This window comes from Cavia porcellus, unplaced genomic scaffold, assembly GCF_034190915.1.
Source record: "Cavia porcellus strain 051 isolate PalLab524CR breed Dunkin Hartley unplaced genomic scaffold, mCavPor4.1 scaffold_20, whole genome shotgun sequence".
NCBI classification, from domain to species: domain Eukaryota; kingdom Metazoa; phylum Chordata; class Mammalia; order Rodentia; family Caviidae; genus Cavia; species Cavia porcellus.
The window spans coordinates 48,095,556-48,239,734 of NW_026947503.1; the positions used below are offsets into that span (position 1 = coordinate 48,095,556).

The following is a 144,179-nucleotide window of genomic DNA, read 5'->3' on the forward strand; positions in this document are numbered from 1 at the left end:
CTAAGTTCCTTGTAGTCTCTAATCATTACAGAATGAGGATTCTGAATGCAATGTTTTCCTGAAATAAAACCATAATTTGAAAACAGAGGTATGCTTTCCATTTACAAGTTTAAAAAGCAATAAAGGCTTTCATGATGATCACACAGAAAATGAAACAGACTTTCTGTGGCCTTCAACTGTCTGTAACCTTTTCAGGCACCTGATGTTCACAGCTGGATGAGGAGCATCCCCTGACATTGATGAAGGCAGCCACCGGTCTATTCGGAAAAAAGCAAAAATGGAAACTTCTTTTTTAACTCCCTGGGTGAAACTTTACTCTGAACCACTTGTAAACAATTAACCTTAAGAAATTGTAGATGGTAATTTTTGCTTAAAAATAACGTAAAATAAACATTTTTGTAAATGCAAAGAATGTACCAAAGGCAAACCTCAACCACTGACAAAAGTAGACTTGGAGCTTTTTCATAGATTGTCAGTTTTCACTGCTTTTTTTTTTTTTTTTTTTTTTTTTTTGTAATAGGACCATCCCTTGATTTGTCAAACACTGATTAGGATTAGTCAATAGCTCACAGAATTACTAAATATATCTAATACCAGCTTTATTTGTAATCAGACATAATAATGTGATATTATCTAATACAGCTGTACAATTTAAAAGTTATTATTTGAAATAAGATGAAATATTCAGCCTGTTTTATAAATCAAGCAATCTCCCAACAAGTAGTAAAAGTATAGTCATTTATTATATTGACAACTTGGAAAAAGGTTTCTGCAGAGGAGACCAGTAGGGTCATTGCTTTGTGAGGAATTCTAGACTAGCTGTGACATAATTAGTCCAAATTTTACTTCTGTGTCCAAATTACCCTCTGTGGGTAATTGTGTATGTTATGCACTTAAAATATTAGGTCTAATATTTCATTTTATATTAGTGACCTAGGGTAATGCAGTAATGCCTGTGGAGGCCTGTAGAGCAATGCAATAAAAATTTTAAAAAAGAAAAAAGCCCCACTATAATTCTAAATAAAGAAAATATTGAGTATGTAAGTGAATAGAGAAACAGTAGCATAAAAAGAACCATAATCATCATAATGAAGATAATTTAATGAAGCTTAAAAATACCCATCCTGTACGAATTTTTCTGGCAAAATTGAGATTTCATTACTAGAATCATTTTACTTGCTGCAGGAAGGTTTCTTTTTTCTCTTCAAAAAGTAAACATTCTCTTTCGCCATCTGGTGGCTAAAAACAATATTTCCATTTACACTAAAACATGAACTCAGACTTTTAACATTTAATTATGTTTAATGTTTTTTGCTTCATCTTCTGAAAAAGATATGCATATTTCTGTAACCTATGTAAGGATTACTGAGGTGGTTTTGTTCTAATGGTTCACAGAGTTTTATTCAAATAGCTGTAGCTATAATATTTAATGTAGGATAAAAAATTAAACAGAACAATTATTTTAAAAGATCATTTTCTGTTTTCATTTTGAAAGGTTAAATTAAATATGGCAGTAACAATTTGTTTGACCTGAATGCTTTTTGATATAACGAGTTAAGACCTTTATGAAAACAAGGGAGTTCAAACTATAAACGATATAAACGATAAGCATAATGGATACCATTAATTTCAGAGGTTTCCGTTTTAGTTTTTACTGTTTCAGCAATAGTTATAACCATATGTTGACAATTCACCATACCAAAAATAAGAGTACATAATTTAACACTATAGTTTGTGTTTCCTTTTTCTTAACAAAATGTTCAATGAATGATTTGTATATTTTACATATATATATATATATATATATATATATATATATATATTAACTACCCCATTCCATTACTAAATTAAAAATGACAACTTGATTTCATTTTAATTTCTTTATTTTCTCCAGAATATTTTAATATCGAAACCCAAATTACTTTGAGAAAGGGGAAAAAAAAACCCAGAGAAATATGAGACAAACGTTTTAATTTCATTTAATTTATGGTATTGTGAGCAGTCACTTTTGTAGGCAACAATTTTTTTCTTTGTAGAAAAGAAGAAATAAAAAAACAAACAGCACCATTAAAGAATGCATGATCCCTGAATTCTAAACAAAACACTGTCTAAAATTCTCTTAAATGCTTGTTGCAGTCACATTTAGTCAGGTATCAAAGCAAGCATAACAGTATTAATTTGTAGCAGTCTTAGTGAATCAACTGCTCCCCCTTCTGAGGATTTTACACACTTTTCAGAGTTTTTCCTGTGGGAACAGTATATTCTTTGGTAGAGGACTGAAGGAGGGTTTTACTTTTTTGTATGCTGATAGAAATGTCTATGTTCATTCAGGGCCTCCGCCCCCACTCGTTTGCCAAGCATGTTATGTTTGGGTTGATTTCACAGTTTGCTGTTATACTGTAGGAGTAATTCTGCCTTTTTTTTTTTTTAAAAGGCATTCAATGGCTAATGTCAAACAGATGTAAACATTCAGAATACTGACCAAAAGAATAAAAATACACACAAACACATTTAAAAAAAAAATAAACTGCACTAAAAGTATGAATCAGATTAGGTTTCTGTGAAGCTGGGGAGAGATACAGCAGTACAAGGAAATTATGGCAACCAAGTAAAGCACTTTCTTTGAAACATTCATAAACAGTACAAATACAACAAAGTTTTCTACAGTCTAAATTATTCTGCAACTATCAAATATAGTACAAAGCGAAATAGAATGTGCTATAAAAAAGCAGCTCCTTTAAATTATATTAAAAATGCTTTTTGTTTGCTTTACAGAGACAAAGCATGAGGACTGAAGACAATAGGATTTTTCTGTTCAGTAATGTTTTGGCTACATAGGCCCCTGACAGTCTGATGAGTTCCTGTGCTAGGACTCTTCACATTGTTCTCTGGGAACAGCCAGTCTGAGCTCTGCGTGGCCTATCTGGCACCCCCAGGAGCCACTGTGGTGCTGGGCCTCAACACCACAGAGACATGCACCCCTAAGTTGGCTTCAGCTGCTAAACCCTAGGACTTCATCATACTCCTGAGAAGCCCAGAAAACCAGATGGCACAGCAACTTCCTCTTTTGAAATTGTGCGAGTGTTTGCAAAGGAAATGGGGCTGCAGCAACCTGGATTTCGATTCTCGACTGCATCACACAGCACCATGGGCACCAGCTTGTTTCTGTACGCTTACTGTGAACTCAGTAAGCATATCCAAGGTCCAGAAGTCAGCTACACCTTCTATAGCTCATCCCAGAAACACACACCATCTCCCAGTCTTTACAGAAACCAGGCTCAATCTTACAGGTTTGTTTTCAAGTTTTTTCTCCAAACTAGACCTTATCAGGGAAATATATATTTATATTTAACTCTGGTGCTCTATTCACCAAAATTTCTGCTATTCTCACTTTGGGGAAGGAAAAATATTTTCATTTTGAAAATGAATTTGCATCAGAACGCTCTTATTAACTACCTGTCTTTATAAACCTCAGGCATATGCATATCATGTAAGAAGGGGATTAAGGATAGCAGTATTCTTCCTTCCCCTGCTCCAAAAGTGCTGCTTAGGGAAATACATCCTTTGTGATTGAAAGAAAATACATTAAATGTGCAAGTCCTTCTTCTGACAGGGATATAACAGTTTTCAGTAATCAGGATAATGCACACTGAAATTTGCACATTACACCAAAATAACCAAGTAATAAAATATATATTTTATTTGCACATAGGCAGACACATATGGAAATTAGGAAAGAACCTACACACCTAACTCAAATATACATACTTCACCTACAATTTACTTGCAAATTTATTTCCTCTAATTTTATCTCAAAGATACTAATTTTTTTCAGTGCTACAAACCATATGAGACTACTACAAATTTAAACCGAGGTGAAAAAGAGCCAGGACACAGAATTATTATGCTCTTTGGACTTGGGCGATAGAATCCATGCATGATCCACAATTGATTCTCCAAACCTATTATGTGAAAAAATCCAAACACACAGAAGGACACTTTTAATATTCCCACTAAGAAACTTGCAGGCATTATTCAACCATGATGGAGCTGACGATGAGATCAGACTCATGTCAGCCTTAATTGTACCTCACATAGAATGCAAAGGTTGTGTAGATTGGAGTTGATTTCAAAACGTGTCAGTTACTGATGCGGTAGTTTTCAATCTGCTAGTGTAGACAGTATCTGACACTGGTATAGCAGCGACTGACTTTGGAGGAAGTTGGCAAGCAAATGTTACAGGGGTGCCCTGCAGTGAGGCTACTAGCATGATCTTCCAGATTAAGATGATATCAGAGTCAAGCAGACCACAGTGACATCACTCACAAAGACACCATTCAAATGTGACTTGGTGTGCAGTTACCTAAGCATCAGCTGGCTTTCTTGGGGAAGGGCTGGTTAAGTGTGTTGCTAACTTTTCTCAGCTGTTAGTTTTGTTAACTTTAATATGAAAGAGAAGTAACATTACTGAAGCACCACCAAGTCCTGGCCACTGGGTTGGCCTTTCTTTGCTGTTCTTAAGATACAGTACTTTTCACTATCAGCAATTAAGAAAAATGATGCCACTGTCACCTAAAGAAATTTGGCAACATCACAATTAAATGAAGGGGGAAAATACCATAGTTGATTATTAAAAAAAAAAAAAAACTGCAAGTGTTTTTGTTTTCTTCAGGAATGTAATTTCTGCTCATTCCAGTTAAATTTTAAGACATGTTTTCAGGGAATGTCAAAAGGTTCACACTGATTCAAGTGATCCCATGTGAAAGTATCTGTCATTCTTACCCTGGATACAGATGATACTCCCCTCATCTTTTTATGTCTTATTGTACAGCCACAATCCATCGATGGGTTAATGGCACTCCACATTTTGTGCTCTGGAAGTTAAATGGGCGTGGCTTGGCTTTCTTTCATCTTCCTACAGTATGTGTGTGCTTTTGAACTTGCTTTTGAAAACACAGCTTTCTGAACTACAGTTGTTCTCCAGGACGAGGATAGTCAGAATATACAGAATGCAGCTCAAATACCTGACACTCAAACCAGGCTGGATAAACACTGAAGATAATTGTAAGATGCAGTATCCCTTTTTTCGAGAGCAGTACCACTCCCCCAGATTTAAAGAGGGGGACAAAGCAAAGCATGCAATAGTAGAACAAGTTTTTAAAATAAGTGCTTAGTTTAGAACCATATACAATCATGAAAAAAAATGGTTCTGAGAAATGTCTCACTTCAGTCTTTGGTAGTCCCTTTATTATCAATAACACTTGCAAAAAGAGGTGGTCAACCACATAGGTGGTCACAAATAGTGGTGTCATTAATAAGGGCTACTATTATTTCTCCTCGATTTTAATATTTAGTAATTGAATTAGTGAAAATGATATTTACATGATCACCCCATTATGCATGCATATACAGCACTTTGCTTTCAATTTTAGGGCTTTTTTTCATATGGGCCCTTAAAAGCGACACAAAATCCTCTCCAAAATCCTCTGGGCCTTTGGCTGTCTGTGGGCCAAGTGATCACACATTGTCAAGTATCTATGGGCTTGATCTGGGTTACTGGATACAAAGCCCATTCTGCAGTTTTAGTGTTGGACACATTTCACTATAATCTGTGTACAAGATGCAAGGCAGATCCAGACTTTCTGCCAAAGTCTTTGAGGAGAATAAGAAGGGAGGAAATAGAAAAGGGACAGTGGATTTCATTATTGGTATACCTCCTTTAATATATCTGTGATATGAGTAAATACAGGAATCATATTTCCCATTCCAAATACAACTTATATCATTTTGGTAAAGGCAGGTCCAGAGAAGTCATCTGTAAAGACATTTGCTGTAACTGCTCATCTATAGAAAAATTCATGACCAACCTAACTCACTGCTGTCCATCTCTTTCTATCTTGCATTTGTGATGATGCAGCAATCAAAAACGTCATTTTCCTAGCTACACCTGGGTCAAAAGGGAGGGGCAGGGGCAGTGTATTCACAGACAGAGACAGAAATTTTTCAGAGCTGGGAACGGCAACCAAACAGGTAAAAGAAACGCTGTTGAGCCATTCAGGAGAGATGCATCCTCTGCTTTATGAGAAATGCAAGAAAGTAATAACCCTACAGAGAAAAGATAATTTGTCCCAGAGTAAAATAAATTAGCGTACAAGCTACTGCATTATTTGATTTGCTGCTGCTGACACTGTTTGGTTTTCCGGGTGGAAAGGGATACTGCATCTTTCTCTCTGCTCTCACCGCACCACCAGGCAAGCTACACAGAGTTTGGAGGGGCCTATGCAGTCGTCGTGGCAGAAGGCCCCGCAGCCTTTGCACACAATCATGGCTTTCAGCCGGCAAGAGCATTTCAGTTCCAACTCATCCGCGTTGCTGTTGTCGGCAAAGTTCTGCACGGGCATCTGAGCGTTCTGACCTGGCAGGCCCGTGGAGGGACTGGAGCCACTTCCCAAAATCCCGATGGACTTTTCAATCGCAGACGCTGCTCTTTTGAAGCTCGTGCTACCGAAGTGTATTGTTGGATAATTTCCACAGAGCTGCTGTTGCTGCTGCACCTGCATTTTCTGAGCAGCTAATTGAGTAAAAGGCTTCTGTGGCTCAGAAAGCAGATAGGAAGAGAAATCTGCATTTTTTAGCGCAAATGCTTTTAACTGTTCTTTCATTTCATTCTGGTCATAGGAAACTTGTTTCATGCCCAGTTCACAGCTGCTGCTTAAACCTTCCTCAAAAGAAAGAGGTTCCGATTTTATATTGCTACATATGCCCGTGGACTGTGGCCAACTAAGTCGCTTAGTGGTTTCCATGGCAACTGGCGGTTGCTTTTGATCGGATGGGACTTCTACATTAGGGAGAGGTGGAGGTAGTGGTGGTGGCGGTGGTGGCGGCGGCGGGGGAGGTGGGGGCAAGGCCAAAGGTGGAGGGGGTGGAGGAGGAGGAGGGGGCGGCGGCGGCGGCGGCAGTGGAGGATGCACAAGTGCTTTGCTGGACATTGTGTGCACGGCGCCTCCCACCTCATCGCCTTCTTTTATGGGCGCGTTGGGGGATAGCATGTTGGCTAGCCTTAGCTGGTGAGGTGCTGGAGGAAGACTAACCTCTCCTAGTCCCTTCTGGTCAAGGTGCCTATTGAAGGCAAATGCATTACAGCCGACTGGGGTCTTGGAAGGTGTCTGTAGCACAGCTGCAGTGGGTATGGGGCCCCTGGCAGCCAAGGGCATTTGGTAAAACTGCTGTCTGTGTGAGGTACCAGCCTCTGGGTGGAAGCTGCCATTTTTATCTACATGAAACAGGCTCTGTTGGAAGCTGCAGGCGGGGAGCAGCCGCTTTTGCTGTTTGACCTCAGGGCTGTGCACAATTCTGTCCTGCATGGAGTGCTTGTTCAGCCATTCTTGCTTAAACGGCTGGCTGTGTCCTAGTTGGCCAATGCTGGAATTGATGACACATGGCACCCCTTTAACATCTGGGTCCACAGACAGTTTCCCTGGTTCACACTTAATTTGGGTGTGTTCCCCTACAGTCCTGGCTACTCTCTTCTTGGGGTGGTTTTCTCGCTTTCTCATCTGTGGTGGCACTAGTGTCCCTGCCAAGCACCCCTTGCCATCTGGATTTGGAGAGCTGGATGGTATTTCAGCAATGCTCCTCTCTGGTGCTGTTTTACCCACTGAGGTAGTTTGAAGGGGCAGAGGAAGTCTGTTAATTTCCAGCTTGGCTCCCAACCTGGGCTGTGGCAATACTTTTTCCAAAGGCAGGTTGCCCTGCAGTAACTGTGTCACCAGTGGGTTGTTAGCTTCCACGGATGACAGGCGACAGCTTGAGCTTCCTGTGCTCGGAACTCTTTTCAGGGTGTCTGGAGCCGAGGAAATCACCTCTTCCATGGGGCCTGAAGTGGACGCTTTCACGTTCTGCGTTTGCTGCACACTGGAGACCACTTCTGGAGCTAATGGTGGCAGCTCAGGACCAGGAAAGTCTTCAGTTTCCATTCTAAAGCCCTTGTCTGCTTCATGAGGTTCGGACTTCACAGGAAGACTGACATTGGCTATGAGATTCCTGGGGTGAAGCTCTGACACGTGGGAGTAGCTGGTGTGCTCGGTTTTGATGGCCTTTGGGCAGCTCTGCTCTGGGTATTCCTTCTGTTTACTTGAACCTGAATGACTAACCAGAGGCTGTCCCGTGCTCCTCGTGGCATCATCATTCCAGCAAATCCGGTTTCCTGGGTTATACTGATTGCTACAGTTTATGTCTGCTTCACTTTTGAAAGTAGCTGGATTACATGCCTGCTCTGCAAAGCTATGACTAGGAGCAGTCACCTCGTTTGATTTATCTGGAGCAAGGGGTAATTCTCGGACACTGGCACAGGGGGCCTGCAAGGTTTTACAGTCTTGTTTGGCTACAGAAGCAGCCAGGAAACTAGAACTGTGATCTATACTTTCAGTGGCCACTGGCTCAGGCCTGCTAATGACAGACACCTGAGGGCATGCCATGGGCTGTATAGACACTTCTGTCCTCACTGACCTGCTCTGGAGGTCCAAGCTGGCTTCTGTACTTTCAATGGAGACAGTCAGAGACAAACTCGAGGTCAGTGTGGTGCTGTGGTCCACAATGACTTTACAAGGAATCGATCTGTTTATGGCTGCTGGTGCAAAGCCCCCTGGAGCCTGCTGAGGTTTCCTGGAATTGTCTGCCCTGTTTCGAGGCCCTGAATTTTTGTCCAAACTTTCAGCACTTAACTTGGGAAGAGTCTCGTAAGAGTTTATAGTTAGCATGTTTCCAGTAAACATTGCGACGGGTGGGCGTGCAATCAGAGAGTCGGTAACCGCCGCTGAACCGCTGCAGCTGAGGGCTGCTCTCACAGTGGTACCCATGGATAAACTGACCTGTTCTTCACTCCCAGTTATGGCTATCTTCTCAGAAGGAAATCTGTTGTTAATTCCCGTTGTGGGAATCAAGACAGAGCTAGTGGAGAGATGGTTTGGCAAATTATTTCCAGTAGAGGGAGTTGGCACAGAGGTGTAGAGACTGGAGGCTAAGTTAGTAGTACTGCTGCTTGGTACTAGCAACGGCTTATCATCCATACAGCTTGGCATGCTGGCGCCCTCTGTAGTGGCCAGAATAGGAGTGCTTTCAATACATTTTGGTATAATGGCTATACATGGAGTGTCAGTTCCCTGGATGGTTTTTAACATGCTTATATTACAAGTAGAAATTGTAGTGTTTGCACTGTCAACAGACATTAGAACAGAGGATTTGTCAACAGAACTCACAAAGGGATGTTCTTTAATTGCTGCCGACATAGCAGTGCTGCAAACAGACACAGGGACAGAATTTTTATTAAAAAGCATGGGCACACTGCTATTTTCAGAAGAGGTAGATGAAACAATTTTCTCAGATAAATGTGATACGGGTATGTTTTCATCAGAGCTATGCACAGATAAGTCACTGGAAGTTTCTGGATGTTGAGTAGGGTTAAGAGACTGCTGTAATACCGTGGTGGTCTCCCGGAGGTGTGCAGATTTGTTGCTAGGAGATCTGCAGTTTGGGTTGACAATAATGACACCAGTGGAACCTTCCATTTTTGTTTCAGGAGCAGAAGAGTCTTCCAAGTTTGGAGGCCCTTCCTTGGAGCTGAGAGGAGGTAATCGTGTCTCTTTTGGGGTCTGGAAGAGGTGGGCTCGGGCTTGGTGCTTGGCAAAGAGCTTAGCCTTGGTCTGCTCCTTGATGTGTGCCAGGGTTCTAGCCTTCCCACTCTCTCCAGGGCTCCCCATGGCTCCCGATACAATGCTTGCTGCAGCAGCTACAGCGGCGGCCGCAGCAGCCTCACGCTGGGCACGAGCTTGTTGGGCACGAGCCTTGATGTCTGCGAGGGTCCTGGCTCCTGTGTTTCTGCCCCCACTGACAGATGTGCTGCTAGTGGATGCTCGAGACTCTGGTTTGGAGACTGGTTGGCTCTTGATGATAAAAGGTGGCCCGATTTTGGAAAGCTGGATCTAAAAGAAGGAGAGGGTGGAAAGATTAAAGCATTTCATGTGTGACGGCAGAGGGGCACATAGGACGCTATCACACAAGGGGAAGACAAGTTGCCGCCTCTCATCGTGTGGAATGAGCCATAGCTCAATTCCTTACTGGGTGTTGAGGATAGAAAGCAATAAATATAACAAGAATGTGAAAAATTAAGTTTTTAATCTATTTAAAAAAAGCCATCAAACAGCTATTTCACTGGGAAAAAAACATGGGAATAAAACATGTTAATTCTTTATTTAAATGGGAACAGCATCCATGCTTCTTAAAATTTAGTTAGAAAAAAAAGCCTCAGACATACTTCATTTTAAAATTTTAAAATGAAACTTAAAAAAAACTGGATATTTCCTCTATTTGAGTTTATCTGTCTTAATCTCAACCAAAGAAAAAAGCCCTGCACAAGAATATTAGAAACTAGAATTCTCATCTTGGCTTTACTCAAAGATATCTTGTGATCCTAGACAAGTAACTGCACTTCAGCTTCTCTAGTAACTCTGGGCCCAGGACTGTGCAGGTTTGGGGCACTCCAATCCCACCTAGCATACTGCTTTATATTATAAGCATACGATACGAGTTTGTAAATTCAGTTGTAAAATGAAATGAGTTATTTCTGGTCTATTTCCTTCACAGAGCTGTTATATAGATGGAATGAGGCTATATTTGTGAGAGTGCTCTATTTTCCAAAGGGATTACATTATCATTACATTTTCATAAAAGCAAGGGCAATTCTGATTTTCTGCCTCTCAAAGAAAGTGTGGGCTGGGCAGTTTCTTTTGACATTGGTCACTCACCATCTGCTTAATTTTCTACATGTCCCCATCTACACTGTTCACTTCATCATGCTAATGAAGAGACTCAAAAAATCATCAACAAATTCATAAGGTGTAAGACCCAGCACCCAGCACGCTGCAACAATGCTGTGATGCTCTAGTGCAGTGATGGTCACTTTTAGAGACGGGTGTGCAAACTGCAACCCAAAACCCACTTCTTTCACACCAAGTGCCAGCACTGCAAGGAAACCTGAATACTTAGATTTTAGTTTAGAAAACAACTCATGCATTAACATCTATTGTCTTAAAATAAAAACAACACTTGTGCCATAGGTTAGTCATCACTGCTTTAGTCTCTAAGTAGCATTCTTAGAATTTTTGGGTTCGTGGAGCTAGAAGGGACGAATTAAAGTCCTCATTCTACAGATGAAAACAACAACAACAACAGGAGCCTGTGGAGGTGAAGCAGTTTTCTGTAGGGTCACATAACCAGTCCAAATTCAGAGCCATTTACAGGTGTTCTGCCTCCTTTTACCCTCCTCTAGAATAAGCCTTTTCTAGAAGATCTCTCCCTTCCTAGCATGTAGATTTACACTAAAATCACTTGACACATATTACAGGATCATCTTAATTCAGAGTTATGTTTTGGAGATCTGATAGATGAAATTACCTTCCCAAGCTGTATCATTTTACATTTTCAAACTACTTATGAAGCCTGCCCTCTAATCCATGGTCAAGAAGAAATGAATTTGGCATTCCCCTTGTCTAAAATATTACAAAAATTAAACCTAAATCTTTTTAAGAGCCTGAAGGTTAACCATCAAGTATGTGTTTAGTATCTATATCATCTAATTTATCAATCTTTAAATAAAATGCATTTTGCTTTTAAAATGAGCTTTTAACCAAAAATCCAAGATGGTATGTTTAAAATATTTTATCTATGGTTCAGAAATTAAAATATATAGTGTGTTTCTAATTGGAACTAATATTGATATTTTACATATTTATAATCTAGTTAAAAGGCAATGCTCTATTAAATGGAATAACTATAAACATAACTCTTAAAGGTCAACCTTTGCAGAGATCATGTCTAATCCATATATGCAAAATAAAGATATTTTTAAAAGCTTGAAGTACTTATAATTCTAGATCAATCCTGGCATGGAGGCATAATCCACCTTGTATAACAAGGTTTAGTTAAAATCAGCAAATAAGGAAAAATGACAGAGGTTAAAAAAAATTAAACATAGGGCTTCTTGTGAATTGCCCATTTCAGCTTACTTAGGCAGAGTCAATTTATATAATACGTTTGCTTTCTAAGTTAAAAGTTACATGGGATTGAAGAAAATATATAAATAGGATTTTTTCATTATTATATGATATTTTAAACACCTCTTTAATGATCTTGGAAGCAAAAATCTAGGATCTGTACACTTATATATCTACAGCATTCTTTCTTTGAGCTCATAAGTCAATTTTATTAGTTTATTCAGGAAATCGTTAATGAGGCTCTACCAGAAGCCAGGTCCTAATGTTCTTTCCTTCCACTAAGAAATTGTGGTGTTGAATGTTTCTAGAAGAATCAATGAAGCAATAATATATACTTTTCCTACTGTAGAGCCGCTTTCTGAGTTTTAACTACTTTTTTGAGTTATTCTACCCTGAATTATCTTTTACACTTTTCCAATTTTACACAGGACTCTTTTGCAACACAGAAATCCTGAAAACACTGGTGCCACAGTGATTTCTATGCTCTTTCAGGCCCTGTTGTCTTTCTTCAGTTTTGTTACCTAAACAGTGACATGTAAATTCACACATATATGAGAGTAGAGTTCAAAAGTAATCCTTTTCTATTCAATCAGATGCTTCAGGTTATAAATTGCTATATAAAATTTAGAAAGAGAGAACTCCAATTTACTCTTGAAAATTTCCTTTCCAAAAGGGGGAAACCTATCTATGACTAAATTTTATAATACCATACCTTGAGTGGGGGGACCCTGGGTTCTTCTCTTGGCGGCTGTTCTTTCTCAGGTGGGTTACTAGATGATGTATTCCGGGTTGACGGATCATCCTCTATCCTAGCTCTCTTTTCCTTACAGATTCCAAAGCTATGCTGCTCTGCAGTTTTCCTCTTTGATATCTCAGATTCTCTGCTTTCATTTCTTGTGCCGTCAGGTGACTTGGAGGGTTCTGATGACTTGGAAGGATGTGAGGTCTCCAATCGATTCTGTGTGCCCCCTTGCTTATGTGTTTTATTTCTCAAACCTTCTGAAAAGGAAGCCTTCTCTGCTGACGAGACATACTGTTTGTCTTGTAATTTAGTTGATGGAAGCTCATTTACCTTACTCTCTGAATCTTCAGAAAAGACAGATAATTCCAATTGTGAGGACACCCCTTTCTTTTCTGTTCTTTGCAGGACATTGTGATTTTTAACTTTCACTATTTCTGTAGCAGAAAGTTCTGCAATGGATGGAGGATAGGGCTTTTCAATTTCAATATGTGATTTACAAGGCTGTTGACTCAGGGTCTTACTGTGCAGTTCTTCAGATGGAAAAGCCTCAGGAGAAATGGCAGAGGAACCCATTTTGAGGGGTTCAGGAGTACTGGACAGAGGCTTCTGATGGGAGATGAGATTCTCTCCCAGGGATTTGGCAGGAGCAGAAAGTTCATCTTTCTGTGGAGAGGGTACTTCTTCTGACACAGAAGGTGACTTTCTCTGTTGATGCACCATTCTGTCACTCATGGAAGAATTAGAAACTGGAGATGTTTCTGAAGGAAGTGGCAAGCTGGGTGCAAAAGTGGTCTCAGAGGAGAGAAGCATGGAAGACACCGAAGACGTTTCTGATGTCAAAGGTAAATCAGACATCGGCGATGTTTCTGAAGTTAAAGGTAAATTGGATACTGGTGATGCTTCAGATGTTAGCGGTAAGTTGGACATAAGAGATGCTTCTGATATTTCAGGTGATGTGGATATTGGAGATATTTCTGACATCAAAGATGTACGAAGGTTTTCATCAGTGGCATTTCTCTGATTATATTTGTCTGTATTTTCAGTGCTGGAGATCTCAGAACAGAATGTTGTCTCAAGGGAGGCTGGGGTACAGGATTCTTCTGATGTAGATTGGGTTTCTCCTCCTGGGGAGGGAAGGCAGGTACAGGCTCCCTCTGGGCTCTCAGAAGAGAAGGAAGTTTCAGAGATGCAAGCATTTTCAGAGAGCTGTTCATCAGGGTCACTCTGGAGCTCCATGTCTACAGCAATCCCTTCATTTGGAAAATGGCCATCTAGAGAAGACCCTGTTTCTATTTTTAGACTACTCGTCTCTACTGTAGCTTCTTGTTCCTCATGTTCTAAATCATTGACATGAGTTACAGATGAAGTAGAAGGAACAAGAGAGTCACAGACTTCTATTTGATCAATGACAACTGACATTTCTTCCTGGAGTGATTCTGATTTCTCTTCAATCTTCACTTCAATATGAGGCAGGGTTTCTAAAACATCATTCATCATAACACAGGATTCCAAGTTATCCTCTGGAGGTGCTAACTGGGGCTCATCATGAGAGGTGATTGAACTTTCAGATTCTTCAGAAAATTCAGGTATAGTCTTATGATTTTCATTTTGGCATTCACAAATACTAGTCTCTACCTCTTCTGCAATTTCCTCCTGAATCACAGATTCCTCAGGGATCAAGATATCTTCCAATTCGGATTCTGCCATTACATCTTTAGCCGGAACTTCTACCATAGGACAAACTGTAGCACAAAAATCAGGTTCTGGAGAAGCTGGATTTTTCAAAATTTTAGGCTGCTGTTCTTCCAAGGGGGCCTGTGTTGAAGAGTCCAGAAGGCCAGAGGTCCCACATGAGGAACTACTTTTGGCTCCATCATTGTTTGGTCCAGAAGTGAGCGTCACAGATTCCTCTTTTGACATGCCCAACCTAAACAGAAATTAGATATTAAATTATTGCTCAGCTACAAAGCATGAAAGCCACAGTTTGATCTCTTACAAATATAACATTCAATAGAAACAATTCATCAAATTAATCTTGTCATCACTACGTAGCATGATGAGTTTATATAAATATTTTATGATGATATAATTTCTCCACTGATTTTGGCTCAGGAAGGTATAGATTTTATTTTCTAGACAAGATGATGTGGGCCTTAATTTACCATGCATTAGTATAGAATATGAAAAGATAATAAAATATGGGCAGAAAAACAAAAGTAGTATATAATCTCAAAGAATTTTAAGTCACAAAGTAGAAAGATGCACAATAGAAAATGATGGAGATTTCAGAGGAATGCAACAGAAACAAAAAATTAGGGTTAATGGTAAATGAATGAAATATATCAAACTGTAAACCTGAAATGTTTTCCAACTTTGACTATCTTAATGTTTGAAATTAATCCAATAAATATTATTTAGTCATCTTATTTCAGCATTTAGCATCTAATTAAAATAACAGGGAAATTCCACCAAAGAATAAGATAATTTTGGCTTCATTGAAGTTATTTTAGCAGCTAGTATTTGTAGAAACAAAACTTTCTAATACATTTTTCTAGATTATTTACTGTAAAGATATTACATAGAAAGTAGTGAAAAAAGTCAAGAAACAAATCTAGTCCGGGGTCAGAGAAGAACCCATTTCAAGTTCTCAGGCAAAGCTACTCAGAATCACAATTGAGCACACTGTAATTACAATTAAGTATACTGTAAGTCACTGATTATTTTTGTCATATTCAGACAAGACATCAGCTTTACATAGTAGAGAGATATACTGTACTAAGTGAAAGTAAATAAGGTACAGGCAATGACAAAATAAGAACAAAAGAACATTAACAGAGAAACACATTTAAGTGAAGAAATATAGCTCTAATAGTGTTGACACAAGAAAATATTTTAGTGAAATCCAGTAAAATTTCCCAAACGAAAGTGAAATAAAGTTGAATGCTCCTTTGGGGTATTTTATCATTGTCTTCTTTATTACAACTGAGAAGACCCTGGAAATAATGCGAAATACTACCTTTGTCATAAGTTCTTTTCTTTTCAAATTCCTATAAGATGGAATTGCACTAAGCTACACATTAGAACTACACTGTATTGAAAGGGTAGAGCAATTGCCTTATAGACCATTTAAACTGGAAAAACCAGTAGAGATAAGGTCCTTTGGAGCTGTGTCAAGCAGACATACCACTGAACTAGTTAGATACGTAACATACAGAAATCTAGATACTGCCTGCCAAATTTCTTTTAGCTGGCTAGTAACAGTATTATTAAAGATACATACAGATACGGATATATATGTATCAAATTAAACTTCATATAATATGGTACCAACATAGAAGGAAGATGCTCTCATCACACCATATTCTACCCTAAGGAAAACCTGATCCCAGAGATCTAGACCATAAATTTACAGAACATGCTCTTAGTACATGGAAGAGTGATCTCTAAGTAACCAAAACAAATACAGAATAGTGCTATAATAGACACAAAGTAAGCCAACAAAATTTATAATGAATATCTAAATTAAATCAAATCTTAGAGACATTTAGATGGTAACATTCATTGAAAACCTTAAAGCGATGAAAGTGTGTATGATCAAAAGAAAATTGTTTGGTTCTGGAGAAAACTGTCATATTTGGGGAATGAAGGCAGTCTAGTAAGTAAAAATAAGAGAAGAGGGATCAATGAATATTCACAATGAATCTATCATTCAGTATGTAATCAAAGATAGAAAGAATACGAGACATGTCCACTGATATAGTAGCAAAATACAGAACAACACGAGACTATTACTAAGGCCGAGAAAGAAAAGGATCCATAATAAAAACATTTTGTTTCGAGCTTGGAGTTAAGGAGTCACACTTATTCACAGTATTGGAATTGCTGCCTTCTGGAAAGCGTGCTGTGCCATAATATTCAGGGGAGTCTGTGAAGTTTCCCAACATTGTGGAAAAAAATTGTAAATGTGAATTTTTCTTAAAACTCTGATTTTAGTCTCAATGTGCAAACCTGGGAAACCTAGCTTCATTATTCCTCAGTTTCCTAATCCTCCACCCTACATAAAGATGACATCCACCTTTATAAGAACATTGGGAAGAATGAGTGAAAAAATGCACACAACTCTTAGAAGCATATCAGTGGCAGAGTATGCTCAGGGATTCTGGTGGAAAGCAGGGAAGCTCTGTATAATGCAAGGTCCCTGCCAAAGAGGCTCTCTGTGAGTGGAGTCTCAGAAACTCACAGACGACCTCATCCCTAGCATCTAGAGTACTGTTACAGAGGAGAGGTTAGACAAACACCACTGAATTCATAAAAGATTGGGCCAAACACTCAACAAAAACTACGGACTAGTGCTCTGAAGTGACTCATTTATGTTTCAGTAATCGTTAACAGGGGAGTTCCCAGCAATCCTTTCACAGAGCAAAGGAGGATGGGTTCTTGAGCAGTGTTCAGTCTCCTTCTCCAGGGTTCTTAACCCTACTGGGCTTCAGCATGCCTGGAAAGCTTCTAACAATGTGGGTTCCTGAGATTTATGACTGGAGACTATTCTCCCAACTTGTATCTGTTTTACAATGTCCAATGAAGGTTTAGATGTGGCCAGGCTTAATTAAGTGACACTGCTTATATAAGGAGTTTGCCACATTATAAATTGTTGAGCTAATGCACCCTTTATCTCCACTTGCCTGTTGCTTAAGTGCATTCACATGCCTCTATAACATGCTTCCAGGAATTACGGTGCAGCAATAAAATCAGGCCTTACAATTCAAGAGCACCACTACCCATTACAGGTAGCCAAGCTGTCCTACACTGAGGAAGTGCTTTCTCCAATATCTGGACTCCTTTGGCAGGAGAGCTGACTTGTGAAGCCCCTTCTGGCACAACTTCACCCCTTCCCAGGAGAAATTTTGTGAGAAGAGATTAAATAGCACAGGTTTTGTTGCCTTGACAACCTCACTGTGTCTTTTACATAAAGTGACAACTTTGAAGTCCCGGTTGTGGGTATGAGAGTCAAAGCACAAATTCCTACATTAAATGGGACCTAAAAATATTGTCAAGTCTCAAGTCTCTCACCTCCTCCCATAGTGATCTGATTGTCTTAGATACATTAATTTCACCCAAGCAAGATACGTTTATGCTAAACAAAAGGCAGAGGTAAAAACTCCTTTCTGGTTAGTTTAGTTGCTATCGTGCTGATATATGGCTGGTATTCCTTCAAAAACCATGTACATATAAACAGTAAATTAAAACAAGCTACATTCAAAGAAATGGAGAAAGCAAAGGATAATACCTCAGGCTCTCCTCAAAACAAGAACTAAATAAATACTATAATGGACATGCATAGTTGATATTTTCAGAAAAAATGAGAATTGAATGCATATTTAAAATTTATCTTTAAAGAATTCATTAATGAAAATACTCAGATAAAAACTAGGAGAATTGTATTGAAATCTTACCAAAACCCAAATTGACTTCTATAGAATTTCATGTGCTATTTTCAGTCCCAAATGAATTTTTATGAACAAGATATAAATCCCTGAAAATGCATTTTTAAAAATTTAAGTGCTGATATGCCTCCATAATTTTACTTGCAATTCCTTAAACTGAGGGACTATTGCCTTTTATCGCAGGTTTATTAAGTTTTACAGCATATGAGTGTGTTATGTGAAGCAGAGAATCACATTTTCATTTCCTTCTACGAAAAATGAGAAAAAATGCTCCTAGTACTTACTTTTCTCCATAAAACCTCTCAAAGAATTTTTCTTTCCAAGGTTCTGTTTTCTTTTCCTTTTCAATTTCTTGCCTTATTCGTAATTGCATTTCAGGGGTAAACTCTCCTAGGGGGGGAAAAATGATACTGCATTGAGTAAAAGTTGTCACATCTTTTCCCCATTATTAGAGAAAATGTGTAATTCATTTCTGTATACTTTTATGGATGCTGAAAAGTAAAAGCGTGAGAAATGATAATGTTTCTACAACTTCTTCTTTATGAACATTACTCAAATAGTCATTTTGGCTTAGATGAACTCTAAAACATTTAGTGACGTGTACTGCATGCTAAGGACTGCAAATGCACGTGTACATCCATTCCCTGTCCCTAGAGAAATCAATCTAATGGGACTAAAGGCACATCACTGACTTATGAAATAATGTCAAAAGCACCACTTAGGCCATAATAATAATATGTGTTGTAAAAGAATAGATGGAAAGCCACTTAATTCTGCCTAAGTGAATTAAGGAGGATTACATATATGAATTGAGTCAGCTTTTGAAGAATGATCAGGCTTTCATAAAGTGATTAAATAACAGGACACAAAGATAGGAGTATTTTTATTTACATTTTTCCAAGATGTCAATTATGAGTGGAACACAGGGTGAAGTAAATTAGGAAAGAAAAGCTGAGGCCAGTTATGTATTTTCCTAGGGGAGATAAAAGGAGGCCCTGGTGCATTGAGTGAGGAGAGATACGGCCAAGTAAATAGCCTGGGAAGATACAGCAGACAGCGTGGTGGTGAAGAAACTGCAGGGCCACCAGGGGCGTGTAGGAGAGATACAGACCATGGCTGGGCTGAGGCAAGAGGGACAGTGAAGAGGAACCAGATGAAACCGATGGTTCAGGATGAGCTAAAGGAGGGTCAGTGACACCACCGAGGTTGTAAACCACGGGCTGGTGGTGAAGCACAGAGCAGGCAGAAGGAAGAGCAGATATGAAGTGAAAAATAGTGAATTTTATATGGAACATTGTGATTTTCAGTGGCCTGACACCAGTTCGTGAGTCCTGGAAAGTAGGACACCAGAGATCAGGGGTAGGGAGTGAGAGTCATAGCGGCAAAGGGTAAAATCACGATGAAGGTGGTTTCTTGGAGGATATATATGGTTAGAAAAGAAAATAGTACAGATACTTGTAAGTTAACAGACCAACAGGAGCCGCTGATGGACACTGAGGAAGGAAGGGCTGTCAGAAATGGGGCACCAGGAAGTGCTTTAAAGTGTACTATGAATGCCTCAGTCTGATGCTTTTATTCTAAATAGGATAATAAAACACAAATGAGATATTGGGGCAGGAACAGGTCAAGGAAGGAATGAGAAGAGCAACCCGGAGTTTGCCACAGGAAGGCTGTCATCTTCTTTAGCAGGATTTCCCTGTGTGTGGAGGAGCCAACAGCTCAGTGTTAGATGTCACAGTGGGGTGGTTGTAAATTGCTTTAGTCTTTCAAAAAACTTGGTGAGTGAAGGAATGAAAGGATGATGCGATGGCTTTTGGAGGAAAATAAAATATTAAAGTAAGCTTCTTTAGACTCTAAGACAGTTAGAATAGACAGTGGACCAAGCTGTGGAGTTAAAACAATCATTTCAAAGAATTTTTTATTATGTCCTAGGTAATACCATGCTTTCCTCAAAATAACCTGGCATCAAAATGATAAGTATATCAAAAGAACTAGTGAGGTCATTTGGAACCCTTTAAGAGTCATTACTGCATTCTATTTCAGGGGGACAAACCTTGGAGATTAGAGAAAGGCACCAAGCTCAGTTGAGTATACATAGTCCAATATGTAAAGCATGAAACTGCAATTTACCTTCTGCCAGTCGCTGTTTCCACCCTTGAGCTGCATATGCAAAAAATTCATTATTTAGGGCTGAAGTACTGAGGCGTAAAATTCCATCACTTCCCATCTAGAAAATAAACCGAAAAAAAGAAAAAAAAAAAGATTCCATCAGGAATAATTCAAAGCAAATATATGTAGAACGGAAGCAAAACTGAATAGTGTTGGGCTGTGTGTGTGTGTGTGTGTGTGTGTGTGTGTGTGCGCGCGCATGTGTGCCTGTGTGTCTGCGTGAGAGGGTGAGCGAGACAGAGTTCAGGGACGGCATAAAAACGGTATGCATTCTGCTTTCTCATATAGCATCCAGGAAGAATTAGAGTGCTGTCTTAGGTAGGTTTCTCATGTCACTGAGGAGATAAAAGACACAAAAAGGATAAATACCGCCATGCATTAGATGAGTGGAAATTAAGAAGTGCCCAAAATAAAAGCTAGGGGGAGACAGAAGTGGTTAGAAAAACGCAATCCAAGAGGTCACACTTAGCCCAGGGCCAAGAGACTGACAGGTTTTCCGCAGAGGGGTGACAGGCAGCACAGTGTCACCGGCCATGGGCTTAGTGCAGAGGCAGAACACCTGAAGCAGTCAGTACTGGGCTACTTACGAAGGCATGTGGATGCTTTAGTTTGATACTTAAAGGCCTGTCACACTGTGGCACAACCTACTTTTCAAAGGTTTTCTTTTACTTAGATATTATTACCTGAGAACACATTTTTAAAGAATTTTTTGAGACAGTCTCGCTATGTAGTTCAGGTAGGCCTGGACTCACTATGTACCACAGGCTGACCTAAAACTTGTGGCGATACACCTGTCTCAGTCTCCCAAATGCTGGGTTACACATGTGCTCTGCCACACCTGGTCCAAGAACACATTTTTTTTTTTTTTTTAATCCTCATAGTTTTGATTGACTGTTTCCTTCAAACTTCACCTTCCCTCACTGAGACACTAACCCTTTCTGAGTCAACTCAGTGATTTTATGAATATGTCAGCTGAATCACTGCTCGGGAGCAGGGGGAAATATTGAATCTGTATGTGTTATACCATCTACTCCAATATGGATTATGGCCAATCAAACCCAGGAAAAAAAGGCAATAGGAACAAAGATGAGATTCACTACTGGCTGACATTGTAACATCCATGGCGAGGCCACAGATGTGACGGCCTCTGATTCTTCGCTTAAGAAGAAGCCAGTAAGCCACACACTTGGAAAGTTTCGGGCAACATCTCTCTCTCTTTCTCTCTCTTCATTCCCTCCCTCACTCTCTCTCTTTCTCATCCTTATTCAAAGGACACTTACTAGACCAGCTGTATGAACCTATGTGCCTGGCCTCACCTTAGGGTATGAGCCATACAGTGGCAATAAAGAAAAACGCCCTGTGCTTACATTCTGAATATTCTCCATGATAGGAAAGATGCTTCTGGTCCTTGTATATTCTTCTACCTACCAGGGTTCTGTATACTTATGCCACCATGCCAGCTTTCCCCCTCATGGACTTACCACAGCCTCAGTACAGGAGGGGAAAATGTTCCAGCTTTTCCAATCTTTGGATAATTATAGGGGTTTTTTTTCTAGAACATTATTTATGTACTGAAGTAGCAAAGGCTATTTGGTCATATGCCCTGGTGACTAGAATACATGGGTCTGGTAACTAATGGGCAGAACAAGTCTTTGTCCTATAAATCCCTGGGACCTGCTCACATACTGTGGATGTCTGGACTATATGCAGTTAGAAATCTCGGCACTTTGGGGGTTTCTCAGTGTTGGCATTGTTATCATTTGGGGCCAGATCGTTTTGCTGTAGATGCATAAATGTCCCATGAATTGTAGGATCTTAGCAGCATCCCTGATTTCTACCCTTTAGATACCAACCGCAATCTTTACCTCAGGTGTGACAATTGAAAGTAACAGCATATACTGATAAATAGTATCTGAAAGAAAAATGCAAAGATAAAAACTAATGAACTAGAAGACAAGATAAGCTTTCACTGTAGCTCAGCACTGGCCAGTTACTGAGTACCTTTCATACTGTAGGACCAGCAGGAAATTTTAGTAGACAATTGGGACAATCACCCTAACCATCAAGAGAAAATAATACTACTACAGAGAGGAGGATTCTGAAACTTCAAGGATTCGATGAGACAGCTCTTGGAACTTCCATGCCTACTGAAACAGACTGAGCCTCACAGCAGTGACAGCGTAACAGTAGGGAGCCAGCGTCTTAGAGATGGGGGTCTGGGTCACTCCAGGAGGCAAACTAGCAGAAGTGCTAGCCATTGGAGGGAGGTGAAAGGCTGAGAATACAGCTCTAGGACTAACTTAAGACTGGGTCCTCGGGCTGAAGTCTGTTTCTTTTTCCCCCTTTCCAATACATCATGACTGGACATTGGTCATGAATTAGCAACATAACAAATTAATAACAAAAGGAATTAGTAACAAAGTGGGCCTCATGTGAGACACAGCAAGACCTGAGAAGGACAAAGGCAGAGAGTGCTAGATAGTGCTAACGCTAGGTTTCATGTCTCCTAGCTTATGCAGTGCGGAGCACTTAGTTAAACAGGTCAAGCCACCTGTCTCACCCCGGCCAACAAAGCTCTAGGTCTTCCATAGAAGCACAGAAGTCTCCAAGGTACTCTGCAGGAACAGTCTAGGAATGCAGTGTATAGTCTGGGAGCAATGTAAAATCCATGGGAGACAGTGTGTGGAGAAAGTCCCCTACTCCTGTTACCAACGGGACACTTCTGTGGCTTCTGCTACACATTTTCTCTGAGGGTTCTCAGCAGCAGAGAGCCCAAGTAATCCAGAGGCCTCTCTCCTCCCTCTCACACTGCTTACTCTTTGGAATTTGTTTCCATACTAACCATCCTTCAGTGCTTGTCCAGGCTCTAGTGTGGGGAAAGAAGGGCAAGGAGGACCCTACATGAGACATCTCAGCTGTGGTGTCTGGGCTAAAACTCTAACTGAAAGTGGCCTAGCGCATGCATCCCTGGTAAACACAGGCCACAGGTTACTGCTTCCAAGACCAAGTTTCCTCTTCAATTCATCTCCACATTTTATTGTCTTTTTCAATGTGAGCCTAAGGGAACAGCCTAAGGGTGCTCTTTAGCACCTTGCTAAGAAACGGAAAGCTATCCAAAATGCTGAAGCCTAAGAAAAGTCTAGAGATTTGTGCTTGAAAATATGACTTTAGGAACTGTGTAAAGAATGGGCAGGAATTGGAAAGATGGCTACAGAGGCAACACAAGACATGGTATTGGAATATTTCTATAAAAGATGATAAAGGCAAGTCTGAGAAATACTCAAGATTGGATGGAGTTCTTCAGGGCTGAGGAAGGAGAGGCATCAGGGGTATATTTCAGGAAATATTTAAATTGGTCAGGATGGTTCTGGGAAACTGAAAAGAAGAAAAAGGTGGCCACCCTTGAGTATGAAAAGAAGAAAAAGGTGGCCACCCTTGAGTATGAAAAGAAGAAAAAGGTGGCCACCCTTGAGCACAAGTCTTCAAGGAGAGTTAAAAAGAAGGTCTACCAAAGGCAATCAAGCAGGGGACAAGAAAGTCATTTCTATATTTCTCTAAACAGTCTATTTTTTCTGCAAATATAGACTCCAAACATATGCTTTCATGATGCAAGATCCAAGGGACAAAAATCTATTCCACTGAGAAAGATTAAAAGAGAAGAATTAAGTTTACTACATTGATAGATTTAAATTAGGACTAGCGGGGAAGGATGAGTTCTCTTGGAGGGGAAAGGAACTTGTGTACTATGCAGGACACGAATAAAAGTTGTAGTGCAAAAGGTCAGAATTATCCTATAGTTAAGGACACGTACAGCCTTACAGGTTCTTATACCTCATTCAATGCTTACTGTCTGTCCAACACACTATAAAAGTTTACTGCACTGTCTTTGCTTTGTGTAGTGAAAGCTGATACAAAGAATTTTAGATTCACGTATCCTGCCAGGCCAGGAACTTGATTAGATACTAATTGAATATTTTCAGCATAATTTTAAGACACAAAGAAAAAATAGATCCAGATTAGCTCCAACAGATTTTTCAAGATTTCAGCTCATGAAAATGCAAAGCAGTGTGATATAAAAACATTCAAGAATATGGAAGCCAGCCTTGCAGGGAAATGGTTTTTCTTTTGAGACAGAAAAATAATATGAACTGCCAGATTCCTAACCAATATGAGACAGCACAATTAAACACTAGGGCTTAAATGAGACTTAGGAAATACATGCCAATAAAACTTTTAAAATACACTATTAATTTTATGGCCTTTAAGAAATACTGTGTAAAAGATATAGCATTTTAATGAACTAGAACAATAAACATTTCTGAAAGGTCTATATTTATTGCTGAGCTATAAATTCCTGTATTTTTCATTAGCCACGATAGAAACATTCATTCTAAAAGAAATTACCTAGCTCTAATGAGGTGTCTAGCTAAACTATTGATAAATTATGCTTCCTTTTAAAATAATGAGAAAAAAACTCGGACAAAAAATTGTTTTCTTTGATAAGTGTATCACTTGCTTTTGCTATGAATTACATTAACATACATTTTATGGGAAAATGTCACATGACATTCAAAGGGTTAAACAAACGTTGCTATTTGCACAACTCAGTGTTTGAAGTTGGAGGAATGTTAATTCAATATGAGAACATATTTACATTTAATATTAATCTGTAAAACCCATGCCATATTCTTTATCGCTTTTTTTTCTGTATTTGTTTCCTATGAGTGATTCTGAATAGAAGGTATAATTACAGGAACAGTGAGAAATGTGCTGGAGCTAGAAAATGGATAAATAACACTGGTATATCTGGAAATAGAAGTGATTTGGATTTCATTCTATGGCTAATGGGAAGTTGTTCGAAGTCAAGTCAAAATCTGATGAAAAGACTCAAGTTAGCATGTTCAGGTAAGTGGGCTGCTGATGCAGACAGGGCGTCAGGATGGGCCTCCTTGGTATTAATGAGGCCGCTGGAGCAGGCATCCGAAGTGAGAAAGTCTGCCACAAAGCTATCTAGAAAAGCATTATCTGAGCTCCAGGAGCATGTTAGGCCCTCAGGTGGGACTGTGAGCAGGCCAGACAGCAGAAGGAATAGAGGAGGAACGCAGGTATACTAGGCCCTGTAGTGCCCTGGAGAGTCTGGCTTCTTCCCTGAGGGAGCTGGAAAGCCACTGTGGGGATTTGGCCAGAGCAATGATAAAAATCTGACTGCTGTGTTTGGATAGAGTTTAGGTAGAACTTTGCAAATGTGAGTCACGTAAGTGATTTTAATTTTTTTGGTAATGGCATTGGAAAAACTTGAGGAAATGTGAAATTAATTCCAATGATACTTTTCACTTCGTTCAATCTACCCAAAATGCTATTATCTCAACATGTAACCCCATATAAAACATTTCATGATTGTTTTTATTCTCTTTGAATACTAATTCTTTAATATTGAATGTCTTTCTATGGCGTATTTCTATTCACACTTCTGGCAATAGTCACAAGTGGCCAAAGGCTACCATGTTGGAAGCCCTAAAAAAGTAAAACAGTTACTAGTGGTTTCTAGGAAACTAGAAACCTAGTTTCCTACTCACTCTAGGAAAAACTGGACTAGACCATAGAGATAAGAAATGGTTGGGATCTGATTATATTCCAAAAGCTGATATAGCAAGCCTTGATAGATTAGGCGAAAGGTATGAAATCAAACACCCCTAGAAGACAACACAAATCCGGGACCTTGGCAGTTAAAAGAATGAAATTATTTACTGAAAAGGAGAAGACTATGGGATAAAAAGTTTGGCTTTTTTACACTTAAAATTGAGATGGTGATCACAATTTTTTCATCTATATCATAGCTATATAACCCCACGGTAGTGTAGAGGTTGTCATACAAGACAAGAGTAGAAACAAGGATTCCTATCTAGGAGAATTAAGAGAACATCAAAGACAGAAGATAAAAGTCTCGACCTTATGTAGTCCATGAAAACAAAGAGGAAGGAGAATACTCAAGTGAGGTACAGGAACCAGAATCAATGGGACCGCATAAGCATGTGTGTGGGTGGTGAGACAAAGATGTAAAAGCTGATTTGCAGTAGTGCTGGGGATCTAGCTCAGTGGCACAAGCGCCTGTTTGGCAAGCGTGAGGTCATGAGTTCGATCCCTAGTACCCAAATAAATAAACAAAAATTTTAAAAAGATGATTTGCATGAATAAGCCTTGTGAATAAGATAGCCACTGGTACCAGACATCAGGACAGGAAAAGTCATGAGGAAGAGTAGTACTTCAGACCAAGAAATAATGACTTTGGTATTGGGTGTTTTGAACTAAGTGTGTCTCAAAGGCATCCAAAGCTGTCTAGTTAGTGACTGAGAAAAGAGGCAAGATGTACAACAGTGAAGCATTAATTAGAAAAAACCTGATTATGAGTTATTAGCAATAAAAGTGTAGTTTAAAATGTCCAAAGCATATTTACCTAAAGAGGAGACAGCATAAAGCACAGCCCTAAAGAGTGCTAATACAGAAGGAATAGGAAAAAAGAAAATCCTATAAGGAAGACAAGGCAAAACAGCCAGAAGGAAATAGAAAATCCCGCCAGTGGAATCAGAAATGCAAGGAACAGAAGTATTTCCAGAAGACGATCTCTACTGGGCATGTGCTGATGTCTATTAAACCATTTAGATTTACATGGACTCAGTGCACTATGCAGTTGTGTCCAATAAAGAAAAGCAACCGGGCCTTTAAAGAAAAGGCAACCTATATAGTGAGTCACTAAGCAGGAGTCTGATTCAGCACCCAAATAATAAACGTGCTAACTATAGGATGTTACTGAGCCTTATACTGGGGTGACTGCGAATCCAGCATTCTTGTAGTCTACATATCATTAAGCATTAGAGCCACAGCACCCATTCTCTCTACAATGTAACTTTTCAAATTTTACTTGACTACTAAGTATAATTCGTATGGCTCAGGAAATTCTGTATTGTTGGGAGCCGTGGCCGAGCCCGGTCGCCTTACTTGGCGGACGTGAGGCCTGTAGGAAAGAGCAAAGCCTGAGCTAGATTACCCCTCCCATCGAGTGTGCTAAGATGGCGCTTGTCTCCTGCTTCCTGCTTGGTAAACAACCCGCTCTGTAAGATAGTCTGCCTAGCAACAACTGATGTTAGCCAATCAGCCTGCATCGCGCGCTTTGAACTGATTGGCCACTGTAACCTTATAAAAGTGAGTGCCTCTCTCGCCAGAGGAAGAAGCACGAAAGGAGCCGCGGGGAGCGGACCGGTAGAGGCTTCGGCCGGGAAGAATCCCGGGGCAGACTGTACGGAGAGGGAAAATAAAGAAAGCCCAGCCACTGCCAGATCTTGTCGTGTGTTCTTCCTGCCGGCCGGGAGCGACACCGACACTGTATGTTCAATTTCTATCCATGACAGAAGAGTTTATTCTCTAGAATAACCTGAAGATAGCTGTAAAAATGAAAGAAGCTGCTAAGAGACACAGGATCACTAAAAATAAGATTAACAATATACTAAAGACTATTTTGCAAATAATTTTGACGACAATTTACAGAATTACAGTAGAACAATGATTCCTACACTGTGCTTTGCAAAGTAGATATTTTAATAGGAACCTAGAGGAATATCTAAAGGAATTTCAGTCAATAAATATAGCCTATGTCTACTAAACACAATTAGTTTTCCTTGCTGTATATATTCTCCAGTATGCTGTAGCTTCTTTTCTATCCCTAAAATGGATTCTTCGGTGTCTCCCAAACTTTTAAGCCATGTACTCCTCTGAGAACAATTATCAGTAACTTACAAAATATAGTTAAGGAATGATGCACTCAGAGTCATCAGGAAATCACTGTCAAAAGCAGTCAAATGAGATAAACCTAAGACAGTAAAATTGTATGTGCTGCACACAAAACTCTTCTTCAGCAACTGATGAACATTTTAAAGATCTTTACATGGTATGACTTTCAAAACATGGCAAGAATTAAATATTCAAATAAGTAAAGAGTAAAAAGTTATAAAGAATGGTGCGATGTGCCTTAAGTCACAAGCACAACAAACTCAAGTTCAAGTTCCACTGCAGGAAATTTTATTATTTTTTTATTATTATTTTTTAAATTATATGTGCATTAAAACTTTAAAATTATATATTTTTATAAATATATAGGCAAGATTATTTCTATTCATACGGAGATTAAATACAAAATACTTAGCTTTTATCCTTCTATCTAGCTTCAAAAAATATGTACAGAATCAAGCTAAAATGAACAAAAGGAAATTTTCAGGGAGAAAATATTATGAAAAAATCAACACGTAGATGGAGAAGTGGAAGGCTTTTTATGTCACAATTGTTTTGACAGAGTTTAAAGCTGATTTTCATAATAAAAGCCTCTCTTCTCAGCTGAGATGATTTCTTCCTACCACAAGCTGCTGCTTTTGTGCTCACTGCTGAGCACTAGGGAAGAAATCACAAGATTTAACGTTAGGCATGGAAAGACTAGGGAAATGAAAGATCTACCACCCACAGGATCATGGCAGATGTAACTGCTAACCAGGATGAAGTTCTTCAGGCCAGTGAAGGCCAGGAGAATTATATCGCAGCGTTTGATCATGAAATGAGGTTTCTGAACACATGAACTGCAAAGGGATTTGAAAAACTAAGATACTGAAGTAGTACAGTGGCATCTAGTCTTGTGGGACATAATTATCACCTTCTCATCAGAAGTAACATACATACATCTGTGCACATATATATCCATCACGTCTGTATCTGTACCTACATTTATATAAACTTACATACACACATACATAGTGTACAATGCATATACTGTATTTTTATTCTTTAAAAATATAACTTATGGGCCCAGGATATAGTTTAGCTGTACAAGTGCCTGCCTGGCAAGCACAAAGTGCTGAGTTTGTGTCTTGGTACCAAAAACAAACCAAAACAACGACAACAACAAAATACAATCTGTAAGCAATACAAATATCTGGTTAAACTGATTTCCGTTAAGCTTCCATAAAATATTATTAAAATAATTCTTTTCGAGGACATTAATCTCCACTTTACTATTTTGGCACTTTTTCTTAGAATCATTCTGCTTTTAAATTTCAAAAAGAGAAATCATTATTCAAAGTGGTATAATATCTCCAATATTTAGTATCCTTTTCAAAAGAAATGTAGCCCACGGCAAAATCAGTAAAAATAGATGAAATAAATATACCTGAAAGCAAAAACAAAGCCATTGGAAGATCAAGCTTTAATCTAAAATTAATAGAAATCCTGTTTACAATACATCTACTTTATGACAGATTTGTGGAAAACGCTATAACTTGGTACAAAATAATCAGCCTTTATCAGTGGTATTCTGAAAACAATCCAAACGCAGATAAGTTTTGGCAAATATGGAAGCATGTGCATAGCCTGGGGCGGGAGGACAGTGACTCCAAGCCCCACTTGGGCTACTTAGTGACTCAGCAAGACCTTGCCTTATTATAAACATTTTTCAAACAAATGGTTTGTGCATGTGTGAAAGCTATGGGTTCAGTCTCAAGAAAAAGTGTGCCTGTTTTAAAGGCAACGTCTCTTATAAGCATATAGCTATACTTTTATCAATGTTCCCTCTGTGGAAAGAGAGGGGAATAAAAGCACACTTTCAACGCACTCATCCATGAAACAGAACACTAATGTTTTATTTAGTGAAACTCAAGCTTACATTCTTGTATAGATAAAATAAGATCATGTTATAATGTGGTGGGAACCAGTGAGTCACTGTTTCCATTTGTAATACTCTGAGCAGCTGTGTTTAAGTGACTATCTATTAGTAACTCATTTCTTTAACAAACATTTCATAAGCATCTATTCCATGCCAAGAACTGTAAAATGGACAGTCAACTACTGGAGCCAGCACTCAGACTGAGACCAATAAAAATGCCCAGCAGAGACACGGGTGTCAGGAAAACCTGCAAACTTGAGTGCTGTTATGCCCTCACTTTACTCTTCACAGTCTTTTGCTATCTATGACCTAAAGCACCTGTTTATTTCTCCAGCATAGCAATGACCTTGATTTATTAACCATTAAAACTATAACCAATATTATACCCATAATTCACTTAGTGCCTACCACAACCCTCAATGCAGGTATCGTGGGTTTGTTTGGGCAGCCACACACAAAAAAAATATACCATATATAGCTAACTTATAAAAAACTAAATTTTATTTCTCACGGTTTGGGAGGGTTGGAAGAGCAGATTCAGTGTGTGGTGAGGGGCCATTCCTGCCGGGTTCTGAGATGGTTAGCTATGGAAGGGGCCAGCTAGCGCCTGAGTTCCTCACAAGGTTGCTGATTTCATTCCTGAAGGTTCTGTCCTCAGAAACTCATCAATCCCTCCTCTTACCTTCTAGTACTGTCACTGTGGGGGTTACTGTTTCAGCATGTAAGCCCAGGGAATAGGCTTCACCCCAGGGTAATAGGTAAGCAGTAAAGCAGGATTTGACTCCTTTAAGTGATATCTTTTTCATTAGTCCAACTGTTTTTCTTTAGTGAACATGCAGGCATTCTTTCTACTCAAAGGCTTTATAAGTTATATGCCTAGCAACAAAGGTGTGACCTCTATCCTCCAAAGTTAGGGATACAAAATGGGTAAAGACCCCTGAAGTAAAAGGTCACAATGACAGAAAATTCTGAGTGTGTGTGTGTGTGTGTGTGTGTGTGTGTGTGTGTGTGTGCATGCACAGGGGGTACCCTCTGAAGTGATCATTTCTTCATACAGATATGTGCAAGTAGAGAATCGTGAACCACCAAAACCAAAAACAGAGAGAAGGAAGCAGCCAGGAGGAAAACAGGGCCATCAAAACTTAGAGCAGAAATTTACATAACGTTGCTTTGCAGGGCATTGCCCACGCAAGCACTTGCCTGCGGAAGGCATCAATGGCATCAGGTTGTTAGCACCACTATCTCTTTATTTATTTGGATAATTGTCTTAGCTGACTAGGATTCCTTCTCTCTGTGCTTCTGTTTCACCATTTAATTATGACTAACAAATTATTTAGTTCATAGTTTCGTGAGGATTGAACAGATAAACAAATGTAACAAATGCACTGGAAAATGATGGCTTGGAGGAAGTTATCACCAACTGAGGTATAAAACCATTCCAGGAGCCCCACTGGAGAAAGGAACTTACTCAATCCCTTCGCATTGAGTGTGGGAAGAATCTGTGACTTGTGTCTCTTCAGATGACAGAAAACTGGGAAAGGGATGGGATGTCACTGTGAGATTATGTTACATTAGAAGGCACCCAGGACCCATCTGTATGTGAACTGCCTACGGAGGCAGGTGCCCCATCTAATCACCTAAGGTCTCCTCGGTCCCCTTACAGATCTCTACTTCTTGCAATCTAAGTAAGACCAAACTAATACAACCAGTAGGTTACACTAAGTAATATATTGAGCATTTTCCACTTTGAAGATAGTGTACAGTTCACTGGAGAAAGAAATTTCATTTGCAAAGAAAGCCAAAAACCATGAAAAATACCAGACTGCAAATAACAAGCTAACTTAAAGGAAACTGTAAGGGTCAAATTTCATCCACTCTCAATCATCCTTTAAATTTTCATAACAAAACATCAAACATGCCTCCTAAATCATACATACATAAGCACCTGCAGGAAAATTCTAAATCGTACAACTTTCTTTCCACTAGTACTGAGAATGCCACCTGGTTTTTGGAATACTTATGTCACAGGTAAAGGTTAGAAGATTACCAGCATGTCAGGCCTCTGTCTTTTTACTTCCCCATTTCCCCAAATAGATTTTATGATAGAAAACCTCATGTTCTAAAGGAAATAAAAAGTGCTAGGATTGGTTAAATTTGCAATACACCAATTACGCGAACACTTTTTCTCACTGCAAAGCTCTGAAACTTTTACTGTGCAAATGAGTACAGCATGCCCACCCTCTCACCTTCCACACAGTATTCTATGGAAATGTCTGCTCATTGTCTGAAATTTGCCTTACACTAAACTACACCAGGCCAGAGTCTCAGAGAATTATAGAACAAGGACCTTCTTTAAGATCACTGTAGCCTTGAGTTTCTACATCTTTATTAAACTTCAATTTAATGAACTCTCAAGTTTTTGTTAAAGGCCTGAATAAGAAATGGTTATATGAAAAAGATCCTTGACATTTTTAGAAAAGTGCTATTGAAACATTGTTTAAATTTTTTGGTATTTTTGAAATACAAACTAATGCCTTTATTAGATGAGAGAGAAAGGGAGAGTGAGAGCCATGAGAGAAAAAGAGAGCCAGAATGAGAGCCCGGTGGGGTGAGGAGAGAAAGAGAGGTGACTTTTTGTGCTTGCCTTTTAGCTCTCCAGAGCCTCTAAAATAAGCATGTGCTCAAATGCATGACCCTCCTCATGGGAATTTCTGATATTATGATCACATTTTTGTCTCTTCTTTTTTATTACCTGCCATTTGTTTCTTACGTGTCTCTAAAGTCCCATTAAAAAAATACCTATCTCAATATTTTTAAATGTGAAAAATGATAAATAATAAAATAAGTTTATCACCCTTGGGCTTTCCAAAGATATTTAAAATTTTCAGTCTTCTTAAAACTAAAGATAAAAATAGAAACATTATCACTAGTGACTGATCATTAGTCACACAAAGATAAGCAATGCTGCTGATCACATAAAGGTATCAATCAAACTGAGTTCTTCCATTATTATCAGTCTATACTGGGCTTATTTCCTCTAGCTTGAGAGACAACTGAAGGCTCAGCTAACTGCAAACCGTGTGACAGACCAAAGTTAAATTGGCAAGCAAAGATAACACAGGTGCAGAAGGTGTAGACCTACTGTGAGCTTGCCTGTTGATTTCCTTGAACTAGGAATTGAACCTAGGGGTGTAGTTCCCAGGAGAAAGGACAAGTACCCTGAAAAAATGAAGAATTTAAGAAGTCCTAGCAAGGTTAACAAATTTCATGCAAGAAGCTAGCTATGACATTCAGCCTCAGAGTGTGGATACAATGACCTTTGGAGAAGTACACAAACGGTAAAATGTAAAGGACCTCACTGGACCTTCATGTCCACTGTCCTGAGTCACTTACTGAAGGAGCAGGCTGAGGAGAGTTTGGGGTCTTCTGCCAAGGAGAAAAACCCTGCTCCTTTATGTCTCCTCATGCACTTCAAAGAACAGCTCTCAGCTTGTATCCAGTTGGGTAGTTTCATGAATCATAAATTGTAGCATTGCTGGTCTTCAAAAATGGACAAAAGGCTTGGAGTCATTGTGAGAACAAGCAGCGGGAGTGGGGAGTGTGGGGGAAGAGTATGGAGGGCTCGTGGCTATAGGGAATCCAATAACACAGATGAGTGGTGGTCCAAAGTACACTTAGAGCAAACCTTACTGGAATCAAAGGAATTCTAGCTTCTCATGAGAAATGCGGAGCAGTAAGAAAGACTCCTGGCTTGTTTTATGACTAACACTAACAATATGTCCTTGGGCAAGCTACTATAGATAAATAGGTCTTTACTCTTTCTTACAGAACAATTTTCTACAGCATAAGTAGAGGGAAAAAATAGTGAGAAGGATTAGATCCAAAGAAGTAACAGTTAATTGGAAACAGGGTGAAAGGAAGTAGGAAGGCCAGGCTCACCAGTGGACCTTGACCTTGTGTCCTGCCTACACTGAATGTAATCTGAGCTCTTCAAGGTGTTTTGCAGCAACACACACTGTGGACAACTGCTGAGACCACATGGATCAGAGTGTGAACACCTGGTCTCCAGGAAGAAGTAAAAGAACAAACATTAATGACAACTTTCAAGAAAAAAAAAAAAAGCACTCCACAAGTAAGAAATGTCACTGGAGTGTTTTAGGAATGGACGAGTAGTTTTCACAATGAAGATGACATTTCTACTTTTTTTTTTTTTGTTAGAGGAAAGATAGGTGTCATATGCCTATATGATGATCAAACATAAAAATGTAATATGATGGCTTTGTATGGGTTGTAATATATACTAAATCATCTTTCTAACAATGTATCCAATCTGTAATTGGAGAAAATAACTGCATCTCATTATATTTAGAACTTGTACAAAAGTTGTTTAGAGATAAGGATGTCACTGCGGTTACCCTCACGTAAGGGATTTCTATCAACATTCTCCTATGTGGCAACAGGCTTCAACCGCAGCGCTGGCAGGTTAGTCATCTGGAGTGCACATGCGGTGACCCGGTACCCTACTTTCTGTCACGGGAGTGCAGATGCTCATGCTTGCCCATAGACACACTGAACACACAGGTCTGACAGTAAAATTTCCTCTTTATTTCTCATATGTAATATTTATGATATTTGTTAAAATAAAATGTGCTGTATAACAATATCTTAGTATTAAGAATATCTATGAAGGAATTTACACTGCCTGTGATTATGTTTAAGAACAGTAGCACAGCTTTATGAGACAAGCATTTTAAAACAGAATTACTGTTTCTGACACCTCCTCTACAGCCATGGTGGTAAATGTTTTGATTTGGCAATGCCTTTTTAATATTCAGTGAAGCCAATAGATGAAAACTCCAGTATGAATTCTCCCTGCATTCTTGGATAGTAGGAAACATCTCCTCTGAGTGAGCTGTATTAAGGTAGCATTTCCTAGAATCTCTTGCAGTTACCATGGCCATGTATCGAAGCTCACAACACAACAATATGAATGGTGGGAGGGAGTAACAGTACCTATGAACTGCAGTCCTGTCCCTCTGCCCCCACCTCTGGTCTTCCAGCTAGAACCTGGATGAGCCGGCTTCAGTCGCTACAAATGAGGGCCAAATCCTAGCAGGAGATGGGATGAGAAGACAGAAGAAACTGACATACTACACAACTCTTTAGAGTTGTGTATAAAACTGCTAAACTACCACATGCATACTACTTCTTGTGGACTGTGAAGTGACAAAAAACTGCTACCACGTTCAAACCATCTTTTGCTGGGACTCTGTTATAGCAACAGAGCCACCACGGCCAAGGTACCCTGGAAACGACAACAAACAAATGCATGCACACACACACACACACACACACACACACACACACACACACACACAAGCAAAATGCTGGGTCACATTTCAGAAGTTTCATTAAGTCCTTTCTTCGTACTTGGTGATAAATGTTTTAGAGTCGGGTAGCTAAAAGGTCTCTTGAAAAACAAATATCAGAGGAGGTTTTGGAGCAGCCACAGGAATCACATTTTGTCAGCCAGCATTGTAATATACAGGTGAAACAGGAGAGCTGCCTAAAATACAAAACGGGGTTAAAGGACTGTCTGCCTTCCCCAGTGGCCTAACTCCTTTCATAACTCGTCTTTATTTTCAGGTCTGGAAGCAAGTAATTTTAATGAATGTCAAAGCTTACATAAGTGCATCACTGTATATATCAGGGGCAGCAATCATTTAGGTTCTCAAACTATCACACAACTGTCGCTTAAATGAATGAAACCACTAACACCATCAGCCACATTCTCTTTCCAATTAAAGGATGAATTTCTAAAGCCAGTATTTATTGCCACAAATATATAACGTGGAAAAAAAGACAAAACCCAACTTCATGAGGAAACACACATTGAAATGAGTATTTTAGCAAAATGGTAGCAACCGTGGTATCACCCACCAACAGTCCTCAAATTTCTGCCAAATGCCAGCCTTTTAAGCCTGCATCTCATCTCAGCAAATAATAATAACTTCTAAATAATAAAATATTGTTTTTAAACTAGAGATTAGGAGAGTACGTGGAAGTAATTAATTTCATACAGAATGAAAATCTAAGAATGTAAAGCCTAGCTATTTAGTGCTTGTACTGCTGTATTTTTCCAGCAACTGTAGGAATTTGTAGAATTTTAATCTTTCTGACAGAAGTTTAGTATTGCAGAGTGATACAGAAAATACTACCTCTGAAATGCGACAGTGTGAGCCCAGAGAGGAATGTGTAGGAAAACAGTGCTCTACAACGCAGCCCTGGTTCTTAGGGTGACCCACAGTCCTTCCCTGGTGGAGCGGGGGAGTAATCTAATCACGCCATATGCTCTCACCCGCAGGACACACATGATCTACATGCAAATAGTCAACTCAACCATCTACCTAATTTTATTCCAATGATAAAGGGGAGGCATGGCTTTTAAAAAATCAGTTACCAGTGACACAATTCATTACCGTAAAAACTGAAAAATGTTTCCATTTAATTAAATAACAGCTATATACTGACAAGTGAATGATTTGGGAATTCAGATCATCCATGATAAGGCTTTCAATCTCATTAACAGTAATAAAAATAGTAGTTAATAATGAACAGTACTTTGGACAGTTGGGGGAGGTGAATAAAACCAAATTTTGAAAGGCAATATATACGTTTTGAAGGCAAACAGCATATGGCAAATTAAAAAATTTAAATGAGAAAATATTCATCAAATCTGTGTATAAAGGCAAAAAAAAAAAAGAAAAGAAGAAAGCAAATATATATACCATGGACATTAGAAATAAAAAGTAATCTATACTCCCAAAAGGAACAGAGAAATTATGGCTATAAAACAAATACAAACATCTGTTTATAAAGTAAGATATAATTTAACTTATTTAGAAATCAATTCAAGCAAAATGATATTTATATTCATTCCAAAATGATAGCACTGTTCTGTTGGGCTTAAAATACAGAAAACTAAATGGAAAATTTAAATGAACTAATAAATCTTGTGAAAAATAAAGAAAAGACATTTTAAAAACAACCTTAGGAAAAATACACAAAAGACTTAATGGCACAGTGCATAAACATTTATCACAAAAATTTTAAGTATTTTATAAAACAAAGGCTTTGTAATACTTCCCAAAGACTATCAAATAAAAAATAAATACTTTTTCAGTAAAAAAAAAAAAAACATTCAATATGGTTAACTAAAGTAAAAATCCGTGTATTTCAATATAAAGGCAGCAGTTTTATGAATAAATTTCCCTCATATCTGAAAGGTATAAAAGTGAAAGTGAGACCAGATAAACCTATACTAATATCTACAGAAGTGGCACATTCTAAGAGTCAAGTAAATGGCAAAAAACTCAAGAACATGCTGTATATTGAATCAATCCTATTTTAAAAGCTCACCAAAGATAACTCTTTAATAAAATAAAGATAAATGGCCAACTTTTTATGACCAGGAGCATTTTTAGAATGGGTCACACAGGCTTATAGGCTGACACTGCACAGACGTCAGAGAGGTGGGCAGAAAGTCTTCTAGGTAATAGATACACATGTTCGCTGTCTTCACTGTGCTGATGGTTCCATGGGGTTGTATTTCTATGTCAAAATTTACTGACTTGTACATTTTCACTATGTACATTTATTTTAGGCCAATTATACATTGATAGAGCTGTTAATTTCTTGATTCTCAAAAATAATTTACAAAATCTAGTTAAATTTAAGAGATATTCATGTCCTGTTAAAGGATGTGTTTGTAATTAAAAGCTTTCTGAAGAGATCTACAAGTTTGATAACTTCATAACAGTCTTTATTTCCAAGACTAAAAATGTGATATGGATTTCAGCCATCACTCCTTTGATCAATACTGTACCAAAGGTATTGTGCAGTAGAATAAAGTAAGGTACAGGCATTTAAAATAATAAATAAAACTATAATTTTTAAAACAATAATCATATACTCAGAGGACCTCCCACCAAAACATTAATACTATTAGAATTAGCACATTTCACTGGGGAAAAAGTCAATCCACAAAAATTGATTTCTATAACAAAAAAAAAAATATAAACAATTGATAGCAAGTAAAAGATCAGCAAATGTATAGAAAAATATCTATTTTATTATATATAAGTCTTCTGTCAACAAAACTATGAAATATTACTAGGAGGAACAAGAGAAAATCCAAATAAATGGAACAATAAGTCATACTAATGAATTAGAAGAATCAATCATGTGGCTGGGGAAGTAAATCAGAAGTAGAGGAAGGGAGAGAATGAAGGAAGGAGGAAAGGAGGGGGAGAGAAAATGAGAGAGAGGGGGAGAGAAAACGAGATTAAAAGGCACAGGAGTTAAATTTCCCCTAAATTTGTCTACATACTCAATGGATTCCTCAATCATGATCCATGAGCTTTTGTGACAATTGACGTTATTATTCCAAGATTGAAAACAGTCACCAACAGCAAAGGAAAAGGACAGGAGGACCTGATTCTATTAGACTCTAAGGAAAGGCACATATACAATGCAAATAGAATGTATCAAGCACATGTATCTGGTCAATTCTTGTTTTTGACAAAAGCGACACTACACTGATGTAAAGGAAAGGATCATCTTTTCAGTAAATTTGTTTGGCAAACTAGATATCAATTTGGAACTTGCTTAATACACTGTAGCATTTTATTTTTATAGAAGAACATTTTTCAGCATTTACCCGCAGTTTGGTGTGAGTTAAAGAAATTCTACAGTTCAAAATTTATTTTGCTTTTGTGAATGGTTCATTTTATACAAGTTAAAATTTTACCGTATTTAATTGATTTTTAAAAATGTGACACAGATTAAGTATGCAGAAAATATTTTCATCTAAGTAAGAAAATCATTTGCAGCATATTTTCAAGTATTTGAAATGGGTCTCTATAAAACTGGTGAATGGTATACCAGTATTTTTTCTTCCGCATAGAACTATATCAATAAAAGATACTAAAACACATTAAATTCCAGATTCAGTGATGCTATGGGTTTTTCCCCCAGTACTAGGGATTAAATCCAGGGCCTTCACACTGAGTTACATCACCATTCAACTTTAAAAATACTTTATTTTGAGATACAGTGTCACTAAATTTCTGAATTCCTCAACCTGTGATACAACTTATAATTTTCCTGCCTCGGCCTTCTGGAATACTGGAATCACTGGAATATGCTTCAATGCCCAGCCCACGGCTGTAACTTTATTTTATGTTCTGCAATATAAATATTCTCAAAGCATACTTTAAAATATACAAAAAAACCATTCTGCGTTTCTTAAGAGTCAAATGGATGTTGATATGTAGAAACATTTTATATATATATATATATATATATATATATATATGCCATTAAATATATCAAACAATATCCCAGCATCAATAATGCTTATTTAATCAGATGTGTTGGCACACAACTATAATCTCAGCACTCGGAAGGCTGAGGCAGGTGGATCAGTGCAAACTCAAGACCAGCCTGGGCTACAAAGTGAGCTCAAGGTCAACCTGCAGATCACAGTGAGACACTGTCTCAAAAGACAAATAATGATAATAATAATAGTAATAGCTTATTCAATCCTTTTTAATATATCTTCCCTATTCTTTTTTTCTTTCTGTTTAAAGGAATTTATGAATGGATAAAACATTAGGAAAAGAAATGAAATGAGAACACACAGTACAGAAGCCACATTCTGGAAACTGTCCCAGGAGGGATTAGAGGAAGCGGGAAGCTGAACCACATGAAGCACTCCCTCGGTGCCCTACCGATGCACCCTCTTCCCCTCCGCTCACCCTTCACCTAATACAACTAGTACATTAAAAAGCAGATTTAAAAAATCAAAATCTGGCATTAAAAAAACAAATTAAAAGAAGTAAACCTGTAAAGGCTTGATGAAAAATTACTCTGTGCAAGAAAAAAAAATTACTCTGTGCAAGAAAAATATAAATATATATCATTAGTGTTTCCCACCTGCCCTTTCAGCGGTGTGCTTCTGTTTTAGAACTTATCACACCATATTCCAAAACTGCATATCTGACTCTCCTAGGTTATAAAATTTTTAAGCATGGGCACTTTATCTGCTCATTAATTTTATCATTACTTCTTAGTAAAGAAACAACAGGATACTCAGAATTAGGCTAATAAGTAATTGATAGGACATAGTAAAAAAAAAGGAGTATACAGTTAAGTAGCAAAACACAATGGCATTATGACCATAAAAAAAATCCATTATAATTACCTCATTAGCCAAAAAATACAAACAAAGTGATGGTAAATAAGGGTAAAATAAAGTTATAATCAAAACTGCTCTTTTGGGGGAAAATATTTCAGACAATTACCACATTAATACAGGTATTTACAGTGGAAATGATTATATACCTTGTCCTGTTTTCAGATAATCTATTCTTTACTATAATCCTCTCTAGAGGTTTCTGTAATATTAAAAAATGCTGAGCAAAAACTAAACTATCCTTTTTGAAGTCTGAATGTGAACTGTAATGTAAGATGACAGGGAAAACATAAGGACGTTTTAAGCTGTTTTTACTCAGAAATAAAGTGTTATTCTGAATCTCATTCAAAAATAGTTCCTGAATATTTACCACATCATAGCATATATTGGAATATCCTTGCTTTATTAACATGTCACTTTTGGGGAAAGGGTAGTTTATTTAATAAATGGCTTGAGCATACTTGGTAATCTTTCAGACCAAGCACTTAAACCAATATTTGTCACCATAGAGAAACACTATATTAGTTATCTAAAAAGCAGTGGAGTGAGGTGAGGATTTCTGTGGACCCGCTCTTAAGTAAAAATTGTAGTGATGAAAACTGTTACAACAACCACTTAAAGGCTCTGATTTTAGCCGACTGGCATAATGCAAATGAAGAAACAATTAATCAAAGAATCAGCTAAATCTTGGTAAGCACAGCAAGCATCTGTGCCACTGAAGCCCTGGTCCACTCACTCCCCAACAGGTTCCCATAAGAGTTCTTCTTCAGGCAATGGTGACCAACAGTAAGGGCTTCCTTGCTCCCAACTCCCAGCCAAGGGGTGCAGGGGGGAGGGGCAGGCCAAAGGCATTTATCATAGGAGTGGTTAGATACCATGAGACCAAGTTTGTATAAATGTGAGGCCACCTATCCCATTAGTCTTGCTGCTACCCTCCTGCTGGCTGGCATGTGCTCATGTGACATTTGACACCCTCTGTGACGTTATCCACACCAAGAAGGCTCACCAGATGCTAATACCTTCATACTGAATTTTTCCAGCCTTCAGAGCTGTGAGAAATGGATTTCTTTGCTTTATATATTATCCTATCTGTGCCTTTCTGTTTTGATAGCACAAGTAAATCAAGACAGATTCTTAAAAACAGAAAGCTGCAAGAATTTAAAAAACTGAAGAGTCTCAGAAATGTGGGACACTATTGTACCAGAAATCAGAATAACAAAACCAAAAGGGAGAAAGGAGGAGTAATGAATTCTTAGAGATAAAGGTTAACTTTCCAAATTTATAGAGAATAACCTGCAAATGAAAGGAAATCAACAAATTTTAACTAGGATAAATGCAGAGAGGGCTGCAATATACATCATAGTATAAATCCTAAAATTTATAGTACGAAAGAGAAAATTTTACAAGAATCTAGAGAAACAGACTTGTCATGTGTAACAGAACCACAATAACACTCACAGCTACTTCTTGTCAACCCACAAATGAAGTGAAGCAAAATAAATCAAGTTACAATTAGCACTAAAAGGAATAAAATAGCAAGGAAGAAATCTAACAAAAGATACATAAACCGGCAACTAAAACACATTATTGAAAAATTAAGAGCTCAATAAATGGAAAGAAATTCTATGTTGATGAATAGAAAGGCTTGTCACAGTTAAACAATGATAACAATCCTTAAATAGATCTGTAAATTCAAAACAATTCCTATCAAAATCCCGGCTGCATTTTTCACAGAAATTGACAAGCTGATTCAAAAAATCAGGGGCCTAGAATACACAAAACCATGTTAAGAAAGGAAAATGAAATTGTATAACTCATATCTTCAAAAACTTAAAAGAGAAAATTTAAACATACAGAAAGGTTAGGATTTTTAGAGCATATTTTTATAGTACCAATTGTGGGAAATACATGCCAAACTAGACAGACAACCCCAAATCATAAAGGAAAACTCGAATTCTCTGAATAGCTAATAGCCAAGAGAAAGACATAAAAGACAACAGACCTGGAGAAATTCCCAAGCTTCTTTACCATGAGAATTTTGACATCTCTGTCTCTCCTCCCGGTTTGTTTGCTCCCTGGCTCCTACGCTGACCACTGAACTCCTGAAGCCCTGCTGTCCACTCATCCTTTAACTTTTACTCAGTCCATTGTTGTTCTTCCTTTACTCCTCTCCTTTTCAAGTTCAGGTTTTCTAGTCTATAGTGTGCACAATATTCTTGTCTTTCTTGTGGTTTGGATCCACCCATCTGACAAAAGCTCAACCCATGGTGGATTTTAGCATCCTACAGTCAGAACTTCTGAAGAATTAATTCTTAAGCACATAGGTTTAAAAATAAGGTCTTCGACTTTCACGTCCTTTATTACTCTGGCCAGTCTAATGCTTCTTTTTAGTGAACTCATTTTCTTGCCCTTCAGACGATTTCGGGTTTTTTTCCCATTTTTTTTTTTTTTATTTTAAAGAGAATTTTTTTTTTAAATTTCAAAACACGATAATCATACTATTTTAAACTCCATTTTCCTCAAGTTTTTTACCTTCTTCCCTAGCCTCATCCTTCCCGTCCCCTCGTCCTCATCTTACCCATCCTCTCCTTTGTAAGCGTCATCTCTTTTATTGAGTACTTATCTTGACTTGTACTTTCCTAAGGAAAAAGAACCTGCAAGAGACAAGAGCTCCCCAAACTTTCCATTGCCAAACTTCAAAGCCGTTTTATTTGCACTCTTTCTTCGTCCCTTCAGGTCTGGAAGCAGTCCTTGGCCTTTCTCAGGAAGATACCTTTCATTACTACCTGTCCTGCCCCCTGCCCGTCAAGAGATGAAACCAAAAAACTACCAACTTTCTTTTTTATCAGCCTCATTTAATTGCTTCCTCCCATGAAGATGTCACATGAGCAAATGAACCAAACAAAACAAAACTTCACCTCTGTGCATAATTTAGGCCATTCCAGTTACCCCATACCTGTTCCACTTCATACAGATCTCTTAACAGAAAAGGTTGTTTGCTTCCTTTAACTTATTTCTCGCCTAACAGCAATCTAGATTTCTCTTTTGTCAATGAAATAGCTCTCGAAAAGAACACAAATTAGACAAGAGATAAAACTAATTCTTCATAAGAAGTAAAATTACTTATCTGGAAAATTCAAGAGCATAAAATGAAAAATAAAATTACTAAAAATGCAGTATAATGCCTCAAAAATAGCTTTTGCATACATAAAATGCAACAATTATGTTATGCAAAAAAGACTCCATTTACAATAGTAATTTTTAAAATGGCAACACCCTCAGTGTACTCAGTAAGAAACTCAGATCTGCTGCACATTTCTCTGGTCCCCTTCACAGGTGGGGGAATATGAGAGTTCTATCCAGATTTTATTTATGTTAGCCTCTGCAGCAACTCCAAACTTGTTTTTCACCCTACAACATCCCAAAATTATGTTTTCCAAGATCACCAGTGGGCTAAATTTGGTAACCCGAATGTTAACGCTCAATCCTCAGGGTTTAAGTATAACGTAAGACCTACCCTGCTTCTGAAATGTTCACTTCTCTTGGCTCCAAGGACACTCTTGGGTTTTCCTCTACTTCATCTCACTGGCTGTTACTTTCCAGTCTCCTTCACAAGCCTATTTTATTCAACCATTATGTCTCAGAGAATTCTTAAAACTTCAACCATCCTATACTATCTATAGATCACACACACACACACACACACACACACACACACACACACACACACATATTCAAACATGTGTATATATGTATACATGTATGTGTACGTGTATATGTATACACAGGCAGCACTGGCAATCAAATACAGGCCCTCACACATGCTAGACATGTACTCTACTGAGTTAGGAGATTAACCTAGGACAAATTCAGTCAAGCCAAGTGGGCATACTCTGTCAAAGTCAGCAGACCCAGGACACATGGACAGAACACAGAATTTGGAATGACTGCAGGTCCTGAACACCGTAAAAAGCACCATCTTCAATTCTTCATTAACATCTGCCATGAAATCAAGTAAGTCTTTGATAAGACAGTTTAAATTTGATGCCAACCAGTGATTTTCTCAAAGCAAAACCATACCAAATGCCTTGTTTGCATGAGGGAGAAGCAAATGAGGAACGGGAGATACAAAAGGTCTCCCAACCCCGCAATCCTTACAGCCACTCTGAGTCTTTCACCAGCTACTTTTACACTGCAAAGCATACTTCTCTTCTACCTTTGCTGCATGTATTGTCTAATTCCTTATTCAGGATACCAAGAACCTGGAAAAAGTTTCTTTAGGACTCAAAAGGTGGCAACACTACCACTGAGCTACACAACCAGCACAAGAGCTACAGCATTAATTAACACACTTATGTCAATGGTTCCTACCTTGTATTACTCCAGGGTAGAGCTGTAGTTTACCCTCACAAACTGATATATTTGGTCAGATTCTTTTTCATAATTGTCACATAGATTTCTCAAATGTGTCTCAGAGCCAACATGTCCAAAACTGAAAACATGCTGATTTAAGACTGCCATGGGTTAGTGTGCTACTGAAACAAATACTTTAGGCTGGTTAATATATATAGAACAGAAATTTATTTTCTCAAAGATCTAGAAGCTGAGAGTTCAAGGCACTGGTGGATGTAACTTCTGGCAATGGTTGTACCTCCTTCTAAGACATTGTTTTCCCTTTCAACCAAATTTAGGAGTGATTTTATGTCACTTGTCCATAACAGATCTACAGTGACCTTGACATAAGGTCAAGTTGCTGGTTCAAGTGTTGGAAGAGATAGAAGAGTCAAGAGCCCTTAGAAGGTACTTATTTATAAAGGCATAAATCTTGTTCACAAAGTCAGTCACTATGACGTACTAAGTACTCAAAAGGCCTCTCTTTTCATAATATCACCTTAGGTTCAAGTTCCAACAGTGGAATTTTAGATGAACGCACAAAACAAAACAAAGCACATGCTCTCATTCAGCGCAACCTATTTCAGTAACCAAGAGTCACAATGATGGCTGCTTTCTTGGCCGCTAGCTCTGTACAGCAAAATCTACATAGCCTCCAGTAAGAGGCCAGAAAGAGTTGTCCTTTTCAGTCACTTTCATTCATCATATCTTGGGTTAATCTAGTTTACATCCATTATCTCCTGCAGATGCTCCTCATGGCTTTTGGCATCTGGATGACATTTTGGTTACAAAACCAACTAAGAAATTGCTATGGCTTAAATATGATGGGTCCTCCAAAGATTCATATACAGTTTTGAGGATTGGACTCTCCGTGTAGTAATAGCCAGAGGTAAGGCCTACTGAGTTGACTGAATCTTAAGAAGGACTGATCTACTGACGAAAGCACTGGCTGAGTGTCCTGTTAGAAGGCAGAGACTGGGTGGAGGATGTAGATCACCGGGAAGGCAGGCATGCCTAGCAAGGGTATTTCTGCCCTTTCTTCTCTGGCTCCATTGCATACTTTACTCTCTAAATATTTTGATTTGACCAGATTTGTACCACCAGGCCCTTGCAATCTTATGTTTTTGGCTCACCTCGGGCCCACAGTAATGTAATCAAGCAGCCATGGACTGAAGCTTGTAAACCATAAGCCAAAATACAATACCTTTATTCCTCTAAGTTGGCTTTCCTGGGTATTTTTATCACAGCTATGAAAAGTTGACCAATTCAGAAATATATCAATGAGAAAAGTAGTATCACTATAATGGGAGACTGAAAGCATTCAAGTAAAGTAAATATGCACACTTATACTGCCACCTTAATAATGAGATCCAAACAGTACTATTGACTTCTTTCTCATAATTCATCCATTATTCTTTTATGTGATCTTTCATAAATGGCATTAATGTGTTTTCTTTGACAACTATATTTTTTAACAAGGTTTAACCACTATCGTGAATTCTAAAGATGATTAAATAGGTGAAGTCCGTTTTATTCCTTTTCCCTTTCAACCAAATTTAGGAGTGATTTTATGTCACCTGTCCATAACAGATCTACAGTGACCTTGACATAAAGATGTTTTTCTATTAAAATGATGTGCAATGTAAAATCCACCACACAAATAACTTCCTTAATCAGACTCTAGTATTATCTTTTTTTATACATGATAAACAATTTAAAATTCCTTATTTTCTCTATCCACACATACATATGTAGACTAAGTTAGATAACCAAAAGATAATTATATAAATACTACGTGGCGGTATTATTTTGTAAGGCAATATGTTAGTGGTGGCAATACCTAGCTAAAGATAACCTTCCTGTCTATGAAGCTGCAACTTAATATCCCATATAAAAAAAGGTAGACAGTGGTTGAATGTACAAAATACTATGGTTTCCAAGCTTTACGAATTTGTGTTCTTCTGTTAGTCACTTCATGCATGGGGCTAAAATAAGCTTCATTTGTCAGACTGCGTATTAGCTATAGTTCAACCTAATATACATGCTATTAGGCATATGTAGAAGCAGATAATGATAAATCAAATCTCATGTTAACCATCAGTTAGCTAAGTAATGTTGAAATTGAATCATTTATTCCATAAGTGATTTCCATATTATTAAACAAATTATATACACATCCCTAGACATATCACCCAGTGGTGAGAATGCAAATATCCAGCCATGGCTATAAGAATCTCTTTGGCTATGTATGATTTACTATCTAGAAAGTGACTTAGGCAAGAAGGAATAATGGATTTCCAAAGTACTTTAAGATAAGCTTTCAGCAAAGAAAAAGCCCAAGTGTCACCTCCATTAAAGTAATTACATTTCAAGTACATACTTATTTTTACCTAAAAGCTTAAGATACTAGTATTTTTCATATCTTCAATATATTTGAATTTTATAATCTTTTAGGTAAATTGACATTTCATTATATACGCTATTTGTAGAATAAAATAACAGTATAATTTTTAAATCAATATATACAGTACGTCGGGCAATCTCTAAGCGAAGCCTGAGTTATTGAAAATGTATGAGCTATTTCCATGGAGGAAAAAGACAGAAAGCCCTTTCCCATTTGCATTTATAAAGGCTTCTTTAAACATATACATTGATGCCAACAGAGCCATCAGAAATCAATAAATCACATTCTCCCGTGCTGTAAATGTCTGACATGCACATTCATTTTCCTACTCCAAAATTCTCTTCGAAAGGGACTGTGTAAATGTTCCATTTTAGTTTAATGACATTCTCCTCAGTTAAAATTATGTGCATTATTGCCAGTGAGTGCAAAACCTGAAGAGCACAAAGCCAGATAGGATTTTAAAGAGCCTACACAGTACATAGCCTTCCGTGACCAGTCGTTTAACAGACCATAGACACAGAGATATGAATACAGAACAAAATTGGGAGATTAGTAAGAGTGCACTGAAATGATGTAATTACCATTTGAAAAAATAATAGGGGGAGGGTCTTACAAGTATTTGCAGGCAGTCCTGTTAGCCCATGTTGCTACCAAATGGAGGCAGTGAAGAACATCACTCAAAAGTGATACTGATGACAGGAATGACAACAACCTATTCATCAGCGAGGTTCAATTTGAAAGTGTAATACAAACCTAAATATGACTCCACTTTAGCTGACATTTATTCCACCAGCTGCCATATATTTTTTAAAAGGTCACAAAATTGCTCTATGTAGATAGCGTGTAAAGTACAAATTCTTAAAGGCAGATCTGCTGTGAATAATCAAGGAGGTTCTAAAAATTCTCCAAGCACATCTTGCAGAGAGCTATGCACAAAGGTACATCTGGCTACACAGCCAGGAACCGAGTTTCCCGAGCCAGTGTTCCCATGTGAGCGTGGGGAAGGATCACAGTGACTCTGCTTGTTTGCCAGCTCTGACCAACACTGCTTTGTTTCTTTATTTGCATTTAACATTTGAAAATTCTGTGGACAAAGAAAAGAATTTTGATCTACATATTTACTAACCCTAATAATATCTGAAGTGGGCCATTCCGAGACTCTAACTCTTCATTACAAAAAAAAAGGATTATTTCCTTCAAATCTGTATTTTTTCTTCCTGAATCTCAAGTCTGGCATCCTAATCTTACTTCCCTTCCTGTTTCACCTAAACTCCATAATCGTCCATCCCAAGGAGCATGTTCCAAGTCCCTTAAAGTTCATTAACTCCTTCAGTTTGAGCCTGCCCAAATTTTCAATCCTTATAAAATTCAATCCCTGGCACAGCCATTACCAAGTTAAAGGCACAAATATTTAGTATTGTTACAGTAAAAAACATACATGGAGACCGGCTGTATCCACCATCATCAAACCTCAGTACTTTGTTTCACAAGGATGAATCCCCAAGACAATCGTTCGTATTGCCTTCCAAAGCCTTTTTTACTCTCCTAAAACACCGGACTCTAGTCTCTGAACATACCAACCAGCTTAATACCAAGTTTTCACATTCAATTATTTTTTCACTTTTGTTTCCTTCTAATCTCAAGAATCTACCACCCGTTTTCCTTAAGCAGGCTTCTTTTCCAGTACAATCCACCTGTTCTCACCAATTCTGTAACTTTGACCAAAAAATCAAATCTTATCTTCTTGATCTTTACATCAAATGCCTTGATTTTTAATCCAAAACATACTTAGGTCTACTCTAACTGTAATAACATCATGTTTTAATTCTTAATTGTATATCTGCTCATTCATTGTAATAATTTCCAATAGTTGTACCCCACATCTTTCCCCTCCAAAATTAATTATTCAATCCTCTTGACTTTATTTCCAAAATGTCTGGAATGGATTGAACTGTGTCCTCCAAATCCACACGTTGAAGCCCCGACTGTACTGGGAGACAGGGTTTATAAAGAGGCAATTAAGAGTCAATGGGATCAAAGGTAAGGCTCTATTCTAAGAAGACCATTTGTCTTTGTCAGTGGAAGGAACATGAGGAATATTCTCTCACACAAGAAGGGACACACTGATATAATGACTATCCAGGAGCCAAGGAGAAAACAAGAGACTTAAGAGACTCCAACTATCCCTTTATATTGAATCTTCAGCTCCACAATTGAGAGAAAATAAATATCTATTGTTTGAGTCACTTGGTCTATAGAATTTTATATACAGGCATTAGACTTATACAGTATCTCATGAATTAGGCCTTTCTTTTCAGTCTACAATGTCTTTGAATAAAGTTCTTCTGTTTATATGAGACTTGTAAGTGACTTTCCAGCCTTCATTCATTCATAAAGCATTTGCTGAGCACTTACCCTACAACAGGCATAGAGAACACAGAAGCAACAAAGACACTCTCCCAGGGCCTTTATTCAAATGAAGACAAATACATAAACATTCAATTAATTATAGATCATGATTGGTGCTGGGAAGGAAATAAACAGAAAATAAGAAATAACTAAAGAGAGAGCTTTACGTGGCAGGGGGAACAAAGAAAGGATTTTGGAGGAGCTAACATGTGAAGGAGCAGGAGCTGGCCTTGCCAACAGGGCAGCAAAGCCCAGCAGCGGAGCTGCTAGCAAGCAGAAAGGTGAGAGCCCGTGAAGGCGAAAGGAGACTGTGGGCGACCACAGCAGAGTGCGGTGCGGGGGCTCTCTCCTGTATACTGTGTTGCGCTCTTCCTCTGAAATCCTCTATCTAAAATATACATGGAGCCAGGTCATGCTCCAGGTTAAAATTTTACCATGCTTACTGGTATCAGAAGCTTTTGACATGCTTTGTCCAGTTTCTCTTTTTTGCCGCACCATCTTATCCTGGCTGTCTCAAATTTTGCATTGACAGTCCTTACCCATTTCTCTACCTTATGCAATTTGGAGACAAGGAATGCTATAAAACCTGACTTCCATGGTTCGGTACAGTGCTCCTTTGACCTTACCTGGAGGAAATTGGGTAAAGTTTTTCCTCCTTGAACTTGATACTATATATAAAGTGTATTAATAAAATTGAAGCATTATTATAAAATGTAGAAGGCCCAGCACTGTAAACAATCAACATTACTATTAGTAATGTCCTTCAGACTTCTTTACATGGTAAAGTCCCAGCATGTTTCCAAATCTAGTCCAGTGACACACAATACTTCAATACTTTTTGAACTGTCATCAACAGATTGGGATTACCTCCTTCCCATTCTCTCAGCACAATGCAGCGACTACCACTGTAACACAGGGCTACCGCCTGGACGTGCTCATCTCTCAGGACAGGTACTGCTACTTAATAACGTTTATGCTGCCACTGCGTAGCACAGCCTGCCACACAGCAGGTGTTAGATAAACACTAGTTAAATAGTGGAAAAAATTACATACCCCATTGCCACTCTAAATCAGTGAAATTTGCTTGCATTCCTGTTATTCAACCTCCTCGAAAGGTCTGTGAGTCAGAAGTCCTAGCAGTCACATGGGACTCACTTATGCTAGCATCACTTGAGAAGTGGATTAAAGGAAGATTTACAAAGATGCAGAATCACAAAGAACAGTGCAACAAACCAGAGCCAATAACAAAAATGAGTATTTCACCTGAGATGTAAGAAGAGGTTCCAGAATTCAGCAGACAGAATGCCTGGAGAGGACCTCCTGGCGGGGGTTAGTCAGTACCTGTGGCTTTTGCTGGCCACAAAGGGAAGGTGTGGGGCTCAGTCCCACTGTTTTTTCTCAGTCCAGTCTCCTACTAAGACTCTCAAATCGCTGAACTAAATCAGAAACTAGAGGTCCTTCTCTTTGCCCTCCTCAGTAACTCAAGCCTAATATTCTCTGTGTGTGTATGTGTGTGTGTCTGTGTGTGTGTGTGTGTGTGTTGGGGGGTGGTGTAAGAAGATGGTGGTGTAAGAAGATGAGGAAGTCCTTGATGGCCCAGTGTGAATCAGAAGCTATTGAACTGAGTTAAATGCCATATGGAGGGAGACCTGGGGAGCACTGGGGTGGGGCAGCACCTGCATACAGGATTGATTGCACGTGCAGCTTCAGCCATCAACTGGAGAAGGAAGATGTCCAAGAAATGGGGGTGGAAGAGTGGGTCATCTCTCATCAAGGTCTGAGACTGAGTGTGATAAGAAGACAAAACTATACACACGAAAGAGGGCGCAGGACAGCGAAGCTGGAAGACTGGCTATATACAAGGGTTAATCAAATATTTAGATACATTAAGAGTTGTAAAACCAGCTTTTCCATGTCAGAGACGTGAGACATCACTATGGAAAGAACAAAACTAGAATGAACAATAGGGTATGAGAGTACGATCCAAAGTATCAGTCTGAATTCATAGTTTACAAGACAAGGAACTGTATGTAAAAATAAATACAGATATACAATGCAAAAGAAATATAGTGAGTACTTAAATTTTAAATATATATTAAACAGAAAATTGTTATTAGCCTTTTTGAAATATTCTCACTTATTCCATTGTTTTTGCAATTTTCTGATATAATTCTTCAAGTCGTCATTCATCAGTGTCTTTCTAAGATGGGATAAAAAAAAAAAATGGTGAATGCCATTGCCCAGTGCCATCCAAAGGAAAAACAGCTGTAAAAACATTAGAGCCTATTCTCATCCACCTTATTCACTGCATCTGGCATCCTGCTACTTGAAGCTCTTCTTCAAAATTAAAAGGACCATGCAAGGTAAATGTTTTGAATTTATTCAAAATGATTGAGGCAGTCATGAGAATGAATGGAAGGCATAATAAAGGACTTCCAGAACCGATCCAGAAAGTGCAAAGGACCAGTGATACAGCCTAGCAGCATAAGCACCTGCCTGGGAAGCATAAGGTCCTAAATTCGATTCCTGGTACCAAAAAAGAAACTTGTGGAAAGAATGATAACTGTGTTTAAAGTGAAGGGAAACCATTTCAAGGAAGATTAATGGCAATGTGTCTATGTGTCTTTTACTGTAATAACCCACAAAAAGATTAAACGTTATTTTTATCACACTTTGTATAAACTGTGAAATGTTTATATGGGAACTTCATACTCTTCCTACTATCTAATGTTTTTATGTCTCCAAGATGCAGAGAGCTAAGGTGTTCAAACACACATGGGCATACACAGGTGTAGGTATGCATATATTCAGGCATATATATAATCTGTCCTGGTTCTGAGAGTAGCAAGGCTAATAGTAAAGAGTACATATTTAGTAAATCTTGATTTACAAATTCCATGCTGACCTAAGGTATCCGGGTCTCTTAGAGAAGGGGGGTGTTCCCAGACTGGTGACTAGACTATAAAATGAGATCAGAATGTTCTGATGTGCTTCAAATTAAGGAAGTTCTCTGCCCACAGAATAATGGAGACATGTCAGAGCACACAGGATGTGGCTTTAGTGGGTACCTCCGGCCCAAATGTGGGATAATTTAACCACAGTAACTTATTAAACATGGGAAACAATAAAGCCAGATAGTTATAATAAATTAGTATGTAGAAAAAAATTCTAGGTAATTGTAAAGAGGGGAGGAACAAGTTTACACTGGAAAGGCTTGGCAGATACACTTTAATCAAGGGAACAAGTAAACAACATTAGTATTCACACAAAATATAACTGTGCTGCTGAGCAGGATGCAGAGAGAGAAACACAGTATCATTTATCATATTACTCACAAAGGTACATAACCTGAGCTTGATTTTAAGAAGCACTACACAAACTCAAATTGGTTTATAATCTTCACTAGTATCAAGGTCATGAAAAGTTAAGGGAAGACGGAAGCACTAAAGGCAACTAAATGTAATAATATTCTGTACTGGGTCTTGTTGAAAGTGGTGTTACTGGGTCAACTGGCTAAATTTGAATAGTGTAAGAGACACATGACATTCATCACTGCTCATTTCCTGATTTTAGTTGGTTACATAGCACTTATGTAACACGGTATCCTTATTTGTAGAAATATACCCTGAATTCATAATGTACTGTCCTGGGTGGGAGGAAGACTGAATTATCAGCTGAAAATATTTTCAAATGTACCTTAAAATTTCCTAAATGTTCATGACTATTTCAAAGTTTAAAGTATTAACACAAACAAGACATTAGGCCATGGGTCCTCCTGCTCTAGTAGTTCATTTCCGGATTTGCTTCTGGATTAAGCCAGAGGAAGGAAGGCTGAATGGTGAGTCCAGAAGTCTCCAAATGTCCATCTGACACTGCTGCTTATATATGACTTCCACACTGATCTTTCACAAGTTTATTTTGTATCCCATTCCTTTACTCCTTCCCATACTGTCTCTCATCCACATTTTCACTACATATTTTCCCTGTGATGACTTTGATGTTTCCCAGTCTCACCAGATCTCATACCTGATACAGTAACAGATGCACACTGTATTGGAAACTCCATTTTCTTCCACCTCAAAAACCTAAATATAGCCAAATTTCCTAGGTATTCCATTTAGTATAGACATTTTAATCCAATATGTTAAAGAATCAGATTCAATTACTACCCCACGTCAGTGGATACACTAATTCCACTAAAACCTCCTACATACCAGACTTTTAAAAATATTTCTGAGCTCTAAAGTAAGTACACCATTTCATTCCAGAAATAGAGAACTCAGTTTGGGCACCAATGATAGGACTAGTGGGTTTAATTCAGCTGGAATATTCCATTTCCTTGGCTATTTAAGGGATGGTCATGTGATCTCAAAAGTACTATTCCTGTGAATCTTAGGATTTTGGTTGGAAATATTGGGACAGATGCATTTTCCCTATGCATGCAAAACCAGAAGCAAGAACCTACTACACACTATTTTTTTTTTTTTTCAGGTTGGCATTATATCACGGAGATTCAGGCTTAGAATGCGGTCAATAAGAAAGGACAGTGATCTTTTAAATTAATTAATAAGTAATAATTAAATGGTTTCTTGAAAATTGTTGAATCCCAGGACCACAACCTAAATCATGCTGTGATCTCTGTCTTTTACTTATCGAAGCCCATACATTCCCTTTGAGGTTTAAAATCAGTTTGAATTAGATTTTCTCTTAATTATAGTATAATTCAAGAAGTATAAGATTAAATATAAAGCCAGATGTAACAATATCATAAAATAAAAAGAAGCAACAAGTGTAATCCAAGACAGGCTTTTAAAAACAAGAGTAAAAAATACAAATATAGAAAAACACACATCCAGAGAGATTGCCTTCACATGTGGTGCTGGCAGACCACTGGGAAAATGTGCTTCCCAAATATTAAGAACACAAGGATGGGATGAGGTCCACTCTGTATAAAGTCAGTGTGAGAGGCCCTGTAGGACTGCTTTGGGCTAGGGAATAGGCAGAAACTGGAGTAGTCAAAAGAGCTAAGACTTTCATATTTTGAATTTAAGCTTCATACTGCTAAGATTCCTGAGTAGTCTACACAACTGGTGGACCTTCCATTGGCTGCAACCAATCTGATCAGATTCACATGTCTATACCCTTTGCCACTGTACTCATTTTAACCCAGGAAATAATATTCAAAATATTCAAATATTTATAATCAAGACAGAAGCAGCAGCAGTTTTGATAGCTTAAGGTGCCACTGAGCCACCTGCTCCATTTTGATGTAAGAGAGCTTTGAACACACCTGTAAGTTTAGGGGAAAAGAGAGAAAAACAAAGAGGGAGAGAAGAAGTTGCCTGCCAACTGATCAACTGGACAGGACTAAGATTCCTGCACAGGTGCCTGGATCACAGGCATGGTACTCATCCGGGGATTAACCTTTGGGGAGCATCTCTCTCTGGGCTCCATTTCCCGGCTACATGAGGTGAGCAGCTTTGCTCCACTGCTCACTATGATGCTTCTACCCTGGAGCCAGGTGAACGTGGACTGAAGCCCCTGAACCTGTGTACTGAAGTAAACTCACTTCCGTTCAGTTGTGGGTGTCAGGTATTTTGTCCCAGTAATGAGAAAGTTTACTAATTCAAGGAGAGAGGAGGACAGATTTTAATTTCGTGTTTTCAAATCCTGACAGGCCCATACAGCCTCTCTGTCCTTTCAAATTACCCTAGATAAAGCTTTAGTTGTTTTTTCCACCTTTAAAAATCCCAAACCATAGGCCATCTGTCATCTGTTCCTATTCATTCTGGGTTGAAAATATATCTGGAGCTCATTGTTTTAATTTCCAAGGCCACTCCCCAAGGTCAGATCTTTATCCCTTATCTCAATTACTAAAAGTCTCTTAACCAGTGTTCCTGTGTCTTTTCTGTCTATCCAAGCCATCATTCATAGGGCTACTGAATCGTCACAGAAAAGAATGACTATGTTTTATTTATCTTTTGCATCCTTCTCCCATCTACTAATCCAGAATCTTGGTGGTACCCACTGGTTTTGGAAATAGTACAAAGGGCTGAGCCTGCAACCAAACTATCCATATTGTAGCTCATGATCTCCCGCAGGACAGCTTCCCATCATTTTCCTCCCATAGGTCATTCACGTGGAAAAATGGGATGTTCTAGAACAACGTTTGTAATGTCACACTTTCCCTCTACAAAATCATCTCATTTTTGGCTCTACAAGTCTTTCAAGGTTCAATTTCAACATCTTCTCTGCCATAAAAATCTTTTTTTTTAATATTAAAGCCACATTAGATTTTTTTCAACTGTGCAGGAGACGTCCTTTAGATTTCTCTTTTGCTATGTATTTGGCTGCCTCTTCTACTAAATTTGATGAATAAACGTCTTAGTAGTCAGCAAAGTGTATCATATTTCAGTATGAAGTTGTCTTTATCCTGTTATTTTTCCCCAAGACTTATTTTATATCCTCTGTATTTAGCAATGCAAACAGTATTCAATACACACTCTGTAAATATTTCTTGAATAAATAAATAACTTCCTAAGAGACTGAATGTTATTTGAGGATAAGTATTGTACTGAATTCATATGTATTTCTCACAATGTCAAAAAAAAAAAACCTCCTGAGTAACAGAAATTGCTACAGCCTGAATAAAATATTAGGTTTAGAATCTGGCACCCTGTGTGACTGAATCTGGCTAAACCTAGAACAATTTATCATTTTTTTCATTCCAAAAATATTTATTGAGTACCTTGTATATGTCAAACCTTGTTCCAGGAGCTGGAGACAGGATTTTAAGTAAGATAAACCACACATATGGTGCAGTGGAGGAAACAGCTGCACAAGTTAATAAATCAATCCTCCCAAAAAGTTCCTCTTGACACCTCAGCTGAATTCTCAAACATGCTTATAACCTGAGAGTCATAAGTGCCTCCTTGCTTCAAGAGTTAGGCAACAAAATGTAAAATTACTGCCCTGGATGAGGAGGAGGAGGAGGAGGTGGAGTACAATGATGATTACTGTATTTTCTTCCTCTTTATTTAATTTTCATGCTATCTCCCAAAAGTCCTCATTATGCCGCTTTGGGGAACAACTGAAATTGCTTGCCATTTTTCCATTTTCATGTTTTCATCTCTAATGTAACCTCTCAGAACTGACAGAATGCTTATAACTCTGTTCAAAGCCCTCAGTGGCTTTGTGCGGTAGACAGTAAGGGAACACTGTTAAGATATTTTGGCTTCATATTCAAGGACTTATTCAAAATGTATTTCCAATGCCTTTTCAGAACTGTCTGCATTGTTCTGCCTATAATCCAGACTACCCCAAACTAAGGTTTTGATTCTCTATGTTTGGGTTTGTCCCTTGCTATTTTTTATTTACTTTATTCAAATTCTACCTGTATCTCAGAGCTGAATTCAAGAACGTTCAATTTGTCTCAATTTTTCCCTTTGCATAATAAAGTGCAATTTATGCTGCATTTTAAGCTTACCAGTTTCTGCCTCACAGTTTAGTTATTTACAAGAAGTATACATAACCAACTAGATTGTATATATTCATTCCATAAATACTTTATTAAGCATTTATTAAGCATTGCCTTTCTATTATCCGAAAGCACCTAACTCATATCACATTCACAGTAGAGTTAAATGAAGGCAAACTCCCAAATTAAAACGCATCTGAACTCAAAATAATCTTATTTTTTAAATATGAGAAATAATCACCACTAATGAGATATACAGAAATGGTAACAAATTCTTGCTTATCATATTTAAATATGTAAAAAAAATAAATGGGTAACTGTAGAAAACAATATCAAATAATAAGAAAACTCACATAAAGTATTATGGAAATATTGATTCAATCTTGTCCACTTCAATTTACAGAAGCACACATCATTTGAAAATATAAATTCATAAATATACATATATTAAGCTTATCAATTAGAAACAATATATAGTGTTAAGATTTGCTAAAAGAGAAATCACACAAAAGTGATTATAACATATTATTTAGTAATTGTGTAAAATTTCATAAAGGTTTGTATGATTTTTTCCCTTTTATTTCCTAAGGAAACAGCTTTAGAAAATGATTGATGCCTGCTATTATGAGACTATATTTATATTTTCTTATTTTAGAAGCTTTTCAAAAAGACATTTAAAGCATTTCCAGTTATGCTAAAAGGAAAGATAAAAGGTGATTATTTATAGGCAATCATATTCATGATGATAGACTCTCAGAAAGCAAAAGCAAACATAAATTTTAAAAGCTTTTTGGAAAGAGTTGAGAATAAAAACATTTACATAATTTCTTAGAAACTCTAGCTTTTTATTACTGAATTTCAATATTCCCTCCAGGCAAAGGAGCAGCTATTTCAAAGATTTATTTGATAGTGGAATGTTTGATTTCTTTGTTTTCCCTTCTCAGTGTGGGTAGGTCTACAGTTTTTATTCTACCACAGTGTACTGGGTTTCAAAATTTGAATTGAATCACAATATAAAATTTTTAAAAAATGGTTCTGTTTGGCAGATTAAACAAGCCAGTGACAGCAATAAATATATATACTATATATAAATGCTACATTGTTACCAAACAATGTATTCTGACATCAGTCATCTTTGACAAAGAACCTGTCACTCCATCATATAATTACTGGCTGATATCCAATGTCTAAAACTTCTACTTACCTGCCTATCCACTTCTGGGAGCAAAAGGAGGAGGTATTGCTGGAAATGCTGAGGTAAGGAAGCAAACGTGTGTTTATTTATTAATGCCCTCAAGTTAGTGTTGACAAGAATAGATCCTGGGGTTTCTATGTCAATGTCCTCAGCTTTGGTCCATTTCAAGTGTCCTGTGATGAACAAGCAAGAGGTACGAGTTTACTACAGTTTGAGGAAAAGACACATGCACACATGAATATGCACAGCATAACCCATACATTCAAAAATAGGCATCACTTCAAAACATATTTCAGAAGAGAAACCCATAAAGCTCCTATACTTATAACTGGCCTTAGTTATTCTCAACTTCCATAAGATACATTTCTTTCAACATTTAACTTTTAACTCAAAGTAGAACCATATTCCAATATAGAAGCATTTGAATGATGAAATTCTAATTAATCAAAATTTTCAGAAACTTTGAAAGCATAAATGTTAACAACTGCAATTTACATCAATTCCATAAGACCTATGATTAGTAATAACTCTAACAAGAGGATTACTTTAATTTCACTTTTATTTTTGCAATCCCGGGGATCACAACAAAGGCCTCGTGCATATTAGACAAGCATTCTACCACTAACCTACAAAGTCAGGCTACTGTGGTCAATTTTAATGAACACAACAATAGTGACAGTAGCCATGTGCTTGCCATGTTCTAGGTGGTGCACTGACAGTGGATTATTTCATAATATTTTTATTCAGGGTAATTCTGAGGGTGATAATTTAAAAGTTCAATCTAGATAAAATATGTTACAAGGTCTGAAATATAAATATGCTTTGAAGAATCATTACACAAGTCAAGGTACACTGACATCAAACAAAAGGCTCTAATAGAGTTCACAATTCAAAATCATGACCAACAAGAAAACAATCTATCATAAGAGAAGTCAACTGATACACTGAAAAGAATTACTAGTCTGGTTACTTGAGCTAAGAGAACTGCTTGATTGTAATTATAAAGAGCATGTTTTAAATCAGGAGTTTGCAAATTATATCCCGCGAGTTATCTTTAGTCCAAAGACTGTTTTGGTAAATAAAGTGCTGCCGGAAAACCATAATGCCTAGTTTGTTTACATACTGTCTAGGTCTGCTTTTGCAGTACAATGCAGAATTGCAGAGTTGTAAGAGAAATCCAACAGCGGGCAAAACCTACCATATTTATTCTCTGGCCCTCCACAAAGGAAACTTTTGTTTCAAATAATTAAACACAGAGGAAGAAAATCAAAAATAAGTAAAACAAGGACTCTGTGATAAAAGAAGTCAGATTTTAAACAGAACCAGACAAACAGAACCAAAGCAGAATAAAGAACTACTGAGTAATTATGCTACAGAGATTTTTAAAAAGTCTAGAATGTAGTATAAAAATGATGAACTACTGTAGAACACAACAGGAATACAGGGCTATAATAAGTAGTCAGAGTGCGTATCTATACAAGTTACAAGATGCAGAGAGGAAATACTGAATAGTTAATGGCCAAAACACTTTAATATAACTCTTTTCAGATGTTGTAACACACCAAATCTCAAGAAAAACAAATATTCATTCCTCTATCAATGCATTGAAATCTCCAAAAGCAAAAGGAGGATATTTTAAAGTCATTTTATTTGGAACAAAGCATAGATTATCTCCATAGGGATGGCAATGACATGAACAGAAAATATCAATAAATAACAGATGGGAGAGGAATATGTACAAAGAGCCAAAAGAAAATAGGTGGCAACTCAGAATTTCATTTGTAACTATGCCTCTTAGAAACAGCAATGACATGGGAATGTTTTCAGTATCCAAAACTGAAATTATATTCTTCGGAGAACCTTGCTGAAATAAGTATTAGTGGGTGTTCTTAGTAAATCAAATATATCGAGGAAAAAATGACCGGGTTCCAGAAGCAATGGCAAACTGAAAGACTAATAAACATGGAGCGCTCTAAACAAACTTAACTGTAAAAACTACGCTGTGACCAATGGGAACTAAATTGGAACCAAAATACTCAACAATAATTTAATGGGACCATGTGATTGAAATAAGATATTTAAAATCTTAGCATGGAGAATAAGAAATCTACGAAATAATTTTATTTTATTAAATTTGTATAGGTTGTCTTTAAAGAATTGTAATTCTTGAAAAAATTGTAATCTTAACATAAACAGATGGAAGAAAAATCTGATCAAATGGCAAGCATAAAAGAAGAAAAGTAAAATAAACTTAAGTCCCATTGAAAGTACAAAAATTAGAAGATAAATACCAGAAGTATAAAACAAAACGAAAATAATAAGATATTAACATCATAGAAGATAAACAAATGTAAAAACATTATCGGTGATGGAATAAGCACCCCTCAAATATGTAAGAAATAATTTATTAGAATATATAATGCTTTGAATCTACATTTTTACATAGTTTTTAAATGTAACACTTAGAGAAGTAAAAAAAAAGACATCACAATTTTAGAAGGAGGTCTCCACATATATTACAAAAAACTGATAGTGAGATTACAAACTATTTTAAGAATGCAAAAGATTAACAGTCCAAAAAATCATTCTTAAACCAAAGAACAAAATAAGGGTAATGTACTGAGTCATTTAAAAAACGATTTCTTCAGAAGTCAAGGAACAGAAAGGAAAAATATATGACTGATTAGTGAATCTCAACAATGAAGAATTACAAAACCTTTTATCTTTGTCCAAAGAGAAACAGGTATCAAAACACAAAGATAGTGACTCTTTAACTGCTCCCCACTTCATGTAATACATTTAAACGTTCAAGACATATTTTTAAGTAACTCACAAATTAGAGAAAATACTTTTGTTTGTGTTTATTTTGTTTTGTTTGTTTTTTGAGACAGGGTCTTGCTATGTAGTTCAGACTGGCTTTGAAATCACTATGCAACCCAAACTGGCCTCGAACTCATGGCCATCCTCCTGCCTCAGCCAGGTGGCAACCACTACACCAGCCGGAAGTAAGGTCTTCATGGAAATTTAAGTTATAATGCCAACATTTGTGAATACTTGCCAAATTGTTTTAAAGGTGAATTATAAATATTGGAGAGTATCTAATAATAATAGAGGTGGTGGTCAAGTCACAAAGTTAATGAACCACATAATAAAATCTTAAGAAGGACAGAAAACTTGTAAGAGTAGACATTCATGAAATAGAAAAAGAACAATGAAGATTATCAATAATAAAAATGGTTTTGTTTTTTGTTTTGTTTTGTCCCTGCGTGGCTTAAGTCGCTACATGGTTAAGTCCCTATATGGCTCAGGTTAGGCTACAACTTGCAATCCTCTTGCCTCAATCTCCAGAGTGCTGGGATAAAAGCATGCACCACTACAAAGATTGTTTTTGTTGTTAAACCAATAAAATAGCTACATCTGTTGAAAGATGGTAAAAGTGATTAGCAGTGAAAAACAAAGCCATGTTACTGGATATAGTACATACTTAAGAAGTAGATGTAATTAAAAAAACAGCTTTTAAGTAATACAATACTGTGACTTTTGCCAATATCTTTTAAGACAGATAAACTAGCTTAATTTTAAATTTAGCTTAAAAATAGAAACCAGTTTAATTTTAACTTTAGCTTAAAAATAGAAAACATGGATACACTTGTAAAACTTTAAAAAATGGATCAATAAACACCCACCTCATATAAGCACAAATTATAAATAACTTTAATGATAAATTTATGTGGACTAAGGCTCTTTATCTCTTCTCTGAAACGTTTCCACTGTTTTATTTTATACAGACTCCTGAGAAGAAGTAAAACAGCTCCTTAGTTTATTTTTTAAAATTACTATGACCTTTTTTCCCAAATAAGGATAAGGACAGTGTGAGAAAAACAATTTATTAAACAATCTGATTTATAAATACAAGAAGCACAGAAATTATAATTACTTTAAAAAATATAACACTATGAGTTGAAGTGATAGGTACTTTAGCACCCACTTTATTAGAATCTGTATTTTTCATGTTTGAAGTATTTCACAATATTGAAAAACTTAGGTCACAGAGATATTAAAATCATGAAGACATTTATTTTGTTTTCTTCACAACGGAGGAAGAAGAAAAATTTAGAGAAATGGAGAAATACACATAAATCAATCTGCTTAATTTTTATTATATGACCTAACTTCTTTTTTAAAGGTGCTGTGGTAATTTACTGAGAGAAGATCTGATTGGAGGGGAGAGTTTGGAAATTGAAAATAAACGTAATTGTTTTGACACATAAGCTATGACAAGCAATCTGAGGAGTAAAACTGTTGTTGGTTCCATGGCATAGTTCAAAGTCTTTAAACCAAACATAGTAAAAGAAGTGTCAGAAAGATATGGTCTTTTATGACTAAGCCAAAAATTCTATTTTGAAGATGTGTACCTAACCAAAAATATGTTTTGTATTGATGGAACAAACAGAAGACTTCACCACAGAGAATGTTTAATTCAATTTTAATTATCCTTACACTTGTACTCTTCATTGGCTAAGAACAATCCAATTATATATAATTGTCTTATCATTAAAGCTGGTAGTTCCTATCTCCCTACCATTCTCAGAGAAGGAAAAAGACATTGTCATCTTAGTGTCTAATTCCCAGACACTTAGTCTAGAGCAGTGACAGTCAAGCTTTTAGAGCTTTCAATGATACACACAGTCCACTGCAGCACACATGCCACAGCTTGGCCACCACCAGACTAGAGGATGTGAGCAGGTGAGGCATGGCGAAGGAGACAGGAGAAGCCACCTTTCAGAACAGCCTCAAGAGCCACCTCCTACGCTACACAGGAGGGCTGATGTGACGATAACAATGGGGTGGATGTGTTGACCGAGGCTCAGGGTGATAATCGTTTTGGTGAAGGGATTTTCAACATTACCAAGTAAGTAAAAGCTTTGGACTCCTGAGAATCTGTGGGTTACAGGTAAGCTAATAGCTCTAAGGTTAATGTTTCCAGAAGAGGAAAGAACACACACGGTTCACAACAATAGTTCTTCGCTGTCTCAAAGGAACCGGAGAGAAGAGATTCTGGAATAGATCTCACAGAGAAACACAGATTTCCAAAGAGTGACATTTAAGGGAAAATAGTTGCCAGGAGATAAAATCTAGTCATAAACAACAGGAATCAACATAAACTTCACAAATGAAATTGCGTAAAAGGCTAACATAGAGCACTGAATTCATTAAAATATATTACTAGAGTTAAAAATTATTGCTGTAACAGTGCAAATATAAACATTATAGACCTTGATGTTTAAAAAGAATATAAGAAAAATGAGACGGGAAGAGACTGTAAGCATAATTAAATCTCACTTTTGTAATATACTGCACAAATCTGAATGGTTGAAATGATAATTGGTCCTATTTCATCTTTTCTATTTTAATATCTTTGAAGAGATACGAATTAATCATGGACTAATGTTTAAAAGTTTTGCTTCTTAGTTTTACTTCTGTTTCTAATGTAGCCAAAAATTAATTAAATTTAGTACTTTTAATTCAAATAGAATGATAGTATAACATGACCTCTGGCTATAGTTATACAAATGTTTATAAAACAGTGAGGGTGATTATTTTGCATGATAGGATGTGGGGTTATTATTCAAATTTCATTTTTTAAAGAATATGCAACATTTTTAGAAAAGCAACAAACTTACATTATTCTTTACTTAAAAAAATATTAAGCAACAACACAAAATATTGGCATGAATCCCAGAAATTTGGCTCAACGAGGACATTATTAAAAACCCCTCAGAGACAACCATTAGAAGCTCAGACTTGTTTAGCAAGCATGTTTTGTATGTTTACTGCGTGACTGGATAGGAAAAAGTATAACTAAGAATCGGTTTCAATCAAAGGCTCTGAGTTCAAGGAACTTACATTTTAGGTAGGGAAAAATGTGAGGAATTAGCATCGCAAATCAAGAGAGAAAGATGAACAAGCACAGCAGGGACGACATTTAGGGCAGTGAAATAACGCTGGCTGATACTGCAGCGGCAGATAGAGTCATGCTACACCTGCGAGAACCTAACGACCAGACAACAAGAGCGACCCCTGGTTAAACTGTCCCAGGAAGAAGGATGCACCAGCGTGAGTCCCCCAGTTGTAGTAGCAAGTGTACCATTGTAGCACTGGATGTCAGCAGGGGAGAAGGTTGTGTGGGGGTGGAAGAACGGGGGACCTCCATTTCTCGTGGGGACATGGCATTGCTCTAAAACTAACGATGTGAAGTGAAAGAATAATAAATACAAAACAGGTGAGAAGATGGTGTATCGCTAAGGGACTTTTCAAAATGTCTCAAAACTCCAGAGGGGAGTGTCTAAATGAGCCTCATTCTTTGCTAAGAAAAAGAAAGATGACATTAAAAAAAACTGATTAGGCAAGAAAAACCTTATTTCCAGCCACACCTACCCTTTGTCTCACCAGCTGAGGTTTCTGCTGCCTGGTTATTTGGTGTCCTCACCTCACTCTTACTCTAATTGTCAAGGCCTATGATAATTAAAAGAGCCCTTGCAAACATTATTTGCATTTGCTGTTATGTTTATCAGAATTATGTTTTCTACCAAGGTTGATTTAGAAATAGGAAATGACTTTTTTGTCTGTTTCACTATAACATCATAAGAGAACTACATTTTCTTTTAAAGAACAATTACTGTTTTCAACAATTTTCACTCCCTGTTACCATCTCTACTCAATCAGAGGGCACTGAGACAGATATTCATACATAACCTGCTTTTTTGTTTTGTTTTACAATGCTGGGGAGCACACCTGGGGCTCTGGGTATGCTAGGAATATGCTCTATGACTAAGCTACACTTCTACACTCACATACTACACAAAGCGGGCCAAGGGCAAAGGTACCGAACATCTACAGCAACAGAGTGGGCTCCCACACTACCAACACAATCCTTGTAAGGATATAAAGATTATCCTAAGCACTAGAATAACCGAGAGATGCTGACTCCACATATTATCTTCTCCTTAGCCACCTCCTCCTCCTCTTCATGTTCCTCTTTTTATCATTATTTCGGGACTTAGGGATTGAACCCAGGGTCTTGGTACCACATCACTCACCTTTCTTCAAATGTGTAAAGACAGTGTCTCACTATGCTACCTAGACTAAGCTCTAGCATGCAATCCTCCACTCTCAGCCTCTCTGACTGCTGGGTTACAGGCCTGTGCCACCATGCTGAGCTATAATGGTATAATTTCTGTATGTTCTGAAACTTTTCTTACAAAGGCAGACATATGAAGGAGCTTGCGAAGATACTGTATAGGAGTCCTCCAAAAAAACAACCAAAGGTTCTCTGTGTCTTTGGTGCAGAATAGTCTTAAGACCCAGGTGAAAGATGTATCTTGAACAAGGAGACGACCCTGTTATTTGACAAATGAAAACTAATTGCCAGAAATCAGTAGAAAGCACTTGAGGAATAATCAGAAGTGGTTTCCTTTATCCTATTAGGAAAATTCCACCATGAAAATAAAAATTTACACTTACACCACGAAGTATAACTTAACAGGATTTTCTTTCAGAACTATCGATTGAAATTAGAACAGACTTATTTCTGTTATAATTCAGAATTATTTCAACAGATTACAAGTTTATACATCTAATCCTGTCAATAGAAGACAGAAGAATACAATTTCAATTAATTAAATTGAAAATTTAATTAAAACCTTACCAACAAAGAAAAGCCCAGGTCCTGATGGATTCACTGCGGAATTCTACAAGAAACTCAAAGACTTAATGCTGACACTCCTCAAACTCTTCATTGAAACTAAAAGGGAGGGGGCTTGGGGATTTAGCTCAGCGGCATAAGCACCTGCCTTGCAAACAGGCAGTCATGAGTTTGATCCGTGGTACCGATAAAAATGAAAGACAAAAAAAAAAAAAACAAAAACAAAAAAAAAAAAAAACTGAAAGGGAAGCAATCCTTCCCAAGTCATTCCTGGAAGCAAGTATTACTCTAATACCAAAAACCAGAGAAAGACACAACCAAAAAAGAGAACTGTAGACCAATCTCCCTAATGAACACAGACGCAAAAAAATTCTCAATACAATACTGGCAAATAGAATGCAGCAAATCATTAAGAAGATTATATACCACGACCAAGTGGGATTCATCCCAGGAATGCAGGGATGGTTGAACATACACAAATCAATAAATGTAATCTACCATATCAAAAGAGGCAAAAATAAGAATCATAGGATCATTTCTATAGATGCAGAAAAAACTTTTAATAAAGCCCAATACTGATTCAGGGTAAGAACATTACAGAAAAATGGAATAGATGGTCTTTACCTCAACATGATAAAAACCATCTGTGACGAACAAACAGGCAGCATCATATTAAGTGGCCAAAAACTGAAAGCCTTTACCCTAAAATCAGAAACAAGACAAGGTTGTTCATTATCACCGCTCCTATTCAATACAGTGCTGGAAATAGTAGCCAGAGCAACTAGCCAAGAAAAAGAAAGAAAAGGAGTAAATATAGGAAAAGATTCCTAGGTATAATAAATAAATACACTAATATAGCTGGATACAAAGTCAACACTCAGAAATGAATAGCATTCTTATACGCAAACAACAAAATCACTGAGAGAAATAAGAGAAGCCACATCCTTCACAACAGCATCCAAAAAAAAAAAAAAAAAAAAAAAAAAAAAAAAAACGAAATACTTAGGAACCAACCTAACAAAAGAAGTAAAATATCTATTCAGGAAAAATTATAATGCCCTGAAAAGGAAATTGAAGAGGATCACAGAAAATGGGAAGACATTCCTTGTTCATGGGTAGGAAGAACAAATATTGTAAAAATGGCCATTCTGCCAAAATTGTTATACAGAGTTAATGCAATACCAATCAAAATATCATTAGCACATCTCACAGATCTACAAAAATTATTCCTAAAATTCATCTGGAGCCAGAAGGACCTTTGCTTACAATTGCAAAGGCAATTGTAAGCAGCAAAGACAAGGCAGGAGACATCACAATCCCTGACTTGAAGTTATGCTACAAAGCTATTGTAATAAAATCAGCATGGTACTGGAATAAAAACAGACCTGAAGATCAACTGAAGAGATTAGAAGATCAACTACAACTACAAACACACTCAACCACCTTATCTTTGATAAAGGAGCCAAACACGTTCACTGGAAGAAAGATAGTCCCTTTAATAAATGGTGCTGGAAAAAATTGGCTCTTGGTATGCCGAAAACTAAAACTAGATCCATGCCTATCACCATGTACTAAAGTCTAAATTGATCAAAGATCTAAATATTAAAACAGAAACACTAAATCTGTTGGCAGACAAAGTAGGGAAAAATCTTGAAGACATAGGGGTAGGTAGAGAATTCATGAACAGGAATCAAACTGCATGGGAAATACTTCCCAGAATCAATAATTAGGAATCACGTACTATTAAAAAGTTTTTCCATGTTGAAGGAAATCTCCAACATAGTAAAAAGAAAACCCACAAATTGGGAAAAAAATCTTAGTGAACTATCCCTCAGACAAAGAACTTCTATCTAGAACATATAAAGAATTAAAAAAAAAATCAGACCCTGAAATTCAAAGGTCCAGTCCGAAAATGGGCATCCAAGATGAATATACAATTCTCAGATGAAGAAAAACTAAATAATAATTACTAAATAGAGAAATGCAAATTAAAACCACACTGAGATTCCATCTCACTCCTGAAAGAATGGCCAGGATCAAGAAAACTACCAACAACAAATGCTGGAGAGGCTGTGGGGAAAAGGAACTCTCCTGCAGTTTGTGGGAGTGTAGACTGGTGCAACCACTGTGGAGGTCAGTCTGGAGATTCCTAAAAAAGCTGGGGTTGGAAATCCTATTTGACCCAGTTATTCTACTTCTATTCCCCCAAAGAACTGAAAACATCATACCACAGTGATATATGTGCACCCATGTTTATAGCAGCGCAATTTGTAATCTCCAGATCTTGGAAACAACCCAGGTGTCCATCAACTGAGGAATGGACAAAAAAGATGTGGTATTTTTATACAACTGAGTAATACTTATCTGTAAAGTATGATCACATTGATATTTATAAGTAAATGGATGCAACTTGAGACTAAAGTCATAAGTAAAATAAATCAAAGTCACATGTGTGAATACCATATAGTCTCCCTAGTGTAAGAAATGGTAAGAGTACATAAGATACAAAATCCTCAGTAAATATAGTGAAAGGGTAAAAATCTGCTCCAAGAGGAAAAATATATCTCAGGAAAAGTAGGAAAAAGGAAGGGAAAGGAAAAAAATATCTAAATTTGTATAAATATACTTAGGAGAGCTAAGATGATTGTGCTACAAATTCTCTAAGTTCTTGGAACAAAACTGTTAACATTCATAGGGTTGAAACAATTTTGCATGTTTGTGTCTGGTGATCTGAGGAACTGTTGAAGATCATGATGTAAAATAACAACACTAGTTATGTTCCTATCACCTTGTTTTAAAGGCCTATACTGTCATTGTTTGGGGATGTTTGCTATTGTTATTTGTCTTTTTGTTATTTGTTTTGTTTTGTTTTTCCCTCTACTACAAAATGGATAGATATAGAAGTAGAGGCTTATACATCCTTAGAACTTCTAAACAGTTTACAAGAATTGATTATATTATGCGTGATGAATTGTACAGCTACTTTGAAGAAAAAGAGTCATTATGGTATCCATTGCTGATTTCATACTATCATGCTGTGAAATCCAGTAATGCTTTTATTCTTTGTCCAGAGTGATTGTAGTCTGTTTTGCATTGCTTAATTTCAACATATATGAAGGTATGGACAGCTATTTTGAAGAGACATTACGGTGCTGATTTACCTATTGTCTGGTTTTGAAGGTCTGTAATGCCTTCAATATTCTGTTCTGATCAGTTTTATACTATTTTGCTTTGTATGAATTCACTGTGTGTGAAGATACAGACAACTATTTAGAAGAAAACAAGAGATATTATGACAGCCACTGTAGATCTCCTGCTGTCTTGCTTTGAGCTGCTTGTCCTGCTTGTCTTGCTCTGTGTCACTTGTATAGTTTTCTTCTGATCTGCTTTGTTTTGTTTTGTTATGTTCAGTTTTACTCTCTTTAAAACTTAAAAAAAAAAAAAACACCATCATGAAGCTATCTATTAGGTAACAGACTCAAGTGGAAGAAGAAGCAGGGAAGCCAGCCCTCTCCTCTGACTCACTGAGTGCTGTGGGGTGGGGTCAATCCTTGGCCCTGGGTTTCCAAGCTACACATGGGTTCGCAAAGAATAATCTCTCTCAAACACATGGGGTTATTTTTTTCAAAGAGAGATAAGTAGCTGAAGCCTCCAGGATGTGTCATTCATCTTTACTAATTTATTAACTTAGTTGACTACAAATTATTCATTCATTAAAAACAGATTCAGCACCCACTAAACTTAAGGGACATAATGGGTACCAATAGGATCACAAAGATGGAGGGGAAGGTCACTGTTCCCAAGGAACTAATAACTTAATGGCAAAGGAAGAACAGAAGGTACATAAATACACCTTGCTGAGTACTAAGTATCCTAATTTTAAAAGAACATCAAAAATACCACTAAAGGAAATGCAAGTTCTCTGGAGATGATTTTATTTAAAGCTCTCTCATTTTACATTTTTTCATTTTATACTGCCGGGTATATGCTGGTAATAAGTACTACTGACTCTGCAAAAAACAAGCCATTCCATTCACTGCTTGCTAGGGTTAGTCAGGCAGTCACAGTTCCTTGCCAGTAATAATTTGTATTTTATTTCTGACAGGTTTCTACCTTAACCAACTTATTTTAAATCCCACAGTTTCCCTCCTTCTGTTTTATATAGGATAAGCCAGGAACTCTTGCGGCCACTTACTCTCCTTCCATGTGTAACCTGGTGCCTGCACTTTAACACCTATGGTGAAATCGTCATATCCGACTGTGCTAGGCTGCTTCTCAGTGGTGTCTACAGGTGTACAATACAGGATAAATGATCTGACACCAGCTCCCATCCAATTTGATATGCCTTGGCTTGTATCTTAGCTGTGTCATTTATGAGCAACCTTCTTAACCATTCTTAATGTCAGTTTCTTTAGCTATAAGATGAAAATCGTTCTGTTGCACAAGACTGAAATATTAAATAAGGTGACTTATGTCAAAACACTTAGACTACTGCAATAAATATGGGCATTCAATATGATTTCATGTCTTCCTCCTTTTATTAAAGTAGCTTCATTATTTTTAATATTGTGTAGCCTAACATGAAACGTCAAAAAGACCATGACATTGTCCCTTATCACCTTTTAATTTGCTCACAAGTCAGCCAAAATAATCTGGCAGCACAATTTTGAACACGTAAGATGGTTAGCAGTGTGCAGTCTTCCCTAAGACCTGGCTTGTGGATCATCCTTTATAGCTTTCAGTTGACTGCCAATGTAAAAAAACAGTAATATGAGTAGGAACTTTGAGATGAGAACAACTAGAACACTAGCTTCGGACAGAAGACTCCATCCCCAACACAGTGCACTAAACCATCTTGTTGACTTGCACTCCAGAAGTCAGCTAAGTGAAAGGGGTGGCTCTGCTACCTTGAATCTCGTTAGACTCACTGGGTAGCACTGACTTCACTGAAGTTGGTTGCAGAATGTTTCTAACTCAAGGTCCACTGATTTTCAACTAATTCCTGTATGGTAACATGATGCTGTGTGGATGAAGATTAATCTTTGCATATCATTCTCCCAGGTTAGCTTTCCATATCAAGAGATTCTTATAATACCCAGAAGACTAGAAAAAAATAATAGGGTATGCATACATACTGTCACACACAAAGACACATGGGTACAGTTGGGTCACATACAACTATAAAATTAGCCTTAGAAACAATATAAAACAGGTAATTATGTTATCATTAACTAAAAATCTCTGCTTTTCCAGAAATCTCTTATTCAGAGATTTAAATTCCATTTGATGACTTTTTATTGAAAGTATATTCGAAGGATAAATCAAAATGCTTGGCATATAGAAGATAACCTATAAATCATTAACAATAAATAAATATGTTAAAATTAGGCTTGGATTAAAAAAAAAAGACCAGAATGCTCCTGAGTTGTTAAGAAAGTAAATGGTGGGTGGAATTAATAATGAAGTTGTAGTTAATAAAAGTTGTAATTTCGACCAAACGATTTAACAAACTATTATCATGATACAGATTATTATCTTCACCCTTATTCAAAGATGAAATAAAGGATAAAAACAAAGTCATTAGGTCTAGATCATTTAACAAAGCAGTGTGGTCAACAATTATAATGTTCAGCTCAGCACACATTTATTTATTCTTTTATTTTAAAGAGAATAAAAAATAAAAGCAATGCCCATCAATTGAGGAATGGATAAAAAAAGATGTGGTATTTTTATACAATGGAGTGCTACTCAGCTATAAAGAAAGATAAACTCAAGGCTTTTATAGGTAAATGGATGCAACTGGAGACCATACTCATAAGTGACATAAATCAGGCTTGCATGTGTAAATATCATATTGTCTCCTGGGGGTAAGAAACTGAAAGAATAAATAAGATCCAAAAGGTACAACAGATATTGTTAAAGAGAAAGAAACTGTTCAAAAGGAAAGGGCAACTGGGATGGGGGAAAGGAGAAAAGAAGAGGGAGCATTTATTTTGGACTGTTTGATTCTTCTACTCCTGATGCTCTATTTAGGTCCCTGAGAAAGAGTTGAGCTAACATGGTGTTGAGTGGCTACTGACCGGCACGGTGCACAGAGCACATCTCCTCTGCTTCTCAGAAATTTTACACCACTTTTTAGACAGGCTCTACTATCTCAAGCAATACACACAACAACAACAATAATAATCATTAATAATCAAATTTTAAAAGCTGAGCAGCTTTAGTACCGCAATAGACTCCGGTGGCAATGTGTTCCCAATTTAAGGGATCATTTTGAACAGAATTTTCCCCAGTACAATGCAAGCTAAGAAAAAGAAACCTACTTGCACAGACAAAACACTGCACATTACACAGAACCACAGGTAGGTACAAAACTATCAATACATATTTAGGTCTGTTATCGTTTCCTTAGGTTTCATCCAAGAGTACTTATAAATTTAGTTACAAGCTTAAGATCATTTAATTATCAATGTTTCCTTATTTAGTACTCCTTTTGGTTTAGATAAATGGAAGGATATTCTAATTTATTTAACAACAAAGTTCAGAGAATATTCTATAATTTATTTGAAAAAGTATACATCTCTAAAATGTTAAATGTTATCATCTATTGAACACTCACCTAAACCAGACTTTTTTAATCGTTTTAAGTGCTGACTTGTTTGTTTCCCAGTGGGAGATTTTTGCCCATGTTTCATTTCTTTATCTGAACTGTCTGCTTCACCATTTTTAGATTCGGATCCTAAAAAAGGAAATAGTTATTATGCCATTATCTTACTCTCACTGCCCTTGAAAAGAAAAAATCCAAAATTGTTTTAAGAACCGTAGATACAATCTTTTTTTCTAAGAGTTAATATACTACCTTTGGGCTCCATCTGATTCCCCTACTGGATATAAAGAGAAAAGCCCAATAAATCAATCAAACAGGACAAAAAGCAAGAACAGATGGCCTAATAGCAGAGTCAAAAACACATTCACTGATCTGATAGCTCTTAAAAGAAATAGAGTCAGGTCTTTTGTAAAAATACACGAATAAGCTTGAACAATGCAGTGTCACTAACAGACAATACAAGATAGAGACAGAAGGATGAAGGAAAGAGCCTTGAAGAAACAGAGCAATCAAACCTTTATAAAAACTTTATGATGAAACAGGAACTGAAAATGCAAACATTACTCCATAAAAAACAGAATGGTACATAGCTGATAAAGTGACAGGAGGTAAATTAGAAGAAAAGGTCAGGGCTGCACTGAGGTGAGAAGATTGTTGCTAGAACACAAAAACTAATAAAGGATTCCGGATTCTGCACTAGAGGACTGAAAAACAAATTCACACTCATGCAAGAACTGCTCTTGATGGCATTACACATCAGCATGTGGTCCACCATTAAAGTTCAACATTCAAACAAAAGGCAAAGCAACAGCAACAAAATCCACGAAGCATCACACACCTTTTCTCACATCTACTGACATTAGCAAATGGAGTCTTTGATGAAGGGGAAGCAAGCTAGCACTTTTTTCTAAAAAAACTGGAAAGTATATTTTTGAATCACTGAAAGAGTGGAAGATACAAAAAAATAAGTGGAAGGATTATTTAGTTTCTTTAAAAAACCATACACACACAACTCATAATATCTCTCTTCTACGAGGAAGTCTCTTCTGGGAAGAAGCTGGCCAAACACACAGATTGTAGCTCTTTACCTGAAGGCGAGTCCGACTGCTCATCAGACACCTTTAACGGTGTCAAAACAACACGAGGGACAGTCTTGTTTACCATCATTGAGACTCCATTTCTTCTTTTCTGCTGCTGCCTCAAAGCCTATAAAACACGATAATAAAATATAAAAATCTAGGCATCATGATTTCTCGTAACTGAATTAAATGATCCACTAAACAGACTCATCAAACAGAACCTTTTAACATACTTAAATTTCAGAGTCCCTCTTCGGTCAGGATTCTTAATAGCCACCCTCATGTCGTTTTCCCTCAAAAGCATAAAATCATGCTTTGGCAGAGGGTATAAGCTTGAGATCATTTTTGGTATAATTCTCACAACAAAGCAGCACTTAACGGTTTATTCTACCTTGGCAGAGTGGCTTGAGAGCACATGGAATTTGAAACTATGATTCGCAAGTAAAATAAATGTAAAATAAATGTTTCAAAAGCAGGATAAAAATATATGTGTCTGCACTTCTCCTGCAGGTGCGCTGTCTCCGTGCACTCCTCAGTCAATCAGTTAACACCGTGTGTCATCAGTATGTACAGCATGTAAGAACTACAGTATTGATGCATTCACTCAGCCGTGGGGAGCGCTGCACAAAATCACTGAACATGGCAGGAATCATTTATTTCTGTGAAGGGAATCAGTCCTAATCTTGGAAACCTTGCAGCACTTGGCTTCTGTCTGCTTGACTTTGGGCATTAACCTTCAGAACACGAACATGACGGGATTCTGGCAAATCCAGGGGAAAAAAAAAAGATAGCAGAATAAATCTCTCCAAATGGGAGTGCTTTGTGTTTCATAAATGAATCGACTGTGGTGATGATAATGTAATAAAAGACATTTAAAAGTTTTGAAATACAGCTTTATCTAGCTGATCGCTTTATGCAGGAAAATTACCTGTAATAAAAAGGGTCTTAAGCACACAAAGCGGAAGCGCCATTAAATTCACAGTCACAGGAATGCTAAAACTCCTCAAAAGGTTAAAAGGCTGGCCATAGACTGTCTCAAACCTTTTATTCCTGGTTTCTGTGTAATTCCTACCAATTTTACAACAGTTCAGTTACTTGATTAATGTTCTTTGACTAACAGTTGTCAGAATCTCCTGAAATACTGCACTGTCTGTACATTGCCTTGCTGTCTAAAAGGATGTCATTTTATTTGCCCAAAGTATTAGCTGAATGTTCAACTTGTTGACCATAAGATTTAACAATCAAATAATTGCAGAAGCGAAAAATTAAATATCACTTACACAGGCAAAGGCTTATTCAGAGGAGATTTCAAGCCTAACAGGGAAAGGAAAGGCTCAGAAAATCTACTATAAATGGCATGATTCCTAATGATAACACAAGACATGTCCCTTTGTATCCACAAAGGTAGAATGATTAATAAGATGTTATTCTTCTCATTTTAGCAATAATCTAAATAAGACATATGTGCTATAAAACGTTTATGATGGTTACTCTTTCTTCAAGTCATATATATTATTGCACATAAACTATGCACATACTTGCATAAATCTCTCTAGTCCCATATAAGAACTCAAAGCACTTTATACACATTAACCTAACAATCCAGTAATACAACAGGATGAGGCAACATGGTCCTTTAAATTACTATTAAGTTCATCTTTGGTCATAATGTAAGACTTCATAAAAGAAAAAAATCCTGCACAAAGGAATTTTAGGAGTCTATATGCCACAAATTTCAATTATTTCCCTTAGAAAAATATTAGGCAAAAAAATATTTAGAGTGTGTGTGTGTGTGTGTGTGTGTGTGTGTGTGTGTGTGTGCGAAGTTAGAAAATTTGTTAGAAAATGTTAATGAAGTAAAAAATAGAGCTGATATAACCAGTGGTTTAGAATCTGGAATGAGAAAGTCAAACACAGCCTTTCAGGAACATTTGTGGTAAATAATAAATAAAGCAACAAAATTTTGTTCTTAATTTTAAGAGCTGAGAAGACTTTACTACAGAGAACTAAGCAAGAACAAAAATATGATAGAAATAAGCAAAAATCCACAGCCACTTGGAATTTTAAAGTGAGGCAGGCATAAATAAATGTTAATAAATATACAGTCCATTTGTCTTCTTCTATAAATAGACAATATTTTGTAGGTACTCAAAATATAAAAATAAAGCTCATTTAATTTTTTTTTTTTTCTGAGACTTGGTCTCCCTGTACTGTTTGGGTTGGCCTTTAAAATCACTGTGTAACTCAGACTGGTCTTGAATACACAGCAACCTTTTGGCTTCCTATTCGCAAGTGCTGGTGTAACAGACATACACCACCTTGCCCAAGTGAATGATTTGTTTCCTGAATTTTCTACTCAGAAAACACAAATACTATTTTTCAACACAGTATTTTTTTTTAAAATACTGCTATCTGCCTACACTAATCTAAATGCCCATAGAAAAATAAATATTGCAAGCACATTAAAGAATACAAACATTTTTGCTTTACCTTTGAAACATAAGCATATTTATTCCAAACAACATTTGTAGAGGTAAATAAGGAAAAGTTGAAAGTATCTATTTCCAACAACAGTAGTGACAGTAGGAAAGCAGAAAGCGAATGGGTAAACTCAGGGAAATCAGAGTCCCATCATCAAAACATGAAAGAGGCAAGCAGATTCTATATATTCTATAGAGCTCAGTGATGGCAAATCCTTTAGAGCTTCCAGTGATAACAAACAGCCTGCTCTGGCAGGTGCACTATAGGCTGACCATCACTGGTTAAGTCATTCTAGGGTGAATCTGTGGTTTTCTTGAAGAGCCTAATCTGCCTTTCCAAAAGCCAGGTTATCTGACTGTGGGGTAGTCTTCAAGTAGATCACAATGTTGGAAGAGGGAGAAAAACCAATACTGCATCCATTGGGATGCTCGGGGTGGCCCGAGTGACTCTAAACAGTAGCACTAGGCACTGCTGTCCATGAGCTAGTACCTTGCCTCTTGTGGTGGAGCATGCATAGTCCAGGCAAAGCGGGTTAGCTATATGTGTATTTTGGTTTTGGTTATGTAATGCTAGTTGTGCAACTACGTGCAAGTCAACTACTCACACATGGGTCATGTTCTCTGTTATGGTTTATATCTGCATGTCCTCTAAAACCTCATGCAATCACAGGTGGGACTCTTGGGGGTGACTAGATCGTGGGAGTGTGATACTGACTTAATGAAGAGGGAAGGTGCACCCTGGGTGTGGGATCCACCACCCAACAGCTTACTTTTAATACTGATATAATTTATGCATTCTGTAAAAACTGCACGTTTGTGGACTTACTGTGTGGTACTGCAGTGTAAGCACTGCTGATCCACCACAGTAATATGACAAATGTTTTAGCTATTTTGCATTTTCATGAAGGACCAATAAGGAAACACATGAACAATAATTTTCTATACCTACAAGTGCTAAGAAAATTATACAGGAAATAGAGTAACTGGCATGGAGGTAACAGACCGAGAATGGGAAGCTGCAAAAGGTATCTCTCTGGAGGTAACAAAGGAAATGATACCTAAGTCACAAGAAGCAGGAGCCAAACAAAATACTGGGGTCCTGAGTCAGTGGAAGCAGCTGTATCTGAACCCCAGCAGGAACGATATGAGTGGTTCCAGAAACAAGTGTGAAGCACAAGGCTACAAGCAAGGACTAGCAGTTTACAGAAATGGTGACAGACTTGCCCAAAAAGGCTGTCCAAAGTTCCTAAGAAATGGGACATAAATTCACTGAAAAGGAATCCCTGGTCCCCAGGCCTTTCTCTACAGTACGACATTACCACATTAGCACCTCAGCACCAAAAATGTGGCCAGGCATAGCCAAAGGAAACCCAGGCTGTCATCCAACAAATGCCTTTGTTTACCTTTATTCATTTATTCAGCTTCTATTCATATGGTTCCAGCGCATGAGACACGGTGCATCTCACGCGTTAGTCACGCTGGTTAATGAGTCTCAGTATTTTGAGGTGTCCCTTCTTTAAACAGGTACTGTGCCTGCCCTGGGCATTAGCTCTTCTGGACAGATCCATTCGTTGCTTAGGAATCTCAATGGCACATCTCCTCCTGTGGTTCTGGCTTTGTTCAGAATGTCTTTCCCATTACATCCTACATTCTCATCACCCAAATGCTTTATTTTTCCCCATAGAATTATCACCTGCAAGCATGCTATGAAATGTCATTTCTCCATATCAGAAAGTACACTCCACAAAACAGGCATTTTTTTTCTGTTTTGTTCATTATGTCCCCAAGTACAAAAGGAACACCTAGAATATAGAAGGTGCTCAATAAATACTTATTGATTCAAAGTAAAAGCTGCCATAATAAGTTTATTACAACAGAAAAACCCTTATTAGTCTAAAATAGGTAATACATTTTATTTAAAAGGTAGAAGTCAGCACAGAAAATAAAGTTTCTTTTCTCATTTACTCATTCTGACCAACCCCATTTTCATTTCTGGACATTATTTAATGTAGATTACCTGACTTCTCAGGCCACCTCAGAATATTTATAAAATCTCATTCTGAAGTCTGAAAATATAAAGTCAGTTCCTTCTGCATTCCACAGGCCGAGCTCTGCCTCAGGTCAAAAATTTCTCTGAAGGGCCTTCTAAGTTTTCTCTTTCTCTATCTCCTGTCCCCTTTACTTTCTAAGTTCCTCGTGACTAGAGTGTGGAACGACAAGCAAGGAGAATACAGCAAATTTGTGTAATCCATACTATCATAAGCACAGCATCAGAACCTTCTGGGAAGCAAGTGGCCAACTACTAGCTTCTCACAGGTTGCATAAATGGATACATTAGATACCTTTGTGGGGAGCATTACAAATTATTGCAGCTCCCTGACATGGAGCATGTACCCTGCAGCCAATCTCCAGGTCTCTCCAAAGTATAGGGCCCACGAGGCATAGTCAAAATAACTACTGATTGCTTAGAGTTTAAAAACAAATATATTACAGTAAAATATTTATACAGCGAAATATTTGTATAAATAGACACACATATTGCCATTAATTTCCCTCAGGAAACTCCCTTCACTTCAAACACACCTGTCCCATCATTCTTGCCACTTTCTAAGGTGGCTCAGGAAGTCCTCTTTTATGAGCGTTTTTATCAGATCATATCAAAAATACAGTGAATACTGTTGAGTGATGTAACTGAAAGGCAGGCCCATAAAAATACTATGATGGGGACTGGGGATTTAGCTCAGTGGCATAAGCGCCTGCCTTGTAAGCAGGCAGTCATGAGTTCGATCCTCAGTACCGATAAAAAAAAGGAAAAAGACCAAAAAAAAAAAAAAAAAAAAAATACTATGACGTGTCTTATTACACCTTATTCACCAGATATGATACCATACAACTTCCGAATCTTTCCAAAAGTAGTATGATAAAAGAAAGTTCTCAATCAGTTCAGGAAAATGAGGGAGTCATAACACAACAAATAAACATGCTTACAAAGAGGACTTCTAGAATTTCTCAAGAAGGTGGTAAGAGTAATTGGAGAGTATTTTCAAAGTGAGGGCGACTATCTTAAGGAAGATTAATGGTGAAATTCTTGTAATACATTTTTATTTAAACATTCACTATATATTTCAATCACACTTCATATAGAATATACTTGGGCTCCTTTACCAAAACCAGAAACCTTACTGGGCAAGGTCTTTATATGCCCTGTGCTTGGCTAACTGTTCAGACATAAGTATACTCAGCATCGTTGCTCCATCACACAGAATAGCTTGATGTCTTCTGCCTACGCATTATGGTCAATCCTTTTGCCTTCAGAATTCTCCAGGTCTCACAATCTTTCAAACTATAAGAACACAAGGTATGGAATATAACGCATATGTGGGTATGTCTGTATATACCTGTGTGTGTACAATGATTAGTCTTTAGCTAGTTTTTATGTAGCTATTTGAGAATGATCACTGGACTCTGTAATTTCCCCCCTGCTTAACCTCTCAATGTTGTGTCTAACACCTCTCTTTAAAAGAAGGACCATTTGTGCCACAGTATTTTTAGCCTTGAGTTTTTGTTAAAATCTCAAGAAAATAAGAGAATTCCTAGTACATATTATGTTACTTATACAAGTTGTTTTCAGTATAACTTGTGATCATCTAAATGTGACTCACAGCCTAAAAAACTATGAATCTATGCAATAGATAGTAATAAGTAAATAGGAGTAGGAAAATTAACCTGAGATGGCTGTAAAGGGTGCGTCCTGTACAAAAGTACCTTTAAAAAGCCATGCTGAGACGGTTTGAGGGCAATTTTCTCCACTCCACACAAGGCTAATGGTGGCCCTGTTGACTAGCATATAATATGGCTTTTACATCATACAAACATCATACAAATAACATCATACAAATTTACCTTTTTACACTACCATTCATTTTAGGACTATGATATTAAGGAAGCACTTCAATTGTCTCAGCCTCAGCTACACTTTGGAATACTAATGAATTATCTTATTGAAGGGCTTTAAATTTGGTCATTTTAAATCTAGAAGTAATAACATATCCTAAATAAATAAGCAGATGGCAAATATAAATGCTGTCTGCCATGAAGGAATGTACCCTTTGTGCTAGTCACATGTATTCTGCTCTGCTGCTCAAACCACAGAGTAAAATTTTGCTACCTAAAGTGTTGTAAGAGATTGTATAATTTAGACTTATTAAGTTTAAAACTTTCACGTACTATGAAGGAAATTTACAGGCTGAAATCTGAAAATAAATTTACTGGTGGCAGAAACAAACATAAGACAGCTAAATCACTCTAGGCAAAGTAAAGATCTTATCACACTTCCATCAATTTAATTCTGTTTTTAACAGAAAGAAATCAAAAGATGCTGACTGAACATCATTTTCCCTAGAGATGTAGTACAATATTTTCTTGTAAAGAAAGGAAAAACCTTCAGATAAACATTTCATTTATAGACAGAAATCTTGTCACATAATTCTGAGAAATACAGAATAATACTTGTATCTTCCTTAATGGAAAAAATAAACTGAAAACCATAAGCTTTTATTTGAACTCGAAATTTTAAATAAGTAAGCCTTGCTCTATTTTAATAGAGAAATAACACCAACAATGTAACCTAAGAATACACTGAATAAAATAAGCCCTTTACTCAAAATTTGAAAAATATCACACACTATGAATGCTAAAGCTTGAATAAAAAATACACACATAGGAAACAGCAAGCCGTGTCAGGAACCAACAATCTGCATTACTGCTAATATGCTAAATGTCAATGCTCATGTTCAGAACATGCTATCATGCACTATAACCTTTGGAATTTCACAGGATTGGTAAAACATACAAAGCTCAAGCAAAACACCAGGAATATATCTGCTTTACAGTAGCAAATGGGAAAAGATCTTCAACTTTATTAATAAATTTCACTACCATAAATAAGGAATGAAACAGAATAAGCCAACAGAAACAACACAAGAGGTTAGGTTAACCACCATGTCGCTTTCCATACAGAACTCAACATTTTTTAATCTTTCACTTTCTCTTACTGTTTAGAAACTTCCAAAATTTTAATCTTTCTTAATTATCCTTCTTTGAAATTCAAAATCTAATCATTTCACACTTTTTCAGGATCTAAAATTCCAAGGGAGAGAGAAAACGGGGAACAAGGTGATAATCAGCAATCTGCTGCTCTCCAGAGATGTCCTGAGCACGCTTATTCAGAGAAAAAAAGCTGAAATGAAAATATATTATTCATGTAATTATGCCCAACATATGATGTTAACTAATGTTTGGTGATTAGAAAGTAAGAGGGACTCAAATATTTGAAAGCAAAAAAAAAAAATTTAAATTAAAAAACTTCACGTCAATACCAAGAGGCATTATTGTTTCCACACTGTCCACCCTAGAGCTATACCCCAATCAACAGTGCTGTGAAATCAAAGAATCCCCTTGTTGTAGCTACATGCTTTAGGTAGGGGTGAGGAACTTAGATTTGGAAACATATGCATAGCTTATTGTTCAAGAGTAGTTTTTATAAGGTATTATTTTTCACGATACATATGATTATGAAACTACTGGGTTCTTAGGAATCTGTTTTCATCTACTGGCCAGTGTGTAACTGGGTTATTAAAGCCCTACTGAATCATAAAATAATTTTGATAAAATAATAGTGGCTAATACATTTGCATGTGAATCATTAACATATGCTGGCACTAAACATAAGCAGCCTGTGTTCAGATAATACCCTCAATAACAATACTTTATTGCTCTCCTTATGCTATACAAAAACTCAATTATGTAAATTTCTTTGAGTAATGTCAAAATTTGATTGCCCCTATTATATACCATATGCTGAAAGGCAGTTATTAGTGAAGAGGATAGAATATGAAACTATGATTCTGAATGTTGCCGTCAAACTCTACTTGCTGCATGATCTTGGGGAAGTTATCTAACTTTAAATAAAACTTTAAATAAAATAACTTAGTTATTTTATTTAAAAAATAAGGATATGATTACCTACTTAAAAGATCTGTAGGAGGATCAAATGCATATGCAAAATGAAGGCACAATGTAAATATTAGCTAATGTAATTATTTCTAAAGTATGCAACTGGCCTAGGTTAGGATGATTATGACTTGTGTTTGTATTCACATATACAAACATGTATTCACAGGTGTGAAATACATGTATATATAGACACACTTTAAACAAGCATCTATGGGCCATATATGGTCATAGTCTTTTAACTAGTCAAAAGAAAAAAAAAGCTGCAGATTTGCTGGGATTGCTATAATTTAAAATGCCATATGTTCAGTAAATTTTCAAATTCTGTCTTACAAAATTCAGCAATTATAGGTAATTTGGGCAAAATTCTGCAAGGATAGCTTTTCTTTTAAATGCATTTCCAATGAATTTGATTATTAAACAAATATAAGCATATCTGCTATATACTGACCCATATTCTCTTGGTTACTTATATGCTACCTGGTTAAAAATTAAAATGTTAAAAAATGAATAAATATCTCTTTCAGAACATTAAGAAATATATAGAGAAAGTATCTTAAGCCAAGCCTTAGTTCCTAAGCAAGCCAGCAATAACTTTCATGAATATATATCCCACAATAAAATAAAACACCTCTAACTCAAAGCTGTTATAACACTTTAGTGAGTGTAAAAAGTTGAAGTGATATAAAGATAAAACAAAGAAAGCAAAAAATAATGACATAACAATACAGAGATACAAATCTTTCTCTTTCTCTTCATACAGAGAATGATTTCCTGGTGTGCATATTTTCCAAGTCACTGCACTTCAGAATTACGAGTTTCATTTATGATCTCATTGATGATTCTTAAATGTCACAGCTACAAGTGTCCAGTTTTGTATCCTTTGTTGTGTCCTGATTAGTATTTTATTACCTGCATCCTATTTGCTGCCTGAATGAGTCTTTACTCAGACTCCCCGACCTACTCCAATCTTTATTTCACTAATTAACAGGCAACTCAACACTAACTGTAGTTTTGTTTTGCAGCAGCTAAAATTCTTCACAGAAGCTAGAATATAAATGGCAAGCTGAGATTATTCAACCTATGCCAAATGATATACTGTTGTTATGTTAAATACAACACCACAAAACGGAAATGGTGCAATTTCAAGAAAAAGGTAACATAAATTAATATAAAAGCATTAAATTTTTTGCTACATGAACTCGTTTGAAGTAGGGAGGTGGGTGAAGACAGTCCAAGCCTAGAAGATTGGACATGAGTAATCAGAATCTTTTCAGATTGGTGGAAGCAGTTTTTTTTAAATGAACTTTCATTAAGAAAACAAGATTTCCATTTTTCTAATTTAGATAGATCAGCAAATAATGACATGAGATATAATATGGTATGATACAGAGATATGTATCCTACACTGATGCCACTCTTCAGAATCTTTTAAGGATCAACAGGGTAGAGGGCACAGATCAAAATGAGGAAAACAGTTAAGGGCAAACCATGAATTTGAGTTTGTAAGAGCCTTCCATTTATTAATCCAATTATTAGTATAACCACCAGGCTGTAGTCCCATCTAAACAGAGCATCTCCTCAATTTCTCACACCATTCAGCATTTGTCACTATGGACTCAAGAGCTAATGTTTTATTATTATTATTATTATTATTATTATTATTATTATTATTCTGGCCTAGACACTCACTATTGTAAGTTTTCAATGTAATACGCCTCAGTTATTTCAGATCAATCTCATGTCCAAGGCACATTCTCTAGGGAAAGAATTTGAGAATCAGAGAGGCAAAGAGGCTTGCCTAGATTCACAGAGGAACAACGACTGGAATTAAGGCAGTTCAGCACCCAGAGCCTACCCTCAGAGCCTACCTCCCCGCATCATCCAAGGTCACACAGGCCAAGGTCACAGCCCAGACAGTTTATGTAGTATTAGGATGCTATTACAACATCACTGATAGATACTCTAGATATAAGCAAGCTACACTTACTACTTTTCTTATTTGCAATTTAATGTTTGTCAATATGAGGAAAGAAATTATCATTATTTTTTACACTAACATCAGATAACACAGTGAGACAGAAATATAGACATTATTTTCAAATGATGCATTTATGAATGCAGCTGATTTACTATAAGTCATACACACCCATAAATTTAATACAAATTTTAGCATATTTCCAAGTATATGTTCACTCTTTCATTTTACAACAAAATTCCTAGCTAGGCTTCATCTGTATTTTAGGACAGATTAAAATTACAACGTTAACTAGTGTGGAAGTGGTCAAAATCAGGGTACCTCTCCGGCTGATTGCTATGTTCTTGTTTATTTTATTTAATCATCAGGGCACTCATTACCTTAAGTGGGCAGAACTAAAGGGCACGAACAAACGGCAGCTCTCTTACCTGCTTCAGAGCCTTTTTGGTGTGCTGCTGAAAGGAAGACACTAACTTGCTTTGCACCGCTGTGTTAGTAAGGCTTGAATCTCGAGTGGAAGATGCCTCATCAGTTACCTGCTTCGTACAAACTAGAAACAGAGAGAGATAATGATATTACTAATTTGAATTCCTTTTTTTATATCCACTGTAATTAACTCACTTGGAGCTTTTCTCCAATTGAAAATGGATACTTAAAATAAAGCATGGTAAAAAGTAGAGTAGCTGAATTAGAAGAGATCATTTAGTAACTGTGCAGCCATAATTCCATTTAACCTCTGTAGGACGCTGTGTTTCCTTACCCACTAATTGACGATAATTTCTATGTCATAGAGCTATTGTTTTTTCATTCAAAATAGCCCCATATGTACTTTAAGAGTTGGGAATCAGAAGACATCTGAGTCAGACTAGGGAGATTGAACAGTACATAAGAAACTAGAGGAATGAAACTGTTCCCAGTATTTCTGATCACAGATATTATAGCTATTCTATCAAAGAACCTTCCCTCTATAGGATGTATAGTCTTCAGGGATATGTTTCTCTTCTCCAAGGGGATAAGACACATGGCATGGAGAAAGGGAAATCTGAGATTCTTACTGTCACCTCAAGATAATTACAGAGTTTTCAAAAAATGATGTTCTTTGGTAACTACAATATAGTCCTTAAAATTTTATAGAGTCAGGCCTTGGCTTGTTCTACAGCAGACATATTCTTCCACAAGACTGCTTTGTAAGAGAACTGATATCTCAGTGATGTGGGACAGGATGTCCAAAGAAACTTCCCACTGTATAAAAACCCACGTGGGAGCTAGAACTCTTCCTCCAGTCTCCTCCACCTAGGGAACAAATTTTAATGCAGCAGAGATCTTGGCAGAAGCACAGAGGCAGACCCTTATCCGTGTACATTAGGGGAGAAGTTATTTGGGGAATCAAAGTTCCAATGTATTATGCGTAGCGGCAGAATGGAGGCATATGTCAAAGGCAGGAGGTAAGAGGAAGTTAGATGGAAGAAAATATCTTTGGAACATACTGTAAAATCTCAAAGCATGACTTTTTAAGGGCACTGGGGTAAATAGTGAAGAAAATTTTCCAAGTAATGGTAATTTGAGAAGGTCCTGACCAGCACTTTGAAGATAAATGGAGAAGTAAGATTATTGCAGTTATCAATCCCAAGCACAAGATATTAATAATAATTATGACTAGTAATTTTAGTTAAATGGAAGCATAGGCACGTACACAGTGTTGAGGACGCACACTTAAATTGCTTCTGACAGACATGAGCACATCTTGCCTGAAATGAACATGTGGTTCATGGGAAGGAAATGTTGGGGAAGGAGGAATTAATCTAACTTTGTTTTAATACAGACATTAATCAGAAAGTCAAATGAACAAATTTAGGAAAATGACTGTTCATTATTAAACTAGGCATTTTAGACATAGCTCGTTTAGTCCTTGCAGTTTTTTTTATAAGACAAACGTACTATTTCCATAATGTATACAGAAAACTAGATAACAGAAAGATTAAAAACATAATCCACGGTGACACAGGCAATCAAACAGCAGAGCTGTGATCCAAAGTCAGCCCAGTCTAGTTTTAGAGCCCATAATTTTTTCACCTAAAATATTTAATCTTGAAAGTCAAGATCAGATACAGAAAATCCCACTTCTATAGAAGTGGAATTTAGTGGCTTTATGTTGGAGGTACTGAAACAGGAAGTTAATAAGCTCAAGCAGAAATAAGTCATTCAACTTCTGACATGCAAAAAATTTAGAACTATAGGTTACAGTGATAAGCCCAGGAAATACTATGATTAGAGATTCATACACATATTTATATAGTGACAAAAATCCTTGAATTAAAGATCAGGTGACATTTTCTCTATGATAAAATATGACATTTTTTCATTGAGATATTCTCAATGTGCAAGTTAAGAAATATTTTGTAATACACCTTGTATAAACTATGGTTTCCAGGCTTCATTCCCTGATACCATCACTACAGTAATTTATAACGTATCATCATAAAGTACCAACCAAGATTATCAGAATGGTTTTTTCAAAGTCATGAAATCTCTACAAATTGCTGCAAACAAAGGAAGTAACAGAAAGTTGGCAGACAAAAAATACAATTCCAGTTGAAGAGACAAATGGATAGAATGCAAACTCAGCAAAAAGCCAAGTATGCAATAGCAAATTAAAATTACTTTTTAATTTTACTTTAAAAATTACTTTTTAAATTACTTGCTAATTTACAGTTGCATTTCCATCTAGAAAACTGAAAAATTACTGGTTGGTTAAAAAGGAGAATCAAAGGCAGGCTGTGAATATTAGGAAAATTATGAAAGATATATGAGAATGTTCCTGCATATTGGACATTTAAATTCAAACATATTACCAATTTGTTGGGGAAATGTTTTTACTCATACATTTTTCAAAGATAAGCTTCAATGCAGAAAGATGAAATAATAAATTCTGAGTACACAATTAAGCCTTTTTGTTCTTCTTATTTTCTGACAGCTCTAATAAGTAGTACACAATCAGTTGTCCTTGCTAAGGGTAACGACCAGCTACCATTTGCTCTGATTGTTTCTGACCTAGGAAACCATCTGATAATTGGGAAATGTATTTTACTACTGGCCTCATGGTTAAGTTTATTGTTGCAAGGTATTCTCTGAAATTCACATATATCAACATAAGTAGTTTGCAAAAGAAAAATCTGTTCAATTGAGAGCCTTGAATTTCAGAGAGAGGGCAAGACTACAGAGTTGGGATACCATTAAGTAATATAATTTATCTGCTTATATTCAGCTCTTTTTTTTTATCTTTTTGGTCTTACAGCCCATTAAAAATTTAACAAAAGACCATGAATAATCTTGTACAATGTGACATTTTTCTTCTAGATCCCTCCTTCTAGAACTTGGTCCTGAGATATTTCCATGGGTTAGAACATTTTCCCTTAATTACTGACTCTAATAAATATGAGTATGGAACTTCAAATAAAATCAAAATTTATTAGAAAGTAAACTGTGCAGGAGATTGCTCCTTTGGCATTAAAGTTTATTGTTAGAAAGTAATTTTAAGAAAAAATACAGGTCATGTGTACACAGAATACATCCACAGGCTCTAATCAGTGTATGTATGCATATGTGTGTGTGCATGTGTTTATTTTTTAAGCATTAATAAAATAGACCTTTAATGTGAACATGAGTGGCTTTGTTTCTTCCCATATATATCATATAGAGATTGCTGAATCAAAAAATACTCATAAACTGAGTAATTGAAAAATATATATATATATGCAGATTTGAACTCTGAAAAAACACAAGATCCCCACCTTATTTTTGCAAAATTTTAATAGACATGATAAAAAATAAATAATATTTTTTTAAAAATTGCCTATTTGTCTGAAGGAGTAAATCTGGCCTCTGAAAGACCAGCCAAGTTAAAAAAAAAAAAATACTAATGTTCAAGGAAATCCCCTATAAGTAAAATTACAACAGGAGCCAGGAAACTGAAGAATTAGGACAGATGTTTTATCCAATAAATATCAAACAGTGACATGCAGCTTAGGAATGGATATTTCTTTAGCATTCCAGACAGAATGGGAGCTATTTTTTAACCGTGTACTGGCATGAACACAAAATATTATAGTGCCACTTTACACCCGAAACTCCACCAGATAGAATGTCCTTTTCATAAGTAGACAAATTGAAGACATAGAAACAAAAATAAGATTGCAAGTCTTTCCTGGAACTTTCATACTCAACATTTTTTTTAGGTATAGCAATATTATTTGGACCTACATTTTGTTGCTTTCTCAAAATTAGGCAAGGCCAAAAAAAAAAAAAAAAAAGCAAAAAAAAAATTAGGCAAGGCAAGATCATAGTTACAGCTAACCTGCTGAGTTTTAAGCTTGCCTCTGATCTACCACTGATCTTATGCTCTCAAAACCTTCCTTCGAAATGTTCTGTTTAGAAGGTCAGGAGGTAAAGGCAGGTGGATGGTTACAGGTAACCATGAGGCTGCTGCCTTAGCCAGAGAAACTGGTGACCATTTCCAGAAAAATTGTAGACTGTGGTTTCTTAGGGTCTCTAAATTGTCCCCCTTCCTCTAATTCATTCACCTTTCAAGCTGTTCCTGGAACTAAACTAGAAAATGTGGATTTGGGCTCCCATGTTGAGTGCTGGAGAGGAGATATGGGCAGCATTATCTCTTAATCTAATGACTAATCCACTGGCAAGTGTACAAGAAGACACCTGCAATTCTAATTTTGGCCTTTGACTCAAGATATAAAGAGGGAGAAATGAGAATGTAAACCTGATCTGCCTCTATTTCTAATCTCACATTTTGCAGGCCTCTTCTACTCCCTTCCCCTCTGATCCAGTCAGTGGAGACCACTCAGTGCTTCCTGGAAACATCTAGCAGCTTTGTTTGCTGCACTTCCTCTGAAGGCCTGTTCTCCAAATACTACTCCTCCTCACTCTGCCTGGCAAACACATTGAAGCAGATCAAAGTCAAACAGCTCCCCCAAGCACTTCTGGGACTATCCCGGAGCAGGCTTGCTTTTTCCTTACCCCTGTTTACTTAGAAATTTAGATGAATTCATGATAGGACCTCCAAAACTGGGACGTGTATTGGCCTCAGAAGCCAGAGCCTTAGGCAATTTATATACAAAGATGGGCTCAGAATTGTTAAGTTATATATGTACATTAAACTAAAATTTAAAACTTGATTATTCACTGAATTTACTTAAAATTATTGACTGTTGAAATGGACTTTGAATTACTGTTTATAACAAGAATTCACAGAAGGGGATGTCAGTAAATGTAATTTTACTATAGGAAACCATACATAAAAACTGAAATTCATCCAGTTTGAATAGAGAAGTCTTTTTGGAAAAAAAAAAAAAAAGTTCATTATCCTAAAATCAGTGAGGGAAAATGTGAAAGCCAAAGCATCCACTTCCCTCTGCAAGTCAGTGGGAAGTTGCATGTATTGCCACCAGTATTGATATATTTCCCTCTTCCATTCTTCTTTTTGCCTTATTGTAAGAGAAAAGGCAGTGTGTGATGGTATTGTGTAAGGACACAAAAATAAAATTTAGAAGTCAAAATTAGAAATTATTACTTTAACGATGATCTAAATGATCTAAATGTTAAATTATTACGTTAACATGTAGGTACAGAACCACATAACAGACCAGGAGCTGGGAATTACACAGTCACTGCACTATTAATTACTAAATGTCATATTAAGCCACCTCATAAGCAAGAGGCTGGGGGAACTGGTGTTTGACTATCTAATAAAAGCAAGTGAGAGCATTATCACTCAACCTTTATTTCCTATCAGTTCGTTCTCCAAACACTCCTTTAAATTTTCTGAACAATGCTACTAGATGCTCTCAAATCCCAACAGATTTCTCTAGAAATGATTCTGAAATACATCAAGTTTAATGCAGTTTTAATGAATAAAAAAATCTAACAGTACATAATATATTAGGTATAATATCGTAGTAAGTAGTTAAGAATCAATAACACTTTAAAATGGCATTGAGTCTTAAAAGTGTATTTATTAATCCTTAACTTGATCAGATAACTATTACTGCGAATATTTCTTCATACCAAGTAACACGTATGATGCAGAGAGGAAAACAGTGAACAGGAACCAACAGGCCTTCAGGTTTTTAAAAGCTTTATTTCAAATAAAAATAGTACACATTAATTTTATGTGTGAAAAATTAGGTCTCTGAAAAGTGTTGATAACTAAAATTTGTTAGAATTAATACGCTTATCATTTAAAAATCTTTTCCAAATAACAGACTACAGAACTTGGAGCTATAATTTGTTTATATATAATACTTACATTCAAGATCATATACATCACATATTCTGAATATACACAAAATATGTGGCCAAAAATATTAAAAATTAAAAGATCAGGGAAATCAATGTGGGTCCAATAAATATTTACTGGACTCCCATTTCTTTCTGAAAAACATAATTCCTAAATAATTTTTGGATCCAGCATATGGAGAGCTGCCCATTCTAAAAATATTCCTTTCCACAAGATAAGTATAGCCATCTGGGATTAAATAAGTTTTCTAGTTGCATTCAACAGGAGGGGGGGAAAAAGCACATTCAAAAGACCAAGAAAAACTAGCAATTACATGGAGCAATATTAACAATAAAATGATGGAAACAGCAATATTTTCCTAAAAAGGTTTCAGAGGACAAAGTTTCTGAAATATTGTAACTGTTAATTTCTTGATCATATTTAGGACTATATTTTCTAGGAATGAAATACCTAATTAAATTGAATTTTTACTATATTTTACATAATCTCCACCATTATCCTTTTTTTCAGGAGAGCCATTTGAGACCAAAAAAAGAATAAAATAAAGTAACATGAGTGGTGAAAACGATGATAATTCTATTAGTAACAGATAGCACTGAGATAATGTTCCTTCAAGATAAATCATAGTGGACACCTCAATGAATTTGTAGTTTATACGAATGCTGCATGAGACGCTCACTTGTCACAGAATTGAACATACCACAACTCCACTACAGCGTCCCCCAGCAGTTCACAAATACTCAATTTGCACTTACTCACTGAAGACAGAGCTACAGCAATACTGTTCCCCCATAAGCATTCAAGTTATCAGCCAAGCAAATTCAAGTACACTAGTAGCCCTTAAAAATACCTTCAAACACAAACTAGAGAAAAAGGAAAAAAAAAAAAAAAAAAGAAAAAAGAAAAACAATCACCAAAATAAATGTTAATACGAACAGCGCATCCTATCAGAAGCCAGCCTTCAACCACCTAAGGGTCCTAGTACAAAACCAATAATGACTTCTCTCTCAGAACGATGAAGGGTAATAACACTACATGCTTCTGGGGTGAGGTGAAAAACTATCAGCAGCTAAATTTCTTCTGTACTTGTATAACACCTGTGACCTTCCGTGCTGCATCAGTTTCCTAAAACAGCGGACAGAAATAAAGCAACTGACCTAGAAAATGAGAAACAGAAACAAGTGGACAGAAAGGATATCAGCAGAAGGTTAGCATAGGTCACAGGGTAAGTGCTTCACTCACAGGCATCATTACTAATTACTTCCACATATAAAATAATCAACTCTCATGTACAATAAAGGGGAGTTAGGGAAGGTATCCAGGTTGCTAACTGTTTCAGAAATGATTATTTACAGTCACTAAAATGAAAAGAGAATGGGTTTTTCTTGTTCTGACATAGGTGAACAAGTACTTTTGTTTTGAGAGCATTTATCCCTGTATACAAATCACAGACTACGATAGTTAAACAGAACCCTGATTGCCTAATTAAGATGAATAATTGAGGGAACACCTTTAATTTTGTTTCATTTGAGAGAAGGTTTATTTTCATTATGAGATCATACCTTTCTAATCTTTACCTCTATATTATGAAATATTTATCCCCTAACTCAAGACAAAAAGGAAAAAAATGCTTAAATGCATCGTTTTATCTGCACTTAAGAAAACTTTCTTTTCCTCCATAACTCTGGACTGTTAAAACTAAGATCCACTGGCACAACAAAGTTCACAGTTCAAGGAGCAAAATGTAAGAAGAGGGCCCTCATGGAGAAAAGAAATGGAAAATGTTATTCATACATGACACTTCCTAGAATTGGAGTAAAGCACTGGGAGGAGTTAAAATGAAGGGGTGGTAACTACATGGTGACCAGATGTTTCCCATCATCAGAGAGGGGCAAAAGAAGTGGAAATTAGTTTAATTAAAAATACAAAAGATAGGGGCTGGGGGTTTAGCTCAGCGGTGTAAGCGCCTGTCTTGCAAGCAGGCAGTCATGAGTTCTATCCCTGGTACAGATAAAAACGAAAAAAATTACAAAAGATTTCAATATAAGTAAAAAAAAAAAAAAGAACTCTTTACTATAAAGGTTATCAAAAACACAAAGAGACAAATATAAGAAGACCATGAGGCTTCTATCCCTCTACACATCTGCTATTAGAATATGCCTAAGTGAACTGACTGGTTTAAGAACATCCCTGGCAGGACTCAGGGCTGCACAGTCCTTCGAAATCCCTCATGCTTCTCATGATCTGTGAAATCCCTGGGAAGGAATAAAAGAAGACAGGATGGGAAAGAGTGGGCAGAGGAAGTTTGATATGCTGCCAGCAGTCATTTCTGATTGTCAAGAGTATTTTCTTTCCTCTGCACTTTCTTCTATGTATCATTAAAACAACATAATGTCACATACTTAAGTTTCTCTAGGCCACCAATGTAGAGCAGGTGTCTCCGTGAGCTAACAAAGTTATTGACTAAAAGACAAACATGTTGGATGAAAGACAAATTGGCTTAACCCAAGAAAATGAGGGGCCCTGTTTTACACACTGAAGGAAATCCCTTCCTATAAGACTCTTAGGAAGGGCTTCCAGTAGAAACTTACACACCATCTCATCCTCCTACACAAGCACTGTGGAACCTGCCATGGCTTTGCTTTGCTGAAACCCCACCCATGCTTCATCAACAGAGCATCCTATGAGAAATCACACTGAAGCACTCACAGGGAAGCCACTGGAAAGCTTCCAGCAAAACAAACACCAAATAGGTGGGCAACCTCTAAAGTTACCCAAAGAAATCCCTCCCGGCCCCAGCGTCACCCTCTTCTCCTTTGGTTCCCTCTTCTGTGAATATGCTCTGTGAACTCTGTGTGGCCGCTCCCTGAGGAGGACAGTGCTTTTATTAGCGTACTCCTCACTTTCTCCACGAAGCTCCTCATCTGTATGTAATTGATGTCTCAACAGAGCTCCTACCCACACACTCCGGGCCACCTTAAAGCACTTTTCGTTTTTGATAAAAGACCCTTCAAACTGCGGCCTCTGAGCCAAAGAAAACAAAGGCTGAGCTGAATAATGTTTCATTAAGTTAACACAACTCTGCCAAGAATCACATAATCAGAAATCCACTTATAAAACTGGCCATAAAGAATAATGAAAAGAGGCCATATAAAATTCTTGAAATGTTGGAATCATTATTTACTCTGGGGTCTAAAGGTCTAAAACATAGGATACATTTCCTCTATTTTTTTTTTTTCCTTAAGTAGGACTTTTAAAATACAAATTCCCTCACTTGTGCGCTGCTTCCTCTCTGAAAGTCATTAGGGTTAATAGCAAGCAGAACCCTTTTTGATCTCTGTTGATGAAAACTGTACATTTTCTGGTTTTCTCATTTTAAGAAAATAAATAAGATGGTTGATTTCAAACATGTAATATATTATAGCCATAAGAAGGGAAACACATTTCCTTCTTGTTAATAACAATTTCTAGGTAAGGATGAAGAAAGTGAAGATCGTCCACTGATGGAATCATTTCATATAAAATATGTATGCTTTCTGCAAACCAGCAATGCACTGGAAGTCCACTTAGCATGTGTGGGAAAACTTGTGATATACCAACGTATTATGCTCTGAAATTAACTCAGACACAAACATACCCATAAATCTCTGACTAAAATAGACTATAAAATTCATAATATTTTCCTTGGGTGACAAAGATCTATACTTATATAGGCATAAGTGGTCATGGGTTGTCAACACAGATATATCAAGTGATTCACCTAAATCACTCTTCGATCTCTAGAGCTTTGCTTGTAAAATCTGAATACTCTGCTTTCTCAAAAGTCTATTATTTCCAATGCTTATTAACTTAAGGGACTGTTCAGAAGTCAAAGAAATGTACATATAACCCACAGTTCTGTGGCTCATAAACTCCACAATCATTAATATATCACTTTTCCCACACCATAAAAATTTTCAACAAAACTCTTTAAAAACTACCTTGGTTAAGCATCTCCCATTTTCCAAGAATCTGCTTTGCTGGCCAACAGATTTCAAAAGCAGGACTAAAGCACTTCTGTCATTACCTCAGTTCTACCTAAGGGTGGCCAGTTAATAACTGGTACCAAGTTGCTAAGATTTCTTTTTGCCATCAAGTTATCGGTTTCATTAAGATCATTTTCAAATATTTCTCTACTTTTTATGTACATCAAATGTTAATTAAGCTTTATTAATTTAAAATAACTCTATGGTAGCACACTTTTTTTTGACTGTGTCAAGTGTATATTACCCATTAATGGTTATTATTTCCTCTAATACAATTCTTCCCACTTGCACCTCAATGGAGGAATGCAGAAGGGGAGGAAACAGAAAATTAAATGGTAGGCCTTTCCCTTCTTTTCCCTCTCCCTATCCTTCCCCCTTTCTCCCTCATACCCACACACATGCACCCCACTCTCCCTCCTTAGATTTTCAAGATATATTTGTACAGCTGTAAGAAGTATGGAAAGCACATTCATTCTAACTGCTGGTTCAAATATGTAGGGACAGTAAGCAAGGAAATCACTTAAAGCAGTTAGGTTTCCTGGAATTTATTATTGACATGGAGGTAATCGTGTGGTCTCCCATTCCTTGATTTGAGTAAAGTTCCTTTTTTGTCAAATTCCCAACTTTATGTCCAAGAACTAATGCTAAAAAAGCAAAATCTATCAGTGGCCACTAGCTGATAACTGGTCCCTCTGTTCACAGGAATAGCATCTGAGTGACGAGAGCCTGGTCTTTGTCATCCCGCATATCTGGGCTTAAAAGTTAGATGAGACATTTAACCTAAGTTTGTTTCCCTAAAGGTAATTAAAATAAAACAATGGACTCTATTAAAAATCATGTGCTTCACAGAAACACTGAGAAGATAAAAGAATATGGATGTAAACAGTTTACAAAGCTTATAAGCACTCAACAGGTTTTAAGTTTGAAAATGTATCTTGAGGCTGGATTAATAGGCTATACACAGAGGTGTATGGTACTTACATGAATAGGAAATATGCTTGTCCTGCAAGAAGCAATTGTGGTTTGCAATAAGATACAAAAGTGGGCAAGTCAAGGAAACACTCAAGGAAATAAGCTATTTACTATGCTTTCAGTGATTCCCCAAAGCAATTTCTCTAATGCAACTTCAAAGGAGAGGCCAGGAAATCTAATTTGGGTTGCATTAGCTCAATACGTGGGGGTATGAGTTATTCTGTGAAGTACCTATTCACATGTCAAATTAGGGGAGTTTACTTATCCCCTGCTTCGGTTTAATTACTGGCTGAGTGCTCTCACCCTATCTCTCACCCCTACCCAACTACTAAAACTCTTCCTCTGTCTCCTTTGGAATTCAGTATTAGTCCTGAGAAAAATCTCCTGAAACCCCCATATTTTTTCTGAATACTCCATTCATGTGTTTGGTCTACAAAACACAGCTCTCTCCTTCAGACGCAAGTTCTCTAGAACACTCTCCAGTGGTAACTATGGTCTTTTCCTGTCTTGTAGCACCATACCTGGAGTGGGATAGGTGAGCTAGCTTTTCTCATTCTTCCATAAGACTCTTCTGCCTTGCAGCTCCTTAGATGCCACCAGCACTGTGTCTCATGACATGAGACTGTCAACTACTCTATAGGGTACTCATCTACCAGATTCTATGGTCCCTCTTCCAGGGACCTGTGAAGAGTACACATACTGCTCAGCCATTCATGATGTCCTAGCCTAGCTCCCTTCTTTCATCTTTGATGTATATTATGGATTAAGAACTGGTGGTCAACTTAACACCAGCTATATTACATCAGCATGTTGCTGAGCATGGACGTTCTACCTGAGAAAAGTTGCCAGCATAAAGAGGTGGAGAAGGAGAAGCTAGTGCGTTGAGGTATTCAGGCATTGTGGGTTCTCTTCCGAGTTGCTATTTGAGCCATTGCTTCTTCTGGAGAAGCTCTGGTCCTCACATCAAGCATTGCTTCCTGGCTCCCGAGGGGAAGATGTATGCCACTTGGTCTCCAGGATGAACTCATCACGCTGGTTTCCTGGCTTGTACTCGACTGTGCTTGTTGTCTGAGGAGCTTGGGGCCTCCATGTCACTGAAGATGCCTGTGGTGCTTTTCAGGATAGCCCTGGTCTTGGCTAAAAGTGTGACTTCTTGGCTCCAGCGTTGAACCCTCAACCTACCAAAACAGCTCCTTCACGCTGCTGGCATAGACTTTCTAGCTTCCATCACTGACCTTTGGGCCTTCCCAGCATGCAGCCATAAAAGGGACTGGCATGAGTCCTTTCTAGCTTCCACCACTGACCTTTAGGCCTTCCTAGGATGCAGCCATAAAAGGGACTGGTGTGGGCTCTAGACCTCCAGTTGCACTCATGGGAGGCATTATCATGAGTTCTGAGTCTTCATCTGGACTCATGTGGGACATTGCTGTGGGACTCAGGCCCTTGGCTAAATATTCTATGTCTTTAGTGTTAGGGATAGATTTCCTGCATTTTCTTGTGTTAACTCTGGGTGACCATCATAAAACAATATTATAAACTTCATGTCCTTATTCTAATTGTTCTCCTCACAACCCCTGACTACAACAATGCACATTCCATGCTACCCCCCTAAATTCATTGTCATAGACTCCACTCTCTTATTCCGCTGTTTGTTACTCATTTTCTCTAGAATACTAACGCAAACAAGCCTTCCATCTCAATGAGACTTCCAGTGTCATACATAACCACATTGTTACTGATCTCCACATCTACTTAAACTCTTTGATCTTTGTCCTTACTTCATCCATCCTCCATTCCTCTGTCCTCTTCTTGCTTTAGTAGTTGCATTTGGAAAACCTTCAAACCTAATGAAAACTAACCATGTAATCACTCTGCACTTGAAAGCATCCCTGAACGGAACTGGGTGGAAGGAGAGTGCACAACTGTGCTTACTGACCTCAAAATAAATTCAATATTAATAACCTTAAGAGTGTCTTTTAATGCTATCAGCCTCTCGTGGACAAAGAATTTATAGTTTCTCCTTAAATCTCTAAAATTATGCTCACTTCAGCTAATAAATTTATTTCCTATTTCACAGAGAAAAGGATGCAATAAGAAGCAAGCTTCCACAGGCTTCTGCCACATGTGCTCACATACCATTATGCCTCTGGAACTCCTGCCCCCTTTCTAGCAGCTGTCCACACTCTAAGGTCAATCTTATCTGAAAAGTGCCCATCCTTTTTCATCCGATCAAGTACATGACAACAAAATATCCTTCCCACATCATCAATTTTTCCTCTTCAATTGGAAATTTCAGTAATTTTCCTAACACTTGATATTGCATTTAAAAAAAAAAAAAGAAACCTTTTGTTTGACTCTACCTTCTCTTCCACCCATTGTCCCACTTTACTCCTTTTCTCTAGCTCAAAACAAACTCCAAAAAAATGGTCTATATTTCTGATCTCTAATTTCTCTCTACTGATATGAATGTTCTTCGTTCAGACGCACTGTTCCTATTTCATTAGTTAGCACAGCCTGACAAATCAAAAGCACCAATGTACTGGACTCATTTTCTTCTTGACACACCTTCTTCACTTGGTTTCCCAGACAGAATACTTGTTTTCGTGTCCTGCTAGCATCAGTCCCATAAATTGTTTCCTACCATCTCTCCAACCTCTTGAAAGTCAAGTGCCCTCAGCTCAACCTTTGAGCCTCTCTACTTCATGATTTACCTTCAGTTCCACGGTGAGCTCATCCACTTTCATGACTATAAATACATTCTAAGAAATGACCGTTTTCAACTCAGTATTCTGCAGGAAGGCCTTTCTCTTGTATTTCTTTTTTTTTTTAATATAAAAGAACAACAATCGATCATACACTGTGTATCATTATCTTTACAGTAGTTGTAAGACCGACAAGAAAGATTCCCTCATATGAAGAGGAAACAGTAGTAGAACACTTCCTTTTAAATGAATTAAGAGAAACTAATAATATTAATGACACAAATTAGAATATTTATTAAAATGTATTTGAAACAATGGATAGGCAATTTGTGGAATTATTTTAACTGTTCTCTATTTCCTATTAACTATTTCAATCTTAATTTGGTTATATTTTCAATTTCTCACATAAGAGAAACCATGCAAAATTCAATTTGATATGTCTTATTTCACTTACCATTGTGTTCTCAAGTGATTTATTTACCTATGAATATCTTAAATTTACTTTTACAGCAGAAAATACTTCAGTGTATATAAATATCACATTCATCTGCAGATGGACATATACTTTGTTTCTAAGATTCAGTTATCACAAATTGTGCTGCTATAAACATGAATATGCATGTATCCCTTACTACACTAATTTTAACTCTTTTGGAAAGACACCTAAACAGAAGATAGTTAGGTCAAAAGGAATTTCTATTTTTAGTTTTTTGAGGACTCTCCTCACTGATTTCCACACTAGCTGTACCAGTTCACTTTCCTACCAGTAAGAGCAAAGAGTTCCTTTCCCCCCACATCATTGCCAGCAACTGTCATTATTAGGTTTTTTGAAGATAGTCATTTTTTTTTTTTTTGGAATCAAGTGGTATCTCAGTGTAGTTTTAACTTGCATTTTTCTAGCAGAACATTCTTTTACTGTATTTATTGGCCATTTGTACTTCTGAGAAGTGTTTATTCATTTTAACTGCCTGTTTTTCAGCTGGGTCTCTTATTTTGGGGAGTCTCATATTTTTGAGTTCTTCATATATTCTAGATGTCAGTCCTCTGTCCTATTTGGCAAATATTTTTTCCATTACATAGGTTGCCTCTTCACTCTTCATTTGGTGGTGTCCTTTTCTGTACAGATACTCTTTTATTTGATGATTGCATTTGTTGATTGTTGATAGTATTTCATGTGCCCCTGGAGCTCTGTCCAGAATGTCTTTGTCTATGCATATGTCTTTAAGAGTTGTACCTATTTTTGTCTCTCAGCAGACTGTTTGTTTCAATATGCAGATCTTTGATCCTTTTTGATTTTAGGGTACATTCATATGTCTTACCTTGTACTAACCTAAAATTTCCTTTGAATTTTGGACAGATAAATATAGTTAGTAACATATCCACCTGGATGTCAAAATGGAACCTTACACCAAATTTTCAAACTAAATTATTATGTCTAAGGAAAAGATAATGCTATTTTCCTACCATCTCATACTCAAATCTTCAGAGTCAGTCCTGATTCTAATATCTCATATCCTCATTCATCAGTCAACAGCTCCCATGGAATCTTTCTTCAAACATTCACAGAATCCATCACATCCACTGTTGCTCCTTTCATTCAACTCACCATCGCCTTTCCCTGAGATTATGGCAATAGTTTTTTTTTTTTTTTTTGGTTTTGTTCTTGCTTCCATATACTTGGCGATCTAGCTAAAATGTGATATTACCTTTTTAGCTCAAAATCCTGTAAAAGCGTAGTATCACACACACACACACACACACACACACACACACACACACACAAATAGCCTACAGCAAGATTATTTGATCTGGTGCCATAACTTACCTGTTTTCACACCTTAGCATGCTGCCCGCCTTTAGTCACTCTGAGTTCCCTACAATCTCAGCATCTTGCTGTTTCTGGAGCATTTCAGGGACTCTCCTGCTTCAAGGCCTTTGTAAGTACTGTTCCTACTATCTACACTCTCTACCTTTAAATGCTTATTCCTGCACTCTACTCAGGTTTTTCTTTTCAAGTAAATTCCTTTCCTTTATTTTGACTCTTTTATCTTTCCTAATATCACCTGTCATGATTAAACTACAAATATTATGCATTTATTTCACTTATTGGTCATCTCTAAGAATATAAACTCCAAGAAAGGTTTGTTGTGTTCCCTATTAATATAAATACAAGGTCAAAATTTGACCTGGCACAGAGTAGATTCTCAACACATGCTGAGAGGCATGACAAGAGCTCTGTTGTGCAGGTAGAACAACACTTGGAATAAGCTAAGATTCTTCTTCATGTCAGAATGCCCCATTCACTGGCCCATTGGAATGCCATAAATTGCTGTACATCTTTGGTTTGTCTTCTTTCTAATCTCAAAGTGCTACCAAGGTTTGAAATACCACCACAGGGATAAGCCAGAGGGGTGGGAGCAAAATGGGGATAGGAATAGAGTTATCAAACCAAGCACAAAAATCCAAATGTCTGAAGCTATTTTACAAATGCAAGCGTCTCCGTTTCTTATGTTAAGTATACAATCCCTGAAGGAAGGGAGTAAGATAAGAGTAAGTAGCATCAGTCTTAAGTGGCCTATGAGCAAGCGCATCAGTATAAAGGGCAGGATTGTGGCTGCTTCAGCAGCTCCTATACTAAAGACTAGGACTGCAGTCCACATACAGAGAGCGTGGGAAGGGATTCTGATGGCCATAAGCAAAATGAGTAACTTGAGACTATTACAGAAATACCGCACTTCTGTAAGGGTCTTTTAAGATTTGTTTGTTTAACAATAATTTAGTGACTCCTATGATTCTACTGACAGGGATTTTAAATACACTGCCTTCCTCCCAAACCATGATTGGAGACCAACAGTGGGATGAGTGAGCAAGGTGGAGAAAGGCACAGAAACTTCTAAGGGACAAAACGGTGACAGCAAATCCTATACACCAAAAGAATCATAATGTAATTGTTTTGAGAATGATAAAAATGAAATAACAAAACAGAACTCAGAGCTTAAATTCAGGGAAGATCATTTCCTTTTCACCAATGTTTGACAAGAAAACATTTTATTTGGACCTTTTTTTGCTGTGAGGAATGGTAACACTAAGCTTAACTTACAAGGACAAAACCAGGAGCCAAGATATTCTAAAAGTACTTGTGATCACAGATAGTAGCAGCATAATAAGTAGTAAAACATTGGTATGTATTTTAAACCACCCCCAAAAATAAAACCACTAGATACCTTCAATTTTACCCTATTAACTCTATAGAAGAAATGCACTGATAATGGTTACATTCCAGAAAGTGATTCAAGAAAAGACACTGTTAAAAAGAAAAGAAAGACCCCTTAAAAAAAAAAAAACTACACAATTTTTGCATGCTAACATTTGCAATTAAAACTGATTGAAGGTAAATCTTAATAAGCAGTAAAAAACAGAAAAAAATTATCTCTTAATGCTTGTGATCAGTTAGTGAACTAGCGGAGTTGTAGGGTAAAGGTGTGTATTTTGAACTCCTCACATTTACCTCCGTTCTCTTCTCCATTGGCGTTTGCCTCAGCCATCTCTGTGCCATCAGGTTCAGATTCACAGACTAAATCCAACGTTCCATCCGCTTGGCATGACTCCTCTTTCTATATGGTTTTTTAAAATGATGATTTATGGAGATATATTAGCAATGAAAAACATTTAAAACACTTCTAGAATCCTAAAACATTATTGCAGTTATATGTAATTTGGAATTGGAAAACAGATTACAGATTTGCTCTTCAGTGTAAAAATCACTCCTTGGGAAGAAAAAAGAAACCTGTTAAAGCTCTTCTCATGGTTGGTATTTTTGGACAACCTTTCAAAGTCTGTCCCCCAAAATAAACTAGAAACAAATTTTCTTTTGGTATATGCTACTTTCATTTTACTTTCAACTTTATAGTCTTCACAATATAAATAGGTTAAAAACTCAGATTTGATTTGTAAACTAAATATGAAGTAGTTACAAAAAGCAACTGAAACATTATTTTCACAAGGCTGTTATTTTCTGAAACCACACAGTGACAAACAAGAACCCAATGTCATACAGTTGAGGGAGAATCACTCGCTTTTTGTTTGGCCAGGTATAGCATTTGGGGTTTTAAACAAAAAAAAGTCTCCTCCAAAAAAGTCGATTTACTTTAAATATATTCCATCATTTATGAAAAAAAATGATTCCTTGTTAATTCATGAAAAATAATATATCAAATTTACTTGTTCTAAATTACACAATCATTTGTAGGTCATAAAGATTTAATCTTCTGGAATTCTAATTTTAAATGGCATTTCCCATTCTAGATGGAAATGGCAATTACACTAAAGTAATTAAGACTCTGTTATCTGAAACTTTCTGTTTGATTTTTGTATTGTGTTCAAATAACAAGTATAAATTACCAGTAAGACTTCTTTGAGATTATCATTTATTATTGAATTAGATACCTGACTTATACCAAAAAGTTTTCGAGCATAAGGAATAAATATATTATTTTTACAAAAAACAAAAGGGCATACAAGGATGAAGCCTGTGTATCAACTGCTGGTCATTAAATCAAAGGGTGTATAGCAACTGTGATCATCTTCAACTTCTGGCTGATGACCCATGACTCTCCTCCTCATAAATTTTAAAGAATCAACAATTTTAAGGAAACCACAACTATTTTCCATTACCCATATGTTATGCAGGAAACCACAGATATGCTTTCCTTAAAGAAATATGTCATTGTTTATTCTTAATATGAAATAATTTTATTACACATGAAAATACTTTAAAGGCCTAAGTCATTCTTTGACTCTTCACTCAAATCTAATTTTGTTTACTTTCATTAGGTTTGAAAAAAATGCATGTTACAGAGTAGTAATACATAAAATTTAGAACAATCCAACTTACTTTGAGAGCATACAGGCCTGCCTTTCCAGGGATTTTGAAGAATGATCCATCCCCTATCCGAGTGTTAGTGTGAAGCATTGCATTCAGACAGGCTAATGGAGAGGTTCCACTAGAAAATAAAAGTGTGCAAAAATGAAGCAATCTGATATGCAGCTTCTGTGACAAAACTGTTCTCTGAATCTCAAAAAAAAAAAAAAAAAAAAAAAAAAAGACCTGCTTGCATGCCTTTTTAAAATATCCTCCCAACCCTGAAAACATCTACATTACAATAACGGGCCAGTCTCACCAAAGTTAATCAGATGCATCTGTTTTACAAGCTTCAGGCAAAAAGTCTCCTAAATTGAAATTATGCTTTTATTCATAAAGCGACCAACACTGTATTTTAAAGAAAACAAAGCCCAAACTTTTATGTGGTGTTATTTTGTAAAATAACACTTTTGAAGCTTCAGTTTTAAAATATTACAGACAACTTGATGGTTGCACTTGAATGATCAAAAAAATAAATAAATAAAACCAAGTTCAAGGGCAGCTCCATCTCATAGGTTGAAAAGCAACAAAAGAATAATAAGAAACCAGGGAAGAATTGATTTGAAATTGTAAGCGTTTAAGTCACAGGAATGCATTTCCCACATGGCCAAAATAACAACCTACATCTGTATTCATATCTCTTATGCAGCTTCTGCAATGCCATCCTTTCTTCAGTTATGTCAAATAAAGAAATATGTGTTTGGGAATCCTGCCCGGCTAATAATGATGTTCTGCAGTAAAGATTCAAGTGGCTGAATTATGAAATCAGTTTTTTTTTTTTAAGAAATGAAACAGTATTAAACTAATGATTTAAAATATCAAAGTATACACGTTACCAACACATATTCCTATAACTGCCAAGATGTTTACAAAGTGTGTAAGATGTATGTATTTCCTGAGATAGATTCTAGATCATATTTGTGTTTTTCTTGCAAAGTAATTTTTTGCAAGGTAGTATTTAAGCTATAATTGTTGCTTTCATTTAATTATGCTTCCATGCACGTTTGATTTCCTACTATGTAAAAAGACAGATTATTTGGTCAAAACAATCTTGATTACAAGCACTCCCCACACCCTATGTGCCTCTTTGGAGCCATGGGTACATAGTCCAAAGTTTACTTGGACAAGAAGGCTTTTAAAATATTGAACTTTTAAACTCTGAACTTCTGAAATAAAAACAAGTTTCTGTTACTAATTTAAAATTTCTAAAACCCTAGATTACCAAATCTCTTACTATGAAATTTCACCAGTAAAATGAAAAACTCAAATTTGCTGTGTTGTCAGAGCATACTTAACAGTAAGTCAGCATATCTATGCATCGTGGCTATAAAGGTTTGCAAGTATTATAATAACAGGAAGGCTGTACACTCCATTTTTTTTAGGATTCAGCTTCTCTGTGCTAATGTATAAATATGATTCCATTGGATCTGACAAGAAGCAAGAGTCCTAATATAAATCCAGTCATAGAACAATGCAGTTGTATCACTAAAGTATACATGGTAAGTACGTGTGCTTATGTAATATTTTTACTCACGAAGCCCCTAGAAGCTTGCAGACCTCATTTCATGATTCTCCCTTACAAAAGACATTTGTTCATATTTAAGTGAGGCATACCTATAAAGTGAAATATATTCATCTCCCTAGAAATTTTTCTCACTGAATGAATTCCAGATAAATAATGCAACACATGTTATACTGAACACTGCAAAATATACATTTTAATATTATACTCTTTGGAAAATTTGAAGCTGGAAAACATTGTGCCAGATTTTTGGAGTTTTAATTTAGTGAAACTGTCAGAAATTCAGACTTTCCGTCGGGACTTGGCAAGAAGATGTTAACATGACAAGTAAAATAGAATCCAATACATTAAAAATGACACAATGTAGATTTTTTAGAATGCAGCCAAATAAAATTGTCCATCTAACATAAAATTTCACAGTATTCTATCTGCTCCTGATTACTAAGCTCCGGATATACACAGTTCTAAGAATCCAGATTTAGAACACTATGAAGCAATAGAGATTTAAAGGCAGCTTACAAATGCTAAACAAACATAACACCACTAAAATTTACATTTTGTTTCTAAGGTAAAGATAATTGTAAAAGATAAATTGGCTATTAAATCGCAGTTTAGTGCCATGCTTACTGCAAACATATGTGCTAAGTACCCAGTTTCATACAAATAATAAGCCCTATTGAGCATGAATATATTATTAAATTATATACTTATTAACTCAGTAAACTCAAGATGCATAAGGAAAAATTTGAAAACATTTAACTCAAAATCAGACCATACTTCAAAAGTCTAAATGACTATTATAACTTCCTCAAATCTCTCCAAAAATAAACCTAGAAAATTTATTTCTAAACTATAAAACATTTACATCCTAGAATAATCAGACAACTATTTTACAGCTCAGTTCATTCATCAACTAACCACTTGGTACTAAGCATATTAATTACAGAATTATGCTTTCTGCTATTTAAAAACAATTTCTAAAATCACCAAAAGAGTTTAATACTTATTAAGAACTCTTATTAATAAGAGTTTAATGCTTATTAAGATTTATCCAATGCAATAGACCTAAGAGGAAAACACGTTTTAAAAGTCTTTCCTTTCACCAGTTTTTACTGATTTCTAATTTTCTCATCAATTTCCTAAAGCCTAGAAAACTTATATTCCTTTATTTTTTTGTTTTTGTTTTTGTTTTTGAAAAAAAAATGTATGGTCTTAACTGATACTGAGTAAGAATAAATTTAAATCTTATTCATATAATTTTATTAAATTTGGAAAAAATAAAATTACAATCACATTTGACATATCTATATTTAAAGCACAAAGATTAATTATGGCTGGGGCCAGGGACTTAGCTCAGTAGCATTAGCGCCTGCCTAGCAAGCATTAGGTCATGTGTTCGATCACTGGTATGAAAAAAAAAAAAAAAAAAAAAACAAAGATTAATAAGGCTATGAAAGAAGATTAAGTAAATATACTTCCAAAGTCTGTATTCTCAGAGACCATGAACACTTAGGAAAAGTGACTTATTTCTAGATTAATCAAAAAAATTTTGATGGTTATTGTAAAAGTTAATCACCTCAGTCAGAATTAAAGCTTTAAAAATTCTGTAACTGTATATGAAGCAGTAATACATCGACGGTTCAACAAATTAGCGCTGAAATTTCAGAAGTACTTACTTTCTAATAAGATGAATTGGAGGAACCATGACATCCCAATTCATAAAAGGAAAACAAGGAAAAGGAAGAAAAACAAAGTTAGTTTTCCACCATAAAACATAATTCTTCATCTTACCATTTCAATAAATAGAACAGTTTACAAGAACTAGACCAAAGCCTTAGATTTGGTTGCCTGTGGGGAGGTTGGGAGGGGAAATGGGTTTAGAGCTGAAAGTGACTTTGGCTTTCTTCCCTAATAGCTCTACAATGCTTTCATTTTGTTCACAACACACACGTATCTTTTCATACTATCAATACAATAAGAAATAGGTAAGCAGGACGATATTTGCTCCCAATGCTTTTCTTTCTTCTAATCCCTCTAAGCAGGCCCTTTCCTATACACCTGCCATGGTAGATATACAGCTTATTCACATGTTTGTTTTTCTGCCTAGACTGTAAGACTGTGGAACCCTTCTGGTTTGTTTTTGTTTCCCACAACCCCTGAAGCAGAACAGGGGTGGAATTTGGAGGCAGGGGAGCAAGCATAATTTAAACTGTCTAGACATCAAAGGACCCCCAGAGATACTTTGCAGAGCCCTGATGTGTTGTGAAATACAGAAAAATCATTGCTTTATTTGATCAAATTACTGATGGAACACGTAAAATTTTATTAATACTGAATACCTAGTGAAGGGAATGGCTAACATTTTATATAATTTTAAAAACTAGAAAAAGTACAGGATAATGTGACTGAAAGACCTGCAGACATGACAAAGAGATATAAATATGGGCCTCCATTCCTTTATGTATAAAATGATAATGCTTTACAAGACAACATTTAAGTAACCCACATGTTAAAATACTAGATTATCAATACTTTTCAATAAAATTTTAGAAGCCATTTTTGTAAACATTTTTAAATCTCACTTTTCAAATATGGGAATATCAAAATTTAATCTTTTGTAACAAGTATAGAAACTCAACAAATTTAATATGCAATCACTATATACCACTATTAGACAAAAACATTAATATAAACAATTACATACTCCTATGTTTTCAGAAAAGATTTAATAGCTTCTTTCAAGTATTCTTAATGTTATCTCTGAGAAAATATCAATTATAAAGGCTATATTTTCAACAGTAAATTATGTGGTCTTTATGGTACAGACTTGTATTATCTATATAGGATATCTGTGCTCATTTTATGAAAATTGAATTATTTATACTTAGAATTTGCATGCTTAATATATATCTATATATATTTTTCAAAAATGTTAAAAGCGAATAATTTACCACTGGATTTATTTGGGTATTTATATGTTAGTGGATATGTTCCTACTAGCAGAACATAAACTATTTTTACCAGTGAATCAGACTTTGTTTTAAACACACATAGTAACCAATGTTAATCTGCTAATGATTAAAGGTATCTTAGATGACTCAAACTGATGATTAAAAACTATCGTAGAAAATTAAGACCAAACTAAATTTTTATTCATAGAAATATTACTATTTATGAAAACTCTAAAATGACTGTAAAATAAACCTTAGTGAAAAGTAGACATAAAACATATATATCTAAGATATATATATATATATATAATTACATACATTACAGAATAATCTCAGTGAAAAATATAAATAAAATATAATCTGCAATAATCTAAAGGTTAATGTTGAAGAACACTAACTTCATGGTCCCTCTAAGATTACTAATGTGATTTTTGAACAAACACAGATATACAAGGAATAACAAAAATTTCTTTTTTTTTTTTTTTTTTGTCTTTTTCTTTTTTATCGGTACCAGGGATCGAACTCATGACTGCCTGCTTGCAAGGCAGGCACTTATGCCACTGAGCTAAATCCCCAGCCCCAACAAAAATTAAAGTTTGGAAAAATTTAAAATAAATTGGATAAACCCATCCATTCAAGTAAGAGATAGGTCATATTTAAGATGAAGATATATTGCAAATGTTTGTTAACATTATCTACATAATTTTCAATGTTTAATGTCACTAAGGCAAAGTTGGAAACATGGTCCTGGTACTTTAAACAGGTGAAGATATTGACGTAAGAAATAATTATCAAATATAGTACACTGCACAATTTCTTCTTAAAATTGGTGACACAGTTATAGCCTTCAAACCTCAAAAGTGTGTCTGATGGACACAATGTAAAACATATTATTCTTAGAATATCAACAGATTAAGACTTTTTATCCACTTTATAGAGACTACCAAGCTACTATTAGATAAAGTGTAGTAATTCTTACCAATATACTCACTAATGTTTTGTTCTAGGAGGCAAGAATTCTAAATCACTAAAGGGAGGACAAGATTTTATCTAGTATTATTTAAATTTTAGAACATTAAAAAATAGCCCTTTGTAATTATTAACAAAGCATATAATCTGTAATTTTCAAAGACTTTTACTAATGTAGTAGGCAAGGTGATCATCTTTGATATGGATATCTGGTAAAACACATGCCAGAAGTATAGCTCAATACTGGCAATTGTTCCTCTACAGCTGTGCATGTCATGACACAGCAAGTTACCCCCAGGTTCTATGGACTTCACTAGAATCAAATGAACAAGGTTCTGGAGCAAGTAGGTCTGAGTTCAAAAAAGATGGGACCATTCACTAGATGTGTCACAATAGATTTAGCTTTCTAGGCCTCAGCTTTCTCAGGTATAAACTGTGTTAATAAATCTTTATGTCATGGAAGAAAGACTATTCTGAAGATTAAATGACTTAAAATATGGAAAACAATGATATTGGTTATGCTATGTTTAAAAATTGTGACCTATTATGATAAATATTACCATTATTACTGAAAATAACCTATAGCCAGAGATCCATCAAATGCCAAATGGAAAGAAACTAGCATTTGATGGCTCATATAAAGAATTATTTCAAGTAAGTTCTTGTTTAACATCTAATTTCACTTTAATCTTATTATCAAAAACTCAGTGAGGAAACGGATATGTGAAACAGTCCTAGCCTATTGTCTTTCACATGTGAATAATATTGAAAATCAGTGGTAACTTGGTAAAGGTATAAGGAGAATGATAGCAGTAAGGATCTATAATTTAGTTACCATTTATTAAGAACATCTATAACATGTCTTGGTTTTCACAATTGTTTTCTAAATTTCTTTCAACCACCAAAATCACGAATCCTCAGTGTTACAGAAGTAGCTAAGACTCAGGGATTAAGGGTATTATTGAATTTCAATCACAATGAAGCTATAGAGCTGAAATCCAAATTCTAATTTGATTCCAAAACCCAAGACCTTTACATTATCTTACATTCTCTTTACAAAGAATTGCATCCTCTATTTAATTTACTGTGAATACTGGAAAAGAATATTCATCACGTTAAAAGACACATACAAAGAAAAGCCAGCTGCTGTGAAATGGTAAAGTGACTGGCTCTGTCATCATTTAACTCTGCATACAGCAATGACTTCCCCATGGTAAGTTTCAAATATTATAATAAAGACCTCAGTTGCTGAATATGACTTTGCCAGTGTCTTCAAGTAATGCTATCTATGAAAATGAAAGAAGACACAACTTTGAGAAAATATGGCAGAGAATTCAGATTTATAATTGAGATGCTTCAGTTGAATTGGATCATTAAAGAAAAACACTCCATTCACAGAACAAACATTTATTCAAACACTATATATGTCAAGCTAATCTTGAAATAAATCTGCACTCTGACAGTGCTTTGCACATAATAGAAATGTAGAAGAAGCAGAACTGAATTTTCTGAATACATATGAGAGGACAGAAGATTCTAGACAAAGGCAACCTTGAAGCAAACAAGAGGAAAATCTGTGGAATTTAAATGTTGTCCTTAGTTTATTCCAAGGAGATGACTGAAATAAGATCATGTGTAGGTTTCCCATATCATCAACTATAAATTCAGTGACAATCAACCTGTGGCCAGTGACGGCTCTTGAGGACTTTGTGCTATTTCTCTACCCATCAAGCCTAGAGAGCATTTCCAATTAAATCAAAAATATGCCTTCTAAAATAAAAGTGAACTTCACATATTAAAGAGCGAATAAATATAGGTGATTATGTCTGAAATGATAAACTAATATTATATTAAAGTGTAAATTGCCCTGTCTTACTTGTAGCTCCTCAACCTCTCCAATGTGACAGCAACAGTCAATATTGCACCATTCCAAAGATCTGTTTAATGGTATGCTGGTCAAAAATAAAGCCCGGAACAAACTATCAAACAAGTTTAGGGAACAGAATGCTGTATTTGCCTCTTGCCAACACAACAATAAACATTAGCAATATACATTAAAATCTTTGAAAATTCCTACTTAACTCCATGTTTTCTAACCACGTAAAATAACACTTCGCCACAAAGTGTCTTGCACTGTCTCATATTACAGTATACAAAAATATACATACATGGGGAAATGGTATACTATATGCTTATGACTAGGATCACTAAGAAAAAAAGTACCTAGCTGTCTTCACCACCAAGAATGTTTAACTTTATTAGTCAAATCTAAGATTATTTTTAAAGTGTACAAAAAACTTGTATTATGAAAAAATACTGATTTTTGCATGTAATTTAGACATTTAAAAACTGTAGCCAAGAATTTGAAACAGCATTGAAAAATTTATAAGCAGTGTCCATATATAATTGAGAATATCATACATTTTCAAAATAAATTTCCCAACAGACAACACACCAAATAGTAAAATCACATTACTCAGCTCCCCTGGTGCAGATCTTCCTCCTCATCCCAATTGTTCTCATTTATTGATGGGTATTTATCCTCCTCCTCATCTCCTGTGACTGAGCATTTCTCACATTATTCCTATCATTTTCTCTCCAGAGCCTCAACAAAGTTCATCTTAAATTTATATTCTAACTTTCTCACATTCTAATTCAATTTCTGCCTCATTCATAAGAGCACAATTCCACAGCTCCTAACTGTTCTCCCTATCTTCGTGTTCTATCTCCTCCTACACAATGACACCGAACAATTTTCTTCATTCAAAGCAAAAATACTGCTCAGACTGCTTCTTAGGCGATAGTGTTCACTAGCATTTTTGTTTTTAATCTGTGGCTTTCACCGCCTACCGGAAATGTAAACTCTTCGTATTGGTGGTTGTATCCTCTATAATACACTTGGCAACTACCTCATCTCCATCTGCCCCAGCTTCTAGACAGCTCTCTTTAGTGTGATTCAACTCAGTAAACACAGCGCTTCCATGGTTTCTCTCTTCTCTGGTTTGGCTCATGTGAAGCCCTGTGCCAAGAATTATCACCTCTCCTGCTCTGCTTTACTTGTCCACTCAAAACACAGTTAAAGAACACTTTCCCAACCACCTTTATGATGAAAGCCTTTGGGGATACAAAGATAATCTTCTGCCTTAGAACAATCTCCACACTTTGCATTTCTCTCATGGTTTCTTGTCTTCATAAACTGTTTTGGCCTCTAAATTCCATATTTTTGTTATGTTTTGAAACTTTCTAAGAGACAGTCACATAATTATGTTTGCCTGATAAGCCATCACAAGGTAGTCCCAAGAGTTTGTTATAATAAATTTAATCACTGCTACAACAATTGTTACAATTATGATATTCACACCTATAAAAATCCTGCAACAAATATCACCAGTTTCTTTTTAATTCATAATCATGTCTGCAGATGCTCTATACATCAAGTACATCAAGTACTCTTCAGTGACCACTTTAAATCTGCAGGCCTAAGGTCTTCTCTTTTAAGAAACCTTCCTTATTGATTTGAAGCCAGTGTAGCAATCAATGAAATGGCCTTAGTGTCTCAATCAGGAGGCTGACCAGATTAAACTACCTGCCTGATCACAGTGGTGAGTCAACGGTGAAAGTTTGAATATTTTGGAGACAATTAATAAAAACATAAGGACAAATACCATAAGTAATTTTCATCAGTAGCAACATCAGCTATAAAGACATAAAGAAGATAAGCTGATACACCTATACCTCCTTGAGAATATAGCCTGCTGAGAAGTTACCCATAGAAAAACAGAACAAAACATGAGAAAAAAGGAGAAAAACTATCACTTTATCTCCTGCATTATGTAGTCACACTGCAAATCAACCTGTTGGATATTTAAATTTAATAAGACAATAAACCCCTGCTAATTATAGTTTAGATGTCTAATATAAAACCTGGTGACTTATACAAGCTAACTTTATTTTTCTAAGCCTCAATTTCCTCATCTGTAAAATGATGAGTTTAAAACAGTATGTTTAAGGCTCTACTAATTCCTTTTTTGGTTAATGTTTTAAGAGCAATTAGTAACCACTTAACAATGAGCTTTCTAAAGTTCATTCCAGTTGGACTATGTGTCTGAGCACTTCCCTTATTCCCACTGCTCTTTACTTCTAAAAAAAACCTACTAATTACCTCTCCAGCCCATAGTGATCCCATCTGCAACTCTACCGGCATTACAGTCTTTGCAGAATTTAGTTCTGGCCAGTCTAACATCACATTGCTTGAGGCAGTACAGCAGCTCCTGAAGGACTGACTTTATTAATAATTCTTCAGGTTCCCTCATGGGATTCTCCTAGTCTTAAACATTCAGGAAAATTTCAGACGTTTTTAAATAAGCTAACATTTTATAATTTGCTGAGTACAAAAAACGTTGAAGCTTGATGACTGAAGACATTTAGAGAGGAGAATTACAAAATGCTCTAGTGAGAATATAAACTGGTATGACCAATTTGGAAACTCACTTGGCAATATACAGTGAAAAAAAAAACCTGTTCCTGCTCTACAGATCAATAATTCCATTTTGTGGTGTAAGCTTTAGAGAATGTCACATTTTACGAAGGGGATTATTTGTTATAGAGGAAGAAAGCCCATAAACAGCCTAAATGATCAATAGGATATAGCTAAAGAAATAAACTTTGACCTAGATAATCATAGTAAAAGTGTAAAATTCCAAACTACAATCACACACACAAATCTCTAATACTCTAAGGAGAAAGAGAAAAAAAAAATCAAAAAGAACTTCAGCTTTTACTATTAAACTTTATTTAAAAGAAACTGAAGCAAATGAACAAATGTCAAAGACTGTTAATTCCAACTTGTTTCTATTGGTATATGGGTATGTTGTTATATTTTCTAAAATTTTAAAAGGGAAAAAAAGATTTATTATTATTATTCTTTTACCCACAATTTGGCTTCTCTCTAAGGCTATCAAATTCCCTTGACTCAGTTTTTGTTCATTGTCAATTAATATTTATGCAAGTAAATAAAAATTTATGTCCATGGAATATGAAAGATGTGTCACTTGCATACCCAGACACACCTGTAATCCCGGTATGTTGGGAGGCGGAAGTGGGAGGACTTCAAGTTCAAGGCCCTCTGGCCAGTGCAGCCAAACCACGTCTCAAACTTTTAAAGCTTGCTAATGAAACACAATGGGTTTGACTCCCAGTGGCAAAGCAATCAATAAGCATCTATATAGAGAGATATCTAAATAGTTATGTATCTGTCTGTCTGTTCATATTTCTATCGGTCTCAACTCCCTTCATGTGCCCCCACTGTTTCAGAGTACTAAACATAAGGCTTTCTTTCAGAACCTTTTGTATTTACACACACTAATGTGTGTGCACACCTATGCATTCGTTTAGCTCCATGGTTTGATATCCTTGCTTTTGTACAAATGAGAAAATGTACTACATACAGGTAAGGGTGCCTTTGTACTTCACATGAAATGTTCCACAAAACATTTTTTTGCAGAATATGCCACAGGAGTTTGAATATTTTTTAATATTCATTTAATGTTCTTAAAAATCTACAGGTCATTATACAACTAGTTTTTTTAGTTCACTGAAAACAAAGGTTTGTGCTAATATTAGTTGTACAAAATATCTTGCTTATACCTTGTACTCTGAATAATTACTGTGAAGACAACAATATGCAACGCATTAATTATTGTGACTATCCTATTAACACATTTTGAAACTTTTATTGTTTTTTTTATCTTTTATCTCTCTAAAATAAAAAAGTAAAATAAAATAAAATCTTTGGCACATTGAAAACAGTCTATAGGATACACTATCACAATTTGAATATTTACTATAGAACACTTAATGTATATATAATTTTACCTATTTAAATAGCAGAGTAATAAAGAGATCTTTAGAATAGATTCCAAAAGTTGAACTTTGTTTGAAGGGTGCTTTAAAAATGTACACAGCTGCTTTCCAGTAAGAGTTCTCAGTTACTGATGTATAGAAGCATTCCAGATTTTTCCCAATTCACTCAAGGTGGGAGACAATGAGCTCACTGCAAGAAGAGAGAGCAACAGGAAGGAGGCACAGAGGAACGGGACAGAATGTCCCATGCAGCAACACCAACAGTTGCCATTTCCAGAGCAGTACATCAAGAGAGAGGAGAGTAGGGATCTGATTCCAGAGGAAAGGTATGCACCATGCATGTGGTGACAAAGGTGACATTTAGTACTACAGTGTAAATGTTACAGCAAACAGCTTACACTATGTGCAGGACTTAATGGTAAGCCCCGCAGGGTTTTAATAAGGAAAATGATCTTTACCTGTCAGCAGGACAGATTTAAATTGAGACAGAAGACACACCAACTAGAAGCCTGTAGAACTGGCCTGCAGGGAAGATGCTAAGAGCTCGAGCAGAGCAATGATAGCAGGATAGAGATGTGCCAAGGAATCCAGAGAAAGAGTCAAGAAGTATACAGTGAGAGAAACCTGCAGGTCAAAGACACCGACTTGATAAGTGAGCTAACAGCTAAGGGTAAAGGGTGGAATACATAAGATGGGCAATACCAAAGAGAGGGTTTGGAAACAATATGGTGAATTTAGCTCTGCATACAAAATTCAGACACACTAAACACATCCCAGAATCAGTGTTGGGTTGGCAATGAACACTGGGAATCATCAATATACAGATGTTATTCAGATAGGCACAGTTGTGGAGCAACAGAATAGGAAAAACATTACTCACTTGACTTTATTATATTCCAAACATCAGCAACTATATGAGAAAATACTTCTGAGACCGAAGAAAGGAGGAAAAGTCCTGCAAACATTCCATGGTAATATTACAAAGTGTGCTCTAATAGAAGCACATGATGATTTTAGAAGCTAGAATGAATCTCTGTATTAATAGGTAGAATATCTATAAAAAGGAGATTATCTGGAGGATCTTTCAAGCAAGAACACTTCATTTAATATCCAGTGTCCACAAAAACAATGTATACATGTTTCAGGAAAAGAAAAATCTTATATAAATATGTTAATAGGTCTATCAACAGCAACCTTAAAGAATGTTGTGTATCACAGTAAACCTACTACACTGCTGGCCCTTACAGAAAAAATATTGAAAATGCACTGTCATAATATTAATGAACACTTTGACCAAGGTTACCTAAGCAGCAGTTCACCACACTAAGAAGTGTCTCGAAGCTAGTGGCCACTACGTGGAGCACCTCCCATAATTGGAGAGATCAAAGGCAACTTGCATTAATCTCATGATGTCTCAAAAAAAATTAGTAATAAACATTTAAACTAGTTTTTCTTTTCCTAAAGTATGTATCCATTTTTTGGTGGGCTCTACTTTTCTCTTTAAAAGTAATACAAGATCATCACTAAACATCTGCCAGTTTAAAAAAAAAAAATAGAGAGAGAGAGAGAGAAAGAAAAGGGCTGAGGATTTAGCTCTATGGCACAAGCACCTGCCTGGCAAGCATAAGGTCACAACTTCGATCCCCAGAATCAAAAAAAAAAAAAAAAAAAAAAAAAAAAAAAAAAAAAAAAAAAAAGAGAGTGAGACAGGGCAGAAAAATTATCTCAAATCAAATCTTTAAAATACTTTAGGTATTCTACAAATTTTCTTCTAGCCTCTTGTTGTCTTCCCTACTTTAAAGTTACAATTTACCTAAATATCTCATAATACTTAGTTTTAAATTATACTCTTTTTTACACTACTGCAAAAGCACCACAAATATATCAAATGGTTAACATATTTTATCAATTTTTTCCAAGTCAATGGCCTTCAACTTGGCTGTATATTAGAATTTTAGGGGAATTTTAAAAAATGTAAATTTCAGGATTAACTCCACACCTATTGAATAAAAATCTCTGGGTGATGCCCAAGCTTTCACATTTCCTTAAATCTGAAATCTTTCTAAGTAATTCTAATGTGCAGCCAAGTTTGAGAACCACTAGCATCACCAATAAACATTTAAATTATGTTCTTTACAACTGAAATAGCACTGATGTTACTCTGAGTGCACATGCCATCTTTTTCTATAATCCAGAATACTTTCCTAAACTAGTTTTGCAGAAAGGGCATTATCAATGCATGAGATACAGTTTATTTAATGACCTTTTGCGAACAATGCCAACTGGCGTTTTAATGAGCTATTTTAGTTTATACCTTCACAGTACTGAATGAGTTGTTTTATTTTCACCTTCACAATGTTCAGAGTCCTAAAAAAGTGTACGCATTGATGAATTTAGTAGCTAAACTAAAGAAACAACCATTAAGCCTGTACTTTGCATTATTATGATTTCTTAAGACGACTCATGCACAAACTTGTGTGTTAGTCTTTTGCACCGGAGCATCTTCGCTCATGTCCTCACGCCATGGTGCTTTAAAATCATTGTCTTTTCCTTATTGTTTTAGTAATGTCTTTATAGAACACTGTTAGCATTTTCACTAGAAATATTTTTTATGGGCCATCATTTAATGTCCTATTTTTTATATGTAGGCATATCATAATCTTCATAAATCCATATTTTTCCTTTTTTGATAGCATCTCAATATGAAAACCCATTTCCCTATCAAAGATGAACTTAATGTTACATTTGATTTTTGCTAGTTTTTCCCAATAGTATAAACTTTGAATATTTGAAATTTCTATCATGTCTATATTTTCCTCAACATAAAACACAACTAGTACATTACATGTTCAGTAAAATTTTATTCCCTTAATGGCTTTCTATGGGTCAGAATGAAAAAGAGTTGCATTCCCTTGTCCATTACTTTATTTCAGATTCATCGTCTTACTGCTCTGTAAAAGTCTCTGATGCCACTCAAGTGAAATTCCTTGATCAGCAGAATGTCAAATGAATTTAGCTCAGAATTTTGCTGGCCATGGGAAAACTTTTACCTTTAAATATTTGATAAAGGAAATGCCTAAAAATAACTATACAAACGACCACTGTTAAGGTGGTTTTTCTAACACAAGACAAATGCCAATGTAATTTAGCTTTCCCTTCTCCCCTTACTCCTCTTTCTTTACTATATCATATCCTAAATGTGCGTTCTTCAGTGTTGTATCATACCTACTTTTCTTAGAAATGTTAATAAATAAAACTATTTAATAAACAGAGCTTTAAATAAAAAATTAAACTTATGACATAAAATTCACTTTTTAAGATTCAGAACAGTGTCAAAATATATCATCAAATGTCAGATAAAAATATAAAGTAAAAACCAACTTTATTCTACAAAAAGCCTAATTTCAAGACTAGACCTCTTACACAAACAATATGCTTTGGGAAAGAAGTATAAACACAAAGACAACTGAATTTAAACATCCTTACCTTGTACAAACTTAGCATGCTACACTTAAAAAATACTACATCTTAATAATAGACAGGAGGTCTAAAAGAAATGCAATCTACCTAATTCTTGTTTTAATTTCACCCTCAGAGAAATATGATGCATGAGAGAGATAAGTTGAAAGCAGGGATCGCAGAAATGTTTGTGTTTGCTACAAGACAATAGCAATACTTTTTCATATAGAAAAAACAAATAACAAGAAAAAAACAGTAACGGGAATGGATACAATCCATGTAAAGGGTTAAAGAGAATAAATAACAATGCTTCAAGCTATCGATCTTGAAACTATAAAAGCATACACACATGCATAAATTTGTATTACTTTTTTTTGTAGTAATAAATATTTTATTTAGGGAAAGTGTACATTTTAATGGCCTATGAGAAATGTATATTCAGACAAAAAAAGTTACTTGTACGTTGACAGTAATATCAATGTTCTAACCAGGTATAACATAGACAAACACCCCAGAGAAAAGTTTAGTAATGAAAAAGTAGAAAAATATGTAAATAAAGTTGGATAGAAAGGAAGAGAATTGGTGGGCTAAGAGTTCTTTAAAACATTACTGTAGAGTTATATAATCAACTTCCCAAATGGCAAGTGATTAAACAATTGTTAAAATTATGAAAAAATATTTAACAATAGGAAAAATGTCCTTGCATTCCTTCACTTTTTTTTTTTTTCTAATCTTCATAAAAACAAAACTTGATCTATTATGGCTTCTGGCCATTTGTCCAACATCTTAGTTAAGTAAACACAACTACAATCCATTCATTTAACTAGAATTAATGTTCCGGAGGTTTTATATTGCCACTTAAAGCTTTCAGGAAGCAGTTCCTTGATGCCACACAATTCCATGAAATCAATATTTCATTTAAGCTAAGTCAGGAGTTCTTAAAATGATGAATTCAACTATGAACGCTATGAGCTACTCAGCTAGCACTGACATTGAACATCATTACTGTTAATGAGCTTTACCTCTTTTTTTTGGGGGGGGAGGTAGAGGTTATTTGCTAAGATATTAGTAACATAATAACAGCATTTTATTCTAGGATAACAATGGTCACTTTAGTATATACTACCTTTCTATTGCCAAATGTCAGTTTATAAGCACAGAATCAACACTCTTATCTATCTACGCCTGAGACAACTCTATTGTGATAGTGAGTTAGTTACCAATCAATATAAAGAGGAAAACTATCATTATAGACCTAACCCTCACTCATAGATGAAAACAAACACTTACTGAAATCCAGACAAATTACTCTTTAAGGGGAACACAAAATTCACACCTTCTGTCACAGGCACCATGTTTATATGTGAAAATACTGGTAACAGAGGTTCCACATAGAGAAATTCTGTAGACATTTAAAAAAAAAAACTTTCTATAAATAATAAGTGCCTTTGCTAGAATCATTATGATCTGGTAGGCTCTATTCTCTGAGCCTTATAAAAATTTGCTAGGATCCAATACTGGTATCAAGTGATTCATTCTCATTGCTAATGGTCAACAAATGTCAGAACAAGATAAGAAAATGCAGATTCTTAACCTGTGCACCTCTGAAATGGTAAACATTTGCTAATCTTAAAATTATTCCTTTCGTCACTGGCTTGTGACTGGAAAATTGGAAGTTTTCAAAATAAACAGTCCGTTAATACATTCTTATGTCTGCCATTCCTCCTTGGCTTGTTCGTTGCTCCTAATAGGGCTGTTTTCTTTCTTTTCCTCCTTTTTTTTTTTTTTTTTTTTTTTTGGTTGTTGTTGTTGCTTTCTTTGGGGGGCCTCCACTTTAAGCCTGACATTTGCCTGTGGCCCACTGTGATAGAAATTCTGAGCTTTGGAATCAGCCTGTCTAAGCTCAAATGCCAGATCCTCCACTTGTAATTGTGCAGTTAGGCTCACACCCAACTGCTCTCAGTATCAATTTCCTTGTCTGTAAAAGGAAAACACAGCACCCATTTCTCACTGTTAGGATTAAATGAGGATTAAATGAGCTAAAAAATAGAAAACGCTTGGCTCAGTGTCTAACACTGATCACTTACTGCATAATTCTTAGTTTCCTGCCCTTCTGGCAAAATGACATTCAACAGAAAGGTCTAATGATATTTACAGATACAAGTATCTGTGTTTCTTCTTATTTCTTTATATTCTACTTCTAGTCTTAATAAGCTTCCTCTATGTGCAGGACGAGACAAGCTTTTTGCTACGCTACAGGAAAATAACTGAAATCATAAAATAACCAAGAAGAGGCACCAAAATTCGAAGGAACATGTTCAAAACTGAAGAAACGCTAGCATATTCCTTGTAAAAAGAATGCTTGAGCAGTTTCAGGAAAAGAAGAGGCAGTATTTATGCTGTAAAATTCCTTAAAAGTACAACTCAATTTGATTCTCAGTAGAAGAGTCAGAATAATGAAGTGTTTTCAGTGAAGATAAAGCAAAACACTCACCAGCAAAGATCAGCCATCAGCCTCAAAAATGTTTATTAATACAGTCAGGCTACTCTGCTTAAAAGAGCCCCAAGCAAAAGAGGGAAGAAGTAAAATTTCAGCAAAAACACATGGAGATGCAGTCAATATTCACAGGAAAGAAGGCTCTGGAGATATAACAGAAAGGAAAATAAAGTATGTCCGTCTAATATTATAATAGAATTTTTATGACTAGATAATTTTGTGCTTAAAACATGGCCATAGTTTACGCAAACTGTAATTCAAACAGAAATTAGAAAGCACACCAGAGCCTCCCGGATTTTCACTTTCCAACAAGTCACGCTGTCTCAGTTTTCATGCTAGCCTGCCCTGTCCGGCTGACAAAACAGAAATAACGTATGTGAGCAACATCTCCCTGGAAATCACTCTCATAACCTTTGACTCAGTCATTCAGATCACACTGCCTGCCTTTCAAGTGTCCAGTTGCCCTCTGATGTCCTCTAAACATGAACCGGGGAATGAGTGACCACTATGGGGTTCCATATGGGAAGACCCTCAATGTCCATTTCACCCGCATCACTAGCTGGTACCTACCCGGAAGGAATGAACGGAACCACTCCAATGCAATCCCAGCCACTCCTGCTAGTTCAAGCATTCGGTTCAGCATCACCTCATGACCAACACGAAAGCAGCTGAGGCTCTAATATAATCATCACGGAAAGTTGTCCCAAATCCTTCATTCGAGGAAGATCCTTCATACACACCAACGCTGTCTCCAAGCCATGCCGGGGTCTGAAACCAGACTGGAAAATATTATATATGTGTATATATGGTAAAACTCCCAAATCGCACTCTTCTACTTTATCATATTTATTTACAACTGCTAAACCCATCTCTACATATCGCCTTCTCAAGGTAAAAATACGAACATTCAAGGAAAGATTCTTTCCATAGTAGGATACAAGTTTAAAGCATATGAAAGCCTGACGCTGTCTGGTAAGGTAGTTGAGGTGGTCCCAAATAGCACGGACTTTGTCCTGAAGGGGAGAGAGAACACAGTGTTGCTTTCCAAGGCTAATATTCTAAACCTGGTGGACAGGATCAAACTTTTCTGATGCTAATTTTTTTTTTAAAAGCTTTTTTTAGGAGCTAGAATAGCATTGGCAGATGAGCTTTTGAAACTCTGTTTCATGTTACCACGTGTTCCCTGACGCCTCCTGAACCCCACTGTACACATGCGGCTTCATATTCCTAGCTATCATCATCATCTGATTGCACTGTCTGAATCTCTATTGATCACAGAGCTCTCAACTGACTGTCCTTACTTATCTGGGAGTCAGGGATAGGAATCAGGAAGGACAACAACTTTGAATGGTAAGGAAAACAAATGATCAATGGAGCTTCAAGAGCCATTGTAACAAAAATAATGTAAACTAACTTTTAAAAAATCTATTTTTTCTTGTCACTCCTTACTGCATAGTTTTTTTTTTTTTTTTAGAAACAGACTGATAAACATTATCTACACTATCCAAAGTTTAACCAGAGAATTTAACTATTTTTATATTCTTGGGTCCTTTAATATAGAACTGAAAACTGTTTATTTTTCCCTGTCACATTAAATAATGTAACACTGACAACTACAAATGTCGATCTCAACGTAAAATTTTACCAAATTTCTCTATTTTCAGGATGTGTTTAAAATACAATTAAATGAGTTAAATCACTACAGCAGTATTTAACCTTATTTATTTTTGCATCAAGCAAACATCTAGCTATAACGCTCTTCTTTCTATGTGATTCCTCTTAATAGAATTGTGTCTTATCTCCATTTCACTTGCTCTACTGGCTAAATCCATTCCATCCTTGTCACTTACATTCAGTTTATATTAAATGCAAGAGCCTGGAAATGTACACCTGCTATATTGCCTTGCCTGCCCACTTGGTGTATACTTTTGCTCCCAATTCAATTATTCTGTTAATGTCAAATATCCAGAAATCTTTTTAGACAGATTTAGACCTCATATTTATACCAAATATAATGCTCACTATATTTTTCTGGACAGCCTTCATTTAACTTCTCCATATCTCATAAAAAGTGACATGTCTCTCGCTAAGGATCATGCAAAGAATGAATAACTCACCTACGCCAAAGAAACCTCAAAAACGGTATTTTAAAATGCACAGGAATATACAAATTAAAGGGATAGTCTTTGCTTGCTTAGTTCAAATGTACATACTTCTTGGTTCTTAGCAATGTACACTGCTTTACCTAATACATATTCATCCTTGTTACATAACCTGGGATTCTGAATATAGAACAGCAGTAGTATCCACCCTTACGCAGGTTTCTCAAACCATCTCTTATGCAGATATCATTTAAAGATATCCATGAGTAATGTCTGTTCATTCAAATAAATATTCGCTGTAATGCCCATTTTGATCTAGGAACTGGGGAGGAGATGAAAACATGAGTGAGGTACTGGGCATCACTAGCTATCTAGGAATTCATAGTTTAGTTGAGGGAAACAAAAGTATCACAAGGATACCCTAAAAACTTCCCATGAAAAATAAAAGAAGGAATGATATTTCTGCCTGGGTATTGTAAGACAGTCTCTCAAGGGAGGTAACAATCCATCTTAAATAACAAACAAGTATTAGGGTGAAAGTTACGGAAATAGCAACAATCACTGAGACATTATTTTATATGCAATTTATAAGAATCTTGAAAATCAGTTCACTCAAAACTAAAGTATATTCTATTATGTTTAGTTCAACAGAAAGCAAAACTTTCAGTATAATGGAAAATGCCTAACATACTATGAATGTTTAATAAATACTAACTGTGAGAATCTCAATGACAGTACAAAATAGCAGACTTTTCAAGGAATTACTTCCTACATACATAAATGCAGGCTCCTCAAAAACACAAATTATTCTCAAAAGTTTCATTTTGTGTATTTAAAGCTGATAGTCAAATTTCAAAGAAAACTCAGATAACAGTGTGAATATATAGGATTTTATAGCAGTTTGTTCACCCAAAAAAATGACAATTAATAATTATCAGGAGTGTTATATATTATGTGATAATGCATATTAGTTTAAAGGGCAAGATGGCAAAGAAAATTCTATATCAAGAGTGTACATTCAGAAGGCCCCAGTGCATAACGTGGGAGCTAAAGACACACTCCCTGAGTTACACATGTAGTCCAAAAAGAAAAAAAAAAAATCATCTCACTGAGTAAAAAATAACTTACTTACTGTACACTCTACATCAGGAAAATCCCTTTTTTAGAGTCCAGTATTAGGCAGTGGCATATGTCACACAGGCTCTATTAGGTAACCGTAGTTCTCTGTCTTATCACAGCATCTGGATGATGAACACTAACTGGAACCCTTTTTTATCTTATGATGAAATTTTAGATAAATAATAGTAGATATATTTTCCACTGAAATATGAAACATTTGGCACCAGTATGCCAAAATACTACTGTAAAATATCTTATAATATAAATTGGACTCCATTCCATCTTAATTAACTTGTCTCCAAATTGCTAATAAAGCAGCCAACAGTGAAATCTCACAAACTTATCAAAATTGGCAGCACATTTTTAAGTGTTTCCAAATTATTTTATCTTTACAACTGCATTATAATGCAAATATAAATTATAACTCCCCTTCTTTGATGGGAAAAACTCTTTCAAAGAAGACAGAGTGACTTATCCAAGATAATATACTTTGTTACAAGATAATATACTTTGTATACAGCTAAAATTCAAATATCCATTCTCTCTATAGGAAAATATCATAATCTATTACAAAAAGGGTGCAATAGGAAGAGAAGGATCAATAAGACATGAACTCTACCATTAAGAAAATGGTTCTCAACTTTCATAACATGTCTTTCAAGGGATTATATGCACTATTTCTTCCAGCTGCAAGCCCCCTCAGATCACTGGGGTGAGAGCAATCTCACAATATCTACAGCAAAGCAATAAGCTACAAGAACCTGGCTGTCTGGATATTCTGGTGTAGCAAAACTACCTAAAACTCCTCCATCTACCTCTTCAGCTACTAATGTAAGGCTACATACACAGTCTATTAAGGCCTCACCAGAAACAAAATGTTGTAATTCCAAATTAAACTGAATTCACATCTTAGCTTGCACTCTAAAGATTTGTTTGTGAAGGAAACTTGGATTTAGATCATTTCTCAAAGGCATGATTCAGAATTGGCCAAGTAATTAGAATAGCAATGATCCTTACTAGAGACCAGTCCTGTTGTCTTCTGTTTACCAAAGAACATAACTCCTCGGCTCTTAAGAATTACTTAGGCTCCTATTCCCTTATTACAACCCCATACTTTTTAAATAAAGTGGAAACTGCTGAGAAATTGGGGACTATAGGTACAAGTTGGGTAAGGAGAAGACCAGATTTTAAATTTCAGATAATTATTTGTTTCACGACAATCAAAATGCCTACTTATATTTCACAATGCCTTATTACTTTCTTTTGAGCAAAGTAAATAAGACTGCTACTATACCTACTATAAACTAACATAAACTCTAAAAATTAAAAGTTATAACTATTTTAGTAATATGATAGAAGAATGCTATATAAAAACAAACAATGAATTTCAAATATTAAAGTTGAGTCTTTAAAAAGATTATTCCTAAAAGAACTGTTCTTAATTGAGACCTTTCCTTCGTGGAGTGAGGATACAGAGAATTCCAAGTCCAATTTGCTAACCCTAACATTTAGCAACTTAAGATCTCAGACAGCCATTCTTATAACTTTTCCATTAGCAATAACTTGTTCCAACAAATTATTGCAAAATGCTATTTCATATGTCTATCGGGTTGCTTTCAATGAGCACAAATTAGGCAATTAATTGAACAACAATCACCATACAAATTGTTATATTTCATGAAGACATGGTAGAGAAGATTTAAATTCTGATTTTCAGGATACCCTGCCAATTTTGTATATGTCTATTACCAATTTTTTTTTAAATGAAAGTGTCCCATTTTTAAATTGTCCAGTAGAAGTGCAATAAATGAACAAAAGGAGCACTGACCAGTGGTCATGATACAGATGACAAATAACAAGAAATTATCTCTGATTATTCTACACTTAAGAAAAATAATTTCAAGGAAGTACTGATGCTGCTCCTAAAACTATATTCACTTATTCATTTTTCTTCCCTTCTTTCCATACTCACATTTCATAAAAGAAAAATGATATTAATAACATCCTCCTATTACCTAAGCCTACACAAGGTTTAAATAATACCATCTATTTTCATTCAGTTGTTTTCAAAAGTTTAAAGATTGCCAGCCTCTGAAATTACCTTCTGGATTATCCACATTTTGTTAGAAATTTTTGTGTCAGCTGTTAACAGCCAATTCCCCAGAAGCAAAAATTTCAATCTGTGGATGCACGATGAACAATAAAATTGCAATAGTCCTATGAAGTTCTTGGATCACCTATTACAGTATGTTTTGTGTCCTCACGCATTGTCTTCTAAAACAAACGGTAAAAAAGTGCAATGCAAATACGTCCATAAATGCAGATCTTCTCTTAAAATCATCTTCACATTGAACAAACATAAAAATGCTCATCTAGCCTGGTGTGGTAGCACATGCCTTTAACCTCAGCACTTGGTGGAGCTGAGGCTGGAAGAGTGCTGCAAATCTGAAGCCAGCCTGGACTACGGAGCAAGCCCTTATCTTAAAAGAAAAATGTTCATCTAAGGTTCTGCATCCTCTAACTCTAAGTTGGCTATGAAAATATTTACCAGTAGGATTTTACCATTCTACCCTATTTACAATTACGCTATAAACTGAAAGAACTACAATGCACCTATCTTTAAACTAGACCTTAATCCTGAATAGTGATACCCGTAAGACAAGCACAATGAGGCAGAAAAGCTACTAAAGTATATAATAAGATCTTGTACCTTACATTTTTAAATAATAATTTTACAAGACTCAGGGAACAAGTGTATAACAAGATTAAAAGCAATTGGCTATAACATCAAACCCTGAGCCATCAAATCTCAGGTTTTATCACTTGCCACTGAATTAACTTCCTCATCTGCCTCCTTTTCTTTATCTAAATGCAACAATTAGAATATCTACCCACACCACAAACGTTTTATGTAATGTCCCTAGCCTTAAGTCCGATGTAAAGGTTCTATACACTTCAGTATTCTTTTTTATCATCAAGCTCCTACTCATTAATTTGTTTAACACAGTACATGAGACATAGTTATCTCAGCGCTATGCCAAGAAAATTAGTGGATACGAAGATGCTAGTTACTTCCTTTAACGTAAGCTTATACTTAGGGTGGAAAGATAACACCCTCAGACATGTTGGAATGTCACATATTGTCTTTTATAAAGTACACTATTTGAGAATTTAGAAATTCTCATGTATAAAAATTAAAACAAACATTATACAGTAGGTTTGAGACATGCTTCACAGAGGGAACAACACCTAATTAAACAACACAGAGATTGATCTGGAATCACTGCTTAATCCCAAAGTAAAGACTACACTGTGCTCACATATTAACTCAAAAAACTTCTACAGTCTCCAGAACAAAGCTTGTGTTTAAGAAATGCTAACTGAATAAATACTTGCTTTAAATCTTCTCTGAGGCTCCCAGGACCTTACAAGTAAGTACTGAGAAGGCATTTAATAGGCTAACTCTGTGTAATGATAGCCATGTCTCCATAAATTTAATTTCCCTAATGTCCTCTAATTTCTTTGATGTCTCACTGGTGTAACTCCACAGCACTCTGAATATCCACACCTCCACATTGAGAACTACTCAGGAGATGATTACTAACAGACTGATGAGATTGGAGACCAAATACAAGATCCTGCACCTCACTAGCAACGGGTTGAACTCACAAAAAAAGAAAAAAGTTAATAGTCACCTGAACTTCAGACAGAGCTCCATTCAACAATTATCAAATTTACTTTGCTTGATTTCTGTTCTCAGAGACTATTCACTGTAACTTTTAGGAAATCTGGCTCAACAAAATACGATGATTTTGATTCCTACTGCAAACAACTATAAAAAGAAGTCCCCATGTCAGCATATCAACTGTTTTGCATTTGAATTATGTTGTCAAGTTCAAAACAATGAAGCAAAACTAAAATCATTATAGGTATGTGGCAATTAAGAGCATAAGCAATGAAATAAGAGATGATGATAAAAAGCACCACTTAGAAAAAAAATTTAAATAAAATCTCCCCAGTTAAATGCCTACTCTTCCCCAACGATTTTCACCTGCAGAGGAAAGACGCATGCACAGTTAAATTTCATATCCATTTGGGTTCTATTTTTGCACTGAAATATTTATAGAGTGCTCAATTTTTCTGGAGTAAATTATACCTCGATTGTAGGAAAGCTAAAATCACTTAAATTACCTTTTTTGTTCAACTATTTGGAAGAATAGAGAAAGAAAGCTTGACAGAATAAAAAGATACATTAAGCTGTGGCCATTTCATAGCTATAATTGCATAGCTTAGTGGATATTGATGCCTTAGGGTTATATGCAGTCACCACAACTATATTTACCAAAGGCTTCAAACGAAATCCAAATCAATTTACGTTATATGAATATACACATTTTAGTTGAACATGAAACTTCTTAAACGAGATATTCCACTGGCTTCTATGTTAGGAAGAACATGAAAATATATTAATAGTGCACAAAACAGAAGCACAGAACTAACAGTGTTGGGAGCATATTTCCAAAATAAATCGAATACTCCAAATTTTATAAATATTCTTACACTATGTTATGAATTCTAGAAGTGTTCCAAATTGTGAATCACTGTTTTAGATTGAATGTTGTTATCCCCCCCCCCCGCCAAATTCATATTGAACCCATAGCCTTCAATGTAATTCTATTTGGGCCTCTAAAGAAATGATTTAAATGAGGTCTGCATTCCAATCCAGTAGGATCAGTATTATAAGAAGTGATAACAGAGAGTATGCTGTCTCTCTGTGCAGACATACTGAGGAAAGACCGTATGAGGACACGGCAAGAAGGCTGCCAGACACATGCCAGAAGACAGGTGGGGTCACCAGAAACTGAGCCTGTCAGACCCTCATCAGGAACCTCTGGTCTCCAGAACTGTGAGCAAATAAATTTCTGTTATCCAAAGTCACTCACTCTATGGCATATTGTTATTGCAGCATGAGCAGACAGTCACTATTAACAGGACTTTGATCTGAGAACCAGGAAGTCTGTCCATGTCTTTGACATTACCATAAATGAGATACTGTATTTGAAAAGTATTTTGTTCCCAACCAGCAATCCAGTCTTCTCTCAACAATGTAGTAACTATATTAGGTACATGTAAGTAAACCATATACACACATACACACACACACACACACACACACACACACACACCCCAAAATGTCTTGAGGCTCCACTATTTTTCAAGTCATGAAATAAATTCAATGGGGGGAGTTTCACAATTAAAGGCAAATGACTACAGCTACAATATCAGATGCTTGACTATGAAGATTTTACAATAACCTAAATCCATGTTGGTTAGGGCTGTGCTAAGGAGCTGGAATCTACTTCCACATCATTCCCACATCATTTATTTATTAACTTAGGAAATGCTTCCACGGTAACATCTAAGGGGATCCTCAGGAATTATCTCTATTATTTTATCACTGCATAAAAAAGTGATTTTGAGTTTTAAAAAGTTAATTCGTGACAGATTGCACAGTCATTTTTAAACAATTACTGATATTCATGTATAAACTATCACTATATATTGAATCAATGCTATACTATTTAATTGAAAATGAATTAATTATGTATAAAAATCATTTAACGACAAGAAGTATTTTCAATGACATGGTTTGGGAAAACAATATGACTATGAAAATCATCAGATCAAAAATTTACCTAAACATAACATATGATTTAGACTTTAATCATTCATCTTGTAAATGCCATATTAGCAAAATATCACAGATTTCTCCAGATACCATTGTAAGGAAGAATAAAGTAATATACTTAATTCTGGCTATCAACAAGCATACAACTTACAGTAGCTTTTAATTCATAATTTACTAAGTGTGTTACTGGCTCAGGAATATTCTGTAGTATAAGAAGTGCTACTCTATAAATGTTAGTGGTGACTGGAAGAGAAAATAGATTTTTAAAGGGAGAGACTGGGAGACACAGAAAGCAAGCCATAGTTATAGATGACACTACCCATAAACCAACTGGCTGTGAGGGAGTGGGAAAAGAGAGCTGAGAATGACCCTAATGAAGATTTCTAATCTAACTAACGATGACAAGAAAAAGTGTATGCCAACCAAGACCTAGATTATTCTGGAGGCTTGCTTCTGCACATGTATACACACATAAACATATGCAAATTGCTTTATATTTCTGTTTAACACCACCATTGTCTCATACAGTTCTCTCTCAGTAGCTGACTATGCACACCATTCACACAATGAGAGAATTAGATGTTGACAAATGGCAGGGATGACACAGTGCATTAACACTGTAATTCTGAAATGCCCCAACACAAACAAACCAGACCACCACTTCAGCATGAGAAGAGGGTTGCCGGCATGGAGACTGCAGATAAGAACAGATTTTGCAATAAAAATTATTTGTGTTTCTTTCTTATCTCCAGACAAAACATTTCAGCAGCAAGAAAAAATCATCTCCTATAGAACTAATTAGCAACGTAAATCTTACCAAGAGCGATGCCTAGAGATTGTATTTTTGTCACTATATATGATAATAGAATTTCTGACATTTTATCCCTCTAAAAAATGCAATATGTTTAATAAGCCACAGTATAAAGCAGAGATCCTTGTTTCACCACATCATCACAGAGATTGCAAAAGAGAAAACATAAAGACTTAAACCAGGAGGTAAAACAAATTTATTCTAAGCATTATCAGGAATAAAAAAAATCATATGTGAAGAATTAAAAAGTCTAGGGCTGTCAAGTAAATGTTCCACTGAAAAATCCAATACACAGTATTTCCATTTTCAAAAAATAAATAAAACACTAAACTCAATAGATACTGTTTAGAAAACTTTTTAAAATGTCCCCCCGGGGATATGTAAATATGGGCTGATGCACTGCAAAGAGCTCAAGTAACAGACTTTTTATAGTAAAGCACCTATGATAGTATTAAAACCTGCCTCATAAATACTGCCCTGTTTCTAACCTAACAGATTTTTTATTGCCTTGTGTGGTTGTGGTTTGTGTACGTTTTTATTTTATGACCCTCTTATTCTCATTAAAAACTACTCACCTACTACTAGGTAATACAAAAACTGTATCACAGTTCATGCCAAATTAATGACAAGTATTTTGTAATGGTAATACTTAGCACATAAAAATTAGCTCTCACTGATGAATGGTTGTTTTGCTCTGGCTAGGTAAATAAGGCAAGGCTTGCTCCATGACCCGGAAGCTCCCAGACTTGTCACATTAACGAGCATACACTCCTTTGAAAGGATCCCTTTAAAAATTACACTAGACAGGGAAGAGATAGCACATCCTCTGGAATCAAAAACCCAACAATCCTTTTTGTAAAGGAATAAGTTCTGAATAAGAAAATCAGAAACAGAATTAGAATACCCTCACAATCACCCAAAGCATGGTAACTGGAGTCACTCTTCCCTTTTTACATAAATACTGCAGACAAGAACATATTCTACAGCAGCAGACTAACTCCCTGAAGAAGAGGGAATGTTTAGCTAAAGGGTCCACAATAATATCAAATTTCCATCTGCTAAAGCAGCAGACTGGAATATCCATATAATCCCCCCTAGCTAAGTAGCATGGGTTATTTGATTGAACAGAAGAGTCTGATCATCTGCAAAACATTCTAAACAACTGTGACTGATCAATTGCTGACAACCAATGCATATGAAAGAACAAAAGCCTAAACTCTTCAGTAAAGCAAAAGTATAGATGGATGAGATAATATATATTACACAATTATCTTCATAAATCCTTCTATCCTCTTACACAAAAGTAAACTTTACCAAATACAACTTCACTAAAAGGAGAACCAGATTTAGGAAAATCATGCTAATACGTATCATTGATATTTTTTTAACAAAAACCACGTACTCTGTCAATGTATCACATTCAGATACATTTTTTAAACCCACATGAAATTACGTGTTTCATTTTGGATTTTTCAATAGAATTTAATCACACTAAAAATTTCATCAATAACATGTTGCTACACAGTATATGATGTACAGAAGTGGTCCTCTTTTTATATGTCTACATAAAAATACGTAATTTAAAGTGCCACTTAAAAAGAGAAAAAGATAGCATGTCAAAAATTTTGTCTCAAATAAAGTAACATCACATATACTAAACATATTCAAATACCCACACTAGCTTTGCCATAATTATCATGTAGTTTTTTTTCATAAGTTACAAAGTTAAATCAGTGGCTTTTACAGTACAGTATTTGAAAGCAAGCAATAGAACAACTGTACTTGTTCATAATCTGCTCCAATTATCAACATACATATACTTAGCAGAATCCCCTCAAAATAGGCTCCTTTCAAACTGAAAACAACTACTAAATAGGATGAAAAGTACAATTCATTATGTTAAGAAGCTTCAAAGTCTGAATGCAAGCCAGACACATCACTAAACACCAGCAAATTATCTTGAGAAAGATTATTAATGCAACAACTACATATTTAGTATCTACCAAGTGCCAGGAATCCTAGGTACAGGAGACTGCCCTTAAAGAGTTCACAGACACCATGAAGACACACAAGAGCAAAATTACAATACACCAAGGTAAATGCAAGAAGAGACAAGGCTGGCACACAGAATGAGGACCACCGTGGTATGTGACATAAATGGGTTTCCATTAATTACAGACTGGAAAGATGATAGATACAGACACTGTCATCTATTTCTTAGAAATACTAGGTACAGGGCTGGCATGTTCAAGGAAGGACCATTAAAATTATCTGTTGTCCAGGGGCCAGAAGGTTATGGACACATCAGTAACTTTGCAATAAATGTCCTGTAGTTTAGCAGACACAATGCATTTCTTGAAAAACGTATCAATAGTAAATTCCTAGAAATTCATCAGTCATGTTTCACCTTCTGATGATGGAATTTCTAAACTTAAGAAAAATATGTACGGTTAACTTCATTTACTAAGCAACCTTGAATATTTGGAAAACATTTAAGAACTTGAAAAGTTCAAAACAGTACATTAAGTCAGCAAGCAAATGTCAGCATCTGCTACCTAAAACAACACTCATGTCATACAGGACAGTCCCTAAACTCACTCATAATCTAAAGATGCTTATTGTACAGGTGTTTCTAATACACAAACTTGAGCTAGAACACCAGGGAAGAGGGAGCATTGATAAGTGGGCTATGTATGAATAACAGGTCACAATTAACAAGAAGTAGGAGAGTTAAACAATGAAAAGAAATCAGAACACAAATATGCAGGCTGCAGCCTCTCAGAACAGACCTAACTATATAAAATGCATTTTCCCTGTGTTATTCAACTTGAGAACTGCTTACAAGTAGGACCTTTAATAACATTGTACTGGCCCATTTAGTCCTTTTCACTTTTAAAGGGCTGTTGAGAGCTGTAAGGGGAATTTTACACCTCAAGCTGCACCAAAGGACAGCAGCAGAGCCACTCCTGTGCAGACAGCTACCTTGTGACCTAAGTTTGAACATCTAGGTCTAGAAGATGTGTCTCGTCTCGTGTCAGATGTCTGTATTGGCAGACGTCTCTGGCACAAGGCGCACCTTCAACAGGAATTGCTGTCTGTGCGTGTTTACTCCCTTTTTTCATTTGGTTGTGGCACAAATATTTTTATTGATTTCTAAATGGTACAAATAGTTTCAGGATTATTGACAGGTAGCAAGGAAAAAATTAATTTCCAATTTTCCACATCTGGTTCCCTAACTGTGCTGATCTTTGACTCAGACAGGATTACCTCCAACAGGGCTAGACAGTACTACCAGCAACAAATCTGGTTTAAAGTTCCTGTAAATGGTGCAGTGATCATCTCAGGACTCTTCTTCAGAGAGGCAGAAATAATGCATCCAAAACATGAAATTCTGAGCATTCATGCCTCATATCTCGCTAAACTGCGATGCCCTTGAATCTAACTTGTAAAACATACATTTAAATCAGCTAGAAGATACTGTATGCCACACTGTAAAGTTACAGAAAATACAGGTAGACACATTTTTTGGGGGGGAAAAAGTTGTCCTCTGGAGAATATTCCTTTCTGCCAGCAGTTGTATCTCAATATCAAAACATTAAAAAGATAGTTCAGTAGGTTTCATTTTGACCAAGTTAAAATCACTGTTTAACTACCCTGCTGCCATCAGAAACTTATCCACAAAATGCACTCGTTGTAACATGAGGAATGGCATACATTTATGATGTCATCATCACTACATTTTTTTTTTTGGTACAGGGGACCTAGTGCTTGCCAGGCAGGCACTTGTGCCACTGAGCTAAACCCCAAGATAATGATAGATATATCATTATCACTATTTTAATACAGAATTAATCTCGTTTTCCTCATTGAATAGTATTATGACACAGCCCTGAACCGCTGGCTAAACCTAATCTGTAAAGCCAATACAAAAATAAAAACAAAGGAGCATCTCAAATAAACAAATATGATAAACCCATAAATGAAATATTGCTTGGTAATAAAAAGGAACATAGTTCTGACAGAGGCAACAACATGAATTAACCTTGAAAAAATTACATTAAGTGAAAAAAAGCCAAAGGCTACATTTATATGAATCCAATTTCTGTGAATACCCAGAAGAGCAAATACATAGAAATCCTAAAGATTAGGGTTTGCCAGAGGCCAGGAGAGTGGGGAATGGGAAGTGCTTGCTAATGGGTCTGAGGTTTATTTTAGGTGATGAAAACATTCTAAAGTTAGACATCGGTGATGACTGCACAACTGTGTGAATATAAAACAAACTACTAGACTGTATATTTTAAAAGGGGAAGTTCTGCAATATGTGAATTCTAGCTCAATAAAGCTGTTATTTAAAAAGGGGAGGTAGGAGGGCCCAACAGCTGATAAAAGTTACTCTGAGTAAGAGCTCTTAAAAAGAATGGGACTAAACTTTCAGCCACGTTTATTGGTACTTTAAATTTTATTAGTGTCGACTCCTCTTTGTATCCTGTGATCCTTCACTGCTTAATTTCAGAAACACAGAATCCTCTTACAAGAAACAAAAGACAGGTCTAACTCTAACAAGGGGTTACACCACACAGTACTGCACCTTGTTCACAAAGCTGATTCATTCTCTACCAGTCCATCTAATGTGATCTGTTAACAGGCAGCAGCAAGTAAATCTTAGGTCATCCAAATATTTTGCAATCAGCAAAGAATTTGGAGGTAGTTACTTAATACACCATCAACTACAATATCAAAATCCAGATATGCCTATTGCTTTGCACACAGTAGAAATTATCAATCAAAACAGGAAAAGTTTTAAATATGAATACTGACCTTGTTTCTTTTAATCCCTCTTTCTGAATGACTTCCAATATCTGCTTTGCTGTCATTGGTGAGTTGGGGTGTTTTTCTAGTGCCTAAAAAATAAACATAAGATTCCTAGATTATCGCATGTAAGTATACAAAACCAAAACGTGTGCAATAATTGCTTAAAGTTTTAAAGGGGAAGGGGCTTTTATGTCAAAATAAATTATCACATAGCTAAGGTATCCAAAGGGAAAGTTAATGTTTTTCTTGGCTTCTAAGTCAGAAGTTTCTGCAATATACAGGGGTCATTCTTCAAAAAAATGTCACAAAGGTTTACATACACACTCAAAACCAAAAAAAAAAAAAAAAAAAAAAAAAAAAAGGAAAGAAAGAAAGAAAGAAAAAGAAAAGAAAATCACTAATGTTTTACAGGAAAAGACATTATCTTCACATCTTCAGGCTCTTAAAATGTTTCCTTAGTTCTCTAGACCTTGGAATCATGGAGCCTGGATGGTACCAATAGCACAGAACAAAATGCTGCTCAAAAAGTCTTACAATATTTATAGTTCAGTCAACCCCACTTGTATTTTTAAAAATGATAAATGAAATAAAATCTTTAATGCTACAATATTGAGACAAGAATGCAGAAGCCAGTGAGAGCTGCTGCTGTGTGTTTTCCAGTTCAGCTCTGTTTCCTTTGCCTTTTCCACTTAATTTTAAGTAAATCTTTTCCACTTTCTATTCAGCCCACCTCAGTTTTATGAATTCAGTCCCATTTTCTTTCTCTTCTCTTTACCCTGCTTGTTCTTTGGGGAAGGGGTTCTCCTAGACAGAGGGTATGGCAATAAATGAGTTGATTATTTCCATAGGCATGAGACCATCAGCCTTGGTAATCAAGTTTTTTATTTATCCAGGGACTTAACTCCATGCATCAGAAGTAATCAAAAGAAGAGCCTTCAACGCTCAGTCATATGGACCACAGAGACCACCTCTGGGTGTAAGAAACCAGTCTACACATCTCTTCAAATGACTTCCTCTCTCAGGGGAGATGACACCTAATTAAAGATCTTGTAATGGAGCTTCATGCACAAGTCAAGGCCCCATTCAACATGGTACAATTGCTCTCATTTAAGATCACTTACTAGAAGGACTATAATTATTAAAAATTAACATAGTTGCCCTAAAAGGCTTCCCATCTGCTGCAAACAGCCCCATGATCTTGTCTAATGTCAATGGCTGACCTTCAGCTAGCTCACTAGTAAAGATTTTGTCCATCAGCGTCCTCCAGTGAGATACATACAGCCTGTCCTTCACACTCAGGCTGCTCCCTAGTCGCCCTTTCCAGTTCATGGGCTAATTCCCCATTTTCACAATCTTAATGAGTTCCTTATTCATGGTTAGTAAGTTCCTTAGGAACACAGAAATAGGAGTCACACTTCAAAGAGTGAATGGCAGCAGGTATATCCATAGGAGGAAGGAAAATGTCCTCAGAGGCCGGAACTGGAGAGCTGAACTGAAAACAGGGAAAGGGGATAAAAGAAACAGGCAAATCTGTATGGGGGGGCAGAGAAGCAAAGGCAAACAACATCGGGAAAAAGGCAGGAAGGAAACTGTATAATGGGGCTGAAAAAGGGAAAAGTTTGATCACATAGAAAGGTGGAAAGAAATGGACATGAAAACAAAAACTAATGGACAAATTAAAAAAAAAAAAAGAAGAAACTGTAAGTAGATCAGTGTATAAAATGAGTTACAGAAAGGGAATGCTGTGATCACATGATCTACATACATGGTGGGCATCATCCCAAATGAGAGGCAGCACTAGGAACACTAATGGCCTCGCATAAAAGACAGGCACAGATAGACACAGACAGACACTAAGCAAGGAAGGATGAGGGGAACAGAAAAGCAGAGGCCCCGCACTGAAGGAAGAGGGTGTGCAGAACAGACAGGTAAGAAAGGAGGAAAACTGAGCTAAACTGGGAATGTCTAAAAGCAAACTGGTTCGATCTGAAAGGACCGAAGAGGAAATCCAGTGTTCTGGGCAATGCTTTAACAGAAATTTGGGTGCACTCAAAAGTGGGGTTACTCACTGTGAGGATTCCCTGTTTCTCTTCCTGAGTACAGGCCCCTCAGCACACCTGGGCAGCTCCTCCCAGCAACTGAGAGAATTTGGATAGCCCTGTCTCCTTCTCTATGACATCACATCCTACTCTACAAAGGAAGTAAAAGCGCCAAGAATTACAGCAGGAAGTGAAAGACAGGAAGCAAATGATGAAGCCACACAGAGCACCAGAAGCCACCCTTAGTTCCCGCAAGACACAGAAAGGAGACAGAAGGACAGGTTCCTAGGTGTGAACGAGCTTTGCTGGACTCACTGTGCTTTACTGAGCTTTACTGTGCACACATCAGTAGAGCCAAAGGTAGAGAGAAATTACTGTCACTGAACAAAACACTGATACTATCAAAATAATGTGACGTAAAGCAAGAGACATGAATGAATCAGACTCACAGGCAGTCATACTCCAAATAGTGAGTGGGGAAAACTCAGTCAGCCAGAGCACCATGGCATCCTAAGCTCCCGGGTCTACATGATAGACTGAGGAACTGCCATGGCCCCAACAGGCCACGGCATGAGGCATTACCTGATCTTGGACTTGTTTGGATTATTTTATTCACTTAAGCAAAATTTTCTATTTTCATGCAAACAGTTCTATCCCCCACACATACACTGGCTTCCACTTTAATGCACTGAAATTTCTTTTATCCAGATGATATGCAAATACCTAAAAATGGTTCCCTCAAATATTTTTTACAGTTATAATTTGGTTCACTTGAAATTTATTATTTTTCTATGAATCTCAAATATTGATTTACAGCCCAATTTCCCGTTCATGAGCCACATTTCTCTAACATTATGATGTTCCATAAGCTGCACAAGGCTAGTGAGGCATCCTCTACCATATATAAACATGAAATATAAGTGCACTCTAAAATATTTTCAAAATGTGAAACCAACATATAAACATGAACCCTCAATACCAAAATACACACAGAACTGTTTTTGCTAAGCTGCAGATGAGACAGGAGAACCACCACACTACTTCCTCTAAAATCTCCAGTTGTATCTAAGAATCCTGAGGGTCACTAAACTGCAAACCACACTTCTTGGGGCTTGTCCAGGGTCCCTATGGGTTTCCATCAATCATTCAGTCAACTGCTATGTCAGCGTTACACAGCTGTAATTGCTGTGACATTATAATACACTTCACTTCTGAACAGGACACTGCTCATTATTCCTCCCTACATTTCTAATTATTCACTTTATTTTGCCAGATGAAATTGAGATTGAATTTGAGTGAAACATCTAATTAAATTTGGAAGGAACTTACACACATTATTCCACTTGAGGTCTATTTTAAAATCTATGATAACCTTTTTACTGGTTTACACTTCTCAGTTGCAGTTATAAACCTTCTCTGCAGCATGTTCATATTTTATTACAGGTATATTCAACAGCTACTGGATTCTGATAGTTATCTTTACAAATAACTAATTGAAATCTCAGAAGTTCTGATTATACAAAAGCAAAAAACTGTTCTTTTCACAAATAAGGTGATCTGGGTCTCCTTTCTAACATATATATTTTACTTCTCTTTCTCATATTATTTATTTTGGCTAAAAAGTGGTCTTTTCTATTTTATTTCAGAAATTTTTGGAAATTTTACACGATTCCTCAAAAATAGTCCCCTAAAACTGCCATTGCCATGCTTTGCTAAGCATAAATGTAGCTAGAATATTTTTGAGACCAGTCTGGCTGTGCAGTCCAGGCTGTCCTACCTCAGCCTCCTAACTGCTGCAATTCCAAGCATGTGCTAACACACCTGGTTGTACCTAGAATTCTTAGAATAAGTGCTGCCAAGGGAAGAGTGTAATTAGAAACCAGTGGCCAGACATCAATGTCTCTTTTATACAAATCGGCCTGTCCAAGTGCTCAGTCTTCACATAAAATGTCATTTATTCCTTTGTACAAATGATTGTTCTGTGCCAGAGCTGCATTCGTGGTTTAACTTAGCTCTCCCTCTCTAGAAGCTGCCTTGTATCTCCCCACACATTTCAGTTCTCAGGTACTTTCTTCCTTTGGCATTGTTATTCAGGAAAGGTTGCAGATTCAACACTGTTCTCTAAAAGGGGGACTCTCCACCGTCAGGGACACAATGGATACCTATCATCAGACCCTTCCCAGGGGAGGATCTTTTATTTTTCACAGGAGGTAAACTAATGTGCAGAACAGGCAAATACAGGGTTGGATTTCGCCTCCTTGCCTAGCTGTATCTGAGCTTATCTCAGAGACATCCAGCTTCATGCAAACCAGAGGCAATACAGTCGCATCCCAGAAATTTCCTTCTGCAGACTTCTACATGCTTCTTTGGGGGAGAAATAAACCTGCCCCGAAGGACAGCAACACGTGCAAGGGAAGAGCAGTGGTGGGGGAGTGCCAAACCACTTAGGGCACAGGCTGTAACACAGAGAATGTGCCTTTCTATGGCTTAAGTTCACTCTTTAAGTACTTTTCTGAACCAAGAACACTGGCTCAGATATCTTAAAGGCTTACTCAAGAATTCCTTAGTGCCTCTCAAACAGAAAACTCATTTTAAGTGCCCTTAAGATAAATACAATAGACCAGTGTTCACTTGAAGGTTAAAATTTTGGCCTTTTAGGACTTAAATAAAACTTTCTGAGACAGCCTCTTTGATTGCTAAAAGAAAACGGGAAGAAATGGGGGAAAAATTCTCCACAATTTAAAAATTATTTCAGTGTTTATATTTGCAGACCCCTAAATGGGTATTAATGACCAAGCTTTCTCTCCTTTTCCGAACACTAATGTGTCTTTCCCTAATCCACACTGGCAGTTCATTAACGTGCTTATATGTTTAAGGCCTCATGTCCTGGGTAAACAATTATAGAGTTATAATCACAATAAACCATTATACAGCTCTCCACAATTATAGAGCACTTTCATACAACATAAAGCATTCCACTTGCTTTCCTAGAACATATGATTTTATTTAATCCTCACCACAACACTGTGTTCTTCATAGGCGAGGTATTATTAACTATTATTAGCATTCTGTGAGATGTACAGAGTTGAACTAATTGGTTTGAGGCTATAAAGTTAAGAAGTGGATGAAAGCACTTGTATCCATGATGATATGATAATAGAAATGTTTAAATATAATAAGCTAGCACTTATTAGACAATTCCTATGTGCCTAGGATTCTCTAGAAGCTTGACATTATTATACTAACCTAGAATCCTATATACAAACCTTCCTATCTCTACGACTCTTCAAAAGCCTCAAAGGCCAATGTGATTTTGATAACACATGAATTAGGATCACTCATCATCTTCAGATGAGAAAATAAATCACCTAAATTTTAATTTCTGTGTGATAAATCACCTTGCCAACTGCCAAGTTCACAGATCAACTCAGTTATTCACTCAGCCTATGTTGCTACTAATTAAGGCATTAAAGAAGATACTTACAGTTTTCTACTCTATTTGAATGCATCTTATGGGAAAATTACATGCTGCAGTAGTTGTCACGTATACGTGACTTAAAAGACACAAAGAATCATTCTAATAGCCCTGAGAAGGAATCCTGCTTCACACAAATACAACACACTCCGAGAAGATAATGTGCCCCCAAACTACACAGCTAGGAGGCAGCCCATCAGATACTAAAGTCTGTTCTTTCTAGCAAGCTGAACGAAGTGCCATTCATCAGTAGCCCAGGGCTTTCGGAAACCTAGGGCCTCTAATGCCAATATTATACACAGGGCCTATCTCACAAACCCCACTTCAGCAATCTTATACCTAAGAACAATTACTTTCATAGAACTCTAGATAACAGTTTAAACTGTGCAATCCCTTGGCAGTATCTGTCAAAAGTGTCATTAATTAGTGTAACCTGTTTAATGATATTCTTGCCACTACACCGCCAGCCTCAGGAGATCAAGAGCCTCAGTCCTCATTCACACCCACATTCCCAGACTGCAGCACGGTGAAACAGGCTTTAATAAAATAAAGACTGGGGAACTTGGGGAGATGCTCTGATTTATTCAATATTTGGAAGTTTTCCAGAATAATAATGAAGGCAATGAGCTTCTGAGTCAGATGAACCCAGAGCCCTGACTCACTGGCTGTGTGATATTCAATAGAAATTTTACCTCCCTGAGTCTCAGTGTCTTCACTTCATCAGTCATAAAAACGTTGTGAGCACAAAATGAGATAACGAATGTAAAGCACTTACTGCAATGAGCTAAATGATCACCAAAAGCAGTGAGAGTTTACATTAGCTAATACCCCCGGGGGAGAAAAGCCCCCTCTGTGCTCAGCCTAGAAACATAGATCTTGTCAACCTACACTACAGAGCTATTAAGATACTGACAGACATTTATATGTGGTCTGGCTGAGATTTTGTGAGCAAACTACACCACTCTACAGATCAGGTTAGCCACACATCCCATCCCTAGCCACACTCAACTGGATCCCACCAGAGACCCACAGCGACCCTGAACGAGGCCATACCTGGTTTTATCATAGCATGAGTGAAGCTCCTTTTCTACACAGAAAGAAAGTAGAAAGTGACAGACACAGAGAACCTATACAATGATCTAAAAAAAAGAGGGGGGGTATATAGATGTTGAGATGATTATATATGTGAAAACTGTTTCAAAAAGTAAAAGATCTTTTTAATGAGAGACAGATCCTCCCACTTCAGAAGTCTAGGCAGTCTCTTCTATTCAGGGCCTCATAGTTATTAAAAATCTCTTTCTTCTGTGCATTAAATAAAACTTCTGTTTTGCTTTCTTTTTATTTCTGCCAAGGGATCCTAATTTTTACCTTTGAATGTAACAATAATTATTTTATGTTAAATTACAAGCACTATCTTAAAACACAAGTCTCAAAAGCAACTATGTCACATTAATTTATAAAAGGGGATCCAGTAATTTAATTCGTACAACAGATTACCACATGATTTTAACACCAATAGAGCTCAAGTCTTTACCTCCCTTTGTGTCCAGACTAAAGGAACTTAGTGTCCTTCATCAGTTTTCAAATAAAACAGGTGGCGAGTATTGGCAAACAAATCACTCCTCTTCAAAAATTCTTCAATTTTCTAACGTCATTTTTTAAAAATAGTGCACGTCTTTAAGAATTATACTCATTAAAATAAATTAAATGCTATTGATAAAGACTTTACACATGGCTTAATCAAAATAAAACACAGAGCTATTAAGTCCACTTTCCTGCCTCCTATATGCACACTGATACGTCCCACGATGCCGCATGCTCTTTTTTGCAACCACTGCACAATGTCAATGAAAACTTCCAGTCCTTTCAACATTTTCTCCTGAAATTACATTCACAGTTCAGAGGTATATTTTCCATAATGGACTGTGTATGTTTTAATGCATTTGGGCAGCATCCGAAAGCTCATTAGTCACAAATATCTGATTGTCCAAGCTTAACAGCTCAACCCATCCCAGAAATCTCCTTCCCAGGTTTCTACACACCCCAGGGAGGAGGGGGAACTATCAGAAAATAACTACAGTCTTAGCTAAGTTTTACTGTTTATGCTGCAAGATGTTTTTTCAAGCTTATAATGTTCTTTTACAATCATTCCTCTTTTTCCCAGTAATTTCCCCTTTTATGCTGTGTTATCCCCACGCTTACACATGCCGTTGATGTGTACCTCTAAGGATTCATGACAGAGCCAAACAAGGCAATGGAAAACTCTTGTGGCTGCCTGTGGGATCTTCTTTTAGACTGATGCTGATTACTCAATCAATATTCTTTGCCTATAGATGTTAAATCTGCTACAAATTCATTTAATTATACTATTACCCAGTTCATAACTGTCCATCACTTCTAAAAGAGTTTCACAATAAACTCATGCCAAAGGACTGGCTGAAATTTACCTCTAACAAGCACATTTTCCTGATGTATAACTCCACTAATCCTATCAAAAATAAATTAATTTAGTTTGACATCAATTAATGTTTTCCAGGGATCCTTACTGGCATTTTTACATGCTCACACTCATCTCCTTAACAACATAATCTAGAATTTTACTGAGATTTGAGGCAAAGCTTAATAGTCCATGATTTCCAAAATTTTACTCTCCCTTTTTAAAATAATAGCAAATGCTTCCATGACAGTTACTTTACATCAATCCTTATTTGGCCAAACCTACAGTCTCACTCAATCTTGAAAACAACTCTATCACATAGGGCCTACCATCAACTTCATTTTAAAACTGATGAACTAACTAAGGCACAGAAGAGTTCATTTAAATGAGTCCGGAGTTACGTATCTAGGAAAGGGTAAAACCAAGATCTAGGCCCAGATGTCTGGGTAATTGGCTGTGATTATTCACATGGTTATCAGCACTGTAACTCTGTTCCTATCTGTAAACTCTCACAGTGTCCTGCCATTAAGCTCACACTTCATCTTTCCTTATCCCTTCCATAGCCTATATAACTTCTATCTTTCCTTATCACACTTCCTTATGAGAAACTTGCCCCAATTTAAAACCAAATACTAACAAATGTTTCAAAAATGAAAAACCATGCCTAATGATAAAGTTGCTATGACTGATCCAGAACACTGTCCTAAACACAGTGTTAGTTACTCACATAGCTGAGGGAAAGAAACACGAGTCATAGTGGATAAAGATTTTCCTACTTTTTCTGCTAATATATGTTTGCAGTACACAACCATTTCATTCCTTAGGTGGAGTTGATATGTGCATATAATACAACTTACTTCTTTTTTCATCTCTTCCTTCCCCTCCTCGTCTGTCCTCCTCCCTCCATCTTTTGGTCTCCTTCCCTGGTGCAAAAGATCCATCTTCCCCTATTTCCTATGATCTATCTTTGTTTTGCTCTTTATTTGTATTTTCGTTTTTTCATGTAAGAAAAAATATGCAATATTTAAGTATGTGTGCCTGATTTATTTCACTTAACATTATAGTCTCAAAGTACATCCATTTTCCTACAAATGACTCAAATTTCCTCTTATTTATGGCAGAGTATTCTCCATTGTGTATAAATATCACATTTTCTTTATCCATTCATCTGCTGGTGGGCATACAGGCTGCTTCCAGGATTCAGCTATTGTGAATTGTGCTGCTATAAACATAGTTATATATGTATCAGTTGTAATATGATGTCTTTTACTCTTTGGGGAAAGATATCTAGAAGGGGAATAACTGGGTTGAATGGAGTTTGTAGCTTTAGTTAAAGTTTACAAACTCCTTGATGGTAACAGTATTCTGGGTGAGGATTTTCCAAAAGCAAATGAAACATATATGTAA

General features: G+C 36.3%; 1 protein-coding gene across 1 annotated transcript; it reads right to left on the reverse strand.

Moving 5' to 3' along the window:
• Nucleotides 1-1,865: 1,865 nt before the first annotated feature.
• Asxl3 (ASXL transcriptional regulator 3) lies at nucleotides 1,866-103,167 on the reverse strand. The gene is made up of 10 exons (XM_023566846.2): nucleotides 103,002-103,167; nucleotides 101,616-101,721; nucleotides 84,527-84,648; nucleotides 73,638-73,755; nucleotides 72,562-72,681; nucleotides 58,247-58,410; nucleotides 20,367-20,463; nucleotides 18,521-18,626; nucleotides 12,763-14,719; nucleotides 1,866-9,980 (listed from the first exon to the last, which is right to left on the reverse strand). Exons 1-10 carry the CDS (start codon nucleotides 103,077-103,079, stop codon nucleotides 6,237-6,239), a joined length of 6,612 nt encoding a protein of 2,203 aa, XP_023422614.1. The 5' UTR covers nucleotides 103,080-103,167; the 3' UTR covers nucleotides 1,866-6,236.
• Between the last annotated feature and the right edge of the window lie 41,012 nt (nucleotides 103,168-144,179).

Excerpts from the sequence above, each read along its gene's own strand:
- Asxl3 (XM_023566846.2), bottom strand. The coding sequence starts at position 103,079 with ATGCTTCACACTAACACTCGGATAGGGGATGGATCATTCTTCAAAATC. Across the intron at positions 73,756-84,526 it reads CCAAAAAGGCTCTGAAGCAG|GCTTTGAGGCAGCAGCAGAA; the intron begins GTAAGAGAGCTG and ends CGTGTTTTATAG. Across the intron at positions 9,981-12,762 it reads CCAGGGTCCCCCCACTCAAG|ATCCAGCTTTCCAAAATCGG; the intron begins GTATGGTATTAT and ends TCCTTCTTTTAG.